We start from the raw sequence: 143,178 nt of genomic DNA, 5'->3' as shown, positions 1-143,178 counted from the left end.
TGAAGCTGTGGCCAATCTAACCAACGAAGCAACTAGCCAAAGACTTTTCTAACTTGTTAGGTTGATAATGATAGTGAGTTGACGCCAGGGGCAGGAACGGCGTCTGCTGCAGGTACATTCCAAAGGCTTTAGGGGTAAAACAATAGCCCATTTAGAATTTGCTTTAAATATTTAGAAGAGCGTGTTGGGGTTTGGAGAAAACACACAGCACTGAAAGCAGACCACGAAGGACGGGCCATATGCTTGTCCTATGTGCTGTGCAAACCTCGCGTGTGTTAGGCAAGCACTCTGCTGCTGACCACCTTTTCCACTCTCTTGATTGGAAATATTTCATGAAAAAGAAACAAAATCAACTAGGGGAGCCGAAGAAAATGAAGTAGATCCTGAAGAGCTGAGCTGCCCATCATCCTTGCCACCCTGTCCCCCCTCTCACCCATCACCCTTCTATCCCTTTCCCCCATCACCCCCACTACCCCTTCCCCCTCCCACCCCATCACCTCTCCACCTCTTACCCCTCCTACCCATCACCCCTCCCACCCCTCCCACCCTGTCATCCCTCCCACTCATCACCCCTCCCATCCCTCCTACCCCTGTCACCTCTCCCACCCTTCCCACCCATCACCCCTCCTACCCGATGCCCCTCCCACCCCTGTCACCTGTCCCACTCCCATTCCCCAGTTGCATAACCGGAAAAGTCTTCAGCTCTTTCTTGCTAAGGATGTGGGTTAGGAGAAGGAGGAAAACCCGGGGCTGATTACTACCATGCACTTCCCAGAAGAAACCAATTAACCCTTACAGTTACTCTGACTGAGAGTAAGAGGCTTGGGCGTGTGTGAGCTGGTCTTGTTCCTATAAACAAGACTGAAAACAAACCAACCAGCCTAAGCTGCTGGCTATTTCAAAGGCCTGCAGAGGGCAGGGATTCAGACTCAAGGGGGGCAGGTTTTAAAAGGTACCCCGTAAATTGAAAAAGTGATTGAGATACAAGACTTTGAGAGGGGAAACTGTAGAAAGTTTTCTTTGTCCTGGCCATGTTTTTGGTTAGGAGAGAAGAGTAGGTGCTGGCCTGGTGCCAACCAAAATAGGAGGGCGGAGGACGCAGCAGGAGCCGTGGTTTTGTTCACAAATGCTCCATGGCTGAACATCTTAGAAAGGGGTCTATTTTATGTCCTTTTAGCCAGCTCACATGTGGGTTATTTTAGGGCCTCAGTAGGAGGGTCTAGGATTTTTGAGCAAATTCCACTCCCTCCCTCTTTCTTTTCCCTTCTTCCTGGATTCTTCAAAGTGTTTTTAAAATAGGAAGCATATTAGATGGACAATATTAAACAGAAGAGCATATCTGGTGTTGAAATAATAATAATAATCAGTGTTCATTAAAATGCACAAAATCAGTAAAGTCAGAAATGAATATAAGCTGATTTTCTTTTATCAAGAAGAAATGGGCTGTGGAATATTTTAAATTATTGTTGAATTTTTAAAATGACATTTCTTTGTTTACTGTGTGTGTGTCACGTATGTGGGCACACGCAGCACACACCACTGTGTGCAGGTGGAGGTCAGAGGACAACTTGCAGGAGGTCCAGAAAACCTACGTCTTCCCAAGGGAGCATGAGAGGTGTCATCGGCATGTGAGCCAGGATGTCAGCTGAACACACCCCGGCCCTCGCTGCTGCTGTTGCGTGTGGAGTTGTTCATTGTGGACGGCTATGGGATGGGGCATAGCAGTGCAAGCTTCCTTTTGGAATGCCATCATTAACTTTACACTTTTTAAATCTTTTCGGTGTCCCTGACACTAATTTAGTCACATTTTTATCTGACATCCTTAATCAGCTGCAGCTTCATGGAATGACAATAGTGAGGTAATGAGTGTCTTCATGTACTGGAAGGATGGAAATTCCTGGATATGAGATAAAAGATAAGGCTCACATCCATTTTTTCACAATAGACACAATCTTCAAATGCCCTGTGGCTCTGTCAATCCTTCAAAGAGGGGATCTAACGACGGCCTGGAGCAACTTCCTGTGCCCGTGGTCTTTGTGGCCCTCTGGAGAGGCTAAAATCTTTCATTCTTTTCCTGGAAGTGTTCTCAATGAGGCTGATGGACAGGTCATTCTGGACCTGTATCCTGGAGCCAATTCTGAGATGGAAGGCGGGATGCGGGGCTGTTGGGTCCGGATGGTAGGAGATGGAAGGGTGGATAGGCAATGAGAGAGAGCCTGGCATGGGGCACCTGCACTGACTGCGTTAGCGGGAGCTCTGACGCAATCATAGAAAGTGCAATGCTTCAAAAGGACAAACATAAGGGGAGCTCTTCCTCCCCCACCCCTACCTGTCCCCGCACCCTCACTCTGCTTCCTCCATCCCCTGTCTCTTTTCTTCTCCCCTTCTCCTTCACTTCCATTTCTGCCTGTTTAGGTGCCACAGTCTGGGTTGTGGGGGGGCTGCAGTAAGGAGTAGTTCTCGAAACGGGAGATCCATGGTGGTGGTCACTAAACCCAAGAGCAGGACAAGCGGCCATCCACGGGACCCTGGTGTGAGTGAAGTCAAGAGTCCTGGTCCCCAGACTAAGCCAAGCAGGGTGAGAAGGGTGTCCTGGGTGGGGGCAGAAGTAACCACATAAAGGCCCAGCCTTAGGATGATGGGGACGGTTATTCTTTGGGGGGAAGGAGGTACAGATGTGGAAAGAGAAGGAATCTGTATTTCTGGACAAATCTCAGAGATGCCAAGCAAAATAGATGTGCACCATCCACATCTGCTCTCTAGCCTGTCTCCCGAGATGTTGCTGGAGCAACAGTCGCTCTGTGGCAAGCACCCTGACCCCTAGACCTGGATCTCAAATGCCATTCCCTGCTTGCAGTCATTGGGAGGGTCCCAGGGCCAGACAGGGAGAGGACACATGAGTTAGGGTGTCTCCGTAGTCCACAGAACAGGACCGTCCAAAGAACGTGGACCGCAGCCGGAAGGATCACCAACTCTATAGGATGGGACTGAACACCAAAACAGATGGAGCCAGGTAAGTACCAGCGGCCAGAGAGACAGCATGAGGCACGTTCGGTCTGACAAGGACAACATGCGTTGTATGACCTGTATCCGTGACACAGGGATGAGGCCAGCTTCCCAGATGACATCTGGCATGTGCCACCTCATGGGGTGGTTGACACGGTGGCAAATCCAAGCTTGGCATTGCATGTCAGAAGAAAAGTCAGCTGGCATTCACACCGCCGCGTCTCTGGGGTTCCTGTAAGGGACGGCTCGGCCCCAGCCACTTGGAAGCTCTAGATGTCAAACGCCGAGGTGCACCCTGACGAAGCAACTGTCCCAGTATCTCCAAAAGTGGCTGGGCCATGAAGGTCAGAGAAAGACAAGGAAATGACTCAATGTATTTGTGAGTAGACATAAAGGACATTATGGGACAAGTGACAAAACTTGAGTGGGGTCTCAGGATTCAAGGGTGGCCTTGAGTTGCTGAGAGATCGTTTCCTGGTGTTGACGGCTGCCAGCCTGTGTGTAAAAGGATTCAGTGTTTGGGACTCAAGTACCAACCTCAAGGGCTGGTTACTCAACTCTGTGTGTGCGTGTCATGTGCGCACGCACGCGCTTGCTGTATATGAGAGTACAGACGCCTGTGTGAGCACATGGTGGGGGAGAGTACAGACGCCTGAGTGAGCACATGGGGGGAGAGTACAGACGCCTGTGTGAGCACATGATGAGGGGGGACAGCAGGTACCCTACAGGATTGCGCTCTACCTTATTCTCTTGAGACAGGGTCTCTCATTGACCCTGGCACTAGGTCTGAGCCAGCAAACCCTGGCAATCCTCCTGTCTCTTCTTCTGTAGTGCTGGGGTTACAGAAGTATGTGATCATATCTGGCTTTCTCGTGGGTTCTGGGGCTTTGAACGTATGACCTCATGTTCGTACGGCAAGTACTCCTTACCCTGGAGCCTCCTCCCATCCCACGAATTGTACTGCAACTTCGAGTCAAGATTCCCCCTCCCCGTCTTCTGGCAGTACTGGAGATCTAAACTGGGGCCTCACACACGCTAGGCAAACGCTGTACCCCTGAACTACAGACCTAGCATGAGCTCCCCAACTCTTAAATGGCTCAGAGGATTTTTGCAGGCACACGATCTAAGGGGGTTATTCAGGACCTCAGGATGTGCTCCCCTAGATACGAGACCAGCAATGGGGGGAGACGTCCAAGCCTGGGTGACTCATTCTCCATTCATTGACACCCTCAAGTCCAGGTTAGGTTTCTGAATTAAAAGAAAGAAAGAGAGAGAGAGAGAGAGAGAGAGAGAGAGAGAGAGAGAGAGAGAAGGCCATGACTGCTCCTAGGTATGGTGGAAGAGAAAGTTTACTGTAGATAAAGGGAGGGCATAGCCAGAGACATCTGGGAGAGTCCAGAGTGGATGTGACCCTGAGCCCTGTGAGGAGGGGGGAAGAAGAGGTGAGAGGGGGATCAGGTGCAGTAGTTAAGAGGTCCCAAAAGAGGATGGGCAACCAAATGGCTGGATTCTATAGGGAAGACTGTCCAGGAGAAGGGCAGGCCAGCCCCTGGGCTGGAGAAGTTTAGGGTAGAGGACAGGACAGGGTGTGCCTGCCAGGAGGACTCTGTAACAGGTAGGGACTGAGGGATGCAGGGAAACCTGGCAGTCAGCATCCACATTGATGTTAGCCATTTGTCTCAGGAGTGAGACATTTCTCAGAACCCTGCATGCAACCCACAAACTCTCTAAAGACTGGTTCCTGTTAGAGGACTGGCCTGACCTGGTCCTTGTGTCCCCAGTGCTTGGCACAATCCCAAGTAAATGCAGGTCCCAAATAAGCAGTGGTCTGTGAGGAGCTCCAAAGAAGTCTCTTCCTGTAGCATTGGCCATCACATCCGGTCATGCAGGGATGGAGACCAAGCTTGTGCCCCTGGGTCTCCTGCCCTGGGTTCGGGTGGAGCTCTTAGAACCTTGCATGGCTTTGCTGCCTCTCTTTCAAGACTTCACAGAGCACTGACCAAAAGGTCACCGCCATGGATCAGCCTGTTCCCTGAAGGGCCTGTAGAGAAGAGACCCAGACAGAAAGGAAGCTGAGCTGCAGCTGTGGTTCCCTTGGTGGGGTGCTTGATCAGCATGCACGAAGCGCTGGGGTCTGTCCCCGGCACCACATAAACCAGATATGGTGGAGCCTACCTGTGATCTCTGCACTGCCGTCCTTGACTGTGCAGTGGGCTGGAAGTTAGCCAGGCTATTTGAGACCCTATCAAATAATAATAATCATTATCAGAAAAAACCAGAGTGCTGACTGCCAAGGCTGATGAGCACAGGGCTGGGGACCGTAGTCAGTGAGTGTGAACAGGAGTATGGATCTGAAGAGCCGTGAATCCTCATCCTTTCCAGGCTGTTGTGCTTCCCGGCTTCTAAAGCTCTGGCAATTTCCTTAAAATCCTTAAAGAATGTAATTCTGGCCGTGTGTGGTGGTGCTCACATTTAATCCCAGCATTCAGAAGACAAGCAGGCAGGCAGGCAGATTTCTGTGAGTTCAAGGCCAGTCCAATCTACAAATCAAATCGAGTTCCCGGACAACAAAGGCTACACAGAGAGACACTGTCTTGAAAAACCACACACACACACACAAACACACGGTCGGGGTTGGGGGAGAAAGAAAGAAGAAAAAGAAAATGATTCCAGGGAACCCAAGGACACTCCAGCATTGATTCTGAAAAGATCTGAGCTGTCCCCAAAGCATGTCCCAGGGGATGTGTCTGCCTCTACTCTAGTGGCCCCAGCCTGGGCCACCACTGGCCGGGTTGTCCTTTTCTTTTGTTCAGTTTCTCCAACTGGAAAGAGCTTGAATAAAAAAAAAAAAAAAAAAAAAAAAAAGACTCCAGCACTCAGTCAGGTCACAATGGGGCCAATTGTTCTGAGAGGGCCACGCTGACTTAAATATTTACCTTTTTTGTTTCACAATCCAACAGGAAACAGGGGTCAAGGATTTTTTTGTTTCCTTTCCCCCTCCGGTCAGCACACTACAAAACAGCTGTTTTTCTAGTTACCTGAAGCAAAAGATAACAGGTAGAAAACTGGCACTTAGCAGATGCCTCCGGATCACAGCCTTGGGTTTCAACCAAATCCTCCAGCAACCGAGTGGAACAGTCAGTGTGGAGCCTTGGCCAACCTTCTCCTACTTTCCCTGTGCCTCTAGGGTGGGGCTGGCGGGCAGGAGTGGAGCTCAGCCTTGTTAAACAACAACAGAACCCTAGGATTCTGCTCTAGCAGACCAGACCAAACCGGAATCACACGTGCCAACTGTCACCCGGAATGGTCAGTTCCCCGCATCCTGGGCAGTCTTGTCTGCATCATTGCGATAAGGAAGCTTGTGCTACCTTAACCCTTGTGAACCACGCCCTCCTCCCGAGATGCTGGCTGTGTTCAGTAGATAGAGTGGCTCATCTAGCACAAAGAAAGCCCCAAGTTTGGATCCCCAGTGTCACAGAAACGGGGCTAACCTCTCAGAGTTAAGGCATTTCCTTGTGAGACCTCTCTGTCCTGTTGTGTGTCTGAAGACTGTCTTGATGCACTAACCACAAATAAAACGCTAGTTAGGTCTGTGACTTGATCTATGTGAGACGCTGAATGTTATCAGTGACCAGAGCAGACCGCTGGGCTCCTTGTCAACCGAAGGCCACGTCGGGTGGTGACCCGAGGGTGGGGATTTGGGCGCTCTGCGGCACACTGTGTGTGTCGGGTATGCGCAGGGCTTGGACTTCATCCTGGGCAATGAAAGAATGTGAAGAGCCTCGAAAGAAACTTCAGGACTTCTTCAGACCCCTTCCAGAAGTTCTTGCTGGGCGAGAGACCACTCCTGCACAGTTCCCTCTGGATTCTGGAAGGAGGGGCTGTTACTGAACGTGCGACCTCTAGCCAAAGAGCAAATGGGTGGGTGTGGGGGGTTCTTGTTTAAACTGCCTCAGACTTTCCTAAGGTTTGGTGTTGAATTTGAGATAAACTCACAATAGGCAGACAGACAGGAGGACGCGCATACAAACGTGTTCATGTTTGAGGATTACATATATGCCTACGTGAAAGGCATGGTGGACCGTGAGAGCAAAATCTTCCCTGTGGCCTGATTCAAGAAGTTCTGTTATCAGTTTAACTCGGGAGAAGGGCAGGAAATAAAGGCCACTTAGAGGAGAGTGAAGGACTGTTAGGACGAGGACTGGCCCTTAGGAGAGCAGATGGGAGGTGTTTTAGGTGTGGGGAGGTTTGTCAGGGAGTGGCCTGACCTCTAGAACACTCTTCCCAGTCGCTCACTCCAGGGAGGGTCTAACAGTCCTCCAGCTGGAGGGTCCGTCTTTCAGAAGACAAGAACATTCCAGAGAAAACTGCTCTCTGTGTCCACTGTTTTTCAGTGCCTTCCTCCCTAAGACAATCGGCAGCAACACACCAGAGAGGCATATTTAGAGTAGCATATCCTGAAACCCCATCAGGAACAGAAGTGACTTTGAAACGATTAAAAATATGTAAATCAGTTGCCAGATTTTCATAATTAAATGAGTTAAAATCGTTTTCAATACTTCAAAACATTTACGTATTAAAACCCAGTTCCTTACTTAATGTGGTAGCACACACCTAGAATTCCAGTGCTCAGGAGGTTGAGGCAGGAGGATGATAGGTTTGAGGCCAGTTTGGGCTGTATAGCAGGATTTCATCTCAAATAAAATAGAAAGTCTAGATCTTGAACCTGGACTGCATGCGTTCAAAACCCATGCATGCCACTTACTACCTGGAAGCAACTGTCTATAACCTTTCTATGCCTCAGCTTCCATATTTCCATATTTCTATGCAAAATAGGGGCAAGGGTATAGCTCAGTGGCAGCATTTGCCTAGCAAGCCACACCCCAGGGTTCAGACCCCAGTGCCGAAAGGAGGCGAGGGGGGTGACACAGCGAGAGGAAATGATGTCTATCATACAGGGTTTGGCTAGGAAAAGCGTTTCTGCAAACCAAGTTAATACCAGGCACATAGCAAACACTTCACACATAACACTCGGCATTTTGATATTGTCGCAATGTTTTATTGCATGTACTGTGTGTCTGTGCGCTCGTGTGTGTGTGTGTGTGTGTGTGAAGGTCAAAGGACAACTCAAAAAAAGGTTGTGTACTTACAAACTTCAGATCTTCCTTACAGATGTTAGCATCTGGCCTGTCTCAAAGCTCAAACGAGGGCCTTGCTTTTCTGGCGATGTGTATAGTGTGTTTTCCTTTTATGGTGTTTTTTAGGTATTTTTTTCCATCACGAACGATACAAACCAGCTCAGGCAGGACAAGCTGCAGGCACCCACCGGAGCACTCTGGAGGGCAAACTGGACAAAGCAGTGAACCAGGTGCACACAGGCCCTAAAGCCTTCATTTTTTGTCATGCCCTCCCCCCCCCCACTCCCTTACTTTTACCTTTAGCGAAAGATCAAGAGTCGGGGCTTCTTAAAGTTTTTGTGTTTGAATTGTGTGAACGCACAACCTTCAACTTCCAGCACCCTCTGTAAAGGACAGCTAGAGTGTGGAAGAAAGTGGGTTTCCGTGTGTGTGTGTGTGTGTGTGTGTGTGTGTGTACAGGTGGGGGTGTGGAGGAGGACATCAGATACCCTGCTCCAATCCTCCTGTCTGGACCCTCTGTGGTGCTGGGATTTGAGGGGTGTCTGGACCACCTCTGGCTTTTTACGTGGGCGCTGGAATCAGAAGTCAGGTGCCCACCGCACGGGAAGTACTCTCAGCATAGAGTCATCTCAGAAGTCTGTGCTGGACCAGCCTGGAGGAGGGCTTTGATTCTGGCCACCTAGGCTGTTAGACTTGGAGTCCTAGAGCAGAGGAAGGAAAATAAGCCTTCTACACAGGCCTGTAACATCCATGAGGTTCTTCCATAGCTGGGGCTGTGAACATCCATCCATCCATCCGGCAATCACAGACAGACTTTGGGAATGCAATAAAGGTTTAGCCAGCCAACTGCCAGGAGTTATTTGTGCCTGCCAGGCCCCAACAAGTGAGTGCAAACAGCACCAAACCTGGGTGTGCCCTGAGTCAGGACACACTGCAGAGAGCGGGTGGCCCAGCCCTCAGGGAGTGACTTCATTACCCGAATGGGACTCTGGGACCCAAAAACAAATTGTCTCACCTCCACTCCACACTGCTGGGTTGCCATGGACTTCGTGTTTATAAATTTTCCACTGCCTCCATCAAGTTGGGCTGATTTTTAAAAATTATTATTATTTTATTATTATTAGGTCTTGCACTGTATTTTGACTTCTTCACCCTTTCAAGTTCCTTTTCTAGTCCGGCAGGTCCATCTGGAAGCTCTCTCTGACTCTCTCTCGGAGGGAGCTTTTCTGACTGTGCTGAAGCCCCAGAAGGTTGGTTTGTTTTCATTCCACCCCAGGCTCCGAGAAACCACAGGGGGCATTTTCCAGACTTCCTTCCAGTACAAACAAAGCTTGAGAGGCCTGCTTAGTTTCACTCTGCCCACGTCTCTGGGTCTCTGGAGGAAGGAGAGACCCCTGACCTTCTGTAAATATCTCAACACAACCAGTTCTCCAAGGAATTAGAATTTGTGCTTTTGAGTCAACTCTGAAACAACCATGACCGAGGCCCTATTTTTATGGTTGGGTGTACTTTCTTGATAATGGGACATTTTTAATGCTATATTTTTACGGCTGTTAACAAAAGAATTCCATGGCCTAAAATTCTAGTGGTGGGAGGGAAACAAAAGAGGAGCACGAGCGTGGCAGTGACTGTAGTGTCTGGTTTGATCCGGCCACAGACGCGGGTAGATCACAGAAAACTAGGATTGAGAAATCTTCCCGGGTGCAAGCCTGGCCTGCTAAATTGAGAACATCCGTGCCCTTAAAATGGAGCCTGGAAAGCTGAGATTCGATGAGAGCCCCAGGACAGAATGTTCCATAGCTTTGTCTTTCCCTCGTGTGTACGCGTGTGTGCACTGTGTCCACATGGATGTGGGAGCATGAACCTGTGTGCGTGTGAGGAGGCCCCAGGCTGGTCTTCCTTGAATGTTCTCCATATTATTCTCTGAAGCAAGGTCTCTCGGTTGAACCAGAGCTCACCAGTACGCCAAGTCTGGCTTGCCAGCCTGCTCTCCTGATGGCCTGTGCCAGCTTCCTAGTGCTAGGATTGAAGGCAGGCCCCCACGGCCACGCTGCATCTGCGGGGCTTCTGGGGACCCAAACTCTGATCCTCACGCTTGCACGTCCACACTGCACAGCTGAGCCGTCTCTGCAGCCTGGTACAGGAAGTTATAGGATACACGCCTACATTCCTGGTGGACACCAGCAACTGTGGGCAATACTCAGTATATTCTTAGGTACACCGTAGTTTTTCCTATACATATTTACCTATGATTAAGTATAATTTATAAATTTGACGCAGAAAGATATTAGCCACGATAATTAATAATAGGAGAACAATTATAACAATACGCGGTAACAAAGGTTAAAAGCGTATAGTCACCCAGAATGCCTTACTGTTCCTCTGCTCCTCAAGGAAACAGTTCATGGGACTTTTCTTTGGTGTATCCCAAGTGATAACATCACTTAAATAAGAGTTACTTGAACGGAAGTGCCATGATACCATGACGACCAAACTGATATCCAAGACGGCTCCTCAGTGACTAAAGGGAGAGTATTAGATCCGGTGTGGACACGTTGGAAAGGAATGACTCCTAGCCCGGACACAATGCCGCAAGCCTTCACCACGATATTTAGAAAGCACATAATTTAAATTGGTGGATTATTCATTTCTGGAATTTTCCATGAACATTTTCAGCTGATAGTTGACTGTGGGCAACTGATGCTTAGCAGCTGATACTGTGGTAAGGAGAGAATATTAACATAGCTGGTTTTCAGAGTGGAAATTCTGGTTTACAGAAACCAGGAATTTTGTTATGAGGAACCAGGAGAGAAGGTCTCCGATGATTTAGTGCCTCTGCCATGTCCATATGCTCAGAGAAGAAATTGTTCGGGTAACCATGGGAAAGGGTCTCACTCCATAGCCCTGGTTGGCCTGGGGCTGGCTATGTAGACCAGACTACCCTTGAATTCACAGAGATCCATCTGCCTCTGCCTCCCAAGTGCTGAGATTCACCTAAAGAGTTTTTAAAAGAGCATTTCCACATAGCACAGATATGTGGATTTTCCTCTGACAAATGTAACCTTGCGATGTGTAACGACATTACAGCTAGCTTGTAGACTACCAATCATGTTTCCCAGTTTCAAAAGGAAGCAGTAGTCTGGGCCTCAAATTGGGATCCATAGACCAATCTGGCAGAGAGCTGCTGTATTTTATGTCTTCAAAACACAATGTAACTTTCCATTTTTTGTTCTTTGAACATCTGGCAGGCAGATGACATCATGCGCCACAGAGGTGGTCTTTCGTGTTTATGTCTAAGGACCACTGCAAATGGTCATGTTTTATTAGCTACGTTTCTCTGTTGTTATTGTGACTATTGGTGTGACATAATAAAAATATAATTAACCTTTTCTTTCTTTTTGATATAGTGCCTCATGTAGCCCAGGAAAACCTCAAACTTACGATGTACTTGAGGCTGGCCTTGAACTCCTGATCCTCCTGCCCAGTGCTGGGATTGCAAGTGTGTCTTCCTACTCAGCTAATCTCTGCATTTTGGTTTTGCACAAAGTACCTTATCAAAAATACTTTATTAACCTCATGCTCTATTTCTTCATGAAATATTCCCCGGTTGGTTTGTTTTCTATGCTTGAATCAGACCCCAGAGCCTTGTGTGTGTTAAGCGTCAGCTCTACCACTGAGCTACACCCTGAACCTCAACTCCTGGCTCTCCTTAACATTCTTTACAAGAAGCCAATGAGATCCGTGTCTCCGTGGGTTGATGTCTTCCCTTTTTCTCTACCCTTTTCTTTTTTCCGTTTTACCGATGGGTGCCTTCATTCCAGAAGTCTCCTTTTGTGCAGCGTTCTTGCTAGGCCTGCACTGTGGTTATGCGACCGATCTGTGTTTCTGCTGAGCTGTGAAGGAGCTCTCCCTTCACTTCTGCCTGGATGAGTCTCTGCAAGACTAGAGTCATTTCTTCCTTGAATACTCAACTGGTCTGGCTTGGCAGCTTCTGAGACGGGAGATTTTATTTTCTGCTTCTACTTCAGTAGGCTTGAGAGCAGCCAGGCTCACGTGTCTTCCTGCGTCGACTGTAAGAAGATGAACTACTCCAGGAATGTATCTATCTGTGGTCCTAGATGCAGCGCACAACGCCTATCTGCGCTCTATGTGCTACCATACAGTTTGCGAGCTTCGGGCAAGGGGCTGGAGGTTGAAACACACAAACACACACAGACACGGACCTCTAGTCCCTGGTAAGAAGCCCTCTATTCAATAGCACCATGGAGGCTTATATACCCAACAGTCAAGTGGGCCAACAGGTGAAAACCTTATCCTCTGATCCTCAAGGCCAAGGCAACACGTGCTCGTGAAGCAGAGCTGGTAAACAACTTTGACACAGCTTTTAGTAACTCAAATCAGAAGGAAAGTAAAGATCTCTAGCAGGGAAGAGCAGCTGGGGGCCAGGACTCCAAATGGTCCCAACACCTAGAGATGTCCATAACACCCTTTATTGCTTCGAACTCGGCCACCTCTGTGTTTTGTGTCCTGGTTCAATTTGGGGATTATGTATGTTCACGCATTTCTCGTCCTGTCGTTGGGAACAGTTTCTCTGCTGACTAGGGTATGTGCGACTTTCCTCACTAGTGCGACCAAAACGCCACTAACTACAGGGAAAAGACGACTTTTGACTCAAGTTTGGGAGGTGTTCCAGTCCTTTGTGGGGGTGTGGTGGAGATTCCTCTCGTGGTAGAAGGTCCAGGAAACAGAAAGAATTGGAACTAAGGACTACATAACTTTCAAATCATACACCCCCAGTCCCCAGGGAAGGAGGACAAACCCCCAACTCCCAGGGAACAAGGAAAGTATCCCCTAGCCCTCAGGGAAGGAGGCAGCCCCCCTCCCAAGGACAGCACTCGGGGAAAAGAGGGTGTATAGTTCAGTGGGTAGAACACGTGCCTCACATACACAAAACCCTGGGTTCCATTCCTAGGACCCCACAAACTGGACGGAAGGAACACTCCTGTAACCTCAGCATTCTCCAGAGGTAGAGGCAGGAGGATCGAGTTCAAGATAATCCTTGGCCACACAAGAAACTTAAGGCCAGCCTGGGCTACAGGAGACCCTGCCTCAAAACAAAACAAAGGTTCCCCCAAAAGTGGACCAGGCCTTGCCTCCCAAGAGCTCCACAGCTTTCAAAATGGCAGCACAAGCTTGAGATCAAGTCCTCAACATACTAACCTCTGTAGAACATTCTAGATCCAAGCCACAACCTCTAGGTGGGCCACCAATCCCTGGGCTCCAGTGGTTCTCTTGCCTCGGCCTCGGCGTGCCGCTGTGCCGGGCTTCTCTTCTTGCCTCAACCATTTTCGCTGGACCATGTGTTCACTTTCTCTGGTATTTCCAAAGGACCAGTAATCTTTGCAGAGGTCCATTCTTTCCATTGTATCTTCATGTTCTATCGTATTGCTTTTTCGTTCTTATTTTGGGCCTCTCTTGTCTCTGTGTTTATCCTGCCGCCTTACTTTAACTTGTGCAAAATGCACAGCTGTTCCACGGTATTCTTTTCTGATGGAAATATTTAAACTAAAATCTGCTTAGCTGGGTTAGTAACAGCCTTCAGTTCCGATGTCATAATTTTTATTTTTTAAATCAATTTATTCTATGCATGTGAGTTTTTGCCTGCATATGGGTATGTGTATCCCATGCATGCATGGTGTCACAGTGGTCAGACGAGGGCGTTGTATTCCCTGAAATCAGAGCTGCAGACAGTTACGAGCTTCTCTGTGGGTGGCAGGAGCCTAACTTGAGTCCTCTGCAGATCAAGTGGAGCCATTTCTCCAGTCCATGATTTTTAGGCTATTAGGTGATTTCTTAAGTTTGATACTTCATACTTTTACATATTTAGGAGTGTAGTCTGGTGTTTTGATACATGTAGACATTTATATGATAACCAAACAAGTGAAGCTAACATGTCTACCATCTCATGACTTGTCATGTCTCTCTCTCTCTTTCTCTTTCTCTCTCTAAGTGTATGTGCATGGTGTGTGCATGCGTGCATGGCATGTGTGTGGTCTCTTTCTCTATCTCTGTCTCTGTCTCTCTCTGTGTGAGTCTCTATAAATGGTGTGTATGTAGAGTATCTCTTTCCTGTATGTGTGTTCATGCGTATGTTTGTGCATGTGTGCATGGAGTGTGTGTGGTCTCTTTCTGTGTGTGTGTGTGTGTGTGCGGGGTGTGTTATGGGGTATCTCTCTCCTCTATGTGTGTGTGCATGTGTACACAGTGTGTGGGGTAGACAATTTTGTATGGACGTCATTCCTTGAAGAATTCCCAAAGACGCTGCTTCATACTCTGCCTCTCCTGTTGCCAGTCCCAGTTGTCTCTGTTGAGGCAGGAATTTTGTTTGTTTTATTTATAATTTTTTCAGCCGAGTCTCATGTAGCCCAGACTGATCTCAAATTTGTCACAGAGCCAAGATGATCTTGGATTTCTGATACCTCTGCCTCTACCTCCTGAGTTCTGGGATTGGAGGTATATGCTGCCACACCCCATTTATGTGGTACTGGGAACGGAACTTGGGGCTTTGTTCACGGTGCGTGAGCACTCTGCAGACTGAGCCACCTCTGTAGCCACTCTGTAGTCATTTTAAAATGTGTTTCTAAATTTATTTTCCTTTTGGCCATACCAGGAATCAAACCCAGGGCTTGGCAGATGATTCATGAAATTCACAGTTTGCCCATTGAATTATATTAATTACCTAATTATATTAAGGTAAAATTCGCATGTCACAGAGGACATGTACAACACAAAGGCTTTGTGTATATTCAGAGAATTTTGGGACACTTTAATAACCCTAAAAAGAAACCCATATCTATCAGCCGTCACTGCCCTGCTCAGTGCACAGAAACCTTGAATCTGCTGCCTGTGTGCTTTTCCTTGTTCTGGATCCACACACGTGGAATCACACAGGAGTGGCCGTTTGTGACCAGCTCCTCTCCCTTGATATGTCTTGTGACTGGCGTCTTCTTTTATCGGCGCGTTTGCAAGACTCCCCCCACATGACCTGATCCGTTTGGGCCACTACACCAAACAGCTTTTACTGGGTGATTCGTCAACAGCAGAAATCTGTTTATTTATTGAGGCAGTGAGTCTCATAACACAGGCTGACCACAAGCTCTTGGGGTCTCTTCCTTCCCACTATACTTCTCGTAGCTATGGATGCTGATAGCCCAAAAGCAAGATGCCAGCAGCTTCAGTGTGTGCTGTGATGTCACTCATTGGTTCACAGGTGGCATGGTCACATGCCTGTGTCCTTGTGTGGCAGAAGAGGGAAGGGACGTCTGAGAGCCCCTCCCCCATTTGTTCTGGGTATTTTCAGAGTCTCAGTCAGCAGTCCTGGCTGGCCTGGAACTCGTCAAAAATCCTGTCTGGGTCTCCCAAGTGCTGAGATTACAGATGGGCACCAGCACACCTGGCTGGGTGGAGGCTATCTCTCAGATAAGGTGGCAAATTCTGCCCCTGACCCCTCCTGCTTCATGCCCTACTCACCCGCTAACCCCCCATCTTATCACACTGTGCACTGGGAGTTAGGGTTTAGTGTACGAGTTTTGAGGACACGGGTGTTCCAGTCATAGCATCACCTGCATCAGCACTGCACCCCGCTGTGTGGACCGAGCAGTTTTACTGTCTGCCCATCAGTTGAGCAACTGGACGGTTGCCACGTGGCAGGGGTAGGGGCGAATAACACTGTGGACGGTGAGCTTTTGTGGACACACACTTTTGTTTCTCTTGAGTAACTCCGGCCGTAAATGTACTGTGTCGTATGGTAACTCCACACTCAACTGCAGTGGCACCATTTGACAAAGCCACCAGCAAGGCTGGAAGGTGCTCATTTTTCCACGTCCTTGGCGCCACGTGTCATCAGGTTACTTTTATTACAGGTCTTGCTCCTCCGTGCCAGCATCCTGCACTGTGCTCGGCACATGGCATGACCTCAATGCTTAATTATAAATAGGTTACGATCCTCCTAATTACAGCAGGCTTCTAATTCTCACGTGTGTGTTATGGATGCATACATTAGAGTTACATTTATTATGTATAATATGGCTAAAGTGCTATTATATTTTGTAGCAGTCATTAAATGCCTTGTTTTAAGCTGCCCATGATATTTGGACAAATAACATGAGACGGGAGGCGGGGGCAGGTCTCCCTGGCAATGGTCGGAGCCCATTACCTGAGCTACAGAAGGCTGTGTCAGCCACGGGGAACACGTAGACCAATTCAGGCCATAAAAGATTTTCAAAGCTCTTTCATTTTACAACACCTTAATAATACAGATAATTTTCTTCTCAACAATAGTGTATGGGTGAATCAAAAAGAAAATCTGCAATTTTAAAGTCTGTATATTTTCCCTTAAGTCACAAATCCTTTGATTCTAAATGGGGGGGGGGTCCTAAAAACATTTTTCTGGGCTGAGGAGATGGCTCAGCAGGCAGAAGTGCTGGCTACACGCGTACAAGGACCTCAGGCATGGTAGCATGCACCTATAATCCCAGCGTGCCTGCATACTGCAATGAAATAGGAGGTGGTGATAGAATTCTGAGTTCGAGGCCAGCCTGGTCTACAGAGCGAGTTCCAGGACAGCCAGGGCTACACAGAGAAACCCTGTCTCAAAAAACCAAGAAAACAAAACCAAACCCAAACCAATTAACCCATTTTCTTTCTTGCCCTCATCCCGACCTGGTCCCTGGACTAGATGTCACTCATTAGTGATGAATGCCCTTTTCTTGGGCCTCACACTGGGAGCCACAGTTAAGAAAACTGTGCTTTAAGGGCTGAGCATCTTGGTCAAAAAGCTTTCTTTTGAAATAGGTCACTTTGTCCTGAGGGCCAAGAGGACAGAGGATTGGGTAATTCTGTTCATCCACTCACCACAGATTCCTTGAAAGACACAACGGGGAGATTTGTCTCCAACCCCCTCCTGAGATCCCCAGTGATCTGCTCACCTTGGTTGCTCTAGGCTACGGCTCAGCTCCCAGCCTCCTAGTCAGCACCTGAGACTCTGTCTCCCTCCTAACTACAGTTTACATAACGCATCCTTAAATCCATGTTCCTGGAACTCAGCCACATGATGTTCACGCAGCACTGGTCTAGACATTCCTGCGCCCTTGCTGCCGTCACCAGCCCTGCCAAATCTTAAGCAACTGGGGCCACATCGCTGCTCTGCTGTCACCAATTGGGATAAGAGTGTGGCACGGGGTGAATCCTCAGTAAGCAATGCGCTAACAACAGACTCTGTCCTTGGCATCACTGACTTCAAACAATTAATGAAGCAGTCGTCTTTGCGTCTGCGTGTGGTCAGCAGACTGTGGTCAGCAGTCTCAGGGCCATGACACCTGTCTGCCAGTGACAACACAGACCCAGGTGATTAGGGACACATTTCTACTGCAGGCCAAGGTGTCATTTCAGGCATACCAAGGTGTGTCTGAAAGGGGACCTGAGCTGAACACAGAGAGCTCGGCTCACTATTTACCCAAGGGCCCCAGGCAATGTCTTAATCCTAGTACAGCCTGCTCTGACTTTCTCTTGTCTCCTAGTGAAAGGCTTTCTGGCTCTCCTCCGTCCGGCAGGAATTCTCCTCACCAACAAGCTTTCTTCCCAGCCCCTGGACCTGCTTATTCAGTAGACAATTTTAAACTCTGGGCAAATGAGAAAATGTTCCCTCCGTGAGATGGCAGTGGAAGGCTTACTGCCTTGTGTGTGTGTGTGTGTGTGTGTGTGTGTGTGAGAGAGAGAGAGAGAAAGAGAGAGAGAGAGAGAGAGAGAGAGAGAGAGAGAGAGAGAGAGAGAGAGAGAGAAAGAGCACGTGCGTACACATGCACACGCATGCAGACGCTAGTGTTTAACTTTGGGTGTACTCCTCAGTTGCCTTCTGGGACTAGAGAGACAGCTCAGTTAGTAAAGAGCTTGCATGGGGACTTCAGTTTGATTTCCAGGATCTATGTAAAAGTCCATGTATAGGTGCACACATGCACAGGCGCGTGCGCACACACACACACACATACACACGTGTGTGTGTGAAGGCAATGTTCTATTAGGCATTTTGTCATGGCAACCAAAACATCTAACTAATCTGTATGTCTTGAGGAAGAAAGGCGGGCACAAACAAACTTGTCCATCGTCAGGCAGAAGCACCTGGGGTTTCACCATGAATGATATGGCTAGCTGTAGTCTGGATTTTTTTTTTTTTTTTTTTTTTTAACAAATGTCCCTTCTCAAGTCAAGGAACTTTCCTTCTGTTCCAGGTCTGCTGAATGTTTCTGGATGGGAACTGAGTATTGTCACATTTGTGTGCTTGGCAGAGGTGGGCTGAAGATGGGCACATCCGCTGAGTTCGTGGTGGTGGCACACACCTTTAATCCCAGCACTTGGGAGACAGACAGGTGGATCTCCGTGAGTTCAAGGACAGCCTGGTCTACAAAGCAAGTTCCAGGTCAGCCAGGGTTACACAGAGAAGCCCTGACTTGAAAAACCAAAAGAAGACAGACAGAAAGAAAGAAGAAAGGGAGGGAGGGAGGGAGGGAGGGAGGGAGGAAGGAAGGAAGGAAGGAAGGAAGGAAGGAAGGAAGGAAGGAAGGAAGGAAAGAAATGTACTGACTCACAGCTCTGGAGGCCGAGAAGTTCACGATCCAGAGGCCAGCACCAGACACAGCCTTCTGACTGCATCAAGACACAGAAGAGGGCATCACGTGAAGATAAGGCAAGGCCAGGATGAGCCAGAGTGAGAAAGGGAGCCAACGCCCGAGACGAGGAGGGTAAAACCCACTGGACTAATGTCTCCTCACATCTGAGCTTTCCAATGATGCTGTAATGGCAATTAAAGTTCAGTACTAGCTGAGGAAGAAACAATCATTCAAACCGCAGCACCCTCCAGTGAAGCCCTCTGAGCCTGTGTATGGTGGAGCATCTCTCCTGGAGGGGTGGGGAATGCTGGGCTCAAACCCAGGGTCTCGAAGGTGCTAGACAAGACTTCTACCACTGAGCCAGGTCCTCTTGTTGGAGAGGTTTGTAAAGATCTGTTTTACTTTAAATCGAGTATATTCGTATGTCTGAGTGTTTGTCACATGTGTGCGACTGCCTTGAAGCTGGAAGAAGATTTTCAGATCCCCTGGACCTGGAGTAACAGATGGCTGTTAGCTCCCTGAGAACTGAACCGGGTCCTCTGGAAGGGCAGCAAGTGCTCTTAACTGCTGAGCGCTCTCTCCAGCCCCCACCTCTAAGGGTGAGGCCAGCCTGATCTGCAGAGTGAGTTCCAGGACAGATACAGAGAAACCCTATCTTGAAAAAGAAACAAAACAAGCAAAGGATGTCTTTAGCCTCATAACACATATTTTGATGGACTGATTTCATTTCCATCCCCATTCAAAATACATTCTAGTTTACATTGTGACTTCTTCCTTGACTCGGGTCATCCAGGATGATTTATTGTCCTGCCTCTTGGAGATTTTTTTTTTCAGTTTCTTTGTTGTGGTTTTGCTTAACTTTAGCTAAATTCCTGACAGGTGTTGGGAGAAATTTCTCCTGTCCCTTGGCTAAAAATTTAAAGAGTATTTTAATTTATTTAACCAATAAACTTCCTTTTGTGGCAGCTGCAAAGGTAATGTCAGACGTGTTTTCTGTATATGAGTGTTGGCTGTATGTATGGATGTGTCCTCTGCCTGGTGCCCAGAGAAGCCAGAGGGCAGCATCAGATTATGAGCTGACACGTGGGAGCTGGGAACTGAACCTGCATCCTCTGAACGAACAACCAGTGCTCTTAACCTCTAAGCCGCCTCTAAGACTCAGGCATGTTTTCTGAACTCATTCAATCTTGACACCAATGGTGATACTTTTACTATTGACAGTTTTAAGTAAAATGTTACAATTTTTAACAGCCATGATTTCAGTTCCACATTAGTTTTTTTGTTTAAGCTTTTGGCTTTAGCTCGCATTTAGATAATGACATTGAAACAAAGACCTCTGGTCTCTGAGTAGGTCAGTGCCCAGGAGAAGGGTTGTAGGCAGACACCTTAATGGTGCTCACCCTGGGTCTTCTCACATTGGCCAACACTCACGCAGCATACATGCAGGAGTAACCCTCGGGTAAACTATGGACTTGGGCTGACAGTGGCATGACTGTAAGTCTATCGATTGTGACAAAGGTTCTACCCTGGTACCAGATATGGATAGTGGGAAGCTGTGCCCGGGGACAAGGGCTGGGTGCTAGGGAACCCTGCATGTCCCATTCAGTGTTGTCATGAATCTAAAACCACCCAGAAACTAAAGCCTACTTAAAAGAGCCAATAATGGGCTGCCCCGTCGTCCAGAATGTTAGATTAACATTTAGGAGCTGCGGTTACATGCTTGCGGCTGTCACTAATTAGCTTCTTTGATCCATGCGGTTTCCAGGCTGATTTTGTGCGATCCCCCTTAACTTGAACAAGCTTTACTTAGTGACGGGAAAATCACTTTGATGACGTCTGCGCTATTAGAGTACCGAAGCACTTGGACCCTGGGGTGTGAACTGGAGCCCCTTGGCCCTCACAGCCACTGCACGCCCTGCGGAGACTGAATTAAGAGTATCTCCCGGCTGCCTCCCTGGTGAGTTCAGCCTGAGCTTGGTAAATAATATCAGAACTGAGTCATTTATGGTTGAATGACACAGAATGAAAAATAAATGCCTTTCAGGCAGTTCCTGTTACCTAATATGGATGAAGAAGTTGACACTTTAACAAGGGCCCCACCTGTGACCCAAATGAACTTTTCCCTATAAGGCTGTTGATCTAATTTCCTGATTAAAAAGGGAAACCAGAAATACTGTAAATGATCTGTCTAGACCTGAAGAGGGGCTTTTCTCTCTTCTCCGTGGCTTTGGCAATGTAAGTCTTTTGAGCCTATTCCTTAAATAGTCAAAGGTGTATTATTTTGTCCTGTTTTAATGCGTTCTGGGGAAAGGTGAGGTCTGCTGCCTGGATGCTCACAGACCCCCTCCCCACCACCCGCCCTTCCCTCCCCCACCCCACCCCCAGGACCCGGAAGCAGGGTTTATATTTAGGGTTTAGAAAGCAGCGCTGATACTCTTCCAGAACCAGGTCGCAAAGCCCCGCAGCGCATCCTCCTTCAAGCATGGGGGAGGGGGAGAGTTTGAAAGGCGACTTTCCGAGAGCTGAACTAAAGCCATAAGGAAGTGAGGCCTGTTCTGAGGAAACACAGCCCATCCATAAACGTGTGACTCACAGGCTGCTTTCAAGTTGCAAAACTGATTCTGAATCATTGAAGGAAAAAAAAAACCTTCAGATCTCCAAAGTCTGAGTCGTCTTTTAGGAATCAACTGCTGAGGTCTTAGCTGCCCATGAATACATCTTATTCACCAGCCTAAAGTAACCCAAAAGCGACATTAAAATGGGTCAGTTTGCTAGAAATGTTTGCTTAAAGGCCAGACGGGGCTCCAAATTTCTTTTGAATGAATCATAAGAATCTAGATGATAAAAAAGATTTATGCAGAGAGAGACAGGCAAAGGCACAGAGCCATCCTTAATAGAACCCTGCTTCTGGAGCCTTGAGAACAGGCTCAGGGGATGAGGGACCCGAGAAAGGACAGAGTGGCCTGGGATATCAAACTAGCTCACCAAAGCTAGGCTTAATGGTGTGTGCCTATCACCGCAGCTACTCAGGCCTGGGGAGTTTAAAGCCAGCCTAAGTAACTCGATACACAGTTAGAGGACTAGGGGCACAGCACAGTGGACTGAGCAGGTCTGTGCTGAGGAAAGAGAAACAAAAGTAGCCGCTTTGATGGCTCGGCAGTTAAAAGCACAGGCGGTTCTTACAAAGAACCCATGTCAGGCAGACCACGACCTGTTACTCCAGCTGTAGGAGATCCCACACTTCTAGTTCTGATGACGTCTGTACTTAAGTACATACACCCATTCTTACACACATAATTAAAAATAAATCGTTTTTAAAAAATAAAGATAAGCACAATTGCCAATCAATAGGGGGCTAGAGCCTACAAGGTGGAACCGTCAACACGCGGTGGGATTTTCCCAGAGATCAGTTTCTATTGAGATGCTTCAGAATCTGTGTTACAGAGATGAAGAAAATGATGACCCAGAAAATTTCCAAGTGACAAGGAATAATGTCCACCCTGAGATTTCAATCATTAACTTCGGACTGACCTTCAGGCTGATACCCAGGTCCAAGAGCCAGGACAATGGTATCTATCAGAGATAAAACACAGCGTTTAACTGGAAAGCTTGGAGATAGTGGATGTAGATAAAAACAATATTGAAGTGCTGAGAATTTTTTTATGAATGTATAAAGACAGTTCAGGAGAAGTTTGGAGGCAATTTTATTAGTACTCAGAAAACTGAAATTTGAGTAAACATTAACTGGACCGTGTAAATATTATGAATTACACTTTCCTGTGAAATTTTCCTGAGATTTTCCCACGGGTGTTACCTGTGGTCATGTCATTGGACATTAAACCCTGAGATGAGAATGAATGAATGTGTACCATGTGCCCACGGAAGTCAGAAGAAGGCTTTAGATGCCCTGGAACTAGAGTCATGGGTGCTGGGAACCAAACGCAAGCTCTCTTCAAGAGCAGCAAGTACTCTGAACCACCGAGTCATCTCTCCAGACCACGACGAGAGAATTTTAACCTTCAGGGCACAAGCAGGGTTTCCCACAGATCCAAAGATGTCCTGGAGCATTTCCGACAGAGGTGAACTCGTAGAGTTTCAATCCCTAGTTTATCACTTACCTGAATGAGGACAGAGGGTTCAAACTCTCCGGGCCAGTTTCCTCATCTGTAAGATGGGGGTGCCTCTTCTAAGTGGGTCAGTGTGACAAATATGTCCAATGACTCATGTCGCTTGCTTCCTAGGGCCCTGATGGTCAAAGGAATTAAAAAGAAAGCCCAATCTTCAGATCACTGCCACAAATAATGCCAATGCCAGAGTCTTCGGAAATGCAACAGTAGATCTTGCGACTCAACACCCAAAAAGCTGAACTCACACAAAGGAAAAACGCGACAGAGTTGAAACAAGGAGGAAATTTCAACTTAGGGTCCTCTGTCTTGACTTAGGTGTCCTTTGCCTGCATTTCAGTCCTTCTTCCCTCATCGCTGATAGCACTCTTCCTTGGTCTCCTCTGCACATCTTGGACTGTGTGTGCACCTATACCTGTTTACACACACACACATAGACTGTATGTGCACCTATACCTGTTTACACACACACACATAGACTGTATGTACACCTATATCTGTTTACAAACACATAGACTGTATGTACACCTCTATCTGTTTACACACACGTCTGCTCAGACTGTATGTGCACCTATACCTGTTCACACACATACACGTACACTCTACAGGCTGGGACCCACATATTTGTCCGAATGCTCAGCTTTCTTCTGAGTTTGTGTCACCTTGTTTGATGTTATACTCCCATGATCTGCACATTTTCCTGCAAATTTCCCATTTTTTTTTTCCTGGATAACAGTCTGGGCTGTGCACACACCACATTTGCATTACCAGCATCTGCTGACGGACATCTGGGCTGCTTCCGTTTCCCTGCTGACATAAATAAAGCAGCAATAAACACTGGCGTGCGAATATCTCTACGGGGCAGTCCGGGACACTAAGTATACACCCAGGAGCAGCAGAGCTGGGTCAGATGGCAGGTCTACTTTTCTTTTCTTTTTTTTGAGGAGCCTCCAAACTGATTTCCATTTGACTGAATTACCTCTCCTACCAAGCTTTATAATCTGAAATTCTTCCTTTTTTTCTCCTGTTTAAATCTATATCAGAGCAGTTCATTTGTGGTGTTGTTTAATATGTGAGCTGTATTGTTTTACACAACGTGGTTTTAAAAATTAAATGAATTTGCTTTAAATGGGGATGCTAAGACTACCTCACAGGATTGCCTTGGTCAGGGACACAGCAAGTCATGTGACTTGGTATGGGAACCCTACAACTTTTTTTTTCAGATTCATTTTATTTTATGATTGTTTGGCCTGGACGTATGTCAGTGCACCGCAAGCGTGCCTGGTGCCTGTGAAACCAGAAGAGGACAACAGCTCCCCCAGTTAGGGAGTTAAGGATGGTGTGGGTGATGGGAACTGAACCCAGGACCTCACAAGATCATCCACCACTCTTAACCCATCTCTTTAGCCTTGGAACCGTGAGCTCTAAAAGCTAACAAGAACCATTCTTCTACCTCGTTATCATTTGATGCTCAAGAGAAATCATGTTCTTTTGAGGGGAAGACACACTCAGCATCGTCAGCCAGGGTGCCTGTTTGAAACTTGGCTTCTGTGAGGTTGTATTCGCAGGCCCCAGACGACCGCCAGCGCTCCCAGTGACCTTAGCAGCCGGTCCATGCAAGCCTCAAAGAACAGTGTCTTCCTAGCCATCCCCAGACCGCAGCTAAGGCTCAACACATACTTGCTGAGATGAGTGTTTACAGCAAGGAATTTGAAGGGATTCTTGTTTTCCAGCCTTCTTAACTGCCGCGCGTGTTCCCTCGCGGAAAAGGTTACATGTGTTGACTGCCGGACAAGTGCCCCAGTCTCCTCAGATTTACAGCCCTTTCCCGAGAGAGAGCTGCAGCTCAGCGCTGGGCAGCAGAGTGCTGTGATTACGTCTCTGCTCTAGCCAGGAGTTCAACCCAGCTTAGATTAAGAAACCAAACTCCCGGTGGGTGCCTGTTTAGCATTCAAAAGGCCCCAGGTTCAATCCCTAGCACCACAATAAATAAAATTAAAAGATGAAGAAGCAGCCCCAATCCCTGCTCTGCCTCTTGACTTCTGCCTGAAGCAGAATGTGCTGAACTGCCTCACGGGTGGCGGTGACCTGGAGGGACTCATCACTGCGGCCCAGTGACCAACATTAACCGACATTTGGGAAGGGGTGTGTCTCCCTATGCGTTCTGAAGGATCATCTGAAAGTTTGGCGTCTGACTTTTTGGATCCTTTTCAAGAGAGAAATCATCTTTAAAGCCAAGTGGAGACGATGAAGTGAGTTCACATTTGAACTCAAGAGGCAGATAGCTCACTGGGTGGAGTGAATGAGGGCTGAGGTGAGTCACACGGTCCTGGGATGGAATCTAATTATAGCTCGTTTGGAAGCGAGCACGTACAGACGTGACCTTTATTCTCCAGCAGAGCCGCGCTAATGTCCGCTGCCACGCTGACATGGACACCAGGGGACATAAATCCAAACAGCAGCGGCCGGAGAGCAGGTCACACTCCAAGGGGTGAGGCTCTGGCCAGCTCCAGGCTTCTACTGAGCAAGCACACACCTAGAGGTCAAGGTCCCAGATGACAGTGGCCAGCTGGTCTCTACCACACTGGTGATAACAACTTTCCATGCTGAGGTGGCGTCTCACACACATGGTCATCACAAGCTCCATCTTCCTGTCTAACACAGACTCAATCTCCACAACCTGTGCCCTTCTTCCCCTGTTGCGCAAACTGTTTCTTGGAGGTGACGGTCCCCAAGATGTGTTCATTTATTTTTTTGCCTTAAAATGTCAGCCCTCATATTGAGTGAGGTAACCCAGACCCAGAAAGACAAATATAATATGTATTCATTCATAAGTGGCTTTTAGACCAAAAAAAAAAAACCAAAAAACAAAACAAAACAAAAAAAAAACAAAGAAAAACCAGCCGATGGGCCACAAACCCAGAGAAACTAGACAACAAAGAGGAAACTAAGAGAGACACACATGGATCTACAAAGGAAGGTGAAAAAGACAAGATCTCCTGAGTGCATCGGGAGCGTGGGGGTCATGGGAGAGGGTAAAAGGGGGAAGGGGAGGAAGGGAGGGGAGTGTCAGGCTTTGAGGGGCTGGGGAGGTGGCTCGTGGACAAAGCCCTTGCTTTATGAGGTCTGCAGTTCATTTTTGTTGGGCACCTGCGGCAGGCACCTGTAATTCCAATACTCAGGAGGCAGAGACAGCAGCCATGGGACAAGCTACCTATCTACTCAGAATCGACTGCCAGCTCCAGGTTCAGCAAGGGACCCCTCAATAAATAAAGTAGATATCGATCACGGTCAATTTTGAGCCTACACACACATGCACACACACACACATACACACGTACACACCACTGCACGACACATGCAAATTATAAATGAGAAAATAAATAACAGACATAACAAAATGTTACCCTTGCCTGGCTCACTTTACTTTTAATTTGAGACAAGTAGCTGATGTGGGTCAGGGCGTTTTGGGCTTCTTCCCTCCTTCCTGCCTCTACTTCCTGAGTGTTGGGATCACAGGCAGGCATTGCCGTACCTGGTCTGTGTGCTGGGTATGGAACCCAGGGTTTCTTGTGATTGAAGCAGTCTGTCACTTGATCTCTCTCTCTCTCTCTCTCTCTCTCTCTCTCTCTCTCTCTCTCTCTCTCTCTCTCTCTCGTGTGTGTGTGATTTTGAGAAACATTCTGTGTAGTTCAGGATGGCCTCAAACTTGAATTTCTCCTGCCTCAGCACCTGACATTCCTGACTTTTGTATTCCCTTGAGCCTGCCTGGTTCTCACCTCTACTTTGTGCTCTGCACCATACCTTGCTCCTGGCTCAGTGTATTATCGGAACACTCTGGAGTGTGAACACTGCTGAGGGAATATAGCCGTTAGTAGACTCGGCGAGAGTCACAGATGTCCTGACCCCAAATGACAGATGACCTCTAGTGTCCTCCCATGTTCAAGGACATCTAGTCATTACACCCAATCCAGTGTCTTCCAGAAAACCTCACCATGATTCACTCTGTTACCTGTCCCAAGTGATGCCATGTGATGGGAGAGTTCTTGGTATTATTAGTGATTAGCGAATAACGAAGGTCATAATTATCATGTGCTCCACTATAACTACAAGTGGACATGAAATATAAGTCAGAGGTCATTCTTAGTAACACGAGTATGAGTGTGTGTGTCTCTGCATGTGTGTGTTTCTGGGAATTGGACCTGGGACTGTAGCGCAGTCCTAATTATTAGTCTTATTAATAAAAACCCGGGGTCAGGTATCGAGGGTGAGAGCTGAAAGATCAGAGAAGCAGAGCTGCAGGCTCTAGAGAGACTTCTTACCTCTCCCAAACCCTCAAACCAAATGGTCCCATGAGGGGCAGGCGGTCCCCATCGCCTATATCTTTATAAAAGAAGAACAAGATTAACACAAATATGTTGCTTAGGACTGAGTCCTCAATTGTCACTTAGTCTTTGCATCTTGGGCAGCCATGCACCTCTGCATTCACTTCTATTCAACATTTTAAAAATTATTTTTAAGTAAATAATTTTTTTCAGTACTGAGGATTGAACCCAGGGCCTCCTTCAGGTTAGGCACGCACTTAATACCGAGCATCCTTAATTTTTGTTTCATTTACTTCATAAATTACCCAAGCTGAACTTGAACTCACCACCCAGCCTGGGCAGCCCCTAAATTTGTGACTTGCCTGCCTCAGCATCCTAAGTAACACACACCTAGTGTGCTCAACACTCTGGGCTCGGATCCCAAAACTGGGGGAAAGAAATCCTGCGCAGATTGAGTGTTCATGAGGTGGGTGGGACAGGAAGAGGCACAGTGAGCGAGCGCCACGGGGCTCAGGCACTGATCTCTTCGCCTCACCCTGCTAACAGGCCACCGCTTCCCAAATCCTCACTCGTACACCCTCAGAACATCCTGAGTGTAAATGTCATTCTCCTTGACACTCATCCTGTCCCAGCCCTGTACCCGTCCCCTCCCTGTCGCCCACAGTTTTCCTGTCCCTGAACTGTTTTTGGTACCAACACTCCATGTGTTTCTTATAATAGTGACACTAATGTCACTGCTGCAGTTGGTGTCATGGCTCTTTCAAAGACACCCAGAACCCTTGACGGCCATGGGGCTGTTACCACGTTATTAACTGACCACACGATTCCATCATGTAATGGACAATCATCCTCTCCATGAGGAAACTCAACCACCAGGAAGGTCACATAGCCAGCTCCAGGGTGCCACAAGGTCAAGAAGGAACCTGGAAGTGGGGTCTAATTCCCCAGGAGCCACTCAGAAGGACACAGGAAGCCAGCACTGGAGCAGGACAGACTGCCTTCTAAAAACAGCATCCCTCATTCACTTCTTAGCCGCACGGCATTCTTCTCCCCGTTTGCCTGGATAGAGCCGCGCTGTTTGTGAGAGTAAGGATGGCCAATCCATGCAGAACCTCTGCTATAGCGCTGGCCCACTGAGCCTCCCTCTCCCTGACCAGTCTGCCTGCCTTCCCCACAGCTGCCTTGCTCGCATCCTTACCCTCACCGGCTCTCCTTGCCCGCACTCTGGGGGAGCCCAGCACACTGTACCTCCCGCCCTTACATATCACGCCTGCTCTTCCCCGGATGCCCTGATGACTGCCGAAGCCTTGACTCTGAGATCACATTCTCAGCAACACCCTCCTTGACCACCTCCTCTGTCCTGTCTCCTGCTGCTTCTACCCCCACACCTTGAAGTTCCTGTCCTTATCTCGTTTCCACCCCAGCCCTTGACACTGCCCGATGTGTTTCACTTGCTTATCTTGCTTGTCAGAGCCTAGCTAATGCGGGGGAAAATGAACTCGCTGTCTTTGGGGTGGGGTGGGGGAGAGAGCTGTGTGCAGGGATGACTAATGCTAGCGTAGACTGCTGGCTGCTTTTTGATACTACTCTTAGGAGCTCTTGCAAAGTCGCTTGTGGTTTGAATGACTTTAAGATTCAGAGTGCTATTAATTTCCGGTGAATAATTCCAAGAAACATGGTGCTTGGGGAAGAATTAAGATGTTTTCAAGAGAGTACAAAGAGCTGCCTGGTGTGACTCTAGAGGAAAAGACCACAGCGCTGAAGTCATTTTCCTGTTTGGTGAGCCACAGCAGGCAGTGCCTGGGATATTTTCAGATTTACTGTACTCTCATTCATCCGAAATCAGATTCCACACGATGATACGTTTGTTTAAAGCAGCCTGGAACAAACTCATCTCCATCCCAGCTCCAGCTCTTGTTTTTCTTTTTCTGCTCCCTGCCCCCTGCCCTGCCGCCACAAAGGTATTTATAGGTTTAAAGATTACTGAACTACCAGAGACTTTCTTACAGGTTCTTCAATATGACTGAAAAGCAGGCTGGGGCTGGGCGGGATGGTACACATCTTTGATCCCAGGACTTGGGAGGCAGAGATAGGTGGATCACTATGAGTTCCAGGCCAACTTCAGGCCAGCTAGTGAGACTCTGTCTCAAAAAAGAAAAAGAAAGAGAGGGGGAAGAGCAGAGAAAAGGGAGGAGAACTGAGGGCATGTGAGTAGCTCAGTGGGAGAAGACTTGCCTAGCGTATGTGAGGGCCTGGGTTCTACGCAGGCACAGGGCTTCCATCCAGAATTTTCCACGCACGGTACGCCAAGAACACACCACTTAGTCTTTGGGCACATGTAAGAGGTGAAGGCAGCTGTGGCTGGGGGCATGTGCCACCCTCTCCATGAAATCAGAAAGGAAGTGAGGTGGCGGCTGCAGGCTGTCCGCCTACCTCAGCTCCCACCGGCGCCTCAGCAGCTGCTTCCAGAGGTGAGAGATGTCAGCAGACTGATGGGAAACAGCTGGCTCCTTCCCGCCCTCTGTGTTCCCCCAGCCCTAAGCCCACACACAACTGCAGAAGCCACCTCATGACCCTCCCAGCAGCACTGCGGGTCTCGACCATCGCCGTATCCTTCGGGTGGAACAGACAAGGTGATGCCGGAGAGCTCTAAACAAAGGAATCCAGCTCCCAGGGCCTCTGTTGGGCTTTAGTTTATTACAGTTGTTTAAGATAGTTTCTCCAGTAGTCCACTCTGGCTTCAGACTTGCTATATAGCCGAGCATCCCAGAGTTCCTACTCTCCCTTCCATAGGCTCCTGAGTACCGGGATGGCAGGCATGTGCCACCAAGCCCCACTTCTGTGGGTTTATGCTGAGAACTGAACAGAGGGCTTCGTGTATGTTAGGTGAGCTCTCTGCCAGTTAAGCCTGGTGCATCCTCAGCCCTTATTTTATTTTAGGAAGGTAGGGTTTCATGTAGCCAAGGCTGGCATTGAACTCTTGATCTTCCTGCTTCTGCTGCACGTGGTTGGGGTTGCAGGTGTGTGCCACTGGGTCTCCTGATGGACCCTGAATGCCTGAGCAGGGTCCCTTTCCAAGCCTGTTTTCTCAAATTCAACACAGTGACGGACATGTCACGCACGTTCAGTGGGTGACCAGTGAAGGGGAGATTGGTTAGATGAGCTGCTTGAGGGGACAGCTGCCTGTCAATCTACCACCCGGCGCCGAGTTGCTTTGAAAGAAACACATGTAAGTAAACAAATCATTCTGGGATGCAGAATGGTCTTACGAGACTAAAAGCCACAGTCGCCGGAGGGATTGGAAGCGTGAAGTAAAACACCAGGGCCACTGCACACAAGTGGTCACCTTCGTTCTTCAGGGCTGCCTTTCAGAGATGGATTAACAGGATGGAGCCATATAATGTAATTAATACATATAGACACATTTATGTATCTGTGTACAGTGGCATCTGCTCACCAGCAAGAGGGATGAGCTGATAGGATCCACGTGTGCACATACTTACTACATAAATGTTATGCTGAGTGAGGGGGGCTTTCCACAAAAGACCACATTTAGATGATATTCCTGGGAAGGCAAGACTTGTCTATGGAAGTGGGGGGATCAGAACACCTGTCTGAAGGGCCGAGCTGGAGGGAGCTTCTGGAAGTCATGACGGTCCTGGACCTTGTTAGGGGTTGAGCTCCAGCAGGACGTGCTGATGGTGCCCTGGAGAGGCACATGTTTGGAGCTGAGGTAGAGCTGCCCCTACGTGGCGGTGTACCCGCCAGCATATGCATGACCTGGGCTTGATCCCCACCCACCATTACATTTCTTGAATTTGCTATGTAACTCAGGCTGACCTTAATTTCTGATTCTCCTGCCTCTGTTCTCAAGTGCTGGGATTGCAGGCATACTCAGCTTGATTGATGTTTTAATGCGGTTCTTCATCGCATCGTCGGTGCATCTGCCCACCCAGCAATCCGTCGTGACTTTCTGCCTCTTGCTCTGTAATAATTTTAGAATTATAGAAGACTTGCAGAACGGTGTGGAGAGAACTCCCCCCTAACCACCTCTCATCCGATTCTCCCTTGGATAGCCTCAGCTTCCCTCCTGTGTCCTGTTCCAGGATCCCACATGACATGCCTCCTTGGTTTTCTTCTGTGGCTCTCACCTCGACTGTTGAGACAGGGTCTCTCGCGGAACCCAGGAGCTCACCAATTAGATAGGGCCAGCAAGCCCCAGGGACCTTCATGTCTCCAGTCACCCTTCTCAGGTACACGGTCACAGACACACCCAGACGTGTCGTATCCTAGGTGATCCCCAGTGCAGTCCAGCTGATGAACCATCACTCTCCCGATGAGTGTGTTCCCTTCCCCAGCCCCGCCTTTGAAAGGCGTCACCACCTCCCACTAGCACCACAGGGAGGGGCCACACCTCTGAGGGACATTTCACACTCCAGTGGCCTGAGGATATGTATACCTCTGGAGAGTGGTCACTTACACCTTTCCGCACTGCTAATCTACATATGAACACCCAGTTTCTACCTGGTGCTGTGGATCCCAGTTCAGGCTCTGACGCTTGGGAAGCAAGCCTGTTTCCAAAGGAGTTGTCCCCTGTGCCCCCAGAACCGGCGCTTTTGTCTTCAGGGTTAGCATGGAACTCAGACCCTGCTTCTAAATTCACCTATGTTTGGGCTGAGATGACTCTGTGGGCAAGAGCCCCGGCTTTGAAAGCTGAAGAGCCTGACTCCAATCCCGAGGAACCTAGATAAAAAGCCAGACAAGGTCCTCTGAGCTCCCCTTAACTCCAGTGCTGTGGGGAAGGAACATGGGGCTGCCAGGCTAGTTCCTGCTTTAGGGAGAGACTGTCTCACACGAACAAAATGGAGAGTCATAGAGCAGGACACATGTGTGTGTTCCGTGTACCTGAGAAGGGTGACTGGAGACATGAAGGTCCCTGGGGCTTGCTGGCCCTATCTAATTGGTGAGCTCCTGGGTTCCGCGAGAGACCCTGTCTCAACAGTCGAGGTGAGAGCCACAGAAGAAAACCAAGGAGGCATGTCATGTGGGATCCTGGAACAGGACACAGGAGGGAAGCTGAGGCTATCCAAGGGAGAATCGGATGAGAGGTGGTTAGGGGGGAGTTCTCTCCACACCGTTCTGCAAGTCTTCTATAATTCTAAAATTATTACAGAGCAAGAGGCAGAAAGTCACGACGGATTGCTGGGTGGGCAGATGCACCGACGATGCGATGAAGAACCGCATTAAAACATCAATCAAGCTGAGTATGCCTGCAATCCCAGCACTTGAGAACAGAGGCAGGAGAATCAGAAATTAAGGTCAGCCTGAGTTACATAGCAAATTCATGGCCAGCCTGGGCTACATGAGATCCTGTCTTTAAAAAGAAATGTAAACAAAGTCAACTATAGAATTCTATGGCAACCAAAAGAGTGCTCACAGTGCAGCGCTAACAGGTTCCCACGCGCTCGAAAGCTTCAAGAACGAACTGTTGAAAAGACCAAATTAACAAACTAAACTTAGCCTTGATCCTGGCGGCGACTTCAAAGTTCCTCCCCTAGCTTAAGAAGCGTGTGTGATCGGCTGCAAAGCTGACCTGAGTATAAAGTCGTGTGTGATGATCCCTGTGACACCACCAAGGGAAAACAGGCGAGACCCGCTGAACATAAACAATGATGTAACCAAGGCAACAGCAGAGAGGACGTTGGCGATCCAGGGAAGAAGGTCTGGCCCTGAGTTAGGCTGGGAATTCTCAGGAGAGAATGTTCTGTGAGATGCCATGCAGCTGAGATGATCCACACCACATCCTGGCCCAGGCTGTACCTGTGGGCACCCATCCCTCTTATCAGACACTGATTGCAAGAGGGAGGGGGCAGTGGAGTGAGCTAAGTCAGGGCTGGTGTGAGCTGGTACTGTCGCCTTATTTAATATTATTTAATTACTAAATAAACTGATCTCATGAATCAGCCCCACAGTAAAATGATGTAACAAGCAATAAATCTGCAGTGGTAACCTTTGGTGTTCTGGATGAATGTACACACTGTAACCCACATATTTATCATGGAGCAAGGGAAGCTGTGGGGTTATAATGGAATACACACATGTCCCTTGGAGACTGAGAATCAGAGGAGGGCGAAGGGAAAAACATGAACTTCAGGCTCTAAAGATTCACAGATGAGAAATGTCCTATGAGATAATTCAGAAAGCGTATGGTTCCCTGTGTGGGACAGGAAACGCCAAAGGTCCAACTCGGCCCTCAGAAGATATACATTCAGGGAAAATTCCAAACCTAGTCCTCCAGGGAGCATGGAGAGAAACCAGCCTAGAAGCTTGAGGCTACATCAGCCGCAAAACTTATCTGGCTCTCCAAGGGGTTGTGAGCGACCAAAAACTCTGTGCTGCAGAAATCAGTTTCAAAGCCGGAGGAGGTGAAAATGCTTTCTCATGTGACTGTAGAGCAGCGGCCTTGCCCATCTCAGTCTAGCTCTGACAGGACTCGTGAGTCAAGAGAGGATTCTGGTCTGCAGTAATGAAGCTAGGGGACACGGTGGAAGACTTTGCCCGAGCCCTTCCAGTGACAGGATCTCGAGTACTTCGTAAGGGACAGTTACTTAGTGACCCTAACTAGGGACAGTTCTAATTGACCTTAAGAGGGTAATCGGTCTAAAAAAATAACTCCCATATGCTCTCAGGGGTGTGTGTGAGGGGGTACATGTGTATGTGTTTGTGAGTATGCGTACACATGTGTGTGTGCGCATGTGGAGGCCAGAGGTTGACATCTGGTGTTTTGAGACAGGGTCTCTCACAGGAGCCAGAGCTCACACATTCAGTGGGACTGACCAGCAAGCTCTAGGAATCTCCCGGTCTTTGCCTCCTCGGGGCTGGGATTACAGTCTTCCACCGCTATGCCTGGATTTTTCATGTGGGTCTAGCAGTTCAAACTCAGGCCTCTACGTCTATGCGACAAGCCGTTACCAACAGACATCGCCCCATACATAACAATTTTTGTGAGTAATGATACCCGTTGAACACCTTTTGTGTACCAAGCCTGTGCCCTTCAAGTAGATGGACTAGCTCATTTAATACTAGTCTTCTCTGAGAGCATGCATTAGCCATGACAGGATACAGGACAGAAGAGCTGCTTACTGGTCAGCCTGAGGGGACATCACTTGGTACAATGACTTAGTACAGCCTCCTCCACTGCTTCTCTTCCCTGAAACTGAAAGTGTGCCAAGGGCCTCTTTGGAAATCATTCCAGCAGTGTGTATCTCAAAATTGCCGAGCAGGGCCACTGCCCCAGCCAGCCAGCCACTCTTCCTGTGCAATTCCATATAGCAACACAGCACATTACACCTCTGAGGTCAAATGTGTCCCCAAGGGTGTCTGTGGCAAAACTGTATCCAGTCAGCTTGGAAAAGAGTGGGAGACATGCCAAGTTCACAGGTTCCCCCAAAGGTGCTGCAGGAAGAATCTGATGTGTCAAATAAACAACAAGGTGTCTAAGCATAGATACTTGTAATTCTGCTTCAGCAGAGGAGGGGAGGATGGGGAGATGAGGGTCTTTGTTATTGTGGGTTTTTTTTTTTTAACTCTATTTTTTTGAATCAAACCAGTAAAGAAACACTCCTGGTTCTGAAAGCGGAAAGGTTAGCTGCATTTTTAAAAGGCGGTTGTGACCCCTATGGCTGGGTTTATATCATTCCAATGGGAAATGGGAGTTGACCTGGACATTTGAAATTCTGAGGTCTCACACCTCTGAGCAGATGGATTCTCCTCCTCACCCCGTGGTCACCGCTGTTCCCTAGGGTAAAGCGAACGAGCTACTCATGGATGCCTGCAATGTCTTCTACTCACGGATGCTTGCAGTGTCTTCTACTCATGAATGTTGCAATGTCTTCTTTGACGCTTAGAATTCAAGCTCACTGATTCCATTTTTTTTTTTTTTTTTTTTTTTTTTGGTTTTTTCGAGACAGGGTTTCCTCTGTGGTTTTGGAGTCTGTCCTGGAACTAGCTCTTGTAGACCAGGCTGGTCTCGAACTCACAGAGATCCGCCTGCCTCTGCCTCCCAAGTGCTGGGATTAAAGGCGTGCTCCACCACCGCCCGGCTTCTGATTCCATTTTTTTAACGTATTGATAATCTATTCATTTTATTATGTGTATAAGCGTTTTTGCCTGCATAGCCTTGGAGGTCAGAAGCGGGTGTGGGATCCTCTGGAACTAGAGTTAAGGGTGGTTTGAGTCAGCCACCATGTGGGTTCTGGGAACTGAACCTTGACCCTGGGAGAGCAACAGTGCTCTTCCCTGCTGAGCCCCGCCCCTACCCTAGCTCCTGACTGCGGACTTGAAACAGGGACTTTGCAAGATACTACAAGAAGGGGCAATGCTTGCATATATGTAAATAATTCATGCGTGATATGTGCTCAAATGAGCTTCATACTCCCACGTTCTAGTAGCAGCTCGGCCCCTGTGGGCGCTCTCCTAGCCTTTCCCTGTCTTCAAGCGGCCGCTAGAAGCCTGTTCCTTTAAGGGCTGCAGCCTTACGTCAGGAGAACAAAGGGAACCTTCCCTTACTCTCTTCTTTCTGGTCAACAGTTTTAGTCTATAACAGTAAACTAATGACAGGAAGAGCACACACGGAGTTCACTGCATATCCGAGAAGCCCAGGGGTCGTACCCAGAACATGAGGCTCCAAAAGTGGCAAAATGCTCAAGTGTTTACTGAGGGTCAGGGGCCTTCAGATGTAGAAGACCATGGGGAAGTGCACAACCACCCACAGTGCCTCCCAGCTGAGAGATACGGGGACCCTGCATGCCTGGGGGAAGCCAGACCCCATCCCTTCTTTCTTAGAACAGATCTTTCCTAGGGAGGCTGCAGCCGATGGAGAGACTCCGCCAGCATCCATTTCTGCCGGGAATGTGCAAAGGATGGCTTGCAGTGGTCCCTTTCTGCAGAGAGCTGCAGTTTCTCTGAACAGCTCCAACTTTCAAAGAAGCATGGGCCCGATGGAGCATTTCCCTCTCCCACAAGCCTTTGTACCTTCCTTTGTGGACAGCAATTTCAAACCTCCACTCCCCTCCTTCCCGAGTGTGAATCCATCCGGAGCCCTTTCTCTCCACCTTATCTCTTTAGAAGACCAGTGGTTTTTATTTTAAGTAGTGTATTACTGCAGCACTGGGGACTGGAACCCAGGCCTAGCCCAGGCAAGCATTCAACTGCAAAGGCCCAGCCCAAGGCTCTTGAGACACTAGACCCACAGACTCCCTCTTGTCTCTTTCTTCAGGCTCCTCACCACGGCTCTTCCCTTGGCCAATGCAAGGATCCAGCACAGGAAGAAAAAAATGTAACCTTTCCCGAATCCCCTAAATCTTTATGTTCTCTCCTCCATCTAACCTTGCCTCCCACCTGGGCCTGGAATCCATCTGCTCATCTTCATCTTTGCCAGGTCCCCAGCCCACACCATGATCTTCTCTTCTGGACTCTTTCAAAAATGCAAACCAGGCCAAGTTGCAATGTCTACACATCAGTGTTGCCCCTAGCCCCCTGCCACCACCCCCTTCCACCTTGGTGGTTTAAAGACCCAGCCTGGGGAACTCGACCCAGTTCCTTTTGCTCTGTCCAGGGAGAGTCACAACGTTCCTATTTGTCCTTTATGTCCGCGCTCAGAGTCTTTCTCAAGTGCTCACACTGGGGCCCCAGCACTGCGTGCCTCGCGCCCTCTCCCCCAAGTGTGCTCAGTACGTGTCACCCACATGCCTTGCCTTCTCCTTACTAGTGCCTCTCCCCCACGACCCCTCCCCGCATCCACATCCACGAGAATGAAGCCCACATACCAGTGCCTCTCACCCATGACCCCCCCCCGCATCCACGTCCACGAGAGTGAAACCCACATCACTTTTTCTCACCTGTACATCTGCGAGTGCAGTGTCAGTCTTGGAAGGGATTCAGGAAACATCCACCCTCCTCAAACTCTGCCTCCCAGAAGGAGGAGGTGGGGTAAGATGACTGGGGACAGATCTTCTCACCCACCGCTCCTCAAGCCTCTACTGGGCCGCTGGCCTCCAAGGAAGCGTTGGGCCTCCTTCTCCTCAACCTCTTTCTGTGGCTCCCTTCTGCTTCTCCCCCAGTCACTTCCTCCCTGTACTCCCAACTTGTGGTCATGGGCTTTCTTTTTCTAATTTCCCCCCCTCCGAGGATCTAATCAGAATTACAGGCGGAGTACACCCATCCCAGCGTGACAAACAGGGACACACAGAAGGGGGCTTCTGAGCTCCGAGGTCACTGAGCCTTGTATGCCAACCACTTAGGCACAGTGACCCCAGGAAACTGCACTGCCACCCTGTCCACTAAAGTCACCTCTCCCTCCGTCTTCCCTCCGTCTCTACTCCTGGTCTCTTCCTCCACACCGCAGCTCTGTCGGTAAGAAATACACTTGCTCCCTGCCTGCCCTTGGGCCACACTTTCCTCCTTCCCACTTGTTCCCCCAAACTAGACCCTCCTTTAGAGAACCCGGGATCCACTCTCAGCGCTCCGTAAAGTCGTCTGGGATCCTTCCCTACAGGAAGGACTTGATTTCCCCCAACCCAACTTTCAAATCGTTTCTCAAAAATATGGCCAGCATCTTTCCTGAAAACAGAGCCATTCCAGGACAAAACAGTGAAGCTTCCACACACGTGGCCGGGACACTGTCTTACCGGTCTCCCGCCTCCGCACCCTCCAACACCACCAGGAATAGACAAGTCATGCAGGGAGTCCTAAGGAGTCCTCACCATAAGCCAAGGAGGGCGTCTGAGCCCAGCCTGGCCCTTGGCAAGCCCCTCCTTGGCTGCCTAGCCCATCTAATGTGGCAGTTGTTTTTCAAAACAATGGCCTGCCTGCAGCCCGGCAGCCTCGGCTGTGACCCCACATTTTGTCAAGCTCACACCCTGCTCTACTTAGCCTATCAACTTGGCATTCTTCCTGACTCCGCTCAGACTTTTCAAATTCTTCCTCAAGGCCCAGAACAAATGACTCATATCTGGGCCCTGTGTCACCATCCTACTGCCCTCTCTGCGTTTGAAAGCAGAGCCCAAGTCCGGCTTCTCAACGGAGCTTCCTGGGTCAGTGATGCCCACGCGTGCCCAAGGCCACGTAGTGTGAGCCCGATACCCTGAATGAACTAGACTGGGAAGGAACAGACAAGAGTGAACCAGAGGCTGCTTGTTTATAGACCCGCTTTGTTTGTTTTGCTTTCGTCCTAAAACTAAGAAAAACACTAGGCTGAGAGAGGCAGGCAGGCCCTACAGTAAGCAATTTCTGCTTCCTCTGAGCTGTGTTTGATGGTATTTATTCCTGCAGCTTTGCAGGTCGGGGAGTCTCCAGCGGTAACCCTGAACTAGGATCACTAAGGCGGCACATCCTGGGGCCAGCAACAGCACTTCACCCTGTCTCTAGAGCGAGCCATCTGCAGCCAGAGTCTCTGCGGGAAGGAGAGGTTTGGCACGGGCAGAAGGAGGAAAGCAAGAGCCTGTCATGGATGTCGTTTCTATACAGGCCTCCCGCTTCATCCTCAGCATGAAGGAGGAGCAAACAAAACCAGGGCCTCGAGTTAACCCCAACCTTTCTTCTTTAAGAGAGTAGCTGTGAGCTACATCCCGGGGTATAAAGTCAGTGTTAGCATAACCCTAAGAGCCAGCACTCAGTACTGCGGGCTCTACATTCATAGTCCGTGGTTCTAAACAACTTCAGAGATGATTTGTGGGTGCGCTACATTGAGCATGCGCAACTTTTCCTCACCAATTCTACGTCCACGGTTCTAAACAACTGCAGACAGAGAAGATTTGGGGGCACTTATGTCTACATTGAGCATGCACGCTTTTCCTCACTCATATTCCCTAAACAGTAATAGTGTAGCAGTCACCTCCAGGTTCTGTGAAACGCCACGCCATCTTGTCTAAGGGATCCGAACATGGTAGCCACTTCCTACCCCACCCCTGAGGCACCAAGGGATGATGGCCTGTGAAGGAATTTTAATTTTTTTATTTATTATTATTATTATTTGGCTTTTCGAGACAGGGTTTCTCTGTGGCTTTGAAGCCTGTTCCGGAACTAGCTCTTGTAGACCAGGCTGGCCTCGGACTCACAGAGATTCGCCTGCCTCTGCCTCCCAAGTGCTGGGATTAAAGGCGTGCGCCACCATCGCCCTGCTCTGTGAAGGAATTTTAAACAGAGACAAATTCAACTGTGTCAGGCTGTTAGAAGCTTGGAGCTAAGATTAACCGTGTCTTCCTGAGACCCCCGCCTTGGGGTAACAGTCATGGCTACCTGCAACCTGTGAGTCACCGAGGGAGGAGGAGCCACTCTTGACCAGCTCTGGAGATGCAGAGACCCATGTGTCCTTTTGGGCAGTGGGAACAAGATTAACAGGGTCCTTCAACAGAGTAGCTGGGGGCAAACTCCCCTCGGGCCAGCACCAGGGATGTCCTGACCAACCATTCTCTGCCCTCCAGACACCCAGCTGAGAAAACATCTGAGCTCGCCTGGCCTCCAAGCTTGTTTCTCTGGCCTTCTTTCCCCTTACCCCAGCTTCCCCCCCCCCCCCCGCCCCATACTAAGCGCTCGGCTTTGGCCTTATAAGGCTGGACACAATATACAAGTGGCTAAGCAGCAAACATCATTGGAATGTATTTCTTTTGTTCTTTGAGTCCTGTACGCTCACTAATATTCAGTCCAGAAGCAGTTAGAGGCACGATTTTCCCTGTTTATACTGATGGCCACTTCCTAACATTTCACTGTCCTCCCGATTGTGAGGGTTGAAGGAAATACCAAATGCTACTCAGCTGAGAAAGAATTCTAGAAACCTGGGAGACCCAACTAATGCTCACCCTCTGTCCATCTGAAAGAACTGAGGACAGCTTCCTCTGAGAACACAGTTCACTTAAAAACTCCTGGATGGAGCCTTGGCGTAACCTGTCACAATGTAGACCAGCCTCTAGGACACGTGCCTACCATGTGTGAGGCCCTGGGTTCAATTGTCAACTGAAGAGAAAAAGAAAAGAAAGAGAAGAAGGACAGCGGGAGGGAGGGAAGGAAGAAGAAAGGAAGGAAGGAAGGAAGGAAGGAAGGAAGGAAGGAAGGAAGGAAGGAAGGAAGAAAATGTTTTGACCAGAGCACATGGTTTTAAGTAATTTTTCTTTAAGTATCTTTGTTTGCTAGCTTTGAGGGTTCAGAAGACTGCTTGGGGTCAAACCCAGGACTCTGAGCGGGCTAAGATGTTGTGGTAAGAAGAAGGAGTGATGGTTTAAAGATAGAAAAGGGTATGAGCAAGGCTAAGGTGGTGGCACAGGGGGCAGAGGGTTTGCCTTAAAAGCATGAGGGCCTGAGTTCAATCCCAGCACCCATGAATAAAACAAGGTGTGGTAGACCTCTAGCCTCCACCACACACATGTGGTGTGGGAGGGCCTTCTGTCTATGTGTTGCTTTTATTGGTTAAAGAAACTGGCTTGGCCTATAGCAAGGTAGAACTTAGTTAGGTGGAAAAGCTAGGCTGAATGCTGGGAGAAAAAGGGTAGAGTCAGAGATAGATGCCAGAACTTCAGCGGGTAAGCCACAGCCACGTGGCGATACACAGATTAATGAAGATGGGGTAAATTAATATGTAAGAGTTAGACAATAAGAAGCTAGAGCTGATGGGCCAAGCAATGATTTAAATAATACAGCTTCTGTGTGATTATTTCGGGGCTGAGCAGCTGGGAACTAACTAGTGGCCTCTCTCCAACACACATGTACATAAGCACATACGCATGGATGTGCACACACCATGTTTTGTTTTGTTTAAGAAGCTAGTTGCTAGAATAAGAGAAATTTAAAGTTAAAAGAGGGAAAATAAGAAATTAACAGTATCAAAATTAACAGTATCACATTGACACAAGAGCAGCCTGTCCGTCTACCTCATTAGGGGGAAGTCTACTGAGGAGGAAGATAGTCAAGATGACATTTCTATCATCAAAATGGACATAACACAGCTTATGAACTAAAAAATAAGTAACTACCTAGGAAAAAGCTTTAACAAAAAATAATAAGTGGACTCAAAAGACATAGCCATGTAAAGAACATCCATGTTGGAGGAAAACTCACGCACAGCCAAGAAACCTTGTGTGTCTCTGACTGACTGGTCAGAGGCCGACAACACATCTTGGCTCCTCAGTCTGCATCCACCAATGAATGATGGATTACAGCAGACAATAAAGCAGGGGTTCTCAACCTGTGGGCCACAATTCATTGGCATTTGAAACCAGTATAAGGTCTGGATTGGGAGACCCACGCTGCAGCTCCCCAGCCATCAGCTCAGCACGACAACACTATAGGTCTGGCGAGGGAAGCTGCCAGAAGGTGAGAGCAGCAAGCTAAGGCCACAGAAGACCATGGACTTGAACTGCGCAGAGAAGTCCCTGAAGACTGACAAGCAGAGACAGCATGGTCAGGTGTGTGAGTGCATGCGTGTACAGGAATGAAACCCACGCTACCCCATGCTGTACCGCTGAGCCACACAGCACAGCCCTCAGAGCAGCATTCTGTAGAATCTGATCTCCATCGAGAAAGGTGAATTGGAGGAGGCAGGGAGGATGCAGGAGGACACAAAAAAAGCAAATTGAAAGAGGCAGGGAGGATTCAGGGAGGACGCAGGAAGGAGGCAGGGAGGACTCAGGGAGGACGCAGGGAGGACACGAGAGAAGCAAATTGAAGGAGGCAGGGAGGACGCAGGGAAGAGGCAGGGAGGATGCAGGGAAGAGGCAGGGAGGAGGCAGGGAGGATGCAGGGAGGAGGCAGGAAGGATGCAGGGAGGAGGGTCAGCAGGTCAGTGCCCAGGGCTGCTCAGACAGTAACAGCAGGAGGTATGTGGTGCCGCCATGTGTTTGTACTTAAGTGTCATCTTTACTCTGGTATTCTTTTCCTCAAGCTTTTGTGATTAAGTCATCCAACCACCTAGACAAGAAAGATGATAGAGGGCCCAGCCATCTCACAGGCCGACAGGACAGACCCAGACAGTAGGCTGCGGTCTGCCCAGCTCAAGTGAGCTGAGTCTACTGGTGGGTCTTCGGAAACCTCATGTAATTTACATCCATGTTGACCGGCTCCCTTCCCTCCTACCCAGCCAGTTCTTTCTCCCCCTTCTGCCTTGAGAGCAGGCTCTGTAACTCGAGGGAGCTCAAAATATCCCTCCCCCAAACACCTTTCCTTATCACACTTCCAGGCCGTCTTCCAGAGAAGCTGCAGGGACAGACGGACAAAAGCTGTTCTCTTGTAAAAATGTTTGAGCCCGTCCCATCTGCTGCCCTCTACCTAGGAAATAAACTTCCCGGGAAGAAGAGAAGGACTCTGACACCTACCCAGACAGACTGGCCCAGATGGCTGCCACCTCAGGACTTCACCGCACCCAAGGGAACCTCGTCCACAGCCTTCCTTGTTCTGCCTGCTCCACTTCCTTCCTCCAGAAGCTTTGTTTAGTTCTAGGGAGCCTGCACTGCTTTGAACCTTATATTTGTGTATGTGTGTGCATATGTTGTGATGTGCATATATGTGTGTATGTGTGTATGTATAGTGTATGTGTGTCATGAGCATATGTGTATGTATGTATGCATGTATATGTGTGTGGTGTGTAAATATATGTATATGTGTGGTATGTATGTATGTATGTGTGTATAGGCATGCACATGTGTGTGCTGTATATATGTGTGTATGTTTGTGCATGTATGTTTATGTATGTATGCATATACATGTGTGATGTGTGTATATTGTGTGGTATGTGTGTATATGTGTGTATATATATGTATGCATGTGGTGTGTATTTTGTGTATGTATGTATATATGTGTGTATTATTGTGTATGTGTGTATATGTGTGTCTGTGTGTGTTCATGTATGTGTGTGCATCTGTGTGTTTGTATGTGTCTGTGTGTATGCATGTATATGTGTCTATGTGAATGTGTCTATGTATGTGTATGTATGTGTGTATGTGTGGATATGTGTGTCTGTGTGTATGTGTGTGTGCATCTGTGTGTTTGTATGTGTCTGTGTGTATGCATGTATATGTGTCTGTGTGTGTATCTGTGTCTATCTATGTATGTATGTGTATATGTGTGTACGTGTGTGTACATGTGTGTCTGTATGTATCTATGTGTGTGTGTGCGCATGTGTATATGTGTGTACTCTGCAAAACTTAGGAACCTAATACAATTTGTTATTTCCCACAAGCTAGTCTCCTGTTGTCTTATTTTTGCGGCTTGGCTGAGGAATTGACAGAAGGAAGAGACACACCCCGACACCCAGGAGCTGGCTCTAGAGTAAATTACAACTCATGGACATTTCCAGAACAATGCACAAGCAAATGAAAAGTAGGTTGGAGCTCCTAGTGAGTCCCAGTCCATTCAGTTCACACACGCTCTGACACACGTAGAACAGGAGAGGGACCAAGCGGCTGTGTTCTGTTTTTGAAGGGACGTGGGGGTAGAGGTGGGAAGGAGCCGTTCTCTCCACTCCTTTTTCTCTGGGCTGGAACAAAATGTGCCCCAAGAGAGGAGGGGCATGCGTTGCTTTGTTTTACATGTTGTTTGTTTTTATTTAGGCAATTAGTCACAGGTAACATGAAGCAACTTTTGAAGAGAAGCTGCTACAGGAAGGAATTCACGACACAATGGTGTTGGGTGTTGATGCTGGGGAAATCAAAATGTAGGGATTTTAAAACATTACAGTGGAAGGGAAAGATTTGACAGTGAACCAGGGACGTCCACATCTCTTTGCTTTAGCATTGATCTCACAGGAAAGGGAAAGGGAATATGTGACCATGAAAGTAGGCAGACAGCTGTGTGGAGATCTGCAGACGTGTGCACTACTGTGTGGAGACCTGCAGACAGCATGCACTATTGTGTGGAGACCTGCAGACAGCATGCATTACTGTGTGGAGATCTGCAGACATGTGCACTACTGTGTGGAGATCTGCAGACATGTGCACTACTGTGTGGAGATCTGCAGACATGTGCACTACTGTGTGGAGATCTGCAGACAGCATGCACTATTGTGTGGAGATCTGCAGACAGTATGCACTATTGTGTGGAGATCTGCAGACAGCATGCACTACTGTGTGGAGATCTGCAGACAGCATGCACTACTGTGTGGAGACCTGCAGACGTGTGCACTACTGTTGGAGACCTGCAGACAGCATGCACTACTGTGTGGAGATCTGCAGATGTGTGCACTACTGTGTGGAGATCTGCAGACATGTGCACTACTGTGTGGAGATCTGCAGACACGTGCACTACTGTGTGGAGATCTGTAGACAGCATGCACTACTGTGTGGAGACCTGCAGACGCGTGCACTACTGTGTGGAGATCTGCAGACAGCATGCATTACTGTGTGGAGATCTGCAGATGTGTGCACTACTGTGTGGAGATCTGCAGACGGCGTGCACTACTGTGTGGAGATCTGCAGACAGCGTGCCCCGTGCTTCACTCCGCGAAGGCAGTGTGGGTCCTGGTTGGTGTAGGCTGCTCAGGTTACCTCTCTGCTGACTGTAATTACACGGGACAATGTCGCCTTGGGGAGCCCGGGAGCTGGTGTCTGCTCGGAGGCCCAGCCTCTCTCTCTAAAGCTGGAAAAGCCACGGATCCATTTTCCACAAGTCACTTTTGAGAGTGCAGCCAGATCTAAAGTGCTTTTGCCCCTGAACAAAGGAGCAGCCATTCCCAAAGTCCAGTCCAACCTGAAATACCAGATTTCTAATGAGCCCTGGCCCCAGTCCTCCAGCTCACTCTACACCTGGCTTAACCTCTTTCTGCCTGCAGGTTCTGAGTCTCCCTTCAGTGGGAAATGGCTGTGTCTAGCTGCTGAGCAGATAAGCCTGCACGCAGTCCCTCTATTCACGCCCGATCATGCGGGACTTAGGAAGGAGCACTGCCCTTTGCTGTGACGCTGCCTGTTAGCCTCCTAACGCCTCCTGCTCACCTTCCCTGGATACAAAGCGGACTGATTTACTAGTTCTAACCAGTCATCGCTCTGTCACCACGTGTTTGGCTTACATAGTGTACTGGATATCTCTCAAATGATCCCAGGTCCCTGTGTTATAAAAATCTACACACTCCCACCCAGCAGATGAAAATGCCAAGATTCAAACCAAGCGTCTGATTCAGTTCTTGGTAATCCTGTGTGTCATCTTCTTCCTCTCCTCCTTCTTGTGGAGTGTGTGTGCACACGTATGCAGGATATGCGTGTGCCCATGTGTAAGTGTGGAGGCTAGAAGTCGATGCCAGGTGTCTTCATCTATCCTTCTCCATTTTATTTTTTGAGACAAGGTCTCTCACTTAATCTGGGGCTTGCGAATTGGTCAGACTAGCTGTCCAGCAAGTCGCCCCCATCTCCTATCTCCTCCTCTCTCTGTGCCCCCAGCACTGTTAGCCACCCCCACCCTCTCCCGCTGCCCCCTCTCCTCCCATCCCCCACCCTCTCCCGCTGCCCCCTCTCCTCCTCTCCCTATGCCCCCAGCACTGGTATTGCAGACTTGCACCATCAGGTCCAGGTTTTACCTGGTGCTGGGATCTGAACTCAGGTCTTTGTGTTGGCACGGTGAGCAGTGGAATCTAAACAGTTTGTTAGAAAACTAGTCATTCAGAAAAGTATGAATGAGAGGACTCTCTCTCTCCTTATGAAGTTAAAAAAAAAGATTAAAACAAAACAACAAAACAAGACACTCACTAACAGAAAAATGTGGAGGAGAAAAACACAAATCTTGGAGGGAAGTGTAAATTAGTGCAATTGATTTGGAAGGTAAGCTAGCAATTAGTATCCAAAGAGTTAATCATTTCCTTTTATCTAACTGCTTTACTTTGATTGATATATCCCAACAAAATAACTCAAGAGTTTGGTAAAAACAAAGTAGCAAGGCCAGCGAAGTGAGAGACACATTGCATCTGACCTACAGCATTGGCAGGAAAATACAACCCTGAGAGACAAGTAAAAAAGACAGTGTCTGTAACCTCGGTAAACACCTGCACCGCCTGGGATTTGGGTGGATCAGAAGCTGAGAGAGAAGGCATGGGGGGGGGGGGCAGCATCAGGGAAAGGTAATTAGGAGGTGATGGTGGCAAATATCCACACAGGGAGGCGGACGTGGAGAACACGCTAGACCGAGAGCCTGCTGTGAGGGAAAGGACAGAGCTGGGCATAATGGTTTGTCCCTGAGGTCAGCAGACCTGGGAGCAGGGCTCTGATTTAAATCTTGTAGTATTTTGTAGCTGTGATTCCTCTTGCCTTGATGTCACACCGGAAGGGCTTGAGAAGGCAACTTGACACGGTAGAGGGCTGTTTTCCAGAGCCACCGCGGGCAGCGGGCAGCGTGGCAAAAGCTGGATTACAGAAAGGGAAGTCTGAGATCAAGAACAGTCCCAAGGCAAGGCTCTCGGCAGGTGGAAGGTGGAGGAAGATTAAGCCATTTAGTGGCTTGCATTCAAGGCTTGGTCACCAGTTAGCTATGAGGCTTAAGGGCCAGTGAGGTCACAGAGACAAACCATTTTAGGGAAAGGGATTTAGCTACATTTACGGGCGGTTCGCAGCGAATTCCTCCTCATCAGCCCACCCAGGTTCTTAAAGGGGGCAGGTTACTCCTTCCTGACCCTTTTCCTCCAGCTGACAACATCTGGACTGACTTTTAACGGCTAGATCTCCTCAAAACAAAACAAAAAAAAAAAAAAATAGAGAATTCCTTTCTGAATTCAAAACACCTCTAGACTTCACGTTTCCTTGCTGGGGACTGAACCAGAGCCTTGTGTAGGCTAGGTGTGTGCTCTGCCTTGTGTAGGCTAGGTGTGTGCTCTGCCTTGGCTACGCTAGGTGTGTGTTCTGCCTTGGCTACGCTAGGTGTGTGCTCTGCCTTGGCTACGCTAGGTGTGTGCTCTGCCTTGGCTACGTTAGGTGTGTGCTCTGCCTTGGGTACGCTAGGTGTGTGCTCTGCCTTGGCTACGTTAGGTGTGTGCTCTGCCTTGGGTACGCTAGGTGTGTGCTCTGCCTTGGGTACGCTAGGTGTGTGCTCTGCCTTGGGTACGCTAGGTGTGTGCTCTGCCTTGGGTACGCTAGGTGTGTGCTCTGCCTTGGGTACGCTAGGTGTGTGCTCTGCCTTGGGTACGCTAGGTGTGTGCTCTGCCTTGGGTACGCTAGGTGTGTGCTCTGCTGTGAGCCGCATCTCCAGCCTTCCAAGATGGCAGACTCGGTGAGTCTTCAAACTCAGATCCTCCTGAGCGGTACGGTTGCATTAACTCTGGTGCCTTGTTTAGATTTGAATTTATAAAGAACCAAAGAATTCAAAATCAGTTCAGGCAGTAACTACGTAATCTTATTTTTGAAAATATTAACTTAATTTTGAAGAGGTTTTTCAAGTATAGATTTGATTTCGATGAAACAATTCAAATACCATAAAGAGTCTTTATTTTACCCCTTCTTAAAGTCACCTTACTTTTTCCTTGAAGTATGGAGAAAATCCATTATGTTTTACATAAAAAAAAAATCACACTTAGGAATGACTTTCTTAGATGTGCCTTTGACCCCGGAAGTGGTCGGTTCAGTTTTCAAAGTCCACCTATAGGAAACAGTAATAAAGATACACTGCAGAGGACTATTTAACACCAGGTCTGGTGTCTCAGGGGACAGTAAGTATATCTTTGTCTTGTCTGAGCTGCGATTTGATTCTAACTCAATAAAAAGTTATTAAGATAGCTAACAAAGGCTGGTCCCTTTATGGACAAATTCACGGATACTTAAGTAATAGAAACCTCTGCAAACTAGCAAACACACTAAATGAAGTGCGTTGAAAGCAAAACAGCAACATCTGAAAAGCTCATACTGGAAGCAGCATGAACAACAGGCCCCAGGGTCATGTATTAATCTACTGTCTCCAAGACAGGACGTGGACCTCCCCCAAAGCTGGCAACGGCCTCCACTCACGAAGACTGAATTAGTCCAGTTAGACCCAAAGAAGGAGGCTTTGTCTGCCTTCTCGCTAGAGACCCCAAGGTAAAGCTGGAATTGCAATTTGCTGGACAGCCTGGGCTGAGCAAGGCTCTTGTCCTATCCTCTGAAGTAACAGGCAGTCATGTCTACAGGGAACGCTTAGTGGGCAGGAAGACAGGGGAACAATGAAGCAGGCTGTTCTAGAAGATGACAGAGGTCCCCAGAAGACTCTTCTAGATCCCGCAGTGGTCTCTTTCAGCAACAGATGCTGCTTCTGAGTAATGACAGAAGCATGTACAGGCACACTAGCTTTGAAATCCGCAAACCCACGCCAGTGACCCTGGGCCAGTTGCTTAACCTCTGACAGCCAGCTTATTTCTGCATCTGCCAAAGGCGCTAAGTGTACCTACTTTTGGAGACGCTGTGGGGATTAAACGAAATAACACACGTAGAAGCACAAAGCCTGCCCCAAGGCCCCGGCAGACTTACGGTAGCTCGTCTCCTTTTGCCTGGAAGAGCTGAGGGATTTGAGGGTGCCCCTCCCCCCAGCACCAAACACGTGAGGAAGCACGGACTCGGCCCTACTTCATCTCTTCATCTGAATAGTGGCAGAAGACAGACTCTCTTGAGTGCCTGGTCCCAGGTCCTTTCCTGCAGACGAGAGGAGGAGTTGGCTGCAGGTGAACAGACCCTGACGATGCTGGGTGCAAGTTTGCTGTGCTCAAGGCAGACAAGGTGACTCAAGGAAAGACTGAGCAGACAGCAGCATGTGGGGCCACTATGGCTGTTATTTAGGTCCCAGCTCTGTTTTGTTTTGAGACAGAGTCTTGCTGGATAGCCCAGGCTAGCCTGAATCTCAAGATGCTCCTGCCTCCATCCGAGTGCTGGGAGTATAGACTTCTGTGGCCACATCTGGCCTGCTGTATCCTTTTCTTCTCAAATACTCAATAAATAAATGAAAAAAAATTTAAATATTTATTTATTTATTATGTATACAATGTTATGTCTGTGTGTATGCCTGGAGGCCAGAAGAGGGCACCAGACCTCATTACAGATGGTTGTGAGCCACCATGTGGTTGCTGGGAATTGAACTCAGGACCTTTGGAAGAGCAGGCAATGCTCTTAACCACTGAGCCATCTCTCCAGCCCCTGAAAAAAAATTTTGCAAAGACAACAAAACCGTAAAAATTGAGAATAAGTATCTGGAGATTTGGGGGGGGATTTTGGTTTTTATTTGTTTGTTTTTTGTTGTTTTTTTGTGTTGTTTGTTTTTCCCTCTCACGTGAGAGAAAACTGGTCCAGTAGAACTCCTGAAAGCAGCAGAGGTCAAAGTGTCCCGGGGCGCCGGGCGGTGGTGGCGCACGCCTTTAATCCCAGCACTCGGGAGGCAGAGGCAGGTGGATCTCTGTGAGTTCGAGGCCAGCCTGATCTACAAGAGCTAGTTCCAGGACAGGAACCAAAAGCTACGGAGAAACCCTGTCTCGAAAAAAAAAAAAAGTGTCCCGGGGCACCCCTGGTTGTTGCATCACAGGTGAGGAACAGAATACAGTACTCTGCTATGCCGAGCAGCCAGAACTTGCGCTGGTGACCTGGCTCGGGAATCTTCATCATGGACTGATCCCAGCCTTTGGTCCTGCTGTCAGTCATGCCTGAATCAGTTCAGGTCTCCGGCTGCAGTCTCAGTCCGGGAGCCACTATATCACTGCCTTCACAGGGTGGCCATGAGACCGGAAGGAGTCTTGGGATTCAATGGCGGTAACACTTGTCAGCTGCTCCCCTGTTAGGCCTTTCTTCTCCTTCAGGGTTAAGCCCAAGGTCAAAGGCAGAGGCCTCTGAGAAGCCCTAGGCCAACAACCATGACCTCAGATGTAAGTCCTTGATATAAAGCCCTGAGCATCCTGTAGGAAGTGTTCACTCCCTATCTCTTCCACGCGGTTAAGGCTACTTGTATCCTCCATAGACGGGGTCCGTGTCCCCTCTTGAAGGCAGCTGCATCCTGAGGAAGCGTGTCTGCGGGCAAGGAGTAGAACGCCACCATGTTTGTAGTGGTATTTCAACGGTATTTTAATAAACAAAGCTTGCCTGAAGATCAGCCTTGCAGGCCAGGCAGTGGTGACACACACCTTTAATCCCAGTAGCCACACTAGTTGCCTTAGAAATCAGGCAGTACACGCCTTTAATTCCAGTGGTGCACGCCTTTAATCCCAGCACTAGAGAGGATTATAAAATGGGAGGAGACAGGTCTCAAGACAGTCTCATTCGGAGATTCCTGAAGGTAGGATCGCCATTTTGGACTGAGGTAAGGTAAGAGCCAGTGGCTGGCTGCTTTGCTCTTCAGATCTTCAGGTTGAACCCTAATATCCGTCTCTGAGTTTTTATTAATCCTGCATCACATGTTAGCACCATCATGTAGGGGAACACTGCTGTCACCCCCTAAGGAGTCAGGAGAGGAGAACCCATGGCTACTGCATGTCCTGTGTCACCAAGGCCTTGGGCACTCTTTATCTTTTGACAGAACGTCTTCAGAACGAGACTTGGGTCACGTGGTTGACACCTGAACACATCTCGGAAAGAAAGCATCAGAAAGGGAAAGGGCCAAGAGGGAGGGTTGTGTGTGAGGACCCCTCCCCCCAAGCCACTCACCCTGGCTAATGGTTAGGCAATACCAGATGGAGACCCCCAAGGTGCAAGGGGAACCAAAACTGGAGTATTTCTCGTTGGTTTTCTGGCTTTTTTTTTTTTTTTTTTTTGTCTTGTTTGAGACAGGATTTTGCTCTGTAGCCTTGTCTGGCCTCCAACTCACAGCGATCCTTCTGCCTCGGCTTCCTAGTGCTGGGATTACAGGTGTGAGCCTTCAAAGACAAAAACAGTCTTTGAAGCTAAGTAGATTGCGGATCCAAACAAAAATATGTGCTCTGCTGGGGAGAAAGGGTTATCGGGTAGACACCTGGCAGAGACGTTTCTCTTGGCCAGCCTCCAAGAACAGCTCAGCTCCTACTGGGGTACACTTACTTTTATAGTACCCCAGACATTGTATACTGCTGATGTAAAAAACTATAATCCAATGATTTGGCATGTAATTTTTTTGCTGGTGCTGAAATCAAACGCAGGGTCATGGCATATGTGAGGGAAGTCATCTGTCACTGAGCTCCAGCCCATTTCTCGTGTACTCAGGGGTCAAGCTATCTCCCTACAGAAATGAGAGCTTGGGGAAGGGTGGGGTGTGTCCTGTGTGCCCTGCTCAGACCCCCATGACCCCCAGACCTGCTCCAGTGCCTACATCTGGTACGCACACCTGGTAGACATAGTCAGAAGTAGTAGCTAAATTAAAAATTAGAGATTTACTGAGACAGTTGGCAGCCGTAGATGGTGACTCTGGCTTTCCCTTGTTTAAACACAGGCCAGAAGCATGCATGTGCCCCACTCAGTCAGCGCTATGAGCAGAACCCACGGAAAGAGCACCAAGAAACAGTGGGAAAGTATGTTGGGTCAGGACTTGACCTACATGGGAACAGGAACAGAGTCCCCAGGGACACGGCTGAGGTCATGGGAATAGAGGGATGGCAAATGGGGAAATCCTGGGAATCCCAACCCGACTGTGCTAACAGACATGGGAGGTAGAGGGGAGGCAAGAGGTAAGGTCATATTTGGCTATGACTGCTCTCCCTGCCCCCTTCCCTCCTTCCCTCCTCCCAGTAAAGGAGACTTTTACAGACAGAGGGAAGTCTGCTGGCTGCTAGAGGCCATCTCTGCCCACACACTCCCAGAACCACTGGAGCCTGTTAGACCCTCGAGCACACAGGAATTACACAAACCTGGTCTTGACACATGGGTGCCTCGGTGCTGCTGGGGTGGTGGGGCACACATTGCTGCTGTGCTAAGCCCTATGAGGTGCCACGACAGAGATTAATGGGGGAGATGGCATATAACAACCGACCAAGAATGAGAAGTCACTATGACAACTGCCAAGGCAAGAACACCGTCAGTGCGCACAGCAGCAAGAAGGAAAGGCCCAAAGCGACAGACGTGTAAGAGGTTTAGTAGTGTCGTCTCATCTCTGGAGTGTGAGCACCCTACCAGTGTGCAGGAGCCTTTCCAGGGTTGTTGCTCTGCCACCTGGAACAGAGCAGATTTTTAATCCACATCGTGGGATGAATACAGAGGTTCCAAGCACAAGAACAGGACAGAAAGAGTCGGGAGATGCTTATCACCTCAGAACCCCCAGCATCTTCTTTGGATGCATTAACCTGGGGTGTACACCTATAATCTCAGCTCCTTGGGAGGCTGGAACAGGAAGATCACCAATTCAAGGTCTGCCTACGTGATTTGATAGAGGGAGTTCAAGGCCAGGATAGGTAACTTAGCAAAAAGCCTTCTCTCAAAAGGGTGGGGGTGGCAACTCTGTACAGTTCAGTGACGAGGCATTCACCTAACAAGCTCCTGGCCATAGGTTCAACTCCTGGTACAGGAAGGAAGAGAAACCTGCATCAAATTACTTTGGGCTATGAAAGAAAATATGCAACTTCAGAAGCTGTGTCTCAGGGAGGGGATCTGCTGGCCTTGTAAGTGCTTTCAAGATTTCTTTTCCAGAAGAAGCTGAAGGGGAGTCAAGGGTCAGCCATGCTCCATGTGTGGCAAAGCCAGTGTCCTGTCCCATTAAACAAATACATCACCACAAACAAGAGATGCTAAAGGACTTAGAAATCTGTAAGACAGCTACATCAAGTGTAACTAGAAGAGGGCAACATAAATTTTCTAAGTGAAATAGAATCCAAGCATCACGTCGCTGTTAGGTTACGACAGGTTTTCCCGGGGTTGTTGTCATAGTGACAAACACCATGACCAAAGGCAACGTGGGGAGGACAGAGTTTATCCTAGTTTCCAGCTCTTAGGCCCCGCTCTGCCACCGAGGGAAGTCAGGGGCGTTACTTACTAGCTTGCTCCTCATGACTTGCTCAGCCTGATTTTGTATACAACTCAGGACTGCCTGCCCAGTGGGCTGGGCCCTCACAAATCAATCATCAAACAAGAAAATGCTTGACAAACTTGCCTATAGGCAAATCTTATAAAGGCATTTTCTCAACTGAGAGCCCCTTTCCCAAATAAAGCTAGCGTGTGTCCGGTCGACATAAAACTAACCAACAGAACTGCTCCCATGTCAACTTGACAACACAAGCACACTGCAATTAACCCACAGACCTTCCTTTGTGGTTTGTCCCCAAGATCTCATATTAATATCAGCGTCACAATATAAAACACTTTCAACCCAAAACTTAACAAAACACACAAATGAAAACCAGAGCTGACTTTGACCTCGGACCTAAGAGCAAGGCCGCATATCCCATCTGTGCCACCAACAAAGCTGATAATTCTCTTCAAAGGCCCCTGGAGAGTACTTTCAGGACTGGTGAGGTTTATAATCAATACAGACCTGTGATACCTCCGATCCCTGTTACTGTAGAACAAGCAGCTTGCAGCACAGGCCACTGAAGAGAGATTAGCATATCAATTCAATAGGGTAAAGCTGGGGGCCCCAAGCAGTCAGAAAGCAGGCTCTACGCCTATGAAACATACATAGAATTTCAACAAAGAACGTTGGTCTCCTGAGTAACTGACAGGGAACGAGAGACGAATCTAAGTCACCCTCCTGGGAAGTAGGTCAAAGTTTACAGAACTAAAATAAACTGCAAGATGAGATATTGAAAACCTGCCATACAAGTAAAGATAACAAGAAACACAGTCTTGTGAATTAAAAGAAAACATGGCGGGGCAACACACTGACGGCGAAGGAAGGCACTACCACGTGGCCTTGGGGCCAAGGAGAAAGGTCAGCTGACTAATGCGGTGGTCAGCTGATGCAAGACTGTGAATGAAGCAGACACTTAGGCCTACACAGTAGGAATGAACATTTCTGCTTTGCCATGTGAGTTTGAGTGCTGTCAGGGTTGAACTGTGCTCTACAGGGCGTTGAAGTTCTAACCCGGTGTCTTAGAACGGGCTGTATTTGATAGTACAGTCGCTGTGGCTGATGAAGTGTGTTGCTCCTCAACCCAAGGATGGGTGTCCTTGTAAAATGATCCTATGAAGACGGAAGCAGATGCAGCAGTGATACAACTGTAGGTCAAGGAGTGCCAGAATTAGCCAGGCACAGCCAAGGACAGTCAGGCACAGCCAAGAACAGCCAGTCACAGCAAGGTACAACCAGACAACAGCCAGGGACAGCGGTCACAGCTAAGGACAGTCAGGAACAGCCAGGCACAGTCAGATAACATCCAGGGACAGCAGGCACAGCCAGGAACACCCAGTGACAGCCTACCACAACCAGGTGCTAGGAAGAGGCAAGAAGGATTCTACCCAGAGCCTCTGGGGGAGCACAGCCTTGGACTTCTTGCCACCAGAACCGAGAAAAAAAATGTCGCCATGATTGCGTCCCCCTACACCCCATATCAAAGTGAATGCAGATGTTTATCAGACATCCAGGGTCAGCTTTGAGGGCTGTTTGGGACTGAAGGCACACTTTGTGAGCTACATCATAACACTGGGATTGGCTATACAACAAGAAAGACCTGATCATTTGCTGTCTTGGGGAACTGCGAAAACGGGAACAGGTGCCAACCTTGGAAGCAAGGACATGTCTACATTCCAAGATCCCAGAGTAAGTTTAAGGAGAGCAGAGTCGGTCATCACGGCTGTAGATTAAATATAAGAAGCGCACGTAGCAAACATTCCCAGATAAAATCACCGCGTGGTGTAACGTCAGGAACCCAGCAGTCAATTCACGGGCCAGTGAACGTAATAAAACTGCCTTACATGATGAAGATGCAGCAGATAGGCACATCCGGTCTCACCTCACATAATGGTGTTGCAGCAATGCTGGTTCCATACAATTATGACAGCTGAGAAATTCCTGCCGCCTGGTGACATCAAAGCCTCCTCTTGTCCCCCAGCACAGCCTATGCCTCATCTGTTTATGGTGATGCCACAAGGTGCCTACAATTACCACAGGGCGCCATGCTTGATAATGAGTGGTTGTCCGACCGTCTTATTACTATTCCGTACTTCATATAGTTCCTTTAGACCATAGTTCTGCCACGGCTTTTAAAGTGAGCTCGCTTGAGCTCGCGGTAAAGCACACTGCTTTGCATTGTACAGCTATATGGCTGGCCTTGGCCCCGTTCATGCGTTTGCTGCAGGTCTTCTTGCCCTGAGAGGCCACAGGCAGTGAGTGGTCTCCTACATTTAGGTTTGTGTAAGCGTGCAACGCTGACACTCACAGCAGCTGTGACTCTGATGACTGACATGTGTGTGCATCTGCCAGCTAACGTCTGTAGGGCTTAGAGAAATGATCACAGTGACTACCAAGGAAACTAACCCAGGATGAGTCCATAGATGCGACGGGTTGAGTGGGAAGAGAGGGAGGAGACGACAGCCAGACAGCAGCCTCCTTCTCTGAGTGCACACGCCTTCCAGGTACAAGGTTATCGAAGTCTGGGTCAGAACCTAATCACATTCTTAGATCAAAACCACAATCAAAACAAAACATGAACAAGGTCAAGGCACCATGAAGTAATGAAAACTTACAGCCTACGAAACACCCCACTCTTAGGAGGGGAGCCGGGTCAGAGCAGGTCAGGTCATTTCAGCAGCAATAAAGATAAATACAGCACTCAATTTGCATAGACTATATACTTACAATGAATGTGTGCATAATTTAATCTGTATTCAACACCGTCCATCAGGTTCTTGGGTGCCAGAAAAGCATGGTGGTAAAATGGCTCCTCCCACAGACAGCCAGGCTTGACTTGCTCAGACGGTCAGACCTTGCTTGGCGCTTCCCTTCTAAGCTCAGGCCCACCCTGCTGGAGCAGGGCCATGCTGCTCAGTATGCGCCATTGCAGGAGCCTCTCTCAGTCCTTTCCTCTCCTTTCCTCTTCTTTTCTCTCTTTTAACTAAACCTTTAAAATCCCCCCTAAATGTAAATCAGTAATCTTTTTGCATCTAAAACTCAAGTTCAAATTTTCCTCCAGTAGCTTCATCAAATTGAAAACTGTGGAGAATCCATTTTTAACAAATCATGGCCCTTGGATTCCAGTGCGTTCCGTGGGTGTTTGGCACTGTTAGGGGTTTCCTTCCTGCCCTGTTTGATGAAATCTCTAGTTATAACACTGTTAGGTCACCAAGACTCATAGCCAGCCAAACCTCATCTGAGGCATTTATGTGGGTTTTCCCGAATACCCCTCAGCAACCTAAATCCTGAGTGTAGTGCCAGCTACCAGGGAAATTAGGCAGGGAGTACAGGAAATAGAAGTGACTAACGGTTAGTGATTGCACAACTTTTTCTCATGGGCATTTTCCATGGCTGGGAAACAAACTCACAGGTGCAGAGGGACGCAGTCGAACGCTCTGACATCCTGAGTGCAGTGTCTCCGGACACATGGAGAAACTTCTGGTTTGGTTCCTGGAAGGACTGAAGGTTTGAGTCATAAGCTTCTGTGCCTAAGGCTTGTTCACAGCTATAGCTGGGCAGTCAGGATTAAACACAATCAGCATCGGGGGCCGGCAAAGGTCAATGTTTAAATATTTACAGGCACACAATTGCCTTTTACTTGTAAAAAGAAGGAAGTCCTAATCATCTGATATCAAGAATCATCAAGAGGAACCATTTGGACCTTACTCTGCAAAGTTAACATTCCACAGATGTTTGAGACTGTGGTACTCTCATGGAAGCATCTAGAAAATGAACACCCATTTGTTGTCCAAGTCTAGTGCGTGAGTCAGCTTCCCTATTTTGTGACCAAAAAAAAAAAAAACCCAAAACCCCAAAACCAAAACAAAACTTTGGCCAATTAACTTCAAAGGAAAAAGGGTTTATTTCGACTGTTTATTCTGCTGAGAGGGTAGTCACCTCTCAACAACACCATAAACTAGAGACCAAATCGCCAACACACAGGTCTGCAGAGGAAGTGTGCAGTTCCAACTATGGCATTCAGAATGGGGAAAACATTAAGAGATAAGCAAGTATGGATTTTACTCGACAGTGTGGCAAAACTATTATAGAGGAGGAAGCTGGGAAGGAAGTCTGACCATAGGGACAGCTGGAAACATTCTAACACTCACTGCCATAGCAAGACCTTGTGTCTAAGGGACAGGGAGGCGGGAAGGAGAAAGGAAAAATACCTACTAGCTAAGCCCACACCCCGGTTGTGTGGAAACAAACAAAAACAACAATAGAAGGTCAAAAATGTCATTTGAAAATATAGGATGTATTGGATATGATGACTAACATTCTGTGACATAGGAAATAGAATTTTTGTTCAGGAGTCTTTACATCTGGAATTCCCCCCTATTTTATTTGGGTAGAGTAATCATAAAAGCCTACAGGGAGATTTTGTCTCTGAGTTTTCTGTGGTACTTGCATTTGGTTATTAACTTTGATATTAATGAGTGAATATAACCATCATAGGCCACTTTCAAAGGTTGAAGACACAGACATACACACAGATACACACACACACACACACACAGAGTCACCTTATACATCCATATCTATATCTCTGTCTCCAAAAACCAAAGGGTTTCAGGAGGCTCATTAGTTAACGATGATGCGTTGCTTCAGTTCAAGCCTGCACTCCGTGTCTTAGAACGAGTGCAGCATCCACTTATACTGTGTGTACTACAGTACTATGGCTATAGTGTGGCGCCTGCACTACAGGACGGTTCGCAAACTGGGCAAAGGACTGGATTTAAACACATACACACAGAGACTGAGAGACGAGACACAGGTCATCCTTGAAACAAGATGCCTCCTGTATTGTGTTTCAGAGCAGCTTATACAGGGATCCTTTACTGATAGCCACGCCCAGCCAAACCCATCAGAAACCACTCCCGCCATCAGGAACTCCTGAGGGTCTCGTGCTCAGAGCAGCTGCAAACACAGGAAAACGAGTTGTTTTGCTCAGAGCAGCTGGAAGCATAACAAGTTGTTTACAAGAAATTCAGGGTCTGAGGGTCCACAGCCCTCAACAAACAAGAAACTGTGTACCCACATGCCGGGTACCATACACCCATCTACCCACCTGCCAGGTACCATACGCACACCTGTCAGGTACCATATGCCCATCTCCCTGCCTGCCAGGCACCATACGCCCATCCACAGGTCTATATGCCCATCTACTCACCTGCCAGGTACCATACGCCCATCCACAGGTCTATATGCCCATCTACCCGCCTGCCAGGCACCGTGCTCTCATTCACTTCCAGTTTGCCTGGGCAGAAGACACATTGTTCTATCATTCATTTGCAAAGTTTTCTTGTTTACACTATTTGTACAAAGGTGTGTAACATCAGAAAAAGTGGCATGTTACTCTCTGTCTTCTCCATAGTGGAACTAACCAGGAAACGGAGACCCTAGAGAATCCGTAAAGTCCCACTCCTGTGAGTTCTTTGTGTCCACTCACCCCTCATCACCCGACAAATCCTCCTGTTTGTCTGGCCCACCCTCCGAGAGACACGGAAAGGCCAGCTGGAAGAGCCACTGACTAAATTAAAACACACTAATTGGGCATTAGATTTCTGCTGAAAGCGTCCCCTCCCAGCACCACTGGTGAAGTCTCGTGGGTGTCGGATGTACGACTAAGAGGAAATTCTTTCTTTCTGCCCAAATGAATCATTTGGAATTCGTTTTGGTAAGCTTTCTTATTGGTTCCTGGAAAGATCAAATGCAGGATGTGGGAAATTCAACAAGTCAAACAGTCGAGAGGCTTTATGAATTCAGCGAATGGAAGCAAGAACTGACATCCCAGCGCAACTCCATCCTTACTAAAGAAAACGCACTTCTTCGCTGAACAATTCTAAACAAATCAAAGCTGCCTCTCACATACGGACAGATGGATGCTGTCACCTCCACACAGATGCTGTGAAAATGTCTGCAGTTCAAATAATACGCTAGACTTATGTTTTGGACAAGGTCTCATGTAGCACGGGCTAACCTCATATTCACTAAGGGTTCGAGACTGACCCTGAACTTCTGATCCTTCTGCCTCTAATTCCCCAGTGTTGCGGTCACAGGTGTATGCTGCCACACACAGTGGGGGTTTTCTTTGTTTGCTTGCTTTATCACATTTATTTATTTAGTGTGTACACACATGTACATAATACATGCTGTGGCGTGTGTGTGGAGGTCCGAAGTCAATTTTGAGGAGCTAATCTTTCCCTGCTCCCACCATGCAGGACTTGGTCAGGTGGTCAGGCTTCATAGTGAGCATCTTTACCCTCTGAGCATGTCAGTGGTGCTGGGACTGAAACCAGGCATTGTGCATGCCGGCAAGCACTCGACCAACTGAGCTACATCCTCAGCCTCATACTAAAATAATTTAAGAACACATAGATCTTAAGATCTTTCTGATTTAACATCAGTTCCTAGTTCACAACATTACCAAGAACATGCCATATAAAATTAACCTTACACAACTAGGCATGATGACATGTAGCTACAATTTCAGCACTCAGAAGGCTGAGGCAGGGGGACTGTAAATCTGAAGGCAGCCTGAGATGTTTAGCAAGACCCTGTCTCCATAGCAAGCAAACCTAACTTGACGCTCAGAGATGTCTCACCACGCACTGTTCACATCCTTGAGAAGGAGAGCAGCTTGCAGACTCCTGTTCTGGTTAGTGATCTTTCACGTTTGGAATCCCCTCCCCTCTGGTGGTTTTTTTTTTTTTTTTTCACAATGGGAATCAAAGTCATCAGGGAAATGTTCTCTTAAATGTTCTATGGAGCTGAGTTCCGTTCTGCTTTATTCAAAGACCGTGAGCAGCCCCCAGTTCCCAGTTTTGTCCAGAATATCCCACCCAGGATTCCGCCGTTGAGCTCATGTTGCCCTTAGGAGGCTGCAGACTATTTTTCGGCAAAGGGGTTAAGGTCAATGGCTATGGTAATAAATCACATGACTAGCACATATCTTTGATCAGATGGGATGAAAGTGGCACTCTTTTACGGTCATCTTAAGCAAAAACAAAACCTGTAACTCCAGTCAAATCATAAGGAAAACATCTGATAACTCTCAGTAGAGGGACTGTCTTAGTCCACATAGGCTATAAATAAAGCCGTAAGACAAAATAGACATTTTATTATTTATTTGTTTGTTGAGACAGGCTAGCCTGAACTCATTATATAGCCTCAGTTGGTCTTGAACTTAAGAAAACCGTCCTGCCTCAGTCTACCAAATGTTCCAACCACGGGCATAAGCCACTATTCCCTCTCCCTCAGCCTACCAAATGTTCCGACCACGGGAGTAAGCCACTATCCCCTCTCCCTCAGCCTACCAAATGTTCCGACCACGGGTGTAAGCCACTATCCCCTCTCCTAAAAGCAGAAATTTCATGCATGACAATTCTGGAGGCTGAAAAGACCAAGCTCAACACACTGGCCGGTCAAAAGACTGGCTCTGCTTCATAGATGGCTTCTTTCCTCTGTGGCCTCACAGGGGAGAAGAAAAGAGATAATTCTGGTCTCTTAGCTCCTGATGATGGCACTGATTCCAATCTCACAGGGCTCCACCCCCTGGGCACACTTGCACCTCCATCAAGGCCCCACCTCCTAAAACCATCCCCGTGGAAAATAGGGTTCAGCCTATGAGTTTTGAGGGAAATGCCCAGATGGCAGCTCAAGGGCTTGCTGCAATGCATTCAGAAGGGCCATGCTCATTAAAGGTGAGGGGAAGCCGAGAGATCTCCACTGTGGGAGGGCCTGAGGAGCTATCACTGTGACGGCTACAGCTGTCAGCTTGATTGGCTTGAGAGAGGCCTCCATTTGCTTGTCTATGAGGATTAGACCAGAACGGATCAGGGACTTTAAACTATGAGCAGACTGCTGGAGGATGAGCGACGAGGTGATACCTTTGCAGGACGCACCCTTGGTTCTAGCCTCTTCCTGGCAGCAATGACGTGAGCAGCTTCCCTCCCCCACACCCTGTATGCTGCATGCTGTCATGGCAATCTACCTCACCTCAGGCCCATAACCATGGCGTGAGCTGGCCACGCATTAAAACTACCAAGACAGTGAGCCAACTCTTTGCTCATTCAACTGGTTTCAAGTATTCATCACAGAAACAAAATGGTAATGAGCACCATGTGTGGTGGGCAAGCGTAGAAGATTGGCCAGTACACTGGGACCCCATTTGGCTCTGGGCTATGTAACTCTCCTTGCAATAACACACTTGCAGCGGAGCTTCTCGGCCTATGCATATTGGGTCCATGCAGCCCCAACTCCCCAACGATGTACCCAGCAACCACAAAATCACCTTGACCTTCCACCTACATTACCCTACACACCACACACTGCCATCTCTGAGCAAGTATATCATGTTCCTCATTCCTGGTAACAATCAAATTTAGACAGTTTCTATTTCAGTAAATTCCAACTATACCTGGGTATGAAGACTAGAATGGCTAATCCAGCTGGAACTGGTTTGGGGTGTATGTGCAGCAAAGTAAAGGTTTCCTCTGGAAACCTTTCATGGAATGTGATGGATTGAGTAAGAATGGCTCCCACAGACGCAGAGATCTGAACACTTGGTCACTGGGGAGCGGCACTATTGGGAAGGATTAGGAGGTATGGTCCTGATGGAGGAAGTGTATCACTGGGGATGGGCTTTGAGGTTTCAAAAAGCTCACTCCAAGCCCAGAGTTGCTCTCTTCCTGCTGCCTGTGGATCTGGATGTAGAACTCTCAGCTACGTTTCCAGCACCATGTCTGCCTGCATGACGCCATGTCATCAGCCATGATGACAATGGACTAAACCTCAAAACTGAAGCAAGCCCCAAATGAATGTTTCCCTTTATAAGAGTTGCCATGGTTACGGTGTCGCTGCTTCGCAATGATAGAACACTGACTGGACGGAGGATCCCTGTTTACCATCTAGGACTGTGCATACGATCAGCATCAGACGAATTATGGGAAGGAACACGTACAGTGAGCTAAGTTAATACGTACCTAATCTGGCAATCCGAATACAGAGCCGCTCAGACCAGAGCCCTGAATACCTAGCTGCTCGTTTCCCTGAGAAAGTCCCACCCAGAGCACCTCTCTCATGAGGCCACTGTCAATCTTGACTGCATCTCCCCCCGTTTAATCTGCACTATCGCTTTTATTGCTATTTTTGCAAACCTGTGTGACCCCTTATTTCCAGTTGTCTGCGGGATTTTGTTCTCATTGATTTTTTGAGAATTTCATAGATGAATACTGATTTTATCATTGCTATCTCCCTCCCCCCTACAACCCTTCCCACGCACCACCCCCACATCCTCTCAATATGGAACACTCAGCCCAGACCCTAACCACCAGTAATAAATGGTTATTATAGGGTGTCCTAGACAAAAGGCGGGGGTGGAGTGTCCTAGAGCAGGAAAAAAAAAAAAAAGGATATTGGACAAAAACCAGGAAAATCAGAACAAACCACAGACTTTACATAATAAATATATCACATATATTTCCTTAACCATAGCAAGTGTGTCGGCAATGTGAGACATTGCAATAGAGGGACCTGGGCATGAGAACGTCTTCCTTTTCTTTCAGCTTTTCTGTGATCCAGTGTTCATCTGAAAATCCATACAGGTGGTTTTAAAATGCCATAGTTTCTTCTCTATAACTTATTTGTAAATGGTTCAATAAAGACACATAGATAGCGAGAGGAAGAGGGAAGAAAAAGAAAACATAACATATCATTAATACTTGCTGGCCAAGGAGTGCCCACGTGTTTTCTGTATTCATCTGGCAGCTCCTCTGGAAGTCTGGGATTGTATCGACATTAAACATTTTTGAAGACAAAATGTTGCCATGTGAAAGAAGAAATGTCTGCTAAAAAACTATTACATTTTTACATAATAAGCTGCTCTTCCAAAAGTAAAACAGCAGGAAGAGACTGAATCTGAAATGAGGAAAACCCTTCTCAGAAGGCATCGAAGCAGACACTCTTCTGCTGGGGATGGCCGGTGACCCAGCCATGTGGCTGCAATTCAGCCATAGTAGGTTTGAGGTTGTTCAGCCTCTTTGATCTCATACTTCCTAAGTTGAGGAGACTTTTTCTTAAGTATGTACAAGGCAGTTAATATTAATTAATTAATTAGTTAATAATAAAAATATTATCTATGAGGCTAGAGAGATGACTCAGTGGTTAAGAGAGCTGTCTTCTCTTCTAGAAGACACAGGTTCGATTCCCAGCACCCACATGGCAGCTCACAGCTGTCTGTAACTCCTGTTCCAGGGAATCTGACATCTTGACACAGATTTGCATGCAGGCAAAAACACTAATGCACATAAAATAAAAATAAATCATTAAAAAATAAAATATTACCCATAAAAACACTCTATTAAAAGTCTAAAAATTGGCCAGGCATGGTGATGCAAGCCTTTAATCCCAGCACTTAGAGGGCAGAGGCAGTCAGATCTCTGAGTTTAAGGCTAACCTGGTCTATATAGTGAGGCTCCTCTGGCCAGCCAGCGCTACATAGTAAGACCTAAGAACTGAAATCAGGTAGATGTGAATTATGCTACAGACACACGAGGGATTACTAAAGTGTCATGAACCAAAACCATCATGGAACAGCACTTACTGGCAATGAGAAAGTTGACAGTATACACCATTCAACAGAGTCTAGTTATTTATCTATTTATTTATTTTTGAGTTTTTTAAAGACTAGGTTTCTCTGTGTAGTGCTGGCTGTCCTGGAACTCACTCTGCAGACCAGGCTGACTTTGAACTCAGAGAGAAGGCATCCACCACCACCCCTGGCTTTCATCATAGTCATCTCTGAGGAAGCTTGTCATTTTGCTGGCCTTAACCTTCTGACACCGTGAAGAAATCCTCTGCACACAAGACAGAAGCGCATTGTGACGCTGAATCTATAAGGATGCTTTGGAGGTATCAAGTGGTTGACCAGCCTTAGGAAACATGGAAGCGCCACACAGAAAATTACATGGGTAGCTGGGAGACGATGGTATCTCACACCTTTGATCTCCAGTACTCCGGAGGCAGAGACAGATGTATCTCTGAGTTTGAGGCTAGCCTGGTCTATAGAAGGAATTCTAAGACAGCCAAGGCTACACAGAGAAACCCTGTCTCAAAACAAAACAACAAAAATCCAACTTAATATAAAAGAAAAACAGCATGGGCTTTGCAAGAACAAAATGGGGGTCTATGTGTGTCTTCATTCTGCAAACAGTTAACTGCCTGCTGCCTTCAAAACATTCTGCCAGGGAAGCCAGGCGTGGTGGTGCACACCTTTAATCCCAGCACTCAGGAGGCAGAGGCCCGTGGTTCTCTGAGTTCAAGATCAGCCTGCTCTACACAGCGAGCTCCAGGACAGCCAGGGCTGTTACACTGAGAAACCCTGCCTAGAAAAAAACAAAACAAAACAAAAACAAACAAACAAACAAAATCCACTCTGCAAGGGGCTGGGAGAGGAAAGAAAGGCAGCTACAGAGTTGGATAACCAATGTTATTTGACTTTAGTGAGCTTATAATTTATCAGGAATGTTCAAAAAGAAAACTTTGTAAATAATTTTGCTGTACAGAACATTAAAGGAAGGAGAGGGAACAATCCCAGGATGTTAAAACACAGATGTCCCTGCTGTGATATATGAATACAAGAGTCATCTTTTCACTGCCAACCGCTGCTACGGGGACGCTGGTAGCGGGTTTGTAAAGAGGAGTGAAGGAAAGCTCCCTGGGAAAGCACAAACATACTACGTGGCTGAACACGTAGCGAGCATAAGGAAGTGAGTGCCAAGAAATGACCCGGCAGGTGGGTAAGCATCAGAGAACAAGCTGGGTGCGGTGGGGCGCACTTGTAATGCCAGCACCTGGTGGAGGCAATCAGACCCTCAAGGGCAGCTCTGACTCAAAACCAAAACAGGAGAACAAACAAAAAAGCCAGAGAGAATGGAAATGTACGTTAGGGGAAGTCTGGACTCTCGATTTTAGGTGGGCGCGGCCATGAAACATCCCTGGGTGGTTTGAGAGCCTGGTGAAATCTGCCTTAAAAGAGAAAGTGGCCTCTGTTGCTGGCAGAAAGGTGAACGGGAAAAGACCTTCAGGTACGGCATCTCAGTGGCAAACAAGATGTTTTCAAACACCTTTGTAAATGCCTGGCTGAGCTGACAGAATGGGAAAGCCCTGACATCTGACAACAGAAGGGTAAGTCAATAGGATAGGAACAGGCTCGCCATCTCCCTGGAGCAGCCTGCCAGCTTCTGGTGGCCTAGCACACTCAGCAACGAGGGCCCATAGGCCACACCCAGCTTGATAGCCAATTGCACAAATAAAGTTTTATTGGGACAAAACCACACCCCAGCATTTATACATTACCTGACTGTGTTCATGGCTACCATGGCAGATGTGAGTAGTAACAACAGGGGCCACACAACACACAAAGCTTAAAATATATATAGTCTTTCCAGTCCGACCTTTGAGAAAGACTATGCTGATCCCTGGGCTTGAGTTTTAGTTGGTTAAGTTGGGGGTTCGGGAGAAAAAGCCTGGGATCTGACTAGAGTTAGGGTGACCCTATGAAAAAACCCCATGTGAGCTGGGATCCTGAGAAGTAACCCCTCAGCCCATGAAGCAGGAGCTTTCTCTGAAGGAGAATCTGAGGGGATAATCACATAGTGTGTCTTGGATGTGGTGGGAGGGAGAGAGCTTCCCCTGAGTATGCGTTAACACAGGCTAACCTTTCACAGGTCAAAACCCATATCATCTGTGGGGTAGAAATAAAAACCTCCCAGCCTAAAATGTGGTTTATCCAAGTGAACCATTTGACAGTTAATCTAGGTTTAGAGCTTTAAATGTCAGTCACCTTGGGTTCCCACAGATGGAAGTTTTACAAACAGTGTAAGCTTTGAATGGAAAAGCACAAAACAGACGAGAAACTGAATTACTAAAAACAGAATTAAGGAGAAAGCCAACTGTACAAGTTGGTCACAGAGGTCAGGATCCTGAAACTATTAGGTACCAAATGTTGACAGTGTTGGTTATGATTTAAAAAACAAAGAAGGCATCAGCCTGGGCACTGTGGCGGACACCGTAATCCCAGCTTTTAGGAGGTTCGGACAGGTCATGTGAGCTTGAGGACAACCTGGGCTACAAGGGAGACGCTGACTCAAAAAACCAAACAACAAAATCAAACAAAAAAAGGGGGTGTCACACAAGGGGAAAGAAGTCACCAAAAATGGCTCACTGTACTTTAATAGAACCAAATGCCATGCCTAAAAGTTCTCAAACTTTTCAGCCTATAATTGGGGTTATAAAACCAATCCAGGTAACAGAGATGTCCAAAGAGAGCAAGAGCAAATTGGAAAGCAGGTATGAAGAGATTATACAAAAACCCAGCAGAAAGGAGGAAGTAGAAAGCACAAGAGGAAAGAGATATAAAAGAGTAAAAATCTGATATTCATTCAATCAAATTATAGGAGGAAACGCAATTGAATGGCTAAAATTCGTCTGATGATACACACGATCTTCAGATAAAAATAACCTCTGGAGACCTGCTATGAAGAAACTGCAATGCACAGCAAAAGAAAACTATTAATACTCAGGGGAAAAATAGAATCATGACTAATTTCCCATCGGTCTTGATATCAGAAGCCAGAACAATGGTTTTAAAGCTCTATGGAAGAACACACACATCATTTTCAAGATGAGGGTGAAGGGCTGGAAACATGGTTCAGGGGTTAAGAATCCTCATTCTTGGATTCGTTCTCTGCCCCCACATGGCAGCTTGTAACTACCATAATTCCCCTTCCAGGAGATCCAATGCCCTCTTCTGACCTCTAAGAATACCAGGTCTGCATGTAGTGTACATACATACATACATACATACATACATACATGCAGGCAAGCAAAACCCTCGCCCTGTGGTTTGAATGAGAATGGGCCTCATAGGCTCATGGATTTGAATATTTTGTTCCCAGCTATAGAACTGTTAGGGAAGGATTGGGAGGAGCAGCATGTGTCACTGGGAGTAGACTCAGGTTTCAAAAGGCTGAGCCATTCCCGGCTCACTGTGTTTTCTCTCTCTCTCTCTCTCTCTCTCTCTCTCTCTCTCTCTCTCTCTCTCTCTCTCTCATCAGATATAATCTCTCAGCTACTTTTCCAGCACCATGCCACCGTGCCTGGCTGCTTACCACTTTGCTCCCTGCCATGAAGGACATGGAGCTGCCTTCTGAAACTGTAAACAAGTTTCCAATAAAATGATTTCTTTAGAAGTTGCTTTGGTCATGGTGTTTTGTCCTGGCAATAGAAAATAAACCAAGACACTCGTACAATGCAATAAAGAAACATATTTAAATAAAAGAAAAGGGTCAAAACCAGGCAGGGTGCACAACTGTAATCCTTCCTCTCCAGCAGACAGATTCCTGCGAATTCAAGGCCAGCCTGTTCTACACAATGAGTCCCAGGCCAATCAGAGCCACACAGTGGAGCCCTGTCTCCAAAGAATAAAAGGAAATGCGGAGCAAAATAGATTGCAAAGTAAAAGCTATTTCTGGAATCAAGGCTTGCTACATAATAACAAAATATGGGATTCAAGAGATTGAATGCTTTTTCTGCTGCTGCTGCTGCTGCTGCTGCTGCTGCTGCTGCTGCTGCTGCTGCTGCTGCAATGGTGTGGCAGATCAAATCCAGGGCTTCTTGGGGGATAGCTAACCCTCTCACGAAGCCACCTTCACAGCCCAGAAACCTCACCAGCAACACCGTTTCAAAATTCCTAAGGACAATCCACAACACAACTTCCCGCAGATGGAAGCTGCTGCAGGGCAGTGCCCCAGGGGCCTGCAGTCCTTGCCTGAGGCAAACAAGCCTCCCCCTACCCCCACCCCGTCAGCTTGGAGGGCTAGGGCCCCTAACCATCAGCATTGCCTCAGCTGAGATAGACTGCCTGGTCCAAGGATGCCTCTTCCTGCTGAGAGCAAGCTACGTGAGTGACTGGCCAATGGGGTTGAAGGAACAACTCTGAGGCGTACCTCCTGTTTAAGAGCATTCCAGAGTCAGAGGTTGCATTGCGGAGGCCACATTTCACCTTCTCTGCTCATCTCCCTCCCCTAACATCCGTCTGCCATAATAATCTCCACCCCAAAGACCGTAACAAATACCCAGGGTGGGGCACTCACGTGTGAGGGGCCAGAGCCGTGTGGCTGAAGGTCAGCAGAGACAGTCAACCTACAGTTGGATTTTTGTGTGATGTATGTAGAAGATGCAATTAAATATTTAGAAACTGAATAAGGTAACTAAATGAACAAACCAGGAAGCTCAAAGGTGAGGCCATCTAAACACACAGGTGCACAAAAGACAGGATGAAGGAGTCACATCAAAAAGATGTGAAGGGCCTTGCCCTGATGTCACGAAGAGAAAACAAGACGTTCATAAGCCTACGGTGTTAAACGCTGTTGATAAGAAGCCAGTTACAGGGGACGTTTGCACATCCTAACCACACAGATGCCTCTTTTTGACTACCAAGTGTGTCCATCCTATAGCCTGGGGGCCACGTGGAGCCAAAGACAGCTGTGAACACTGTTAGTATTCAGGTGTCTGTGCTGGCCTGACCTTGGGACCTGAGGACAGGACATCCTCAGCTGTAGCCTTTAAGAACACCTCTTGGGTCCTACCCCCCCCACACACACACACACACACTTCTGCTGCTCCTCTGTTGCATGGTATCTTTCTCATTTGCGCAGCTGCTTTTTTTTTTTTTTTAATTACAACAAATGCAGTCCAATGCAAAACCATAAGCTCACTTAAAACATGGAGATTTATCTTCAGCAGTTTTTGTTTTTGGTAACTTGAAGGTATGGTTCTCCAACTCCGAACTCTGTAGGTGACCTGGGGTTGCCCTGTCAAAGGTTAGACACGCCTGAGTCTTGCCTGCCTGCCTGCCTGCCTGCCTGCCTGCCTCCCTCCCTCCCTCCCTCCCTCCCTCCCTCTCTCCCTCCCTCCAGTGGCGCTCTTTTCACCGCCAGTCAGGAAGCTGGGTGCCTTCTCAGGCCTGGCCCATCAGAGAACTGCCTTCTCCACTCCAGACTTGGCCAATGGGGGACTGCATTTCCCTGGCCTTCAATTTGTTCTACTGAGACTCAGATTTTATTCAAGCCACAAACGAGGCTCTTGTGTATTTCCGCTGGAGGGCATCAGGGTGAGGGCATCAGGGTGTGCTAGCAGGCATTATGCCACTAAGATACCTTAAAGTGGCCAGTCTCGTGGGAATACCTGGACAGAGAGCCCTCAGCTTCACCCACTGCCTCCCCATGCTGATCCACTGACTGCCTTTTCTTATTTATGAGGGGGAGGGGGTTTCTGTTAAAAGCAAATAAAAAAAATTCTGGCAGAACTTGTCTACCCCTCCTCGCTTTCTGTCCTGGGTATAAGAGCATGGGAAGTGAATTTATCTAGCGCCTTACGTCATGCCCATTTCTAAGTAAATGTTACAAAGTGTTAGCTATTATTAGTTATTATTCCTCGTCCCCAAATAAGGACATTCGCCCTATTTATAAAATCTCCATGAGAATATGAATAGGCGTTCAGTTTCTACTTGGGCAGTCGTCTCACTAATGGGCCAGCTTTTCATGGTGCTGCGTATCGCTGATTGAGGTTCGGGGGATAAAGCTCTCTCTGTCTGTGATTATTTCCTTACTTTCGAGTGCTTCCAAGAACTGCCTGCTTCTCAAAACCTCTGTAAGAATGTAGATTCTCTGGTTTTTCTCTAATGAATTTTCCTTTGGGGATTTTTTGTTATTTTAGTTTTGGGGGAGTTGTTTTTGGATGGGTTTTGTTTGTTTTTTGTTTGCTTTGTTTGCTTGCTTGGTTTTTTGAGATAGGGTTTCTCTGAAGCCCTGGCTGTCCTGGAACTTGCTCTGTCGACCAGGTTGGCCTCGAACTCAGTGATCCACCTGCCTCTGCCTCCCGAGTGCTGGGATTAAAGGCAGGTGCCACCACAGCCTGGCTTTTCCTTTGTGTTTTATGTCATTTGGGTTGCTGTACTCACCCACATCTCTTGTCCTACGATTGAAGCCTATACCTGTGATCAAGGTGGTGCTATGTACTAGGGGATATAGAAGTAGCACTGTTTATCAGTGTCCTATACTACTAGGGGATATAGAAGCACCACTGTTTATCAGTGTCCTATACTCTAATTAACAAGGCAGGGTAGAGCATATGGACACATTAAAGAAAGGGGGAAGCCACCAGATAGCTCAAGTGACTTTGGAAAAGTCCAACCATCAGAAATGCACATGACAGGTACTCAGTAAGCAGCAGTGGAGTGGGCAGCGGTCACCTGGGCTGTCCTGGTGTGTCTCCTGATGCAGCAGGCAGAATCTGTTAACAGAGTTGGTTTTCTTATTTTCCCAAATTGGGAAATCTAAGTTTTGACATGTATTTTTTCAATAACCTTAACTACTCACAACCCCCTAAGGCTCAACAAAGGAATACTCACTCACCTTAATATCATAGGAAGGCACACTTTAAGAAAACACATATATGCACAACCCTGCAACCTTTAAGGTATCAGACACATTCATTATGACAAGAAAGATTACTCTGGGGCTCAGAGCATGGTTTTAATAGCACAATCAGACTGATCAAAGAAAAGATAAGAAACAAATGTTCCCACACAGACGGACAAATTTATCAATTACCAGTGATAATCAAACCATCTTTCTGAAATTTATAGTCTGGCACCAAAGGTTTTGTTGTAGAAAATCAGTACCAACCCACATTTTCCAGAATAAGGCTACCAGCTCAGTACATTCCCATTTAATGACCAAGGACAAGAGGAGATGAGCTTCCACCTGAAATGGCCTCTGACCCCAGGATCCAGCCCCAGCATCCAGGGGTCTCAGCAACTCTCCTGAGTAAGTAGGTTGTCAGTGTCCACCCATACTGTAGAGTGAAAAGGGCCAAGGAAAAAACACTGTGCCCTGGAGTAGACCTGAGACCTGGGCTAAGGACCCCCTCCCTGATCTGACCCAGAACCAGGGCCTAAAATCCCACTAATCCCTGAGCTTGCCCCAGAGTCAGGCTGCAGAATTCCACCAATCCCTGAGCACAGAATCCCACCAATCCCTGAGGTCCCTGAGTACAAAATTCCACCAATCCCTGAGTATGAAATCCCACCACCAATCCTTGAGCTCGGCCCAGAATCAGACCAGAAAAATCCACCAATCCCAGGTGACCCTGGTGAGCTCCACCCCCTCAACCCTGTATCATCTCTACCCTGTTCGGTTTGCTGCTGCTTCTCACTCCTGAGGCAGCCGCTCTCCTGGATTCTTCTTCCCAATAAATCTCTTGAGTGAGGTTTGTTGTGCTGTGGGGTATGACATTTCTGCCAGAGCTTCGCAGGAGCCAAAGAGCGGAGCAGAACTGTAACACTTTCACTGAGGAAGAGCTGTTCCACCCGAGGGGCCCTGAGCAGAGCTGGAATCACTTCGCTGGGCAAACACTCCCAGGCCAGAGCAGGATGGTTACATTTGCCTTGGCGTGCCTTTCCTGGAGCAGGACTGGAAGCTGCGCCACTTACAGTGACCCTGTAGTATTCCTGGCTGCCAGGATACCTCTCCATCTGAGCTGCAGTGTTTACACCTGTGCTTCCTGGCACTGATGAAGTCAGCATTTGGCAAGCCTTGGAACAAGAGGATACAGTTTCACATCTCTAGGTCTTCACCTAAGTTCTAGACCCTGTGTTCATCAGTCACACCTCCCATGCTCTAACTCCCCAATCCACTGTTTCTCCCTGGGTCTTAATAAGCACAATCGTCCACCCTCTTAAAAGTCTGAAATCACAAATCATCCTTGACTTTTCCTCCCCTCTGTTTCTCACAGGCAAGCTATCATGAAGGCCTATTACTTCCAAATCCAAACAGAAGCCCAGAATCTGTGTTTCTAGAACCTTCTCATTCTGCTTTCTCCCATCTTCCACCACCTTCTCTCACCGGCAATTCACACCCGAGACACCGACAGTGGCCTCCGGTTGTTTTCAGCGAGCCTTCTGCCAGCCCATCCCACCGAGCTCTCTCCCACATTGGACTGTGCCTCTCTGCAAGCTCTTCCTCTAGACCACGGCTCCTCACACTTCATCCAGGTCTCAGTACATCTCTCCCAGCTCCTCCCATGCTAGTCCAATGATAGGCGCATCCGTTCGCTCTCTACCACCTTTCCTGTTAGACTGGAAGTTTCACGGGACAAAGATGATATCCACCGTCCACCAGCGTACCCAGTGCTAGAACAGGGAGTGAGCAGCTTGCTAAATTTGGCTTGAGTGAATGAATGTTTTGAAGACGACTCTCCAATGCTCACAAGTTTTTCTATCGTGCATCCAACGGTTGCCACGAACCACAAACATAGCAGATTCCCCACTTTCTCAGCCCTTCCACTCCTCATACCCCCAACCCCCCATCCCTGGCTTAAACTTAGTTCTTCTGTGGGAACCAGCAGTCACTGGTTGAAGCAGTTCTTTCTCCTGCTTGGCGCCGGAAGGTGGATTTACTCTAGACCCTCACGAGGAGCACAGTAGAGGAGGTCAGTTTCTTGAAGAGAACCATTTAGTAAGGCAGCCATGAAGGATGAGAGAACTCAGGGAAAAAGAGGTCATCTTGTTACTTTAAAACCTAATGTATTGCTTCCCAGTGCTGGGACATGGGTATTATATGTGGTTGCATGAATTTCTATTTACAAACATTTATATGTAAATGGATTCGTATTACCCAGTCATCCAGATTGCCCTTAGATGGCATTCACATACAGGGTTGTGCAGGGGCTTTATGCTTCTGTGTGGATACAATTTCTTGTGCTCTGAAGGGCCACGTGCCTGCGCTTGTGTCTATGTTTGTGCTCAGGGGTAACTGCTGCAGTCTTAACAGCCACTTCCCACCTTGCCTTCAGGCCCTTGAGGCGCTGGGTTCCTGGGCTTCACTACTGCACAGCCTTTCCTCGGAAAAGGATATCCTGTGGAGTCAGGGAGGCCAGCCCCTGACTCATCTATGCTCCTTGGATGCAGTGAACTCACCTGGTCCACAGAATATGTCAGGTATAGATAGCAATCTAGAATTGGGGAACTGTACAGTAAAAGGTGTTTAAACAGCTCTGAAGGGATAGCCAACAAAAACAGTGAGACTAACAATACAACCAATCATATCAAAAGTAATATTTATTGAACCCTAATTGGTCCCAAGTGCTGTTCTACATTCTTTTACATGTCAGTGCTTGCCAACTAGTCTTACTGTAAGAACCCCTCTTATTTCTAGGTTACAGGACACCAGAGATCAAATAATTTGCCCGAAGACAGGTAGTGCTTCTCGGAGTGAAGTGAGGCTTCCAACACAGATCCTCAGATTCCACAGAGAGTGCTCTCCAATGCTGCTTTTCTCCTCTCTCTCCCTCTCTCCCTCTCATTTGTCTTTTGTTTGTTTGAAACAGTCTCACTATGCAGTCCAGGACACTTTGGACTTTCGATCCTTTTGCCTCAGCCTCCTGGTTGCTGGGATTATACATGAACCATCATGCCTGGCTCTTGTACTACGTTCTTTATTCTTCTTTACTCAGAGTAAAAGAAAATAGCAAAGTATTTTAGGGCTTAACCAAAGGAGTAAGCTGATCAAGTTTTCCTTATTTAATAACATAATTTAACTTTCCATATGCACTATGCATGCATGTGTAACATGTATCCATAGGAATACACTCTATATGTACTGGTAGTCATAAGTTTCTGAAATCTCTTAATGCAGAGTTTACATTAATATTTTAATTAATTAATTTGGCAAGGGACTAGAGCACACCCTACTGGCCAGCTAATAGAAAATACAGTATGTACTTTAGACAACAGGCTTCAATCTGAAACCACTTAAAAGAATCTCAGAAACATCTAGCTTACGTATCGAAATAAATTAACCCATAGGGTGCTAAAAACTTATTAAAAGTTATGAGTTCTAGAGATGGGGCTAAAATAAGAAACACGATGTTTGTTAAGGGAACCTTATGTACATAAAAGGTGACTCAAAAACCATTGCTAGAGCCTGCCTTCATTCTGAGGAAGTCAGTTCCTTCCCCTTAAGCACTCCAAACAACAGCCTAGAAAATTCTAGCACAGCTAACCCGGGCAGTCTTCTCTCAGGCCACAAACCACCCCGCGTGTGTGCAGGTGTGTGTGTGTTGTTAGCCCTTTTTGAGGAAAATCTAGAAGAGGGCAGCAACCTCCTGTACTACAGAAGGAAAACAGGAATGTTGCAAACAATGCTTTAATGCGCTGAAGTTCAGAGTCCAGTGGGCGCCTCTGCGGCTGCGCAGCGCCCCTTGTGAGTACAACTCAGGGCTCTCACTCTCTGTAGCTGTTTGAGAATTTTATACATGGCTGTAGTGTACTTTGACCAAGTCCACCCCTGTCCCTCCCTTTCAGTCCCTTACCAAGCCCTCTTAAACTTTTCAAAAATAACACATAGTCATTTACGTGTGGATGCGTGTGTGGAGGTCAGAGGACAGCTTGCTGGACTGGCCTCTCTCCTTCCGCCGTGTAAGTCTCAGAGACAGAAGCAGGACAGTCTGCTTCTCAGGTTCTTTTGTGGGCTTTAATCTACAGAGTTTGCTGCAGATATGGGTGTGTGCGTGTGTGTGTGCGGTTATTTCCATAGTGTGGTACAGTAACAAATGACTTCTAAGAAATGTAAATTTTCCATTATTCATGCATTTTTATTGTGCTTATCTACAGACTAGTAAAAATGTCTATCTTATGTATTGAGAAGAACTAAGGTCCTGTTGTTAATAAGGTAATGCAAAAGTGTTTCTCCTTAAAGTATTCCTTTTTAAACGAAGTACAGAAACACTTATCAAGAAGAATAAATACAAAAATGCGTGTAGTTTTTTTACAGGCTTCCAAGAGCAAACATATAAACACACATTTGCTAAGGCCCCGTGTGGCACGTTCACTCCTAGACATGGCTTGTGGGATTTCTTTGAGAGAACAGAGGGAAAGTACTACTGTAGGTCTCAGGTTTCTGAGCCAGAACCTCAACCTTGTCCTCATTCCGGGGTGGCTAAAAAGAGCAAACGGACAAGCTAGGTCAGTGCGAAGACTAACGTTTTAGGTAGTGTATTTCAGTTCTGCTTTTAAAGACGTCGGCTGATAAAAATTCCTTGGGAAATGGCCTCAAGGCTAAACCAACTTTGACTTAAAAAAAAAAAAAAAAAAGAAAACCTTTGCATTTCTGAGTAGAGACAGTTTAAAACACGTTAGAAAAGAGTATCCTCTCTTGCTCTCTATTCTGGTGTTGGAGCTGTGACAGGCCAATGAGCAAGCGATCGATATGCCAGCATCACTGCACGTGGCTTAGCGTTTTCACTGTAAGCTTTTCTCAGACTTCTCTACAACAGTTTTGGCACGCCAGTGTGGTTGTAAAATACCGTCAGGCAGCCTGTGGAGTGTGAGTTTCCCCACAGAACCTCTCCACGACTGAGCAAGCGCCACTAGAAGAATAATGGTGGGGTAAAGTCGGTGAAGTCGAAATTCTAATTCCTTCCTCCCCAAAAAAGCGTAAGCTAAATGTTTATTTTTTTCAAGTTTAAAGTAGCTCCGAAGAGAAAAGTCAGATTAATCGTGTGTTACTAAAAAAATTGTGATTTTTTTAAAAAAATATAATTTACCAAAACATTAGCACACCCCACAGCTCACAGGGTAGACTAAGTATCCTGCTGATGTCTTTCTCCATAGAAGGGGTGTGTTCCAGGGTTGCTTTGGTGATTATCACTGTTTTGTGAATAGGGGATATAAAGGCAAGCCAGTCAGGCTAGAGCACGAATCACAACTGCATTGTGTGGACTAGAAAGAGAGTAAGCAGGGTTCTTTCTGGATGAAACTGAACCTCACTGAAGTCCCCATTCAGTAAATGCTGTACTATAAAGTCTGAAAGATGTTCTCAGGTAGATGTTTTAAACACACACACACACACATAGCGGGGTGGAAGAGGAGAGGGAGAGAAGAAGAGGGTAGCCTATGGGTAAACCAGAATATAAAAGGTGGGGGGCATGTGGGACTTCCTGTGACTCTCGAAGTCTAGTCTAGCTGGATGAGGTTAGCCCGAGCCAGCTCGGGCTACTGAGTAAACTGTGTCTCAGAACCCACCAAAACCTAAACAAGCAAGGAAATAATAAATATCTAGCTAATTTGGCAACGACTAATTTCCGTAAGATTAAAATACTTATGATGTGAAAGGCAGTGAGAAGAGCGAACGGAATGTCTAGAAGCGTGGCTGTGAGAACGGCCCAACCAGCCCCGCAGACCAGTCGGGGCCATCGGCAGCCTGCCGCTGAGAATAGGCAAAGGAATACTTGAGATTTTTCTTTTCTTTCTTTTCTTTTTTTTTAAAATCTGGTGTTTTAAGGCCTTGAATTCAAAATTAGGTCTTTGAGTTAAATGAAAAAGAATGCAAGTCAATACTGGAAAAGGCAAATCATTTCACGGGGCACAAAGTTAATAGTTAACCAGATAACAGAGGCCAGAGCCTCATTCCATATGTTAAACTGGCTCAATTAGGCAGTGCTAAGCATATAACTATCAAGCATTCTTGCTGGAGTGCCAGAGGGCTCTGTGCAGACCACAGAGGTCAGCCACAGGTCTGTGGCCTCTCCTCTGTGGAACACCATTAGGGAGATTTGTACTCGCTCAAACTGAAGGGCTTCGTTCTGTTTGCTTTTTTTCTTTAACTACTCTTGGTTTATCGTTGTATTATTTATTTTACGGTTAAACTATAAACCTGAGTTGCATCACTGGATTTCGGCCCTAAGAAACCTCCTCCCTGGAGACTTGATGGCGTTCTGTCCTTGGGCACCAGCGGCCACCCTGGGGCCGAGAGACATGGAGAACAGCACAAGCTGGACAGGTAAACCAAGAGGGCTGGGGGCAGGCTTGAGGGAGGTGCCCCAAGTGCAGCCTAGCTTTGCCCCAGGCCAGGGGCGGGGGAGTGAGGCCTCCCTGTTCCTGTCCACTGAGCTCTCTCCCTGCTGTATGTCACCTTCCTATACTGTCCCTCACGTTCTCATTGTCCTTTGATCAACCATATTAATTGTCACAGTGCCCTGTATGTCCTGCAGTGGCTCACCCTGCTCCTTGCTGCCCTTCCATCCCTTCCTGTCCTTCGCCAGGCACTCACTGCCCACTGGCTTCAGGTTCCTGCAGCATCTCCTGCTGTATCCTGGTGGCCTTGCCGCCTCCGCCATCCCTCGCTGTCCCTTCCTGTCTTCAGTCTCATGCTGTTCCCCTCAGTTCTCGGCCACTTTCTCCATCGTCCTCCACCTCCATCCCTGGCTGTAGTGCCCTGCCATCCTTCACTGTCCCCTGAGTCCTCTCCCGTCCCTCACTGTCCCCTGAGTCCTCTCCTGTCCCCTGAGTCCTCTCCTGTCCCTCACCGTCCCTCACTGCACCTCAGGGTGCCCCTCATCGTTCCAAGCACCTGCCTTCCTCCTCCCCCAGAGGGCTTCCTTGGCCCAGGGGCACCTCAGCGCCACTTCCTTCCCGGGGCTGGAAACAGGCCTGCTCACAGCCTTCTGAGGAAAATTCAGTGTCCTCGGGGCTCGGCAGTTCGCACAGAGGCAGCCCCGCCAGAAACATCCCCTCGGGAGACGAGGCTGTTGCCGACGCCCGGCGGGCCCCACACAAACGCTTCGGACGCGGCATTGCCCCTTTAAGGAGCCGGCCGCCCTGATTGGCTGAACGGGGGAGGCGGGGCAGGGAGCGGCGACGTACACTGTCGACTCACCCTATATATACGGGCGGCGGCCGCGGCGGCGGCCGAGCGCGAAGCTGGGCGAGGGAGTGGTGCGGTGTGGTGAGCGGGCGCCGAGAGCGAGGCGGGCACTAGCAAGCTTACGAGCGAGCGGAGAGAGGGAGAGAAAGAGAAGGCGAGAGAGCGGCGAGGCGCCTGCGCGATGCTCGGGCCCCTGAGCCCGCGTCTCTGAGCCAGCCGGAACGGACATGCGCGGGAGGGCGCCGCGGGGCCCCGTTCCCCGTGGGTAAGGGGCCTGGCGGGGGTCGGGGAGCCCGGGACGCTGGCGGGGCCCGGGGCGCGGAGGGAGGGCGAGCGGGCGGGCTGGACCGGGGACGGCGGCCGCGCTGCTTCCAGGGGGATGGGCCGGGGCGCGCGAGGAGCCGCGGGCCGGGGCGCTCTGGGCTTCCCGCCGGGGCCATGCCCCCGCTCGCACACGACACGTCTCCCCAGCCCGGGGCTCCGGAGCGGCGGCTGCAGGGTCTTCTGCGGCCGGGGGATGCGGCGGGGCTTCCGCGCACCCCCGTCAGTCCGGCCCAGAAAGCTCCAGCGAGAAGCTGTTGCGGGCTCGGAGATGGCTAGTCCCCGGTTGGTACCAGTTTTGAGTCGCAGTCCGACTCGGCGAGGAAGGTCATTGCCTTTTTTTTTTTTTTTTTTTTTTTTTTCCAACTCATCCGAGTTGTTCTGTGGCCTTTTCCTCGCCAGGAACGTGATTCTCTGCCTTAAATGAATTAAATATTACACAAAGCTGCAGGGTTCGATCGCAAAGGCTCCTTGGCAGTATCATGTATTTGTGTGTGTGTGTGTGTGTATGTGTATGTATGTGTATGTATATATATATATATATATATATATATATATATATATATATATATCGTATCTTTGTTCAAATTAACCGTGATTGGTGGTGCTGGATGGGTGCTTCCTCAGTCTTTATTAGGATTTCATCACTGCTTGAAAGAAACCAGTCTCCTACCTGATAAAAATGTGAATAGACTGTTAGTCATAAACTTGAGTGTAGTAAGAATAGAGACTGTAGCTTTAAAAGAGCTGTGACGGGAGGTACACCTGCAACACAGGTAGGGCAGGACTGGTTTCCAGGCAACTGTCTGAGGTGAAGAAAGGTGAGGTAGAAATTGCTTTTTTTTTTTTCTTTAAACCTCCTGGGGGTGGGGGAATAAAAGAAGGGCTCTACAGTTTTAAAGTTCCTCCAGTCTCTCCGGGTGTAGTGGGTCCGCATCTCTGGAGGCTGGAACTTCTGGCTTTGCTGTGCCTGCCTGCCCTTTGTTAAAACCCTTTCTTAAAACCTGTATGTAGTTAGGGAGCTTTAAGAAAGATTTTGCTTAAGAGACCAAAGGTGGCCTAAATACCTATATCAGCAAAAGGGCAAATTTTATAAAAACAAAAATAGTAAGTTGGATTCTTACTAACCTGGCAGTTATGGCTGATTGTTATCAGTCCATCCCTTTCTGGATATTAGAATGTTGGAAACACATGAAGGTTTTTAAACAGGAACTGGACACTCTCATTGCCTCCACGTCCTCTGTTCTGGTGGGTGTTTGCTAGTAAGTGGTGAAAACTCTATCTTGGCAAATGCATTAGATGATAAACTCCTTAAGGGCAGGCGCTCTACCTTGGAGAGCTTTTATTTTCCGCAGCCTTGCACATAGCTGATGTTGATAAATAAATGCTGAGAAGCGTGGCTCACATTTTAGGCTCAACAGGATTGGCCCAGGCACTGATAAAGTTTGGAAAGAAAATCTGTTGTTCCTTTTTAATGGCTCTTATGAAATGTCTGAATTACTCATATTTTTGAGAAGTAGAATTACCAATTTTTAACAAGTTGGATCTCCCACTTTGGGTTTACAGTAGAAACTTTTGAGCCATTTGTGTGACTTAATTATGTTGTAGTCTTTAGGTGTTTTTTGTTTCTTTTTTTTTTCCTAATGATACTCTTTATTGCCGCTTCTCCAGAGTTGTACTAGATAATACTGCCTTTCTGCTCATACTAATAGTAGCTTGTAAAAGCAAGTTCCCTAAATTACAGGTGCAATCTAACATGCTTGCAACTGACCTGATTGTCAGCATACCATCAAGTTGCTTTAGAGAGGAGAGCAGAGGAGGGAAAAGGTGGTGCCCAGGGTAATTCCTGGAATTTGAATGTCATTGGCTCCCTCCACTAGAGACGCAACTCCACTCAGCCTCCATAAACATGAACTGGTCCCTCGTCATCAGGGTGCGCACAGCATCCTTTGCAGGTGTTGGCCATGCTTTATGAAAGCTAATGAATAATAATTCTCTAGATAAGCCCAGTTCTGTTGTGGTATGCTGACATTATTCACAGTTTAAACTTGATAAATGTGGATAAAACTGTTGAATGTCATAATCCAAAATGTAAATTGCTAACTTAACAGGATTGGTGTTGAGAAAAAGTTAGTGTGGTATTCAGACTTCGAAAGGTGAGATCTGTAGTCATATTGATAATTTAGTTCATTTTAGAATATCAAATCAGGGGCAGGGGATTGCAAACTGACTAGTGTTTCAGGCCTCGGTGAATAGTTCTTTACAGTCCGGAACTAGAGGTCTTTTCCATTTGAAATAGAACGACAAGGACTAGAAGTTACTGTTCAAAAGCTCTTATTAGCACCAGGCAGTGGTGGCTCCTGCCTTTAATCCCAGCACTCAGGAGGCAGTGACGTGACACGCTGTAAATTCAAGGCCAATCTGGTCTACAGAGCTAGTTCCAGGACAGCTAGGACTGTTACACAGAGAAAAACAAGAACAACAACAACAACAAAAAGCTCTTACTAACAACACATAGCTAAGAAGAAACTTCACTAAGTACAGATTCTTACTCCATGGAAGGTCCTTCTCCTACCTCATTTCATGGCTCCTTTCTCTGTCCTTTAAGAAATCGATTCAGAGTCACCTGTCTAGTGAGGCCTCCCCGACCACCTGTGTAAATAAGTTCTCTGCCTCCCTGCCCTGTTGCTGTGCCCTGTTCGTTTCCTTGAGAGTTATCACCGTCTGAAATTGTTTGTTATCCCCGTCCCCATTGGATGGAGGGTTTCTTCAGGCAGCAACCACTGTTCTTCATCTGATGTAGTCTCTGGTCCAGAAGAAGCATCCAGCATGTACTTGTGAAAAGAATTCATGTTTGCTCTCTAAGAATTTGGCCTGAAGAAAGTTGAGTACCAGTTTCTTTGCAGCTAGCTAACATACAGGTTTTAACTATTCCTCCTTTGTATAGCATCGCTTTATTTAGGCAAGCAAGAGCGTTAGGAGAGGCCAGGCTGCCTAAAGTGATGATACCACAGAGAAGAGGAGTGTGGTGAAAGTGCAGTGTGGAGAATGCTGGCTAGCTCACATGCAGGATAGCCCAGACTGGCTGGCGTACACACAGGATAACTCAGTCTTTTTTGCTCAGAGCAGGATGTCTCAGCCCACTTTATTTCCTCATTAGCAAAATGGAGTTTATAATTCCTGCCTCCTCTTAGAGGGGTGTTGTGGGGACCAAGTGAGATAGATGCTTTGTAATTTGTAGAGTGCCTTACAGACAAAATAATCCTGTTACTTTGTAATTTGTAGAGTGCCTTACAGATAAAATAATTCTGTTACTTTGTAATTTGTAGAGTGCCTTACAGATAAAATAATTCTGTTACTTTGTAATTTGTAGAGTGCCTTACAGATAAAATAATTCTGATACTGAGTTCCAGGTTTCATGATAGAGCCAAGTCATAATGGCATCATTGGGATCCATGCTATGAGAGTGTTAAAAAGAAGCCTATTTGGATATGGGTGGTAGCCCTTTTACAAGTAGACCCGTGTCACATCAAGTAACTAGGTATACAGAGCCCGTTGTGGGCATCATTGTAACAGTAAAGATAAAGACTGTCAAAAGAAGTACTTCAGTGATCTAGAAGATTAGTTTATACCGCCATCTGCTCATTTTAGATATCTAGGCCAAATACATAATTGATGACTTTTTAGTAGGGAAATTTGAGGCAGTGAAATGGGAACATTCATAGGCTTTGGGTTACTCAAGGAAATACTGTTACCAAATAGAATCCCTCCAGAAATGTCTCCACCTTCCCCATAGCAGTCCAGTGTGTATCTTAAGTAATTTTTAGCCCATCAGTTTGAAGAGCCTCGGGGAGTAGAAGAGAGGCTGGGGTATGATCAAGAACCTGAACTTCGAAGCCAGGCTTCCTGGAGGAAGCCTTGGCATTACTGTGGCTCACCAGATCTGTGAGAGATCAGGTTCCAGAGGCTCCACATGTGTAATTGAGAGTAGTGATGGTCACACACCCACCTTACAGGGTTGGTGCAAGGACAAAACCATGAAAAGGCTTCCTGACAGTGTCCCGGATGTTAGTTATTAGTAGCGCCTGTGTATTCGCTTTAACAATCTGGAGTGACCCATTGGGTTATGTAAATGCTTGTTAAATAAACTTGAAGTTTTAAAGACTCACTTCCCATCGTTAGACTATTGTGCTCATTGTCATTAAGATTACAACAGAATCCACAGATCTTTCACAGGTACAATGTATTATGTCCGAAAGGAATAGTCTTCTGTCCTGTGTGTGCTCACCTGTGTTTGTGGATGCTACTGTTGATTGTGGTGCTCTGTAGGAAAAATACCAGTGGCAAAACAATACATTGTTGACTGCCCTCCTGTAACTGTATTGCCCTAAAATCCTGAGAGACAAACGGGGTTACAGGGCTGTTTGTTTATGGTGGATGAATGAAAGTGCTTAGCTACGAGTTTTCTGGATTATTGAAGAAGTTCTAGCCTTTGATTATTATTTTGACAGTATGGGTATAAATTATTTTCCTTGTAGCCTTCATTTTCACCACCTGCAAGTGGGCCAGAAATGGGGGGGGTACATTTAAGACCCTCTGAGGAATGGTGTTGAAAATGCACAAATCTTCATTTTAATTTTATCCTTTTGAACAGCATTTTAATATTTGCTGAAAGTGTCACATTTTACTTGATTTTTATTTAAAAAGTCATTCATGCATCTAATATAAAGGCCATTTCTGCCTTTTCACAGTAAGCATATAACAAATTTGTTTTTTCATTTTGTTGTTTTGTTTTTTGAGACAGGGTTTCTCTGTGTAGTTTTGGAGCATGTCCTGGAACTAGCTCTTATAGACCAGGCTGGCCTTGAACTCACAGAGATCCGCCTGCCTCTGCTTCCAGAGTGCTAGGATAAAACCGTGCGCCACCACTGGCACAAAGAAATTTTCTTAGCTTGCCTCTTTCTTTCCCTATTCCCAAATCATAGCTTTTAAAATGAAATCTGAAAAACTTTGAATTCAGGCCTTTGCTCTTGAAATGTCTGTGCAGATTGCCCTTGTGCTTTCTGTAAATCAGTGCGGTGACACCACCTGCCTGATCCAAACTGCTTCCGCAGCCAGGAAGACACATGGTCACTTCACGCTGCCGATCGACTAGAAGTATGGCCTGGTCTATGATTTTTAGTTCCTCCTGCATGACTGCAACAGTGCTGAGCATGCAGGTAGATGCTGAGTCATTTTTCTCCGATTATTAATAAAAGTTGATAAAACAGCCAGTAAAACTGATTTCCATTTTCTCTCAAAGGTAATCAGACTGTGTGTGTGTGTGTGTGTGTGTGTGTGTGTGTATTAGCATAGACAGTGGCATATTTGGGGGAGGAGTGAAAGTCATCATGTATCCAGTTCTAATCAGTTTCTTGTGATAAATCTTGGCCGTATAGTTATGTTATTTCTTCGTTGGTTATAGAAGTAGTTAGGTGATTGTTAGATGCAGCTGAAAAGACCAGTTATCGTTCTGGATAAACATAAATCAGGTTCTAGAACCGGACGGAGAGAAGGAAATTACATCACACTCTTAAATAAGGAAGCACTGGGCAGAGCTAGGTGAGTTGTAAGACAAAAATGTGCCCCTCCTCCTCTCAGGGATAGCTCTTGAGATGTATTAGTGAGATCTCATGGCAAGGTAAGCATATCTAGGTTACGGCCTTAAGGTAGCCTGGCTTTGTGTGTTAAAGCAGTTCCAAAGTGAGTGTTTTCAAGATGATGCCATGTGCATTCACCTTAGAAAGCCCTGGGCAGTGAGCTGTTGGTGTAGCATGACTTTTATTTTTGAAAGAAAGTAACAAAGTAGCAACAAAAGCAAGGTGAGTGGATTACAGTCCAGTTTGTCCTCACTGCTTTAAGTGCATACTAAGGACGCTTTGCACATTTGCTCAGCCTCCACACTGCCCACTCTGGATTCGGGGGGGGGGGATCTAGGGTACCCTAAGTGTGTTAGAGTATTACTGCCCGTCTCCCCAATACTGAGTTGATCCCATAACAATTGTTTTATTGCTTTTCCCCTTCGCTCCTTTCTTTAGCCTGAGGACATCCCGTATGGTTATGTTTTAAAGTGTGAGGTGGCTGTTTTCTCAGTGTTCACTTAATATTCACTAAACTAAAAGTGCAAGAGCTACGTGGGGGTGGGGCAAACACCAGTTCTGGATTTGGAGGGTGAGAGGGAAACCTGGGCGCAGCACAGAATGGCTAGGAGCAGAGAGACATGGCTCTGGCTTTTAGTAAAAAGGGGGGGGGGGTTGTTGAGAGCACAGTATGAGAGAGCGGCCTTAAAGCATAGGAGAAGAGCGAGAGCTGAAATGGGTAGATTAAGTAAGGCCTCACTGTGGAGGTCTTCTGTACCGGGTAGGGAGCTTTTAGAGCTTTGATGGGTTCTTTTTGGGGTGGCAATTGAGGAACATTGATCTGATCCTGTTGGTGGTATAAGTATTTTCAGACTGGAGGCCAGTTGGAAGCAGTAAGGGGAAGAGAGACTTGGAAGTGTAGGAACTGTGTATGGGGTTGGCAGGTGAATGCATAGTGGCCTTAGGCTAACAGTGGCACCTCAGGAAATGGGATTCTTCTGAACCAGAAAGGGGGGTGAGTTAAGAAACAGAAGGAATTGGGGTTTGGAGACTGTAAGATGCCAGAGGCCCATCCAAGTGGAAAGATAATCACCAGACAGTAAGAAATGCAAAGCTGAAGTCAGGTTGCACTCACCTGTTTCGGAATTGTCTGTGGAGTTGAAGCCCTAGAAATGAATGAAATGATTTGAAGAGTAAGAAGCGCTACCGAGAAGCGAGGGTTGGTAGTCCACTGCATTTGCCTCACTGACAGTACTAATGTTCCTTCCTGATTGTGTGTGTTATGTCATGCCCACGGGTCTTTGGGTCCTGGTCTGTGCCGTGCTACCTGGAGCAGCGTTCACTTTGCTGTTCTTGGGTTTTGCAGCAGGAGGTCATCTTGTAGTTTTAGGTATGGATACTCATACATCAGTGTATCTCTGCTTATTGTCTTCACAGATGGAAAGGTAGAGCTAACTTTAGTTATAAGAACTTGAATAAAATTTAAAACATTACAGCTTTAGTTAAGTTTCACTTGAGTGACTTGTGTTGCTTTATTAGTGTAAATTTGACCAGGTCGATTTCTCTGCCCCCACCAGGAATATACAGCCTAAATATTAGTCTTGTTTTTTGTTTTTTAAGAGAGGTAGAAGATTTTCAGTTGGTCTTCTAACCTTAGTTTAACTCTAGAGAGACTGTGTGATCTACACCTTAAACCTGTGGCATGCTGCTCTCGGTTCACAGCCTGAAGTTATTTCCACAGATGAGAACACCGCAGTTGTATTGCTCTCCTTGCTTCTGCCATGCAAGCAAGTAGGAAGTTCGGATAGTTTCATAACATGGCCCATTCACAATTCCCCATTGAAACTTAGAGGCAGGTCACCTTCTATGAATACACAAAGGCACTATTGTGGTCAGAAGTGAGCTGGCTTAGTGAACACAATTCTTTTTATACTAAAAAAATTTTTTTTCCTTAAGAAAGCTAACGAGTAGGTGATGGAAACAATGAATAAAAAAATAACTTTTTCTAGAACATGTAAATAATTTTAAGTGAGCACTGAAATATAAGTTTAGGGTTCCAAGGCAACTTGAGCAGAGGCGATAGTTACACAATCACTCTGTTGAAAGCTAAGCTGGGGATGGCATTAGGAGGCTGACACAGTAATTACTAGTCGGACTTGTTGGCGTGCCGACAGGTGGGGGCTGGGCCTGCAGGATCCCCCGCAGCATGGGCCTGTAATCGGGATGAACAATCTTCAAACGTGCGCTCCCAAACTACTTAAACACCACGTCCTTCCTCCCATCTCGCCTCTCATTTTCACATCACCACAGGTCCTTTCCCTGCAGCCCTTAGAAAAGGCTTGACAGACAGAGGGAGAGGCGAGCCCTTTCCAAAATAAGAATGTGTTTTAAAATTATTACTTTATGGTCAGTAACACCTCTGCTTCATTTCAGTAATCTGAAAACCAAGACTTAGAAACCACCCACTGACGAGGCTTCTTAAGTGACAGATGACCTTTGTGTCATGTATCTTTGAGAGACTGGTTTTAAAAAAATAAAGTTTGACTCTTTGAAATAATATTGTAAGCCTGTCAAAATCACTGGCTCGTCATTGAAACAACCAGCTTTGGAAACATTTGTGGGGAGATTTTTTTTTAGATCATTAGCTTAAAAAACAAAACAAAAAGAACTTATGCCTTCTATATAGTTTATATTCAGTTGATAACAAATATTCTCTTATTGAGCCAGGTACCTATGATTAAGGTAGTAGGGACACAAAGCCCAGTTTATTAGACCTGGGATTTGTAGATAATGGGTGCTTAGTGCTGAGTAATTTAATAATAACAGTAAAAGGAGCTCTCTGTGGAGCCCCTCCAGCCAGCAGATTTGTGTGCGTCTCCTCCTCAGGCCGGCAGTGTCCGCACTTGGTAGGTGTGCAAATATTTAATGGCAGGATGGTGTAGAGTGTTTGGAGGTCTCAAAGGGGCCTGTGTTCTGAGCAGTCCACAGAGGAGGTCCCGCTGTCTGTGAAGGGGAGAAGCCGAGCTCACTAAGCGCACGTGACTATCTGAAGACCACAGGGGTTGAGTCATAAAAAGTCGACTTGGATGAGCTCCTGGGCCTTCAGACCTGTGACGTCCAGTAGGGGCTTCTGAAGTTTCCGGACTATCTTTTGCCTCTGTAACCCATGCCCTACAGGGGAGCGGGATGTGAATTACTGGGATTTCACAAGGGAGAATGCAAGGAATGTCCCTCGTGGAGGGAGCGCGTCGTCCAAAGCCGACACTGAAGCCGGTGATCTCGCAGAACTTGATTTTCACAAGCTGACAGAAATTAGGATCTTCTTACATGACTGTCTCTCCTGAGCAAGTACTAACTGGAGAATATGGCTTCTGTGACCAACTCTGAAAAACAGAGTCCAGATAAATGTTAGACTATGGGGCAGGTAGGTGGAAAATCTCTCTGTTGTGAGCACTAGTGACTATAACTGCTAGCTCAGCATATGAAGCACAGTACTTTCTAAAATTACTGGTTTTTTTTCCTATGGGTAGGTGAGGGTACGGCAGGGTCTTGCTATGTAGTCCAAACTGGCCTTGAACCCACCATCCTCCTGCCTCAGTCTCCCAAGTACTGGGATTACAGCTATGCACCACCATGCCTGGCTTAAAATTCCTTTCTTAGCTTGGGAAGTCTGGGATCTACTGTGCTTCCTGCCGTGGTACAGCCATGCTGTAGAAGGTCTGGTTAGTGGGCTGGAGGGAGGGCTGTGTGCTTTGGAACTCGATGGTGATTTGTTGTGCAGCTGGTAAACTCTGTAGCAAGGGCTGGCTTTTCTAGCAATGGATTCTTTCTTGTTCTGTGAAAAATGTTTCAAGTGTCGGGTTAGTATTTACAAAACAGTTATGTTGCTGTCTACATTTTAAGTATCCTCATGAGGAGAACTAGAAAGTCTGTAACCAAATTTTCCCACCTCCTCCTATCTCTGATTTTAGCTCCGAGCAGCAGCATAGACTATACTATTTGTGAATTACTTTGACAGTCTCTTATTTCTTGATTTCCCCCAGGGAATGAAAGCTACTGGCTGACTTAGAACCCCCTGGGCTTCACAGATTTGAAGACATCCCGGGAGTGAGGCACAATGTCAACAGCAGGAGTTGCTGCTCAGGATATTCGAGTCCCATTAAAAACTGGATTTCTGCATAATGGCCAAGCCTTGGGGACTATGAAGACCTGCTGGGGCAGTCGCAGTGAGTTTGAAAAGTAAGTCCAGACTGGCCTGACTGCCCCACTGTTGTGTGCGCTCCTGACACTACCGCCACAGAGGATGGGATTGTACTTGCTCATGACCGTGATGTTTTCCTTTGCTTTCAGTAACTTTCTAAATATTGATCCAATCACCATGGCCTACAGTCTGAAGTCCCCTGCTCAAGAGCACCTAACAACTCTCGGTATGTATGACAGTCTGCTGTGGAGTAGCAGCACATGAAGGGGCGGGCAGGCTCCTTAGCTTTCTTTACCTTGGGTTTTAGAGGAGGAAACCTAGGTAGTTTCCATTTCCAACAAGCCTGACACCTAGTGGCCGCAGCTTCTGAAGAGACTTTTTTCTTAGATGTCTCTCTAGTTAAGGGAACTGCGGAAGTGTGGGTTTTCTGAGTCAAGAATTGCTATGCTCTCAGGAATGGCGCAGACTTCACTCTGTGCCACCTTGGGCTGTATGTGCTGCTTATTCCTGCACTAATGCACATTTGAAAGCAGCGGGTACAAGCGGTACCCATGGTAACCGGACTTGGAAAACTGGGCGGTTATTTTCACGTGAACATTATGTTCCTTAGGTTTTTGTCGAGAGCTTCTTAGCAGGTGAATGCATTGGAAGCGAGGCCATTCAATTAAGATATGCTGGCAGGAAGGACCTCACCTCACCTTATCTCACTCGGGCATGCCTTGTACTGTCACATGTCTTAAGTGGCCGGCCTGGTGTAGCATGGTGCTCATGTAAATTATACACTGTTCATCTTCTGTGAATTTTGCACACGTCACAAAACTTGCCTGGGACGTGTGGGTGTATGCCAAGCACATGTCCAAGGGAGATGGCAAAGATAATTTGTTCTTTGAACCAGATCACGTGTGTTCCCCTACTCTGGCTCTAATTATACCTGTGGTGGTTGCATGGGTGTCCTCGGGGTTACACCAGTCAGGTGCTTCCCTGACTTGGGCAGAGAACGAGAGCGCAAGCCCTGGGCCCTCTGATGGTGAAGGACAAAGGGTAGCACTTCCCGGGATGAGCATTGCTTGTGCCTTCGTTTCAGGGTGTGCTGCGCGGTCTGCTCCGGTGAGTGGCCACTTCTTTGCAGAATATGGCCCGTCTCCAAAGTCAAGCTTGCCCCCTCTTATTATTCCCCCAAGTGACAGCTCAGGACAGCGTGAAGAGGATCAAGTTGTGTGTGGTTTTAAGAAACTCTCTGTGAATGGGGTCTGCACGTCCACACCTCCGCTTACACCCATCAAACACTGCTCTTCCCCTTTCCCCTGTGCCTCTCCATGTGATCGGGGCTCTCGGCCGCTCCCCCCATTGCCCATCTCTGAAGACCTGTCTCTGGATGAGGCCGACTGTGAGGTAGAATTTCTAACCAGCTCAGACACGGACTTCCTTTTAGAAGACTGTGCCCCTTCTGATTTCAAATATGACGTTCCTGGCAGGCGAAGCTTCCGTGGGTGCGGACAGATCAACTATGCATATTTTGACACCCCAACTGTTTCTGTAGCAGATCTCAGCTGTGCATCTGACCAGAATAGAGTGGTTCCAGATCCAAACCCTCCCCCACCTCAAAGCCATCGCAGATTAAGGAGGTCTCACTCGGGACCAGCTGGGTCATTTAACAAGCCAGCCATCCGGATATCTAGCTACACACACAGAGCTTCCCCCAGCTCAGATGAAGACAAGCCTGAGGTCCCTCCCAGGGTTCCTATACCTCCTCGGCCGGCAAAGCCAGACTACAGAAGGTGGTCTGCAGAAGTGACCTCCAACACATACAGTGATGAAGACAGGCCTCCCAAAGTCCCCCCAAGAGAGCCTTTGTCGCGGGGTAACTCCCGTACCCCAAGTCCTAAAAGCCTTCCGTCTTACCTCAATGGGGTCATGCCCCCCACACAGAGCTTTGCCCCTGACCCTAAGTATGTCAGCAGCAAAGCCCTGCAAAGACAGAGCAGTGAAGGGTCTGCCAACAAGGTTCCCTGCATCCTGCCCATTATTGAAAATGGGAAGAAGGTTAGTTCAACGCATTATTACCTACTACCTGAGAGACCGCCGTACCTAGACAAGTATGAGAAGTATTTTAGGGAAGCGGAAGAAACAGACCCAAGCACCCAAATTCAGCCATTGCCTGCTGCCTGTGGTATGGCTTCTGCCACAGAAAAGCTGGCCTCCAGGATGAAAATGGACATGGGCAGTCACGGAAAGCGCAAACACTTATCCTACGTGGTTTCTCCATAACTGAGGTCCTGTGTGGCTCAGCAGAAGTTACGTGGAGTGGATGGCTCCCAGCTTTCCAGTTTGAGGTTCATAGGACAATGTCAGGTTGCAGAATGAAGTCGGACTCCGTCTTAATGGGAAAGGCTTAAAGTGTTCGTGAGGTGCTGTTACGCTGGGAGTCCCTGGTTGATCAGCATAGGAGGAAAAGTCTATAATTTAAAGATGTGCTAGAGGGGAGGGGAGAATGGGCAAACTTTTACATTTGACTACATTACATGCTTGTGTATAAATGTGCAGTGTAACCATAGACCATAGCTGCAGGATAACCAATTAGTCACTATTGTAGAGTAATATATATTCAGAATAATTAAAACCAAGCTGGGGGAGCAGCTCCTGATAGTGTGAAAATTGAGCAGATGGAAGAAAGCAGTATTGTTAAATCAAATTATAAATTTATGTTTGTTAAGTTTAAAGATTCCTGGAGTTCGGGCCTGCTATATAGGTCGTGTGCCTGTCCCCCACCCCCAGCAGTCTTCTCCGTACAGGATAGGGCATGCTCTTCGCTGGGCCTGTGCCGTCTTGTTAAAATCATCCTATGGCCAAACACTTGTAGCTCTAGCGTTTTGTCTTGTTGAGGAGGACAGCGGTTTCTGGACCATGTCATCACCTGTGTGTGTCTCACATCTTGAAAATGGCAGAAGTGGTGAATGACTCTCCCCTGCTGGTCCTGCTTTTCCCATCCACTGAAAGGCTGCTGTAGCGAGAGGCTTTCAAGGAAGTGCGATGGAGTCGTACTGGCCGTCAGTGTTGGGGGTGCAAGTTTTATAGATGAATACAGCGATTAGCTCTGATTGAGAGTCACTCTCTGGGGATGTATGGTATGTTTTTGTTTTTTAGGCTTAATAAACAAGTACAACACAAGCTGGCCTTGTGTTGCTGGTTCATATTCAGTATTTCCTGGGGATTGTTTGCTTTTTAAGTGAGACACTTCTGACCAATAGCACAGAACGTCTTAATGCCAGAGGTCACTTCAGCATCTTCCTGCTTTGAACTCACGGCTGGCTGCTTCACTGCCCTGAGATTCAGCGAGACGCGTAGCTTTGTTCAGTTTTTTTTACGGCCTCTGATGCGTTTATCTTGTATGGATAAGCACAAAGAGAAGGTGCTTGCTGACAGGGCACTGCTGCGACGTCCCGCAAGCTGTTCAGTGGTGACTGCTGAATGGTGTTATTTGAGCTATTGAAAGCTTACTGTATAGCGTGAACTAAATGAAGGTTAAAACATGCTTTAGAACATGCACTGATCTCTGCACTGTGTGTGCAGTATTGGACAAAGGATTTATTCATTTTGTTGCATTATTTTGAATATTGTCTTTTCATTTTAATAAAGTTATATTACTTATTTATGACACCGTTAATAATGTGTCTTGTCTAAACTCTTATGTCTCAGGCAACTGATCACCTTATTTTTAAAACATGACAGAAGAGTCTCTGAAGTAAATACATGTTGAAACTCACTGTAGATTTCTAAATGACAGTTTGAGCAACTTACTTGGGTATTATAAACATGCATGGGGGCTGGGGACCTGGCTCGGTTAGAGCGCTTGCCTAGCGTGCACCAGCCCTGGGTTCTATCTCTAGTACCACATAAACTGGGCATGAGAGCACATGCCCATAAGGCCACTGTCTGGGCGGCAGAGGCTGGAGGATCAGGAGGTCAAGGTCATCTTTGGTTACTTATGGCATTTGAGGTCAGCCTGGGCCACATGAGTCCACGGTAAAACCAAGCTCTTTGTTTTCACCGAACTATGAGAACTTGACTGTGGTGCTACTGTGAGAAGGGTACCGTGAGGAGGGTCGGGTGCTGTGCAGGGCTCTGCAGCTCCCAGAAGCACACAGTGCACGGACTTGGTCTGACTCACTTTGAGCTAAGTCTGAACTACTCTGGCTTCTCTTGCTTATTTGAAGCCTGTAAAGGAATCTCCCCTGGTAGGGGCCGCCATCAGAGCTGGGTGGCCGGCCCTGTGTGTCAGGTGTCATTCTAGCTTGGGAACTCATTCGATAACACTCAGTAGCACAGCCACATGTTAGATCTGGGAAGAAGAGCGCCTCTTCCTCCCTCCCCTTACAGAATCCACAGCACTAGGGGTCAGACGTGTTAACAAGGCGACTGAGGGCCATCCTGTGAAGAGTTGGAGGTAAGTGATTTGGAAGGTATCTCATTGGAGGCAGGCAAGTCTGATACCCGGAAGCAGGAAGAAGCTGGGCATGTTCCAGAAGCTGCAGGCCACAGGCGGGAGTAGGCTGTGCAATGCAAAGGGCAGTGGGTGCAACTCAAAAGCCTAAGTGGGAGAGGAACACGATGTGATTTGTTGTAGGAAGGATGACAGTGGCCGTTGTGTGGAGAACATTTCAGAGAAGTGAAATTAGCAGGAACGCTGAAAGCTACCGGCCACACCACGGCCCAGAACTGATCCCAGACTGACCGGAGATGGAAACGAGGCTGTGAGAGTTCTGGTCATGACTGGCAGGCTCCAGACACTAGCAGCAGTCTGCGCACCGCCCTTCCAAAGCAGGCCATAGCTCTGTAGGCGGGCTTGGGCTTCCTCCGTCCTTGTCTATGCTGAGCATTGCCTGGCACGGGGCTTTGGGTACTTCCTTAACTTTAGTTCCAGCTTAGTTTCCTTCCTTGTTTTTGTGTTTTCCTTTGAACTTCTGAGAATATACTTTTTACGCTTTTGACACAGTGTGCCGAAGAATAGCACACTGCTTGGAACACCCATTGGCCCACCTATGCCCCACCAACACACTAAGCAAGTTGGATTTTTTTTTTTAATTTATTTTATGTGCATGGGTTTTTGACTGTATGTGTGTCTGTACCACATGCATGTAGTACCCACAGAGGCCAGAAGATAGTATGGAACTGTGGTTCAGACAGCTGTGAGCTGCCGTGTGGGTGCTGGGACCTGAGCCTAGCCCTCTGGAAGAACAGCCAGTTCTTAACTCCTGAGCCATCTCTACAGCCCTGTAGGATATCTTAGATATAATTATCAAAATTGGGAACTTGACATCCTTATAATATTTGTATAATGTGTTGTTTAGTTGCAATCAAACTAATTCTTGGTCCTGTTTTTTAAAACTGGATACTGATTTGGGGATTCTGATCAGCGTTTTGTAAAAAACTGTGGTGTAAAGACAGAAGGCTCATTGCACCAAGAAGGTGGAGCTGATGCGGTCTCCAGAGTTGTCTGAGCTCTAGGGGAGACTTAACGAAGCCTCCACCCAGTCAGGGCCTTGTGCCACACCTGAAATGGAGAAAAAGCCCCAAGGCAAAAGTGTTCATTTTTGATTGAGCCCCCAAAGCTTTGAGGTATTTTTGTAAGTTTTCTTCAAACTAAAAATGCACTTGAGGACTTGTTTTCTTGGCAGTGTAGGTCATTTGACAGAATGTTCTGGCCCCTTGTTCCCTGTGAGTCATCCCAGTGTTAACAGCTTGGGGGCTCGGAGGGGTGAAGGGGAGGAGAGCCGAATTTGGTGAGTTCCCATTTGTCGACGCTGCTGGCCTCACCTCTACCTGTAACTACACAAACACGGTTCAGGCGTGCCTGGCGCCGTTTACTGTGAGGGTGTGAGCTCGGTCGCTTTTCACCTGCATGGATCAAACTTCAAGATGCTTGTACCTGAGCCACGAGGAGTCTGCCGCCACCACACGTTTGAACAGGCTCCCCTTGGCTCTCGCCTTGTCCGCTTGGAATTTGGAGCAGCAAACATACTTGTGTACGTTTTTCTGTACCTGAGCTTACATCAGAACAACCTTGTGACTCAAAGCCACCGCCCCATAGCAGCAGGTGGGGTTCTGATGAGTGGGGGGCTGGGAAGGGACCGGAAGGAATGTGCCTCAAGTACCAGTTGGCACCTGTCTTAGAAAGAGCCGCTGTCAGGCCGGTGGCTTAGCGTGCCTCTGGCATGCTGTCATCTCTCAACCCGTGAGCCCAGACACCTACCGGGAACCCCAGGCACAGATGCCTATAGCAAGTACCCCCAGGGACCGGCATATCTGCCTCCCCCTCCCGCTCCCGCTAATGGGAAAGCCATCACCGAGGAACGCTGTTCTCTTCACAGACCCCGGCGGCACCTTCCCTCATTCCTTGGGAGTCACTGGCCGTCCACGTCAGTAAACATCCAATCCCAGGCCTCCCGTGGATTCCTTCACAATCGTGAGGGTTAGCCAGTGACTTCCCCCAAGACACTGACTTGTCCACTCTCCTCTTGTGTGAGGCAGAATGAGTCGTGTCATTGCGGCCTGCGCCAAGCCTTCCTCTGGCCCAGCCATGGCACTGCCTCGGGCACAGCACACAGGAAGCTGTATTTTGTTATTCTGAATTCCTGGCTGGCCTCATGTTCTTGGATGAACCAGTGTCCTTGTACACAGTGTCTCTCCTCCCTCACTGATCAGGATTCTTGGCCGAGCAGCAGCCAGCTGACAGCTTCTGCAGCCGCTGAGTAATGGAGCCAGGCTCTGCAGCCCAAGCACCCACGGTGGCCTGCACAGGACCAGACTTGCCCCGTGTGCTGCCTCAGCCCAGCCCAGGAACCTCTAATTACACGTCTGCTGTTTGCAGGAGCCCAGGTGGCCTGGGCCGAGGCCCGGAAGAGAGCAAAGGTCTGCTGTCACTGCAGGCCAGCGCAGAATCCCCTGGAGCGCGAGGTCCAGACGCGCATTCCAATTTCATCACGGCCGTCTCTGAAACCACTGTCACACTGTGTCATCTCCCCACAGACCTTCCCATGTGCCCAAGTACAGTCAGAAACCGACCTGGCCCAGCAGGAGACTGAGGGTGGTGTGTTTTCCTCCACACAATATGGCATTGTCTCGGGGGGTGGCTCAAGTGGCAGAGCTCTGGCCCATTTGACTTGCCTGCAGATGTCCCAGTGTGAACAGCTCTCAGCTGTCAGGGACTTGCTGCCTGCCAAGCTCTGGGCACTCCAGATCCTGTGTGGTGGCTCCAGAACTGGAGAGACAGCCTTTTGAAGGGAAGTGGGGCAGAGTGGCGGGTGGCAGGGAGGAGGGATGTTATTTGTGGGGACCTGGGTTCCAAAAGAACTGTGCAGGACAAGGGATCAAAAAGTCACTGTCACCAGTGCTGACAATGCTCCTAGCCAGGGCCAGCAGCCAATGTATCATACAGGCTGCGCTGTGGGCCACCAAGATGGCGTCGTTGAACCAGTAAGGAAACCAAGACAGCAGCCAGAGATCCGTCTGGGGTTGGGTTCTGGAGTCACCTCTTTCCTTCCCTACTTAGTTGTTGGTAAATCTGTTTGACTGTTCATTTTTTTTTTTTTTTAATTTTCGAGACAGGGTTTTCGACTGTTCTTTAAAAATTCCGCCAGATGTTACAGTCAATTGCTGGGCATTGTCTGGCAACAAGACTGACAAAGGTCTCAGAGACTGGTTTAGGGATAGCAAGATGGGGAAGTCCAGCGACCTGAGTCTGCTTCCCGGAAGAAAATGATATCTCAGAGTCGCCCTTTGACCTCCACATGCACATACAATTACGCACACACATATACTCATGTATACGTGCACACCCACGGCCACACCCATACAAACTATTCTTTAAATGAACTAGCTTATGCCACTGACATGCTCATTTCAGGGTTTTTCTCTAAAGCCTGAAGTATCAGGTTGTGGGAAACTTTTCTGCTGTTGTTTAAGACAGGGTCTCTCTACACAGCCCTGGCTGTCCTACAAGTCACTATGTAGTCTACACTGGCCTCAAACTCACAGAGATCCTCTGAGTGCTGGGATTAAAGACATGTGCCACCACACCCAGCCTATGGGAAACTTCTATTTGTGTAATATTTGTTGCTATTCGGAGACACAGACTAGCACATTCTAGCTCAGGCTAACCTAAATTTACTCTGTACCCATGCTGGCCTTTGAACTTAGTGGTAAACCCCCTACCTCAGACTCCCAAGTGTTGGGATTACAGGCATGTGAGCCACCACACCATGGGAATTCTTCCCCTTAAATTGTATAAAGATGTGGTGTCTTCAGTAACTACAAAAAGCATCTTTATATATACAGACTTTCGATGAACAGCTCCGCTATAGGCAAGGGGAGGTCGTCTGCCCACCCCACACGTTATTCCTTCCTTCCTTCATCCCCATCTCAATGCCCATTTTCATCAACACAAACTTGTATTATTCTTTTTTTTTTTTTTTTTTTTTTTTTGGTTTTTCGAGACAGGGTTTCTCTGTGGCTTTGGAGCCTGTCCTGGAACTAGCTCTGTAGACCAGGCTGGTCTCGAACTCACAGAGATCCGCCTGCCTCTGCCTCCCAAGTGCTGGGATTAAAGGCGTGCACCACCACCGCCCGGCTTGTATTATTCTTTCTGAATCACACATGAATACCATACCCTCAGGTGTGCACGAAACAGTGTACGGTACACACACACCAGTGTGTGCTGAAAGATCAGGGCTGCCTGGGTTGTTCACCTGTGTTTCCGGGGAGCACTTGTAGCCTCACCTCTCTCCCTCACTGGGTCTAGCCTGGGGTCTAGCGTGAAGGGTTTTCACGGAAGCTCAGCAGCCTAATCCTGAGGATACCTTTTCAGTTCCTTCTGGGGTTAGAAATCCTCACGTCAGAAGATTTTCTCCTCTAAACAAGAGTCCCAGCTAAAAACAAGGCACTACCTGTATTTTCAGAGCGGTTTAGGGCAGCAGCCTTTCCGGGTTCCTAGCCAGGACGGGGCAATATCCGGTGGTGGGGATTGGCTCTCAGTGGGTCCTGCCCTCCTGCTAAACATGGAAATCCGGAAGCAAGAATAAGCTATGATGGAAGCCCAAGGGTGTCTGTGGGTACAGAATGGTCTATGTCCATGGGTCTCGGTACTCTGTCAGAGATGGGTTTGAGAGGAAGAAGCCCAAAGGGAAGGGCAGGCTAAGGCGAATGCAGGTGCTTTCTGTGAAGGAAGCCAAGTTCTCACAAGAATGCGTCACAGACAATGAACAGAAAGGATGCCCCCATCCCGAGAAGCAAGTTTTGTCCCTCCCAACATTTGTTTTAGGTGATGCCCTCAGCCATCTCCCCTGAGCCCACGTCCCACCCATTCCATGGCCCTTTCACTTCCCTGACTAACAGACACGTAAAATTAGAACTCTGATCCACAGTCAGGAAAATAGGCATTTTCAAACACAAACATGTATAAAATTCAAGTCACTGAGCACATAAGGAAAATTAAAAGCTGAACATGGTTCTATACACCTGTAACCCCAGTACTTGGGGCTTGAGAAAAGATCATCTTGAGTTCAAGGCCAGTGTGGGCTACAGAGTGAGACCTTATCCCAAAACAAACAAACAAAAAATAGAAAACAACAACTAAGAAAAAAAGAGGAGAGGAAGAAGCTCAAAGCAAAAGTAGTACCAGAGATACTGGCCTACCACACAGGAGGCCCCAAATTCAATCACCAACACTGCCAGAAGTCTAACCCTCATGCAAACATTTCACAAAGCAAACAGATGTTAAAACAACAGTCCTCAGAGATTAAACAGAGTAGTCTATCCATGAAACAAGAACAGGATGTAGGGCTGGAGAGATGGCTCAGTGGTTAAGAGCATTGCCTGCTCTTCCAAAGGTCATGAGTTCAATTCCCAGCAACCACATGGTGGCTCACAACCATCTGTAATGGGGTTTGGTGCCCTCTTCTGGCCTGCAGACACAGACAGACAGAATACTGTATACATAATAAATAAATAAATATTTAAAAAAAAAAAAAAAGAACAGGATGTAATGTAAAAAACCCAGGGGCTAGAATCTGAGACATGGAATAGAGAGGAAGAGAGAGGAAATAATTAAAACATAGGAAAGGGGTTCAGGGTAGGGGGTGGCTCAGCGGGTAAAAAGCACTTGCCACAGTAACCAGAGAACTTGGGCTCAATCCCTGGAACACACAGGAAGAGTCAGATGTGATGGCTGAGCTCTCTAAACCTGGTGTCCCCGCAGTGAGACAGGAGGCAGATTGGCCTGAACGTCACAGGCCAGGGAGGCAGCTGGCAGTCCACTGTACAGTGGCAGAAGCAAGAGACCCTGCGCAACATGGTGGGAAGTTGAGAATTGGATCCTAAAAGTGTCCTCTGTCCTTTACACATATGCAGGGATATACGTGTGCCCACACTCACATGTACACAATCAATCAATCAATCAATCAGAAAGAGCGCTGGGCGTAGACTTTAGTGGTGCAGTATTTGCTGAGCGTGTGTGAAGCCCTGGGCTCAATCCCCAGCACTGCAAAATAAATGAACGAAACATAAAACTTTCCTGTTTGAAGATACGGGAACATGACAGCACATCTGGATACATTTTCCAAAAACTCCACCCAACTCCCACCAAAAAAAATGAGGAGGAAGAGGGGGAGAGGGGAAAGGAGGAGGAAGAAGAGAAGGGAAGACAAAGAAAAATTATTTTGAACTTAAAATGTTATACTCAGTCGCCAGCCTCAGCATTTTCAATAGTTTTTGTTTTTGTTTTTAAAGACAGGGTCATGTAGCCCAGGACAGCCTTGAACTTCTGATCTTCCCACTTCCACCTTCCAAGTAATGGGATACCAGGTGTGCCCTGGGTGTCTGTTGGTTGTGGGCAGGGTGGTGAATCTGACACACATCTCTCTACCTTTAGAGTTCTCATCTGCACCAGCGACGTCCCAGATTCATCAAATCTGTCCTTTATTCCTACAGAAGCGGTCTGTTCTCACTATGCTCCTGACCCTATCTCCTCAGACGAATCTGGGGTCTTGACTCCTATAATTCCCTTTAAGTCATGCATAGACACCGTTTACTCTAAGTTGTAAGGGCTGCTTTGCTCGGCATTGCCATGGGTGTCACAGCCCCCCCCCCCACTTCTTAGATTCTTTCCGATTGTTCTGCTGGGTGGCAGTTTGTGTCAGTCGGCTTTCATCACTGTGACGGACACCCGAGATAAGCCAGCCTCCAAAGACTGGAGGTTTATTTGCGTTCGCAGGTTTGGAGGCTTGGAACCATTGCTTTCCGGCCCATGGTGAGGTGGCTCATTATTGTAGGGAGTTTAAAGGGGCAGAAAACCTCTGACCTCATGGCTAGGACAAAGAAAAAGACTTGAGTCCCGTGACCCTCTTCAGTGGCACCGTTGCCAAGGACCAGAAAACCTACCACAGTCCACCGTAGTTAGGTAACCACCCCGGACTTCCCATGCTGAGAATTCATTTTGCCTGGTTTTAAACTTTATAGCGAAGAAGTTTCAGGAACCAGCAGTGGAGCTAGAGAAATAGATTTGCTAAATCCTGACCTGGCCATAGGCAAACATGACCGGACCAAGGGTTAACACAGGGTCACCGTCACCCAGCCTGGTCTCCATGGCCCTCGAGCATACGTGGCACTCACGAGAACTTTCACTGACGTGCCTGAATCAGAGACACGATGGCGACACAACTGTGCCCTGATCATGCTTACCAGCAGCTGCGCCCATGGAAAAGCCAAATTGGTGGATGTCAGCGGATCACGGGAGTCCACGCTCCTACTGGGTCTTTGTGGCTCAGTAAATCCTCAGATTCTAACAGAGCTCGTCCTGGCCTCCTCCTCTTGGTTGAGAGTACCCCATTTTCAACTTTTGGGTTTTTTCCAGGGTTGTCACTACCCTCACGCCCCAGGGGTCTGCCGGGATTTAGCCGGGGAGCAGAGAGCCATTTTCTGCAGTCTGGCCTTTCTCGGGTTGAGCGCGCAGTTTGGTTATGTTTGATCGGAAGACGGTTCCAAGATTCCAGGCTCCGGGGGACACTTCAGTGGTCTTCCAGAAGGGTGATTACGTTAACTTGGACCCGCTTGCTTCAAGGGTTCAAAAGTAAGTTCACCGACTCCGTTCTTGGAGGCCTTGGGAAAGACCTCGCCGCCTATTGGGCAGATCACCCAAAGTCCCCTACCGACACCACCTGTGACCTTCTGAGTCTTCTGGGGGAAACCAGGATACCAGTTGTCAGCTAGGAAGGCACAGATTTGCAGACAACCAGTCACCAGCTAGCCCCAAGGTAAAAGACAACCGTCTAACCAGAGGATTTAGGCGAACATACAGCACCCGAGCCCCGGACCTGGCGATCCGCAAATGAGTTTGTTGGGTCTGCTGACACTGTAGTCTTTCCAAAGCGAAAGGATCGAGATCTAATCTGACTCCTGCTACTGCGCATGCGGTCAGAAGGTACAGATAGGTGGCCGCCTCTGCTTTGACTTTGTCGATAAAAAAAAAAAAAGGAATGATAAAGGGGTACTTTAAATTGGGACCCTGCCAGCCTGGCCTACAAGAGCTAATTTCAGAACAGGCTCCAAAGCTACAGAGAAACCCTGTCTCAAAAAAACCAAATAAATAAATAAATAAATAATAAAAAAATGGGACCTTGGCAACAGCTAGTAGCTAACCTCTCTAGATGACTCAGTGGAGGCAGGGTGGCCCCCTTGTTTAAAACTTACCCTCACCGGGCGGTGGTCTGGTTGGTGTTCTGTTTGTGACATTCTATTAGGCAGAAATGGCTTTTCCATCCTCTTTCTTTTCTTTTGTTTTTTGAGACAGGGTTTCTATGTGTATCCCTGGCCATACCAGAACTCGATCTGTAGACCTGAGATAGCCTCCAACTCCAGAGATTCACCTGCCTCTGCCTCCTGCATGCTGGTTTAAAGGCCTGTGCCACCACCGCCTGCCTCATTCCATCTTTAAAGCTAACTTGGAGATATTTACCCATCACTCAGGTGATGGACATTTAAATTTCTCCTCCCTAGAGAGAAAAGAGGGGCACAATGACTGTTGAGGAGACAGAAGAAGATGCCAGGGAAAGGAGTTGACACAACATTACCCTTTAGACAATGAGTTTTAGATCTGGGGTGGGGGGAGAGGCACATGACCGTGGGGGCTGTGGTCCGAAAGCATTCTGAGGGACAGGACATAATAACAGAGGCAAGTGTGATAGGAAAAGGGTGGCAGAGCATTGCAGACAGAGCTAGCTTAAGGTGGGAGAGCAAAGGAGGCATCATCCTGGCGGGGGGCTCAGCAATAATAAGCAAGCCTTATTAAGGTTTCCTTGGGGATTGCAGGGCCATAGCTCAAAGTCAGTTTCTGCAGATGGGGAACCACATTTGTTAGAATTCTGTTCTAGCTGAACCATGATGACCCACACCTTTAATCCCAGTGTAATGGTCTGTCCTGTCCCTTTAAGAGACAAGCCTGCTCACTCCCTGTCCCCTCCCCCCATCCACCGCCAAGGCAGGTGGATCTTCCATCTGCTTCCTGCTTGAGATCTCTTCCTTCTGTCTCTCTCAAAGAGGCAGCTGCTGCAGGGGCTCCTCTCCTCTCTCTCCCTTCCCCCACCTCTCTCTCTGTCTCTCTCTCATCACCTATCTCCTTCCCTTTCCCCCTTTCCCTTCTCTTCCACAACCCACTAAATAAATATCCAACCTCATTTTGCATGGTGTACCTATCCAGCTATGTCTCACCCACCATGCTGTGGCTCCTAGTGGGTGGGACTGGTTGCCCCCGCCAAGGTCTCTCACCCGCCACCACGTGGCTCCCTGCCTGGAACCTGCTGCCTTCTGCCACCACTTGGGGACCTGTGGTGTTTTATTTTTACCGTTACTTTTACCATAACACCCAACACTCAGGAGGCCGAGTCAGCAGATCTCTGTGAGTTCAAGGCCAGCCTGGTCTATAGAGTGAGTTCCAGGGCAGGCTCCAAAGCTACAGAGAACAGATTTGTTAAGTCCTGAGGCCAGAGAGACCGGAGCAGCTGGAGGCTACCTCATCCTGAACAGCTTTGATCCTGGAACCTTGGTAGGGGTGAAGGCATTGAAAGAATGAAGGACAGACGGGCATCCACAGAAAAGCTGGGGTCCAATGGGCCCAACAACCTCAGCTCTTTCATTGTGAACAACACAAGGGGAGGGGTTAGCTCATCCGGGAGGAGGTCTCTGTCAGGAGCCACATCAGGCTGTGAACCCTGGAGGAGGAAGCTGCAGCTGCTAGCTTTTCACACACTGGTCAATCACTCATCGACCTCAGTACTTGTGCACACTGCCAAAACTCACATTCAGACCCGAGGGAGGCTTTGCCACTGCAGGGGTCCTTGACACAGCTATGCCCATATCAGCAATACACACGATGCAATATGCGTTCAACCAAGGCTTCATCTGTCCTTGATACATTCACTCAGGGATTCCTGGGCTTCCCACAAGGGGCTTGTCAACTCTTGTTTCAGAGGACAAAGCAGGGCAGGAGGTGGATCTGGTCTCACTGCATTCTTACATGTGGTCTTCTGGGGCTTGTGGGTTACTTCATTGCTATTTGCTGATTTTAGATATTGCCAAACAGCTGTCTAAAAGGGTTCCCACCTGCAGCCTGCAGCTCCAGTTACTCCCTGCCCCCAGGGCTGGTGCTGCTGGACAGGAGGGAGAAGACCCGGTTCTTCCCCACCTTACTGGAATGTTTACCAAAATGACCACTGTGAAGGTGAGATCAAAGCCAGGCTCTCTGACTATGTTCCACTGAAGTTAAAAATCAGAACAGAGGGAGAACAGGAAAAAAACGTGGAAAGAAAACAGACTACTTATATTTGAAAATAACCAGAATTGCACACGTGTGTGTATGATATATAATACATTGATTTAAATGTTTACATTAGGAGAGAAAAACAACCTCAAAATTAGTGAGATAGCATCCAGCTTCAGCCAGAAATGGTTCAGAAAGAAAAGAATGAGAATATCAATTTCCGGCCGCCAGGTAAGGTGGCACACTTCTCTATCCCAGCACTCAGAAGGCAGAGGCAGGCGGATTTCTGGTTTCTTTTTTTTTTTTTTTAATTATGTATACAATATTCTGTCTGCGTGTATGCCTGCAGGCCAGAAGAGGGCACCAGACCCCATTACAGATGGTTGTGAGCCACCATGTGGTTGCTGGGAATTGAACTCTGGACCCCTGGAAGAGCAGGCAATGCTCTTAACCTCTGAGCCATCTCTCCATTGATTTCTGGTTTCAAGGTCAGCCTGGCCTACAGAGTGAGTTCCAGTACCGCCAGGACTACACAGAGAAACCCCATCTCAAAAAACAAAAGACAAAACAAACAAGACTGGCAGCTTCTTGAAGGCTTTCGCTCAGCTGGCCGAGTGCTTGCCTAGCCTGCACTAAGCACACAGGCCCTGGGCTCTACCCTGGTGCCATAGAAAACCAGGCAAAATGGCGTCTTCTCAGCATTTGGGAGGAACAAGCAGGGAGATCAGATGTTCAAGGTCATCTCTGGCCACACAACAAGCTGAAGGCCAACCTGGGACCTGAGACTCTGACAGAAGGAAGGACCAACCAATCCTGTCACCTATGAAGAACTTGAGCCGCGTGCTGGTGAGATGGCTCAGTGGGCAAAGGCACTGGCTGGAGCTCAGACACGGGGACCCATGTGGTGGAGAGTGAGAATCCACTCCCACAGGTTTTCCTCTGGCCTTTCACCTCATCTCCCTTCTCTCCCACCCCCTTCTTGGCTGCTCCCTACCCCACTCCTACCCCCAGGGCAGGCCGTCCTGGCTGAGCAGGCCAGGAGGAGCAAGCCAGTAGGCAGTATTCCTCCGTGTGGCCTCTGCTTTGCTTCTCTCAGTGATGGGGTGTGATATGGGAGTGTAAGATGGAATAGACCCTTCCTTCCTGGTGTGCTTCAGGCCAGGACGTTTAACCACAGCCATAGAAACCTTAACTAAGACAGGGCAGCTTGACAACATGTCAATTTAGCAGGACAACAGCAGTACTTTCCTCCACGACAGACTGTGACCTCTGTCTGAAGCCAGGGGCATCTGTCAGGTTTACAGGGCCAGGCATGAAATCCCTCCTGTCAGCCTTCCCACGGAGCGGGCCACAGTATTTGGTTACCCCTACAACCCCCATGGCACTAGCACACTTATGAGCACATCTTGATTGGCAGGTCGGTGTCAGCGTGCGGGGCTGGCTGTAATACCATGGGTGACCCCTTTCCCAGATGCCTGCACGGTGAAAGCTAGGCAACCGGAGGAAGTTTTCACATCAGTCCAGCCTGATCGCTCTCCATCCTGTAGTCAGCGTGTTGAACTTTAAGGGAGTAATCGATTCATAAAAGGACGGTCATGTTAAAACCTAGGTGTCCCACAGAAACACTCCCCGGCTCTCCTGCAAAAATCAGTTCCGCCCGCTGGCACACTTCCAAGTCATACTGAGCTGTAAAACAAGCCAACTTGCAAAGCGGTGTACACAACGGCTCCTATTGTTTATGTATTTACAAATAAATGTCCACATGTGCAAAAGAACACAGGGTGTCTACGCTCATGCCGTTAGTGTGTAAGCTCACAGAAAGGCTGGGGGAGCACAAGGTGGCACTTCCGTGGAGACGAGGGGGGACGGGGGCAAGAAGACATTTCAAGTCTTGCTTGTAAAGCCTTCATGGTTGAGACCTTTCTGCCGAGCAGATATTGACACATTTGTATAATTAAATATTTTAAAGTGCTCTGAGACCCAGCCGGTACTGACATGACGTCTCACAGACTAATAACATGATATGATCTACCACCAGGGATAATTGTTCTAAGTGTGCCGAAGGGCTGTGGTTCCTGCAAGCATAACCAAGTACTAGACGAGGTGATCTCACTCCTGCCTGTGTGCTATGCACACTCCATTCTCCCTCGGGTGGATGATTGCAGGCCTCATAGAAGGGGCCAGGCCTCCCGACTCAATCGCTAGAGCTTACCACCCACCCACACATGCAAACTGACCACACGGCATAGCTCCGGCTGCAGGTCTGCCAACTCAAGAAGAAACCCACCTTGTGGAAGAGAGGCCTGTGGAACCCAGGACCAACACCAACCGCATTCCAGCTGGGTCCAGAATCAGAATGCATCATCTCCTCGGTGCTTAGGAAGACAGGGACCCGAGCAGGGCACTTCTACTCATGGCCTAGCTGCACAAAAGCTTCCAAGAGAAGACGTGAATCCGACAGGGCAGATCCGGCCTTCCGCCATCCACCCAGCACCTTCTACTGTCTGTCTGCTCAGCGTCCCTCACTGCCACACTTTGGTTTTTGAAAACCGTGAGTTCTAATGTTAACACCTGAGAAACTAGTAGTGATGCTGCCTCAGCTCTAGCCAAAGGCCCGCTAGTGCTTTCTTTATAAAGGTTTGCTTTTTATTTTTACATGTGTGTTTGCATTCATGTACATGTGCACCACATACATGTCTGGTGCCCATGGAGGCTGGAAGAGGGTGTTGGATCCCCAAAACTGGAGTTACGGATGGTTGTGAGCCGACCCAATCCTCTGCAAGAGCAGCCAGTACTGAGATCTCTTTCCAGTTCCTCTGATTTTAATTTTAAGCCACCTGAAAGCCTCTACAAACTGAATTTAAAAACAAAAACAAAAAACGTGCTTGTTTGAGTCAGGGTCACCTTATGAAGCACAGGTTGTCCTGGAACTCACAGCAATCCTTCTGCCTTTTCCTGAATGCTGAGATTACAAACATGCATTCATGCTAGACCTAAAAACTTTAAAATAAGTGATCACCTGTGGGGCTGGAGAGATGGCTCAGAAGAGCACTGACTGCTCTTCCAGAGGACCGGGGTTCAGTTCCCAGCATCCACATAGCAGTTCATAACTGTCTGTATCTCTAGTTCCAGGGAATCTGACACCCTCACGCAGACATATGCAGACAAAAAAACCACCAATGCACTTAAGGTAAAATCATGTGCACAAAAAGGGATTGTGAGCAAAATTATAAAGTTAAAATAAGTCAGCAAGTTGCTGAGGTGCCCCAGGGAGGCTGAAGCCCTGAGAGACTGCATCTGACCTATGATGGGAGCATGTTTGGGAGGCTGAAGCCCTGCCCTGCAAGCTGCAGGAATGGAGATGGTGATACAGTGATGGAGCAGGTGCCGGGGATGGCCATAACAGAGGAGATGTAGGTAGATACGATAACCTAGGAGGGGCCAGGTGGATGGTGATAATGGGGGAGGTGTCAGGAGATGGTGGTAAAGGAGGAGGTGCCAGGGGATGGCGATAAAGGCAATTGTCTTAGTCAGGGTCTCTATCGCTGTGATGTTACGCCATGACCAAGGGGTTATTTCCTCTACACTTCCAGGTCACAGTCCATCACTAAGGGAATCAGGGCAGAAGCTCAAGCAGGGCAGGAACCTGGAGGCAGGAAGTAGAACACTGCCTACAGTTTGCTCGGCTGACTTCTTGCCCACTTGCCATACAAACACGTCACTGTTAAACCATAATTTTCCTTTCTTCTTCATCCGCGAGATCTCCTATTAGTAACACAATATAAAACGAGCCAACTCTCAAAAGTCCCAGATTCACCAATTCAAACATTTTAGAAGTTCAATCTCCTTATTAAACATCCAAAGTCTCTTTCAAAGCTCAAGTATTTCTAAAATATCCATAGCCTCTCTGAAACTCTGAACCGTGGGCTCCTGTAAAAATCAAACATTTTCTGACCCCGAGAGGAAGAAGCGGGGCGCAGTCACACTCAGATCCACAGTGGAAGGTGCAATGCCAGGCTTGCAGTACTCACGATTTTCTGGACACCAAAGGGCTCGTCACACAGCTTGTCTCCAGAGCTCAGACCAGCTCCACACCACGTCTGCTGCTGTCCTTGGTGATTGTCCCATAGTACTGGCATCTCCAAAATATTGGGATCTCTGCAACTAGGTTGTAGCTTCACCCATAGCCTCTTCAAACTCTCATTGGAACTCCAACGCTACCACATGGTTCCAAGTCTCCACTTTTCTCCACGATCGTTTCAGTCCTGGGGCTTCTACCACCACCAGACTGCATCTTCACCAACAGCCTCTCCTGGACTCTCTTCGGGGACTCCAGTGCTGCCACACAGCACCAAGCCTCAGCTGCTCCCCATGGCCCTTCATGCTTTCAAAACCAATACCACCTGGGCGACTGCACGCATTACTAAGCTCATTTACCAGCATTAGCTGCAGCCTCGGCCCCCTCTGGACCACAGCTTCTGTGTGCTGACCCTGAGGAAGGGCTTCCAGATTCCCGATCCCCCACGATGCTGGTCTCTTCTCAGTCATTGCGAGCTCCTCGGCTCTAACTGATCTGTGCCAGGTGTTTCGCCCCAGTGGCGCTGCCATCTTGCTAATCGTGGCTCGTTCTTCAGCCCCAGCTGACCAGAACCACAGATTCTTAAGATATGCAATGGCCTGGATACTCTTTAAGCAACTCTCAAACGTCCCTCTGGAACTTCCCAAGCCAGGCCTGTCATCTGCGCTGCTCCCAACAGGGCCCTTTAATCCGCCAAGCCCCCTGCCCAGAATGGCCTGGTGAGATCTAAGCACTCAGTGGCTCTTCCAGGCCAAAGTTGCAAAATCTTTCCACAGTCTTCCCAAAACACAGTCAGGTCTGTCACAGCAATATTCTACAACCAATTTGTTTACATTCGGGTTTCTATTGCTGTGATAAAACACCATGATCAAAAGCAACTTGAGGAAAGAGTTTATTTAGCTCACAGTTCCACAGCCTAGTCCATCACTGAAGGAAGTCAGGGCAGGGGCTCTAGCGGGGAGCTGGAGGCAGAAGCTGATTCAAAGGCCATGGGGGAGTACTGTTTACTGGCCTGCTCAGTCTGCTTTCTTATAACACCCGGGACCATCAGCCCATGGTTGGCACCGCCCACACCAGCTGAGTCCTCCTGTATCAATCATCAATCAAGAAAATGCAGCCCAGGCTTGCCCACAGGCCAGTCTGGTGGGGACATTTTCTCAACTGAAGTCCCCTCTTCTAGCTTGGGTCAAGTTGACAGAAGAGCTCGTGAACACAGTGAAGATGGTGAAGCTTCCGCCAACTCCCAAACTTTCCTTCCCAGCACTGAAGCTCTTGTCAGTACGGTTTGTTCAAGACACTTTAGGGCTCTGTGCCAAGAGCACACCAGAGACAAGGAACGGTACCTGCAGGCCCCAGGTGAGCTCCTGTCCTCGGCCCTCACCCTCTGGTCCCACGCGGGAGTTCAAGGGAAGGAGCTAGTCTGCACCACAGGCTGTATGAGCCTGACCAGTTCCTGCTCCTCGGGGGCTGGGGCCCAGCTGCTGCCCACTCACCAAAGCAAAGATGAGATACTTCCTAAAACCACCCAGGGGCTTTGGCAGAATGGGCTTCAGGAGTTAATATTCCCCTCGATCCTACGTGAGGCACCAGCAGAACATGGACAGAGGGCCCAGACCCCAGGATGACACAGCTGGCTACACATTAAATGTGCTTCATGGCACCCTGTGGCTTTGGACACTTAGGACACACCAGGGCAGAGGGTACCCTGGATTAGAGTGTGTGTACACCACCCCGGAGTTAGGGGTGCGCACCACCCTGGAGTTAGGGGTGTGCACCAGCCTTGTATTGTTTTGTGGTGTGGAAATCAAACCTGGGTTTCGTGCATGGGAGGGGGCTTTCCACTAACAGAGTTACCCACCCCCAACTCCCTCCCTGGGTTTTAGCCAATGAAAAAAGCAAAGAGAAAAAACAGAACTGTGTGGTATCTATTCTGTGCAAAATAGGAAAGAAAACTCAAGCATGGTGAGGCACACCGGTACTCAAGCTGAGGCAGGGGCACTGTGAGCTGCCTTTACAAAACCACAACAGGAAGAAATTGTAGGTACCAAGGCCACTCCCAACAGAAGTGCCCACTGTTAGGTGCTGGGTAAAAAAGTGCTGTTAGCCTAGTCCTCTTTGGGGTACCACTTTGTACCCAGAAAAGGAGGGTTGACTTCCACTGCTCTGCCCCTCAGCAGCCCTCAGAGCAGTGGTAGCTATAACTCTTTTGAGATGAAAAAACTATTAAAAAAGGAAATGGCACTCACGTACACACCATGGTGAAGTCACTGTGAGCCCAGACTGCGGAAGAGGCAGCCCACTGACTGGCTACACCCCATGCCTAACCCCAGGCCACTTTTCCACATGTACAGCCCACCCCACCCCAGCCACCCCCAGTTCCGGGTCCCAGTCACCTGTTAGTGAGGAGCAGGCTGGACTAGCGTGGCAGGCAGAGCAGCCCAAGGGCTGGAATCTTATCAACCCCAGAGCTAACAGGCTACAACTAGCCAGACCTGAGGGCTTGATGAGACAGCTTCCTGGAGCCCCCGCTCCACACTCAGAAGGAGAAACCTTCACTCCAGATGTGCAGGCTGACACAACCTCCTCTAAAGCCTTCTCTCAGGGCGGGCTTTGCCCAGTGGCCTGCGGCTGCTCCGGGACATAGCCAGGTTGTGCGCTGCAGTGTGGAGGTCACAACCAACGGTGATTATAGCAGAGAACAGTTTGAGGTATCACAAGACAAGGGTCTCGGTCTAGCCCAGGCTGGTCTGGAACTAAACGACCTAGGCTGGTCACAAACCACCTCTGGCCTTTGGTTTTCCTTGCCATATGAAGTGTATTATACAGGCACCTCAAATTCAAGCTGAAACTCCAATTCACTCAGCCCTGCCATCTCCTTTACCAGCTCCTGGGTCCTAAAGTCAGCGCCACTGATTTTACCTATTAGCACTGCTTCACACTGCCTTCCTGCCCCATCCCGTCTCTGAACACCCTCCTCTGCCACTAGCTTGAATCAGCACGGGTGGCCCGGGATCCTGCTGATTCTGGCTGTGGCCTCTTCAGCTTCCAACACTCATCCTGCCTGTCCTGCTTCCCCACACCCAGAGCAAGCGCCTGCCTCGGGGCCTTTGGACTTTTTCTTTTATGCTTGAAACCTCAGCAGAGACCTGCCTATTCAGATCTCCCTAAGAGCCCTTATCAGAGAGGCCTTTGCTAGCAGGCAGGCAACTTCATTTTGACCACAGGACACACCTGCGTATCCTCATCTGCCCCCCCCCCCTCCTGCCCCCACAACTAGGCTCTGTAAGGACAGAGCCCTGGACTGGCTCCCAGGACCAGTGACAGGGCTTGACACATACTAGTCTTTGGTAGACAGGGCTTGTAGTGATCCTCCTGCCTCAGCCTTCCTAGTACTAGGCTCACACCAGTGTCTGACTGCCATACCCAGCCTAACTTAAGTTTGGTCTTTAATATCCTAAGTCACCCCAGCATGTAAACGAAACCTCCTGTTGTTTCTTCCTCAGCATTCTCTGTTACCTGTCCTAGCGTTTACCAAAACATTCATGTACTCCCAGCGCTCGGGAGGCCGAGGCAGGCGGATACCTGGGAGTTCGAGGCCAGCCTGGACTACAGAGCGAGTCCCAGGACAGCCGGGACTACAGAGCTAGCTCCGGGACAGCCAGGACTGCACAGAGCTAGCTCCGGGACAGCCGGGACTGCAGAGCTAGTCCCAGGACAGCCTGGACTACAGAGCTAGCTCCAGGACAGCCGGGACTGCACAGAGGCCGTCTTGAAACAAAACAACAGTGCAGTTTCCAGCCTTGCTTTCCAGAGCAGGAGCTGTCCACGTACATCTCGAGAACTGCAGGTGTGTTCTCTTCAGTGACAGGATGGCTGTCAGCTCGCCCTCTTGGTTTTTTCTTGGCCACCCCAGGAGACCTCGAGAACCCAAACTGAGCTGCCCTCTACTGGTCTAGCCTGGGCTGTGTGGTCACGGCAGATGAGGCCCATCCTCAGCATGTTTTCCTCCGGAGTGGGAGCTGAGTGATACCTAGGAATGCATGGGTGCTCTACAGGAGGGGATGCGGGAGCCCCAGGAATCCCCACCTCTGCTGACACCTAACAGCATTGAGGGAAGAGCTCCTGGGATGGGAGAAACCCCGCCTCATGGGGCTTACCCGGGCATCACTCCCAGCTGGGGAAGGGGCTCGGCGGCTCCTTCTGTGGCTGTACCAACAGCGTCCACCTGCGAATGAATCCAGTAATATCACAAAAGCCAGACACAAAGCAGCCACCAGGAGTCGGTAAACTGTTTATTCTACTAGGAACATTCAGAAATGTACAGACCTAGGCTTCGGGGTGGGATACCCATGTGGTGGCTACATCACACGCTAGTTCCCGAGGCTCACTGGCTTCTGGACACAGTATGGGCCGAGGATAGGCACTGGCTTCCAATGGTCTGCCTCAACCTTGGGGTCCAGGGCTTGAGCTCTAGTCTTTGAGAATAAGCGGTGCCTTCACTTGGTCAGCCACCTCCTTGCCACTGAGCGCCTCCACAATGGCCAGTGCGAACTCGAAGCTAGTTCCCGGCCCTCGGCTGGTGAGGATCAGGCCATCCCTTTCCACGCGACTCTCTGAGTAGTTGTAGTGACCTACAGGGAACAGATAAGGTTGCTGTAGGTTATGTTAGCTAGACAGCACGCCCATCCACTCACTGGGGCTGCCATGTCTGGTCTTCCCGTGCGCAGCAGTTGTCTCCTAGGGCCTGCAGGCTATCACAGGCTGTAATGAGCATGGAAGCAGATTCCTCTGAATGAATAAAAAAGGGGAATCTGTAGTGTAGATAGAGCAGGAAATTTATAGAATAAGAATGAATGTAACTTGGTGTAATGTAAAAGCATTTCTTCTTGTGTGTGGTGTGGAAAATTACTAAGGTGAAATATTAAGAGAACATTTGCCCGCTTGAAGGCTGCCACACCCATCTGGCCCTGCCAGATGTGGGGACTGCACCCAGCAACCGTGGTAACGAAATAATCTTGCCACACAAGAGGGACCCCCACCCTTCTGTGGCCAGTCGATACTGATAACCTAGGACATCTGGTTATTGGAAGGATCAAACGAGGGGCAATTTCAAACTGACTTAAAAGAGGTGGCTGAAGCAGGACGGTTATCTCACTTCTCAATGGCTCTGGCACCAGGCCTCCGTGGAAAGAGAGATCCTCCTAGCCTGCCTCCCGAAAAGCAGCAATATTAAATGCCTTGCCTAAACATTTAATGCTCTGTCTCCCGAGTACAGAGCTTCGTCTCCCGAAAACAGATATTTAACGTCTTGCATCCGGAAGGCAAATCCTCATTCCATGAGAGTGGACATTGAAGGTCTGTCTCCCGAGAACAGACTAGATACTCTGCCTTTCAGAACGCTTTGCCATCCCAAGAGCAAAGCCCCATCTTCGAGAGTAGAGAACTAAGAGCCTTGTCTCCCGAGACTCAGTCACCCGAATAGCCGAGTCCAAGGCCCTACCAGATACCAGCCTGGAACATCAGAACCTTATCTCCCGAGTGCAGACTACGGGGTCAAGAGTCGATCTTTGCTACCCAGCCCCCAGTGCGGACAAGAGCCCAGCCTGAAGAAATTCAAAAAGCCCCTTTTAAGTCAGGGAATACCAGGTCGTATGATGCTATTTCATGTGTGTATGAGAGGTTAAGAGAAGAGCATAGACGTGTTAATACATATGTTTAGTGTGTGAAATGTTAAGAGATATTTTATGAATAATTGATAAGATTAGGAAATATTAATGGATAAGTTAAGGTTAAGAAGCGTTTTATAAATAATTAATGGATAAGTTAAGGTTAAGGAGTGTTTTATAGATAAGTAATGGATAAGTTGTATTAAGGTTAAGAAGTGTTTTATGAATAAGTGATAAGTTAGATTAAGGTTATGAATTGGTTTTATGTATTAGGTTTAGGAGGATTAATAACTGTGATATTGAATTGCCTGTGTGTTGCCCATTATCAATCCCCCATGCCTATTAAGATTGTAAACCCCATTGATGTATTGGATATTGAAGTTGCTAGTAAAGAATCATAAAAACAATTCTCTTGCTTGGTCTGGTTACTCATCACTCTCTGGGGAGAAGGGCACAGAGTCCTCATAGATATTACTCGAAAAGAACATGGAGCTGAAGTCCCCTAGCTCGTAACACAAGCTCTGTGGGAAGACAAGTCAAGTCACTGCAGGGCGGAGCGGAAGGCAGCAATGCGCACAAGCGGGAGAGACAGCTCTGAGGGCACCAGAGATGGACTTCCCCACTTCCCACTTTGCCACAGGGACTCAGCATCAGGCCAGGGTGCTGGGACAGAAGCAGGGCCTCGGCCGCCATGAGAACACAAACTGGCTGATCCACAGAAGAGCCCCCGTCCTCTGGGGCCTCAGACCACACAAGACTGCAGCTGGGAGGCAGACATCAGCAGCCAGGCTCTCTTCCTCTGCCTGCCACCTGCTACTCTAAGCAACTAAGACACAGTGGGGTACCCCCACTAGGACCCCCCCCAGCTCTCCTCCCCCATTCTGTCTCTGCTACAACAGGACCTGCTCCACGTGACCCAGCTCCCTCCAGGCCGTCCTTACTCATCTTCTAGCCCTCACCTACAGCCCAGAGCTTCCTGTCCGTGGGCCTAGGTGTGTTCCCATCACCCGGTCACCCTTGGGCCTTGACTCAGTGTGGGCCTGGAGCAGGCCTGTTGACCTCCACAGCTGGAGTCTGCCTGTCACAGCACCTCCGCACCCCCTCCGGCACCAGCTAGCAACTTTGTCCTTTTGTTTAGCATCTGCTGTTCAAAGCGCTTGGGGCCTCTTCTGTTCTGACCAGAGCACACAGCACAGACACAGGTTTCAGGCCAGGGTGAAAGTTCCTTGACTCAGTTCCACCGCCGAAGGGCTCTAAACCAACACTGCTCCTGGTGGTGCTGACCAGAGTGCACAGTGCAGAGGACCCCACTTTCAGGCACCCATGGGAGACCCTGTGCCCTGGCTATCGGGGCTGCAGTGTCAGCACAAGGGAAAGTCTGGGACAGAACCATAGGGGAGAAGATGGACTCGGGGACTTTCAAAGGCAGCAGAGTGCAGGAGGCCTCCAGGGCAAGGGCTCCCGCAAAGGATCAAGTGCGCAGGTACACAGCTGATGGTGAGGGGCAGGTGCACAGGTGCTGATCCTGGACCTCCACACCCAGCTAACCACCAGTACAGCACCAGCATGAGATGCTTGGGCATTGCTTCATGCCTACTGTTTCTGCCAAGAATGAAGAGCTCAGTGCATTTGAGGTTCACCGAGAGCCCTCAGGAGGAGTGCCTTCCTACCCCACTCCAAACTCAGCCCGTCCGCTGAAGTAAGCAGGCGGAGTGTAGCAGAAGCTTCCCGTTTGCAGACAGTAAAGGAAGCAGGGACCATCACTCGAAGGGAAGTTTCAGTTTTCCCAGCCCTGCTCTGACAGCTTCACCAGGTCAGGACGGCCTAGCGAGGCAGTTTAAAGGGCTCAGCCAGGGTTGGTACTTGTCAACGGCCCCCATCTAGTGGCCACAGTGAGGAACGGCCTCAAAAAGTGTACTGCTGCAGCCAGGGCTGCTGCGGAGCGGAAAATGAGGCCAGCTGGGACTTGTGAGTTTAGGGTAAATTTGCAGACCTGAAGAAATCTCTTCAGAGAGAAGGCAAGTGGAGAAGCAGAACATGAGGCAGAGACTGAAGGCTGCCGTCTGTGTGTGCAAACACGAAGACAAAGCAGAAAGTCGCTCACACTGGGGAACACCAGTGTGGGGCAGTTATCATAGAGACCTGAAGGCCAGAGAACCCCGATCCTGGTTAGCTGTTCCTCTAAGAAAAAGCAGTCAGGCCTGGGCACAGTGGCTCTGGGGTCCAGTCCCACTGGCCTGCCCTCTCCTAGCCTTGCTGTAGTGGAATGGCGCCCAACAACCACAGTTCTGTGAAGTACTGCCCCATGGCGGAGGAGTCACACAGGTTTGTCAAATGCGTTACTGAGACTGGCAGAAGGGCCTAGAACAGTCAGGTGCAGGACGGCTACAGCCCTTCCAGAATGATTTCAAGGGTCACAAGGGTCAAACAGTGTCCTAAAACAGGATTTACTGACCGCATGATTAGCAATGACGTAAGGACAGGGGAGCCTTGCACTACAGAAAGGGAAGAGGAAGGAAAGATAGAGGGGGGAGGGGAGGGCAAGAAAGGGGAGAGAAGGGAAACAAAGGAGGGTCACCTGGCCTTTGAGCCTCGGTGTTCTGGTGTTCCGGCCTGGGCAGCAGGCTGCCACCTGGCCTGCCATGGAACTGCAGGCCCCAGGGAAGCTGGGGCACTGTGTAAATTCAGGGACCCTACGATGAGTTCTCAGCCTGTCTTTCAGCAGCAGAAGAAAACACGCAAGAGCCACAGCTCAGGTGACGAGGGACAGCCCTACTGCACTGTCCCCAAACACAACACAGTGTGCCGGCCACACACCGCCCAGGCTCAGCCCCCACCGTTCTTCTGCGCTGACCTCATTTCACCAGCTCCACACAAACCCAGCTCCCGTATTTACAACCAGGAGCCACGGCGACTTCCATGCAGTTCTCCTGACAGTGTCCTGATAACTGAGGGAAACAGCAGCACTTGGCAACGCGCTAGAGCATCCGGAAGTGCAGCCCAAGAGCAACCCTGTGTCTATTTTATGTCAACTGGACACCGGCTAGAGACATTCGGGAAGAGCAGCTCTCAACTGAGAAAATGCCTCCATTAGACCGGCCTGTAGGCAAGGTTGTAGAGCAGTGGCTCTCGACCTTCCTAACGCTGAGACCCTTTAATACAGCTCCTCATGTTGTGCTGACCCCAACTATAACGTTTTTGTTCCTACTTCATAACTGTAATTTTGCTATTATGAATTATAATGTAAATATCTGCACCTGCAGATGGTCTTGGGTGACCCCTGAAGAAGGGGTCTCGACCGACAGGTTGAGTGCTACAGCTGCGGGACATCGTGACTGATGACTGAGGCGAGCGGGCCCAGCTGTGGAACTAGAATTGGAACGTGCCAGGCACACGCCTTTAACCCCAGCACTCGGGAGGCAGAGGTGGCCTGATCTACAGAGAAACCCAGTCTCAGCGAAACAAAACCAATCAGCTTGGAATGACACCCATTGTGATGTTGGGGACGGGCAGGGAAGGTTACGGCTTAATAACCTGTGTGTGTCGATGTCAAGCTGACAAGGGGACAGTTGTGCTAGTCAGTGTTTATGTCACCTTGACGAGAGCTAGAGTCATTTTAGAGAGGAAGCCTCCGCCAGGGGTTGGTGCAGCCTTTAAACCCAGCACTCGGGAGGCAGAGGCAGGTGAATTCCTGTGAGTTTGAGGACAGCCTGGTCTACAGAGTGAGTTTCAAGACAGTCAGTGCTGTTACACAGAGAAACCGTGCCTCAAAAAAACAAATAAACAAAAAAAGTTTCTCAACAGCATGGTTCACACAAGCAAAGAAGCAGGAACCAATCAGTCAAGACCTATGAGCCGAAGAAACAAGACATAGCAAATCCCAGCGCCACTCTGGGCAAGATGACTACGGTGAAGGAAAGGCTAAGAGAAGCAAGTGCTGCCTGACAAGGGCACACCTGCCCTCCAGCTACTTGAGGAGAAGGATGGCGTGAGCCCAAAGTCTTTCTATGCAACATAGTGAAACCCCATCTCAAACCCAAAGCAGGCAGCAGAAGGGTCTACTAAGCCTCACCTGAGTAAGAATACTAAAAAGATAGAGGGCAGCCCCAGAGATCACGAGACAGCTGAGCTGTCCAACCAGTGGAGGGGGAGGAGCTAGCCTCACTTCACCCGCCTGTCTGCAAGCTTCCTCATGAAGAGAAATTGCTTTTATAAATTTAATAAAATTCAGCAGGTGTGGTGGTTCACACCTTTAATCCAAGCACTCCGGAGGCAGAGGCAGGTGGATCTCTGTGAGTTTGAGGCCAGCCTGGTCTACAGAGTGAGTTCCAGGACAGCCAGGGTACACAGAGAAACCCTGTCTTGAAAAACAAAACAAGAATTAAATAAAGAAACATGTCACCAAAGAAGCTAGTCTGCCACTTAGGACATCCCCTGAGGGTCTGCTGTACTGTGGTAAAAGGACATTTGTTGAAACTATCATCAGGGTTTAAATTCTACCCTTGGTGGGATTCCCCTCTGTATGCTGTGAATATCATTGGTTAATAAAGAAACTGCTTTGGGCCTATAGCTCTGCTATAGGGGAACAGAGCTGGGGTGGGGCTAAGCTGAATGCTGGGAGAAAAGAGGTGGAGTCAGAGGGATGCCATGTAGGCGCCAGCGGAGACAGATGTGCTGAAACTTTGCTGGAAGGCCATGACCTCATGGTGATGCACAGATTAATGGAGATGGGCTAAATTAATATGTAAGAGTTAGTCAATAAGAAGCTAGAGCAAATGGGCCAAGCAGTGATTTAATTAATACAATTTCAGTGTGGTTATTTTGGGCTGAGCAGCCAGGAAGCAACAAGCGACTTACCTACAACACCCTTGGGTGGCTGTTAAGGCATTCAGTAAAAATAAAAATTAAACTGGCATTTCAAACTCCTTCCCATTTGACAGTCAGGGATCTGGTGCCTCCACACGGACTGGCACGCACCCTGCCCCAGCCAAGAAGCACACCGAGGGAAGGGAGAGCAGCGCATAGGCAGGGAGTTCCTGAGCAGCCCAGCACGTCACAGCACCCTCCCCCATATAGGTCTTGAAGATCTTCCCGTGGGAAGTAGGGGCACACTTACTTCCGTTCAGCATTTTGTCCTTAGCCCCTGGGTGTGTTGTGACCTTGCTTCCAAAACCAATTTCATGAGCCAGCAGAGCCGTAGGACCTAGAAGACAAAAAGAAGATGAGCGTGCAAACAGAAAACCTGGGCTTTAAACCCGCAACACTGCTGGGCATGGTGGCTCACACAGTGAGTCCCAGGGCTCAGGAAGCAGAGGCAGGAGGATCTGTGAGTCCCAGGCCAATCAGGACTATAGAGTTATGACTCTGAACAACACTGCTCAAACACACACGGGAGGGCGTGTCCGTGGTGAGCCTGTGCTCAGCACATCTGCCGAGGTGCACAACTTCCGAATGCTTCAACAGCTGAAAACGTCCCTCAGTGCAGCAGAACAGAGACAAATGACCCCCCCCAGGAGCAGGGATCAATGTTCCCGAGTGCAGAGGGGAGTGCCCTGCTGAATAAACTCTTGCCTTCCTCCTTTTTTCCTTTGCAATCTTTACATGCATGGTGTTTTGCCTGCAGTATGTCATGCACGGTTGGTTCCCCTGGAACTGGAGGTGCATGTGGTTGTGGGCCACCACGCCTGTCTGTTGACTGCTGTCTGTCCTTCCAGCTCCTGCCTGACTCTTTCTGAAGGAAAGAGTTAGTTTTGTGGCAGAGACATGGGGTGAACACATGCACGCTCGCTGCTGTTTCACAGCTCCTCTTCTGCACTCCACGTGTGAGTTAGGCCACTCGGCCACAGACACGCACCAGCTGGCAGGGCCAAGATAGAGGCCAACATGTACCCTGCAGGAGATTCCTGGACTGACGTCTGAGACACTGGGTCTTCTGAAACCACTGATGTGGAAAACTATGCACACTGTTGGTCCATGATACCTGAGGGAGGCCCCGCCTCTTACCATGAGCCCCGAGTGCTCACTGAAAACGGCCAATTTCACTGATGCTCACAGCAGACACTGCATCTAACAGTCTGCCACAGAGACTGAAAAACGACCCTCGCCTGCCACCACCCTCTTAAAACCTAAAGCTTTTGCTGTCTGTCCCCTCCAAGCCTCATCACAGGAAGACGAAAACAACATCTAACCTCACCCGTCAGCGAGCTCTGACTCGGCCCCTGACTCTCTAGCTCCCTCAACCCTGACTCCTGCAGAACAAGAGCTGTAGACCCACAGCCAGGCGCCACAGCTGCCATAGCAGGAACCGGCACAAGAGCCACCGTCCAGGTCTCAGATTCAGACCAAGCCCAGAGTAACCTCGAGTCTAAGCATCACAAACATGCAATTCTCCACCTCACGTCTTCTCTACACAAGACAACTGAGGAGGACAGAAAATTAAATGGAATAATTACCATTCGATAGTTTTTATTTTAAGACAAAAGAGTCTCCTTTTGTAGGCCTGGCTGGCCAGAACTCACCATGTAGACCAGGCTGACTCAAACTCAGAGAGATCTGCCTGCCTCTGCTTCCGAGGATCTGGGACTAATGGTGTGGCCCTCCATGTCCAGTTACCGTCCACTTTTATGTGAGGGGATTCATGTGTACCTCTCAGATCCTTACTAGCTAAGACCTGAACGGAGAATCCTACGTCACCCTCCACTTGGCAGCAAGCTTCAGCCGCCGACCTTGAGGGAAGAGCACGGCCAGATCAGTCAGGTCTCAGGCTGTGTCTCAAGGCTGCTCCCCTGATGGTAGCGACACTGTTGCTTCATGCAACAGGGCCAGGATACAGGGCGTGCCTTCATCATGGTAAGTTCCTACCTACTGATTTGGGGGGGGGGGGGGACAGAAAATTTGAAAATTAAGACAGACTTATCACTACTGCCACTATCTGAGACTCGGATGAAGGACGTACCAAGAGTTAGCTCTGGGAATGACTCTTCCTATAGCGCCACCTGGTGGACACTGGAAAAAGAACAGCCAGCCGGCGGGAGCCTTGGGTACCCTGAACTATTCTTACACTGACAGAACTCCTCCACCTGCAAGCTTCCTTTTCTCTCCCTTACTCAAAGAAAAGCTCCTTGTATTTCCTTCCAGGAAAACCTCCCTGCTGGTGACTTCTTCTTTTATTCAGCATCGTCAAGGGCAAAGCTAACAAAACAACTGTGTTTATGGAGTTCAAACACGGTAAGGATTCCTGACCAAAGCACCAGACGGCCTAGACCTCTGCTTCATTCCCTGGCCAAGCTACTCCTGTTCTCTCTGCTCACTATTCAGGACGGTGACCCAGGACAGCCAAGGCGGTGAACACACTGCTAGCACTGTTTCCTTTTCAGTAACAATCTGATCCACAGGAAGGCCTCATTTAGCTTGCCTCAGCACAAGCGGGTGACCCAGCTAAGTAAGGCTGATCATGTTCTACTCAGTGACACAGAAAAACAAGATGACACCACACTTTAGCTTCAGTCAAGTCGGAGGGAACAAAGCCAGGGAAACCCTAAGGAGGCCAATGTCGCAGATCAGTGAAGAACACCAGCCACCTGTGACTCCCTGCCCCAGGGCAGGTCAAGGCTGCAGGGATCGCAGGACCATCAACCAACAACACCCCTGGGCCTCAGCACAGCAGGGAATCAGAGCGTAGGAGACAGGACAAGGTGCCCAGGGCAGTGCCTAGGAGCTCCCACTGGCTCTGTAACGGCTCCAGCACGCAGTGTAGGGGCCTCTGAACTTCTACACAGATGATGCCCATTGCTGCGTCACATCAGAGATTAAGAATGGTTTTGTCTGTCTGCCTTTGGTGCTTGGAATGGAACCCAGAGCCCCACACATGCGAGGCACACAGTCTACACCTATTGGCCCCAAACTGGGAACATTTAGAACGTCCCCCAATTATGCTTCCCCCTTCTTTTCTTCTTTGAAGAGAGGCTCCACTATGTAGCTCAGGGTGGTCTTGAACTCATCAACCTACTTCTACATCCCCCGAGCTGGGATTACAGGCTGGTCTCCATGGCCAGCCCAGAACTGGGAAAATGTAGAACAGGAGACAGCAGCATGAGGCCTTGCCTGAAGGATGGCTTCGACAGGCTGACGTCATTCCAGTAACAAGTGGACAAAACAGGCGCAGAGGCTCCTGCACAATCTACTCTGCCCACAGCTGGGACAGAGCCCCTCAGTCCCCAAACAAAACCATCCATCCTTTAGTCACGGGTTCACTTGTTCTGTGACACACGGGAAAGGCACCCAACAGGTAGACACTGGCAAAAGTCGCACTGACCCAGAGGCCAGAACATCATCTGATATTAGGGCAGCACGAACGGGTTTTCGGAAAAGCAAGCGATTACGGTTCATGGCTCGGGACACGTCTGAAACCCCAGAAGACCTTATTTGAAGCCACGGGTGTTCAAGAGCACTCAAGCAAAGACTCAGCAAGCCGGAGGCAGGAGAGCCCCGCCGGAGCTATGGTGTTCAGGCCGCACAGATTCGTGCTGACTCTCCTGGCAAGCCGAATTGCTGACACAGGCTCTGCCGGAACAAGCGGTTTGCTGGATTCCAGAGGTCTTGTCCTCCAGGTCAGCAAACAGGGAAAACGGTGAGTTGCCCAGAGCAGAGGCCCAGAGCATGGAGAGACAAAAACAATTTCGCTCAGCTGCAATGTTGTGATGTCGCGGCACTGAAGACCAGCTGTGTGTGGTCAGGCTTCCCCTCGGAGCTCCCTCTCCACACCCGCACGCACTCACCTGCACAGATGGCAGCTATGAGCCCCTTCCTGCTCTCCTGCTCCTTCAGAATCTCCTTCACCACAGGCGACTAGACAGAACACAAACACTCGGTCACCACTGAGCCACAGATCCTCCTGCAAAAGCTGGGAGAGTCGCCGGGCGGTGGTGGCGCACGCCTTTAATCCCAGCACTTGGGAGGCAGAGGCAGGTGGATCTCTGTGAGTTCGAGACCAGCCTGGTCTACAGAGCTAGTTCCAGGACAGGCTCCAAAACCACAGAGAAACCCTGTCTCGAAAAACCAAAAAAAAAAAAAAAAAAAAAAAGCTGGGAGAGTCATTCTCAGCTTAGCTTCCTTCCAGCAGTTTCCAGAAAGGGCTCCAATCATTAACACGGAAGTGGCAGGTTCCCCACGTGTCTGTGTTCTCAAGCCCGGGCAACAGCACTCCCCCCCAGAAAAAGGCCACCTCAATAAAGATGAGCAAGGAAAGCAATGTCACTAGGGCACTGAACCCTGTCCTGTGCTGCCTTCCCATGGGACTCTTCACACAGAGCTTGAGAGGAAGCACAAACAACGGCCACCTCCGGCCCCACAGCTGCCCCTGACCCGATGACAAGCAGGCAGCACTTTCTAGGTTGAACCCGTTTTGTTGCAGCAGCAGCTGGACATTCGCAGCTCTCGCTAGTCTACATGCACTGAGCCTATCTGCAGCAGCTGCCCCATTTCAGCTTACTCGGCAGTAAATGTTCCTAGAACGGCGCTCTGCAATGTTAGACGCCACTCGGCTAACCTCGGCTGTTTCTACTGAGTCTGCAGTAAATATTCCTAGAACCGCGCTCTGCAATGTTAGATGCCACTCGGCTAACCTTGGCTGTTTCTCCTGCGTCTGCAGCACCTCCCTGAGGCACACCAGATCAAACACGACAGAACAGAGTAGAAGATGCAAGACTTTCCCGTAAGCCCCTCACTGAGGCATGACTGAGCAGTTTACCTCAGATAAATTCTGTGCACCCAGATTGCCTCCTGGAAGAACCACCACATCGTACGGTCCCTGTGAATTGGGAAACAAAAGGGAAAGTTTTACTTCGGCTGTGTTAATGCTAGCCCAGGAGCAGCTTCGTATCTGAGGATGCACTATCTGCACAGAACAGTGCACGCGCCTCAGGGTTGGGGCTATGCACACAAGCAGCTCTAGACAGAGCTTGAACACACTCTTAGCACAAGTGAGACCCTGGGTTTGATTCTCCAACACTAAAAATAAGTAAGGAAGTGGCAGGCATAGTGGTGCCATCAGAAGGAGGAAGCAGAGGCAGGAAGATCAAGGCTTCAAGGGTGCCCTCCACTACACACTAAGTTTGAGGCCAGCCAGGTATACAGAAGACCCTGTCTCAAAACAACAAAAATCACCAAATATTAAACAAATAAATTAAGGCATATTCCTATGGTGGAACATTGTAATAAAAAAAAACAAAAAACAAACAAACAAAAAAACGCAGCTATGAGGGCTGGAGAAATGGCTCAGCAGTTAAGAACCCCTGTTGCTCCTGGAGGGCTGCAGTTCGGGTCTCAGCACCCACATGGTGGCTCACAACTCCATATAACTCCAGCTCCAGGGGACCCAGCAACCTCTTCTGGTCTCTGTGGGTACTAACACAGACACACACTCACACATAAATAGTCTCTCTTTTTGTAAAGATTTATTTATTCACGTATTTTATGTATGAGTGCTCTGTCTTCATGCACGCCAGAAGAAGGACTCTGATCCCATTACAGTTGTGAGCCACCATGTGGTTGCTGGGAATTGAACCCAGGACCTCTGGAAGAACAGCCAGTGCTCTTAACCCCTGAGCCATCTCTCCAGCCCGGAAATACTGAAACTTCTTAGAGAGGAATGCACGTCCCTCCACTGGGGACAGCGTGGGGAATCACACTCATGCCTTTCCCGCCTTTGCTGCCATGTCTCTGCTCTACAGGGCACAACCATCTCTTATCACCCTGAGTCATGACCTCTGACCTCTGGTAGTAGCTGAGGGTCAGTGGGCAGGCAAGCGTCTGAGGAAAGTGATAACCAACAGTCCCCCATCACCGTAAAAACGGAGATGCCAACAGTTTAAGGAGTGCTCTCACCTCACCCTCAACCCAATTACTCAAGTGTGCATCCCTCCACACATCATTCAAACAGGAAGGAAAGGACAGGAGCCAGACAGAGGTCACAGTCAGGCCACCTGGGCCACCACCAGTGCCACTTCCAAAACCCTGTCTCAAAACAAACCTGTAACAAGGGGGAGAGGCTAGGAGGACAGAAGTCAGTGGCAGAGAGCTCGCCTGACATGGAAGGCCCGAGGTTCAACTACCAGTACTGAGAAAAGAAAATGGAAAATGTGGTAGGCTACTTACGAGGCAAGGAGGCCTCTGGGAGAAAATACCAAGAATAATGCTCCCACTCGGCCGCCACCACCCTGCTCCCTCCTGCTCCCCCACCCACACCACCTACTTACCGGACACGGAATCCAGCCATTCTCATCCAGGTACAATCATTTTCTTTAATTCTTTTTGTTTGTCGAGACAGGGTTTCTCTATGTAGCCTGGCTGTCCTGGAACTTGCTCTACAGACCAGGCTGGCCTCAAACTCACATTTCTGCCTGCCTCTGCCTCCCAAGTGCTGGGATTAAGGGTGTGCGCCACCACCGCCACCAGCCAGAATCATTTTCTTGAATTACGTGTGTTCTAACTACAGTCATAGACACAACCAAAAGCCATTTCAAAAAAAAAAAAAAAAGTAATAAGCCCCCAGAGAAGGAACAGTCCACATGTACAAAACAAACCTGCTTTTTTGCATCTTCAAGACTGGCATCAGGACAAATCATTACATCACGGCTACACTGCACAGGGTCTTTCCCAGCCAAGCCTGCAACAGTGACTTTAATCTAGGAAAAAAACAGACACTCAAGACCGTGAAGATACACAGACACGGGCAACACTTATACTCATTCGGTGGTTCTAATTAACTAGTCAGGGAATAACAAAGCCAAGTTAAGGCAATGACCAATTATATTTAATACCAGTCTCTTCTAGTTTGCCTGAGACAGTCCTTTACCCCACACATGTTGAGTTTGGGAGATGAATTACAGGGTCACCCTATTAATAACCCATCTTGCAAGGCTATGCTTGTCATTTCAATCTCACAATCTTTCCCAAAAGTAGAAATGAAAGCCAAACAAATAAATAATACTTTATCCTCCAGAACACTCATTAGGGGACATTACCAGGAGCTAGTACCCAAAACACGGACGTTTCCTACAGTGCTGGGAGGCCACAGGTCAGCTCACTGAAGATGAGCTTGCAAAATTTAGCAACGCTGACCACAACAGTCCTGGCCCAGCAATCCCATGTTTAGGTGGCGAGCCTCAAAAGCCGTCCTCATGCTTGCACAAAGGAGTGATTATTGCAGAGGCTGGAGAGATGGCTCAGTGGTTAAGAGCACCTAGATTTGGTTCCCAGCACCCACATGGCAGCTCACAACCACCTATAATTCTAGTTCTAGGGCATCAGGTACAATTTCTGGCTTCTTCGGGTACCAAGCACACATGCAGTGCAGACTTACATGCAGGCAAACATTCACACACAGAAAAAAGTTGAAAATCTCAAATATCCAGCAGCACAGGCTATAACTGGAGCGAGGAGGTGGTGGTATTCACACTGTAGAGCACTGTGCAGCAGCATGAAAAGAGGACGCTGGCATTCCAGTGTGCAGAGCAGAGTGCAAACACACACCCGGGGCTGAGCTCTGCTCACAGTGTGTGCAAGGCTGAGTGTAAACACACACCCGGGGCTGAGCTCTGCTCACAGTGTGTGTGCAGAGCAGAGTGCAAACACACACCCGGGGCTGAGCTCTGCTCACAGTGTGTGCAAGGCTGAATGTAAACACACACCCGGGGCTGAGCTCTGCTCACAGTGTGTATGCATACCTGAGTGTAAACACACACCCGGGGCTGAGCTCTGCTCACAGTGTGTGCAAGGCTGAGTGTAAACACACACCCGGGGCTGAGCTCTGCTCACAGTGTGTGCAAGGCTGAGTGCAAACACACACCCGGGGCTGAGCTCTGCTCACAGTGTGTGCAAGGCTGAATGTAAACACACACCCGGGGCTGAGCTCTGCTCACAGTGTGTATGCATACCTGAGTGTAAACACACACCCGGGGCTGAGCTCTGCTCACAGTGTGTGCAAGGCTGAGTGTAAACACACACCCGGGGCTGAGCTCTGCTCACAGTGTGTGTGCAGACCTGAGTGTAAACACACACCCGGGGCTGAGCTCTGCTCACAGTGTGTGCAAGGCTGAATGTAAACACACACCCAGGGCTGAGCTCTGCTCACAGTGTGTATGCAGACCTGAGTGTAAACACACACCCGGGGCTGAGCTCTGCTCACAATGTGTGTGCAGACCTGAGTGTAAACACACACCCAGGGCTGAGCTCTGCTAACACAGTAAATCAGCACAGCCGAGTGTCTGCACCTGGCTCTTGTGAGAAGAGGCAGAGTCAGCACTGTTGTCGGGTTTGTGAGCCTGGCAAACGTGAGGGCAGCCCTTTACCATGTTACAGAAGCGACACGCTGCATGTAAACACAGGAAGGAAGCACATGCTAATGCATGAGCCAGCACACTTTGGCCTGAGAACAGTCATGGTCTGGGGAAGGAGGAGAGGGCACAGGACCAAGGAAACTTACAAAGGGGACTCAGAAAAACCCCAAACTTTAAAGCATTTGCTTTAAAACAAACACACAAAAAGTGTCCAGACCAGGGTGCTGGCGCATGGCTGTCAGCACAACTACTCAGGTGGCTGCAGCAGGACAGCTTGAGCCCAGGGGTGCAGGGCTAGCAGGGACACAAACACACACCTGGCTCTTCAAGTAAATTAATCAGCAAGTTTTAAAAGGGGTCTGAAGGAATAAGACAAAGCGCTACAAGTTTTTAAAGTCAGTAGTGAGCCAGACATTTGGGAAGCTGAGGTAGGAGAACTGCCAAGTCTAGAGGGTGAGCCTCTAGCTCAAAAACCAAAAAAAAAAAAAAAAAAAAAGTGAGCAGAGAACAAACTAATGTTTTACTATGTAATCACTGTAGCTTTGTATACTTGAAACGGTTCACTAAGTAGGGCTGGCAAAAGAGGCACTGGCCTCTAAGCCCGAGGAGACCTTACTAAGCTTTATCCCCTGGACCCATGGGGGACAGAGAGCCAACTCATACAGTTCACCCTCAGTCCTCCACATCTGCACCCCAGGACCCGGGCTCGAGCACAGTAAACAAGTAAAAATGACAGGCTAGCACATGACTCACCCCAGCTCGGCGCATGACGTCCACGGGAATCACCGTCTCCATCTCCTCCGCGCCTTTGGCCAGGATGACCAGAGCTCTTTTGGAAGCCATTTCTAATTCTTAAAGACTTAAAAAATTTTAAAAAAATGTTTAAAAAGTTGCCAATGTAATAGCCACTGTTCAAGCAGTGTAAATAGCTTCCTGGAACAGGCCAGGATAAATGAAAGCAAGCAGTTTAGGTTAACACTGCTTTACATGGTGGACTTTCAACCGCTAATTCTGGGGTGAAAACAGGGTGGCTGGCCTGCAGGGATGGACCAAGGTTTAGTTCCTAGCACCATGGCAGCTCACAACTGTCCCTAACTCCAGTTCCTGGGGATCCGGCTTCTGCGGGCACTGCACGTATACGCACGCAGGCAAAACACACACCAAAAAATTTTAAAAACAGAAAGCAGGGATGGCGAACATATGTTAGTAGTGTTTGTATTTTCCTTTACTGTGCTTTTTTAAGTCCAATTTCTTACAGAGGCAGGTCACATAATGGGCCCTGAAGAACTGATTCAAAAAAGAAAAAAAACCTAAATTTCACGGGTCACAGAAATGAACACACAGTCTGGAAACTTGTACATTTTTGGAGGTTTTTGTTGTTCCAATAATAGGTACTAAAAACTCGGGACCAGGTTGGGGAGATCAATCTGACTACACTGTTAATGATGAAGAGAAACGGAGTCAACTCTGTGGACAGCCGCAGCTAGACGCCTCTGCGGAGCCCTTTTCGCGTGTTTTCCCTGCACACGTGCCGTGCACCAGAACTTTAAGTCAAAGCCACAACCCCGTGCAGAGCTCTGGCCCGGCATGCACCGCGGCCGCCGCCCCCAGCCCGCCCGGCCGGGACCCTCCCCGGGCAGCGCGCGGACAAGCCGGCCTCTCTGCTCCCGGGCGCTGACCTGCACCCGAGCCTCCTCCACCCACGCGAAGCCTCGGTCAGTCCCGCAGCAAACCCACGCCCGGCCCAGTCACACAGAGACTCGCCGAGCACACCGCCAGTACGCAAGCGCGTCACCCGCGCTGAGGCTGCGCAAGTCTGCTCGCTTCCGCCTAGGGCTGCGTCACATCCGGCCGGGGTGGATCGTGCATCGCCCCTCAGCCATTGGTACGGCCCCCCGGCGGCGCTTGCGCGTTGCCACCGCGACCTTTAGAAGCCAAGGCTTGAGAATGGCCGCGAGTTCGAGGCCATGCTCAACTCGAGCGTGACCGCCCCCCCCCCCCCCCGCCCCATGCACAAAAAAGAGAAGAGAAAATAAAAGCCCGGCGTGGTTGCCCACACTTGTTTGTAATCTTAGTACTTGCGAGATGGGGGCCAAAGTTTTTTGTTTTGTTTTGTTTTGTTTTTTTTGGTTTTTCAAGACAGGGTTTCTCAGTAGCTTTGGTTCCTGTCTGGAACTAGCTCTTGTAGACCAGGCTGGTCTCGAACTCACAGAGATCTACCAGCCTCTGCCTCCCGAATGGCGGGATTAAAGGCCTATGTCACCACAGCCCAGCACTGTTTCCCTTCTTGCCCTTTACTGTGACACCCCCCCCTCTTTTCGCCTCTGACCTGCTAATATTCCAATCCAGGTCACACCAGGCCTGTCCCGCTCCCCCAGGCCTGCTCACCCTGTCCATGGGGTCACAAGAGTTTTGGGTTTTCACTGCACTTGTGGAGCTGGAGAGGCAGCTTGTGATACATTCTAATAAATCCACTTTCAACAAATATAGTGAGATTGATTTTTTTACCAGTCCTGCTCATGTAGAGAACCTGAATTGTGCTGCCGTGGTTTTTTTCACCTGCCCATTGAGGAAGATGCTCTGGCCAACACAAAGGGCTGACTAGTACTGATAAAGACAACATTCCTAACTTCAGGCAGCTCAAGGCCGTTTTTGCAGAGGACCCAGGTTCATTTCCCGGCACCCACATGGGGAGACTCATAACAGCCTGTAACTCCAGTTCCAGGGGAATCCAGTGCCCTCTATTCTGACCTCCATGGGCACCACACTCACACAAACAAAAGCCCTGCTGAAGCCTTGGTTGAAGGTAGAGCAAGGCTGACATCTCCAATGCATTTTAAATGGGTTATTTAGATTATGTAATTTTATTCTGGGTTTTTACTTTTTTATTTACATTTATTTCTTGTCTGTGCATCTCAAACTGTACTAGAGAGTTTACTCGGAGGATCAGAGAAGACTGCTTGCTGGCGTCCGTTTTTTCCTTAGCATATGGGCCCAGGGATGGTTCAAGTGTGCGGCAAGCACCTTTACCTGCTGAGCCCTCTCACCGTCCCCTCCTAAGTTTTTAATGAATAACTTTACCAGCTGAAAGGAGGGAGACTCGTCCTCACCTGGTCCCATCCCTACTGCCTACAGGGAAGGGCCAGTTCATTTGGCACCTCTCAGAACTTTGTACAAACCCAGGCAGGATACACACTTGCTTTCCTTCCTAAAGAGATAAAAGACATTGGATACCCCACATATATTGGTTGACCTCCATTACAGGTTCAAATCTTACATACTGGACATTCTTACAATGACAGTGGGCACGTTTTGTTTTGTTATTTATTTATTTGTTTGTTTTGTTTTTTTCAAGATTTTCTGTGTAACCACCCTGGTTGTCCTGGAACTCGCTTTGTAGACCAGGCTGGCCTCGAACTCACTGAGATCCACCTGCCTCTGCCTCCCTACCTCCCAAGTGCTAGGATAAAAGGTGTGCGCCAACTACTGCCTGATTTGTTTTTAATTTTTAAAATTGTTAAGCCATGTAGATAACACTGTACTTGAGCAAATGTTTGATGTCGTTTAATGATTCAGGAAGAAATCTTTAGGAGTTCTAGAACGACCTGGCTTTTCACTGTCTGCAAAGGGAAGAGGCAGAGCTAGCTCCCTCAGCTTTGGAGGTGTAGCAATCTGGAGTGATGGACAGAAACGGACAGGGACAACTTGTCAGCCATGTGCTCCAAGATTCACAGAGGGTGCTGGGCACAAATCCCAGGGACTTTTATAAAGAATGAAATCTGCTTTAGGTGGACGCATGCCCTTGTCTCTTTACTTAGGGTTAACCCAGTGTGGCAGCTTGGAGTCACGGCTAGGGGACACCCCAGGAAGGCAGCTTCACCTTGAGAAGGTATTCTTCTCCTTACTGGGGTGCCTGCCCCCTTGTTCAGTCCCTGGCTCAAAAAGGCAGAATTTTTCCTTTTTCTTCCCGATGCTGCTCAAAATCTATGCATTTAAATTCTCTAATGTGGGGCTGGAGAGATGACTCAGCAGTTAAGAGCACTGCTCCTCCAGAGGTCCTAAGTTCAATTCCCAGCAACTACCTGGTGGCTCACAAGCATCTGTAATGAGGTCTGGTGCCCTCTTCTGGCCTGCAAAGACAGGTGCAGGCATAACACTGTACATAATAAATCAATCTTTAAACTCCCTAACTCTGAGTCTCCTTTCCTAAAGCCAGTATATGCTGACCACTGCAGCTGACCTCTGCAGCCACGTGGTGTGCATGCACTGACCCGTGTCCACTGACCCGTGCCTCTGTGTGTGTTAGCGGCCAGGTGCTGACCTGATCTCTGCCACCATAAGGCTGATTCTTTACACTGTGTGGCTGCCAGCAGGGTGCTGACCTCCGTGCAGCCATTCTCTCCTTCCAGACAGCGATTAGACGGACAACGTGCCTGTCCTGGGGTTTTCCTTCTAAACTCGACTACACCATCCTCAAGCTTCTGTTCGAGTCCATTCTTAAATTATTTTAGTAATTTCCTCAGGATCATAAGCCGGCTCCATAGAGATTTCCCAAGATTTGTGGTAATACATTCTTCTTGCCTTTTAATTCTTTAATTGGCAGAGACCGCGAATCCATCCTGCATCCCTAGACAGCCTTATGTAGCACGAATAATAAAAACCCAGAGGCTCTGTATGAGCTCACAGACAGATACTGGGGTTCAAGCTGAACATCAGAAAAGTAAAGCAGCCAGTCACGACCTTTTACCTCTACTTCAGACTAAAATGGGCGCCTGCCTCCACGGATCCTCAAACTGAGACTGAGCGCTGTCTCCTCCCGTTTTATATTCCTCTCCAGTGCTGGGATTAAAGGCATTCACCACCTCTGCTTGGCCTGTATGGCTGACTGGTGTGGCTGCTTTGAACTCTGATTTTCAGGCAAGCTTTATTTATTAAAACACATATACCACTATGTATCACTTGAGAAAATGAGGCAGGATCTCAAGTTTCAGGCCAGTCTGGGAAACTTAGTAAGACCCTGTCTCAACGCAACAACAAAATATGGCTGAGGCTGTAGTTAGATGGTAGAATGCTTGTGTAGCAGGAGTCAGGGCTCCTCATTCCAAAACAAGCAAACAAGCAAAGGGAGGATTATTTTGAGGACCAGGCTCAAAAAACTGGTTATCTGCTATGGCATTAAAAAAAACCCAAGGGGAAAAAATGGTAAGCCAGAGAGTGGTGGGGTGGTTGCAGTGACCATGACGATAGTTTGAGGGCAACACACAGAGAAGGTCACACTCCTGAAATCTCTGCACCCGCCATCAAGAACTGAAATACTCAGCTTTTTAGCCAATGAATGCTAAGTCTCAAACCCTAGGGCAAATGGCTGAAATATCTACTTAACAAATCAACGCAGACCTGGCCACCAAATTCTCCTAGCATCCGTCAGTGCTGTGGAACGATCTTTGTTCACTGTAAATATGTACTACTCTCATTGGTTAATAAAGGGCTGACTGGCCTATAGCTGGACAGGAAGACATTGGGCGGAAGAGTTGTCCTAGGAGGATGCTAGGAAGTCTGAGGAGTCTTGAGCCAGACAGAGAGAAAGCAGGACATGCAGGAAAGGTAAAAGCCAGGAGCCTCAGGTCAGCACCTAGATTAATAGCAATGGGTTGATTTAAATCATACGAGCTAGTTAGTAATAAGCCTGAGCTATCAGCTAAGCATTTAAAATTCATATTGTCTGTGTTGGTTATTTCAGAACTGGCGGGCAGGGGGAAAGTCCACCAACACTTCAGTCCCTGTCTTTTAAGGGTGTGGCTGGTAGACTTAGCCTGTATTCAGAAGTTTCCTGTCCTAACTGCCCGGTCCCAAATAATCACTCAGAGGAGAGGCTTATATTAATTACAAATGCTCGGTCAACAGCTCAGGCTTATTATAACCAGCTCTTACATTTTAAGTTAACCCATATTACTTATTTATGTGGTACCTTTATTAGGATGGCATGTTTACCTCCCACTCCCTCTGTGGCTGGCTGGCGACCCCTGGCTCCACCCTTCTCCTTCTCAGCATTCTTAGTTGGCTCTCTTACCTAACCTTATTCTGTTCAGCTATAGACCAATCCGCTTGTTTATTAAACCAGTCACATGGAAAACTCTTCAGTGTACAAAGAGATTATTCTACAGCAGCGGCCCTCTACCTTGAACTCTCCAGTTCAGCATCCAGGCTGCCCTTCTCCCAGCTGCCCTTCCCTATATAATCCAGCCATTTTGGCTATGCCATTCTCTTGGTCAGTCTTGGCCCAGGCTGCCCCTCTTAGTCTTTGGTCCCTCTTCCCTCCCACTCTGCACACATGGCTCAGGGTCACGTGCTCCCTGGACTCTCCCAGATGTCTCTGCCTCTGGCTATGCTCTCCCTTTTCTCAGCAATAAACTTTCTCCTCCTCCATACCCTAGGAGTTGTCATGTCCTTTTCTTTCTTTCTTTCTTTCTTTCTTTCTTTCTTTCTTTCTTTCTTTCTTTCTTTCTTTCTTCAGTCAATGGATACCCTGCACACAGTTTTAAAACTCAAATATTGGGGTGAAGAAATAACTCAGCAGTTAAGTGTTGCAGAAAACTTGGTTTCGGTTCCCAGCACCCACTTCAGATGGTTCCTAACAGCCTGAAACACCCACATCAAGGGCTCCAACGCCATCTGCTGGCCTCCAAGGGCATTCGCCCTCACATACACATACCTACACACAGAGAGGAACACAATTAAAAGTCAATCTTTTTAAAAATCCTCAAATATTACTCATTGTTACTTTTGTAGCTGGATCTTGCTCTACCCCAAACAGGCCTTTTCCTCTCCAGCTGCATCTATAACATGCTTTCTTTCCCTTTGCTCGGGTGTCAGTCTTGCCATGGAATATAAAGGCAGGACTGAGCAAAGCCTTGAAAAGCCTGGGCTTGACAGGAAGAGCACTTCTCCGAAGCAACTTCCACAGCTCCTCAAATGATGCTAACTCACACACAGGAGCCCCGGGCCTTCAATCCTTCCTACCCCAACTCTTTTGTTTATCTTCTCTGCCAATGAGCTCAGTATTTTTTTTTTAGGGGGGGGTCTCACTATGTAGCCCTGGCTGGTCTTGAATTCACTATGTACACAAGGGTGGCCTCACAGAGACCTGCCTGCATCTGTCCCCTGAGTGTTGGGGTTAAAAGTGGCATACACCCAATTTGATATCAGCATTTTTAGCTAAAATGCTAATGTTTGTTTTCTCATTGACTTTGACCGTTACTATTGTCAGCGTGACAAGATGTAGCATCCACAGGAACAAGCCTCTGGACTTATCTATGAAGAATTATTTAGGTGCTCGCTTCGGCAGCACATATACTAAAATTGGAGCGATACAGAGAAGATTAGCATGGCCCTGCGCAGGGATGACACGCAAATTCGTGAAGCGTTCCATATTTTTTAATTAAAAAAGAATTAAAAAATGAGAAAAAAAAGAATTATTTAGGTTGGGTTGAGGTGGAAAGACCACTGTAATGTAGGTAGCATCCTCCCATGGGGTGGGAGCCAGTCCCTGGACGCACAAAAGCAAGGCAAACTGAGCACTGGCATTCAGTGCCAATACAGTGTGGTCAGATGCCTCCAGCTCCTGCAGCCGTTGTGATGGACCACATACATCCCTCCAACCGTAAGGTAGAATAAACCCTCCGTTCCTTATGAGTTCAGATAAGGAGAGAAGTAATACAGTATCGTAATTTCCATTTTACAGATGTGAAGACTGAGGTGGAGGAGAATGAACCTATTCTTGCAGTCTTGGAAAAAACCCTGATATTATGATGCCAAGATTCATTCTACCCACCATACAGGCTGCCAGCATTAGTTAAAAGTGCCAGTAACTCTCATGGCAATTCAAACATATTTCTCAGCACACACCTACCCAACAAAGCCACAAAAAAAAAAAAAAAAAAAAAAAAAAAAAAAAAAAAAAAAAAAAAAAAAAACCCATGAACCAATATATTGCTGTAGTACTGGTCATGAAGACCCTATTAGTTTCTCAGAACAGCGCCATCCTCTCCAGGAACTTTTTCACTCAACGTTTGACTAGTCATTATGCACTGTGGGAAGAAGGTTCTCCCGGGTTTCAAGGAAGTCGGTGTGTTGAAGAAATCACTATATTTAATCTCCTTCACACCTCAAGGTCATCTGGGCAGACAGTGCGATGCGTGCACTTGGGGCGTGAAGTTAAGGGTTTCACCTCTTTCTTGCTTCCCTGAATTTAAGTCACAGATACCGGGCAGAAGAAAGGTTTTGGGGACATTTACCGAAAGAGAAAAAAAAATTTTTTTTTTGAGACTGTCCCTCACTGCAGCTCAGTCTCGACTAGACTCGAGCTCGCGGCCATCCTCCAGCCTCTAACTCCGGAGCCTCCACGTCCTGCTGATACACGGGTTTCCAATGGAGAACTTCCCCCTCGGAGCCCACGAAAGGTCAGGTCGGCGAGACCGGAGTGTGGGCGAGCCCTGACCTTTGAGACGGCGCTGGCGCAAGAGGGAAATTCTGACTCGGAGCCCTGTGAGCGGCCGAGCGCCACTCCGCCTCGGCCCGAACCGTGAGAAAAGCCTCCCGGGGGTGGACCACCCGGAACGCCTCCGACGGACCATCGGCTGCCGGAAATGGGTCGGCTGACCCGCAGAGACGCACGGCTCACTTCCGTCAGCCGCGGCGCCGGCGATTGGCTAAACCTAACCGCAGTGGGCGGAGTAGAGCGGCTCGTGCGGGATCCGGTGCGCTTGGGCAGCCTCCGCGCGGGCTCCACCTGAGCGCGGGAAGGTTTCGTCATTGCAGCGCTGGCTGCGGTTCCCAGACGTGCTAGGGTCACGGAGAGCTGCGACCTTGCGGACTTCCGGCGGGGAAGAGGGCGGCTTGAAGGTGTGACGTGCTTGCTGGTGACCGCGGCGAAAGGCTGGCCGGAAAGTGACCCTGTTAGCAAATTCCCAGCCCTGGGGCCCGGGCTGCCTTGACGTTTTTGAAGACGGTGTCGTGCTCCAAAGTTACTGAGAGCTGCTGCTTCAAGCGGCACCGAGCCTTCGACGTTTAGGGTTTTGTAACCGGCCTGGCAGAAATGAAAATATTAAATAGAGACTCTGTCCCAGCCTATCAGACTGTTAAAGCAATAGCCCCAAAGAAATAGGAATGTCCCCAAGAATCTCATGTTAGGGGAAGGAAAAGGAACCAGCCCGAGGGGATTTGTTACCCAGTAACCGATTGCACAGTTCTAATCACCTGTCACCCTTACAGGATGAGACTGAAGCCCAGACAGGTGGCGGGCAGGATCGCAGCTTGACCCGGACAGCTTAGATGCGCATATCCTTGGCCCTCTATTAAACACTGACCAAACTCCAGAACCATAAAGATGATTCTTTTCAGTGTGGCCACGCTGAATAAATCCTTTTCTGCTTTATTCATTCAAGTCTTAATTGGCTTACTGAGGACAAGTGGCCAGACATTGGCGAACAGATTTTGGCACCCAGTCCAGATGGATGAAGTTACAGTAAATATAAACAGTTCCCTTCTACTCTAGGTTAAGACAAAGACAAATACTTGGGTGATGGAGTACTTGATTGTAGTTCTCTGAATTTGCTGGTTTAGGCAGCGACTCCTCTGGAGGCATTAAAACCCATAGTAGATATGCCAGTCACAGTCCACCCTTGCCACAGTGTGGCTCACAAATCTGTAGTCTCGTGACCCTTTGTCCCAACAACCTTGTAAGGCAGTGTGTGTCGCTTCATTCTCTCCTGCCTGTGAAGTAGCTGAACAGTGTGTCTGTCACAAACAGGAACAAATTCGTGACGTTTTTTCAATTGTGCTCATTGTTCCAGGGTGTAACAGTGGACAAATGATGTCCTTCCCTGGCGATATAGAATATTCTGCTAGGTGAACACCAGCATAGATAAATCCAGTCATGTGCCACCTGAGATGTGTTCTGAAAACCACAACATTGGTTTTGTGTGGACATCACAGACATACTTCAATGCACTGCACTGCACACTCAACTTCAGTGTCGTTATGTGAGGAGCATCTTCTGGGACCACGCTGGTGGGTGTGGTCTGGTGCTATTATATGCAGCATATCACTGTGTATGTGTGTCAGGCTCTCGTATGTATTATATTGTGAAGGGCAGAAGAGGATGAACAGGTGAGTGTGTCCCCATCTGTAACACATCATGGGACATTCTTACTTCCTCCAAGGAGGAAATATGAGTAAGATTGGGCTATGAGTCACACAGCTCTGGAAGAGCGTTTCAAACTGTAGAGCAGCAACCAACAGACCAGTCTACCACAGAAGTGTGCTGACAGGCAAGAATGGTGAAGAGCAGACGTGGACGGCCAGCACCAGGTGCAGACACTCAGTCCACAGATGCTGGGTGAACTGAGTTCGCTGACTTGAAAAAAACACTTCATGCATCTATTTTGGTACTTGGTCAAATGCATGCTAAGCGCACACTTTGCTATCAAGTGACACTGAGCCCCAAGAAAACTTAATGACTGTAACATGATCTTGGAGATTACTTTAGGTTGAGTTAGAACTTTGATTTCGTGTGGTGATATTTAACCTAAAAAACAAAACAGAAACCAATGGTTTATGCATCGATCCATCATAAAAGAAATTCAAGACAACAGGAGACATGCAGGGAGAAGTAGAATAATCTGCAATTATTTGGGTTGTTTGTCATCATTTAAAAGCCCGGGGGGGGGGGGGGGTGGCTGGGCACATGGCTCAGTTCTTGTGCAGAAGCACAAGGACCTGGTTTTTATCTTAGAACTCAAAGTGAATAAGGCAAGCACTGTGGCATGTGCCTGTAGTCCCAGCCCTGGGGTGCTAGGGACTGGATCCTCTGGACTCTCTGGCCAGCCAGCGTAGCCAATGGTGAGCCAGGTCTAGTGAGAGAGTCAACAGCTCAGGAGGAATATGCCTCCCGGCTGCCTTGTTCTTCATTTGAACAACAACAAAAATGGAGTGTTGTTTGACAAAAACTGAACCTATGAAGCAATTCTGCCCTATACTGCCCCATCCCCACCTCGCCCTATACTGTGGTGAGTGTTAGGGAGCGGGAGTCTGCACTTCACACGCAGAATTTGCTGGAAACAAAGTCACCCAACTCTGGATGTCGCTTGGGAGTGATTCTGCTGTGGCCACCATTATCTCTCCTGAGTGACATTCGACTACTGTCTAAAATGAACACAGCACATTTTATTTAATAGTTTTTTTTGTGATGCACTCTTGATTTTTTTCATTTCGTTTCTGGGAACTGTACCCTGGGCTCCCTCATACATATAAGTAAGACTGTACTACTGTGGTGCTAGCTTTAATTGTCAACCCAATCTTGACTCATCTGGGAAGATAGTTGAATAAGGGTCAATCTTGATCAGATGGGGGAGTGTCTACTTGGTGGGGGAAGACCAAGCTCACTGTGGGCAGCACCATTCCCTAGGCAGGGGTCCTGAACTGTATGAGAGTAAAAACTGAGCTGAGCACCAGCAAGCAAGCTAACAAGGGTGCATTCATTTCTCTCTGCTCTTGACTGTGGATGTGATGTGACCAGCTGTCACAACCTCATGCTGCTGTGAATGCCCTACTTGGATGGGCTGTAATCTGGAGTTCGAGATAAAATAAAGCTGTTCTTTAAGTTGCATTTTGTCTGGATGTTTTATTACAGCAACAGAGATGAAAGTAGGACCACCACTGAGCAAAGAGGCTGTGTGTGTGTGTGTGTGTGTGTGTGTGTGTGAATGCCACACGTGTGCAGGGACCTACAGAAGAGGGCTTCGGATCTGTTGTGGAATGTTTAATTATGCAAAGATGTATTAGATTTATGTTGTGAAATATTTGTTTACATAAAGATGTGTTGCTGTTTTACCTTGCCTGCCTAAGGCACCTGATCGGTCTAATAAAAAGCTGGACAGCCAATAGTGAGGGAGGAGGTATAGGTGGAACGTGCAGGGAGAATAAGTAAGAGTAGTAATTTAGACTGGGGAGGGGGAGAAAGAAAAGGAGACACCTGGGAGACTCCAAGAGCCTGGGAGACTCCAAGGGCCAGACAGACAGACACAGAGGAAGCAGGAAGATAAGACATACTGAATGAAAGAAAGCTAAAAAGCCCCAAGGCAAAAATGTAAAAACCTGAATAGAAACAGGTTCGGTTAAGTTAAAAGAGCTGGTGGGGCCGGGCGGTGGTGCACACCTTTAATCCCAGCACTCGGGAGGCAGAGGCAGGTGGATCTCTGTGAGTTCGAGGCCAGCCTGGTCTACAAGAGCTAGTTCCGGGACGGGAACCAAAGCTACAGAGAAACCCTGTCTCAAAAAACAAACAAACAAACAAACAAAAAAGATCTGGTGGGACAAGCCTAAGCTAAGGCTGAGTGTCCATAATTAATAATAAGTATCCAGGGGCCCAAAGAAAATGCCAACTACGCAGATCCTCTCAGGCTAGAATTACAGGCAGTTGTGAGCTGCCTGATATGGGTGGTGGGATTGGCTCCTCTGGAAGGCCATCAAATCCTCTTAGCCACACAGCCTTCTCTCCCCATGATTTTTAGAAGCATGGCTCCCATGTAGCCATTGATGCTGCTCTTTGTCCTGTCTCCAAGGTGACGTGGATCATCCGTTTCCGGGTAGTCAAGCACGTAGCTGTGGTTTCTGTCTTAGTTCTCAACCACTGAGTCCGCAGTATCACTCCTGGCTGCTGAGTCAACACACTTACGTTTTCATTCACGCTAAAACCTGCCAAGCTGCTCCGAGTCATCACCCTTGCCCCAGGTTCAGGTGGCTTCCAAATGAGAAGTCCTGGGTTCCATCCCTGACATCTTCCTTCCTCAACTCCTGCAGGCTTGTGGTTGGAAACCTTACTCCCTCTGGTGGCAGCCTGCATAGGCCTAAGCCTGGAGTGTTCCTGAACAAACTGTTAAACCCGCAGGCCTCCGGCTCCCTGCCCATAAAACACTGACATGGCCTCTGTGTACTTCAGAGTCTTGTCAAGGGGATGAAGAGGTGCCAACAGAAATCGGAACGCTGGCCTGCAATAAACACAGGCTTCTTTTCCTCCCACATTAGAATGGTAGCCACAGCTCTGAGTGGCTATGAGCTTCATTGAAAGCCTGTAATCTCAGCATTCAGGATGTCCAGTGTCTTAGTCACAGTTCTGTTGCTGAGGCAACTTTTATGGAAGGAGTCATTAACTGGGGGCTGGTTTACAGCTTCAGAGGCTTAGTCGGTTCTCATCATGGTGGGAAGACGGTGGCAGACAGGTGTGGTGCCTGAGAAATAGCTGGGAACTACATCTGATCCACAAACAGAGAGACAGACAGAGAGAGAGAGAGACTGGACTTGTCATAGCCTTTTGACATCTCAAAACCCCCCTCAGAGATGAGAGAGAGAGAGAGAGAGAGAGAGAGAGAGAGAGAGAGAGAGAGAGAGAGAGAGAGAGACTGGGCTTGTCATAGCCTTTTGACATCTCAAAGCCCCCCTCAAAGATGCACTTCCTCCAACAAGGCCACACCTGGGAATCTTTTCAATCCTTTCAAACAGTGCTACTCCCTGGTGACTAAGCATTCAAATATATGAGCCTTTGGGGGCCATTCTTCCTCACACGTCAAGCTGAGGCAGGAGGATGGCTGCAGATCCAAGATCAGCCTGAGCTACAGTGGAGACCACGCTCATGCTGCCCGCAGGTCTGCAAACTTGCCTTGGCTTCCAAGTGCTAGGAATGCAAGCATATGCACAGAGCAATAGGGAAACCAGCTGTGTGCAGCCCACAGGAAAGGACGCACGTAACCTGTTCTTCCATCTACAGGGCTGGGAATTGGAGCTGATCAACAGCCTGCTAACCCGTGTTATCTGAAGGGCCAGGACATATCAAGGTCCCACAGCCAGGGACACAGATACTTAAGAGTTCAGATGACCCTTATCTGTGTTATCTTTGTTATCTGTATATCAGTGGGTCCCTACGAGCACCCACAAGCAGGAAAGAAGGTGGCTAACAGCCCAAATGACCTCTATGCTATCTGTGTGACCAAAACCACGACAGATCCTCCTTTAGGCCCTTAAGCTAATACAGGTAAGCCTAACTCTAAAACCTATCTTCTTGGGAGAAATGGTGTGTACTTTAAATTGAATTTCGGTGTGATTATGTCTCCCTGTGCACCGGGGATTGTATTCCACCAGGAAACGTTTTTACGAAACTGTGCTGTATTTAAACATGTTTACAATAAACCTCTTGGGGTCAGACTCCAGAAGTTTGAAGCAGCTAAGTCCTGCTGAACTGGCTTCCTTTCTCCCCCTCGCGGTTTGCCTACTAATCATAGCGTTTGCAGGGATCCACACAAGGTGTCTGCCACCAGCCCCAGCTTCGCTTTTGTGATTAATTTTAAATTATGGCAGGCATATATTAATGAAGAAATTCATGCAATATCAAATCCCACACTGGTATTTAAGATTCTTGGTAGGGGCTAAAGAAATGGCTCAGCTGGTAAAAGCATTTGCCAGCATCCTGAAAGGGCAGTACACAACTGCCTTTAACTCAAGTTCAGTGTGTACATACTCCACACAGGCAGATAGATACACAGTTAAAATAATTTAAATTTCACGTTTGACTTTAAAATATATTTTTCTAAAGCCTTCAAAATTATCTGTTAAAATTAAAACATAAAAGCCAGGCGATGGTGGTGCACGCCTTTAATCCCAGCACTTGGGAGGCAGAGGCAGGTGAATCTCTGTGAGTTCAAGACCAGCCTGGTCTACAGAGCTAGTACCAGGACAGGATCCAAAGCCACAGAGAAACCCTGTCTCAAAAAAAAAAAAAAAATTAAAACATAAACTATAATGAATAGTGAATATATACTATTAAATACTAAATTTTAATAAGATATTTATTTAAAAATATTAAATATGGGATTTTTGTTTGGTTGGTTTTCTTTTTCTTTTTTGAGACAGTTTTTTTTTTTTTATAGTCCTAGCTGTCCTGAAATGAGTTCTGTAGACCAGGCTGGCCTCGAACTCACAGATATCTGCTTGTCTGCTTTCCAAGTGCTGGGATTAAAAGTGTGTGCCACAAATGCCCAGCAAATAGGGGATTTTTCTAATGTTTCAAATTTTTATTAAGTTGTGTTGGTTAGTTTTTTTTCCCTAAGAATCGCTCTTGTTGGGCCATGGTAGCATATGCCTTTAATCCCAGCACTGGGGAGGCAGATCTCTGAGTTCGAGGCCAGCCTGTTCTACAAAGTGAGTTCCAGGACAGGCTCCAAAGCTACAGAGAAACCCTGCCTTGAAAAAACAAACAAAAGAATCAGTCTCATGGGGCTGGAGAGATGGCTCAGCGGTTAAGAGCATCGCCTGCTCTTCCAAAGGTCCTGAGTTCAATTCCCAGCAACCACATGGTGGCTCACAACCATCTGTAATGAGGTCTGGTGCCCTCTTCTGGCCTTCAGGCATAACGCAGAAAGAATATTGTATACATAATAAATATTTAAAAAAAAAAAAGAATCAGTCTCATTGTGTAGCCTTGGCTGACCTGGGACTGCTATACAGACCAGGCTGGTCTTGAACTCAGGGAAATCCACCTGCTTCTGTCTCCCAAGTGCTTGGGATTAAAGATCCACCTTTAACTATATAAGAATTTAATTTGTCTACAATTCTGGAGTTCAGTTTCGCGCTAGGTTGTCTCTGCGCTGTGCTGTTTACACAGTCATAGTTGAGGCTGCTGTGGAAGGCTCAGAGCACTGCTGCAGTGGATACAAAGTCTGTGAGTCACACCTTTTCTTCTAGAGCTGCAAGGTGGAAATAGGAGGACAAAGGAAATGGATACTTAGGACAGGTGGAAACCAGGACTTCCTGAACATCCAAGCCGCTTTTCCAGGAGTGTGCTGTACCCTCTGTGTTTGGGAGGCAGGAGCAGCCCTGCCGCCAGCCCCCCCAGCATGGTGATGGGGGGTACCACCTGCCGGGTCCCAGTCATAGACACAGATGCTTGCTAACTGTGTGTCTGTGGGCCTGGGCTAGAGAGAGCTTACTTAGTAGCAGATCTTACCTGAAAGATTTCTTCTATCTGGATGTGTGGGTTTCCTACTGTCCAGGATTGGGATATATGGTTGGCCTGAAGTATAAATATTTACAAGCCACCAATGTGCAGTGGACACCCACAGGGAGAGCACAGAAGCAAGAGGGAGCCCAGTATCTCACCTCAATTTCTGCCTCCTTCTGGGGTTGCTCTTCTCCGTGGTTTTTTTTTTTTTTTTCACTTTTCTTTCTCCCAACTCTGTTTGACTTTTTTCTCTTCCAGGTCAGCTCTTGTTGGTATTACAAGTGAATAGATGTCTTATCTGATGGTTACCTACTGGATAGTTGCCCATGGTGTGGGGTAAAGGTCATGAAGACAGGTAACAGTCCTTGTATTAGATGGCTCTAAAATGTCCCTGAGGGGACAGAGCATTTTTCAGAGGAAGGGGCTGCTTTCCTTTCTAGCTCTCTTTTCTCTCCTGTCCCTCATTTCCCCATGTCCCTGTCTTTCCCTTCCTGCCTCTCTTTTAAAGAATCTCAGGTAGCCCAGGTTGGTCCTGGAGAATGACCTTCAACTCCGGATCCTCCTCCAGTACTGGGTTTGCTGGTGTGCACTATTGTGCTCCGCATCTTCACGTTCCTGTAAACATATCCTTCATCTCCTTAGAGCAGATGAGACTCACTTGAGATGTTCAGAGACACAGAGACAATTAAACCACACAGAGCCAATCCCTGGCTCAGACAAAAATCTCAGAATGTGGCGGGAACAGTTTTATGGATTCTGTCAAAGGCTGATGCTCTCTGCCTGGACTTGAGAAGATTTTGTAGTTTTGTGATTTTTTTAAATTGCATTAGGAAGATTAGAAAGACAAAATGGTTAAAGCAAATGACCATTTAAGCTCTTTGCTCTCGTCTACCCTCTGTTGTCATGGTGATGTTATCACTCAGAACTGCAGCGACGTGATGGAAGCCGAACAGAAACTTGCATAGAACACTCCTGAAGCAGTTGGTCTGACTCAGCTGCAGGCTGGTAAAACTAATCTTAAGAATCTGTTAGCTCAGTGAAGACTCGTGTCACAGGTGGAAGGGCCCAGATGAATGTCACGTGCTGGAAAAGGAGTGACTGACGT

The 143,178-nt window shown here is 48.2% G+C and overlaps 2 protein-coding genes and 1 non-coding gene across 5 annotated transcripts; 2 read left to right on the top strand and 1 right to left on the bottom strand.

Moving 5' to 3' along the window:
* The first annotated feature begins 77,072 nt into the window (after positions 1-77,072).
* Positions 77,073-91,793, top strand: Errfi1 (ERBB receptor feedback inhibitor 1). Of its 3 annotated transcripts, none has more exons than XM_057785563.1 (4): positions 77,073-77,134; positions 87,981-88,176; positions 88,288-88,364; positions 89,223-91,793. In XM_057785563.1, the coding sequence occupies exons 2-4, from the start codon at positions 88,055-88,057 to the stop codon at positions 90,404-90,406; spliced, it is 1,383 nt and encodes a 460-aa protein (XP_057641546.1). In that variant the 5' UTR covers positions 77,073-77,134; positions 87,981-88,054; the 3' UTR covers positions 90,407-91,793. The 3 variants fall into 3 exon arrangements, with proteins under 3 accessions (XP_057641546.1, XP_057641545.1, XP_057641547.1); XM_057785562.1 differs by lacking the exon at positions 77,073-77,134 and adding an exon at positions 78,046-78,263; XM_057785564.1 differs by lacking the exon at positions 77,073-77,134 and adding an exon at positions 87,278-87,361.
* A 19,508-nt stretch (positions 91,794-111,301) lies between these two features.
* Positions 111,302-127,840, bottom strand: Park7 (Parkinsonism associated deglycase). Its single transcript, XM_057785354.1, has 7 exons — positions 127,705-127,840; positions 126,779-126,884; positions 124,271-124,372; positions 122,437-122,496; positions 121,466-121,535; positions 117,805-117,891; positions 111,302-111,653 (listed from the first exon to the last, which is right to left on the bottom strand). The coding sequence occupies exons 2-7, from the start codon at positions 126,866-126,868 to the stop codon at positions 111,493-111,495; spliced, it is 570 nt and encodes a 189-aa protein (XP_057641337.1). The 5' UTR covers positions 126,869-126,884; positions 127,705-127,840; the 3' UTR covers positions 111,302-111,492.
* Positions 127,841-133,354: 5,514 nt separating this feature from the next.
* LOC130884551 (U6 spliceosomal RNA) lies at positions 133,355-133,460 on the top strand. Its single transcript, XR_009058072.1, has one exon. It is a non-coding gene; the product is annotated as a U6 spliceosomal RNA (small nuclear RNA).
* Positions 133,461-143,178: the final 9,718 nt, after the last annotated feature.

Source organism: Chionomys nivalis, chromosome 11 (assembly GCF_950005125.1).
Source record: "Chionomys nivalis chromosome 11, mChiNiv1.1, whole genome shotgun sequence".
Classification (NCBI taxonomy): domain Eukaryota; kingdom Metazoa; phylum Chordata; class Mammalia; order Rodentia; family Cricetidae; genus Chionomys; species Chionomys nivalis.
This window is presented reverse-complemented; position numbering and strand designations above follow the sequence as displayed.

Excerpts from the sequence above, each read along its gene's own strand:
- Errfi1 (XM_057785563.1), top strand. The coding sequence starts at position 88,055 with ATGTCAACAGCAGGAGTTGCTGCTCAGGATATTCGAGTCCCATTAAAA. Across the intron at positions 88,177-88,287 it reads AGTCGCAGTGAGTTTGAAAA|TAACTTTCTAAATATTGATC; the intron begins GTAAGTCCAGAC and ends CTTTGCTTTCAG. Across the intron at positions 88,365-89,222 it reads AGAGCACCTAACAACTCTCG|GGTGTGCTGCGCGGTCTGCT; the intron begins GTATGTATGACA and ends CCTTCGTTTCAG.
- Park7 (XM_057785354.1), bottom strand. The coding sequence starts at position 126,868 with ATGGCTTCCAAAAGAGCTCTGGTCATCCTGGCCAAAGGCGCGGAGGAG. Across the intron at positions 122,497-124,270 it reads TTGAAGATGCAAAAAAGCAG|GGACCGTACGATGTGGTGGT; the intron begins GTTTGTTTTGTA and ends CCCAATTCACAG. Across the intron at positions 111,654-117,804 it reads GGACAAAATGCTGAACGGAA|GTCACTACAACTACTCAGAG; the intron begins GTAAGTGTGCCC and ends TGTTCCCTGTAG.